The following is a 144,179-nucleotide window of genomic DNA, read 5'->3' on the forward strand; positions in this document are numbered from 1 at the left end:
CTACAGCAGCCTTCTAGAATTCTATTGGGGTCTAAAGGATTCAAATCAAAGCATAGAGGTGTTGTGGTTGGAATTGCAGTATGTATTTAGTTTGAGAATTTAGTGAGACTGGTTTCCTCTGGACAAACAAAAAACAGTTGCTTAGCAACTGGATACCAACTTGTTCTGTGGAGAAAAAAAAGTGATAAGAGTTCCAATATTTGGATAATCGTTGTCATTGGAGGATAGCTGTGAGGGTTATCGAATCAGGATCAACTCCTCTGTTCTCCTCAAGTTCATTATTGATAGTATATTCATATATTAAGATGGCAGAAAGGCCAGTCTTTTAGGCAAGACAAGGAGTGTCAAGGAGTGGAATGTTAGCTAAAGAGACTGGTACTCAGGCTAGAATGTCTCTGCTGTAACCAAGAAGCTTGATCTTGACATCTAGCCACTTAGCTAACAAGTTAGCAAACCAAATGCAAAGCTGGAGCCCTGAGCTGGATACAATTTATTTGACACATTTCTTGTACACCGGTTTTACCTTTTATTTATCTGTACTGTTTTGTCTTACACCTCTTTTCTTTGGTGCGAATAAATAAAACCTAAAACCTAATTTCTTATAGTTAAACTTATACAGTCCCTGGGTCATCTCTGTCAAATGAAACCACACTAATTGCATTATGGAACAAACATTTGTGCGTCGCCTACTGCCTTGTGGTCATTGCTGAGCTTATAATGTGAAGAAATAATAGTTTATCAAAATTTTCTGATAAACGTTCTGATCTGTTGCATCAGCCTCATTGCTTTTTAGCAATGTAGCCTAGGCCTACTGGTTGTATGATTTTGGGATCTATCGTCCCACAACTGTCCCAGAGTCTGTTTGGAATAGGCTATTTATTTCTCGCAAAGAATGACAAGCTGACCAATATAACATTGTAGAATAATAGTGAAGACATCAAAACTATGAAATAATACATATGGAATCATGTAGTAACCCAAAAAGTGTTAAACAAATAAAAATATATTTTATATTTGAGATTCTTCAAAGTAGCCACCTTTTGCCTTGATGACAGCTTTGCACTCTCTTGGCATTCTCTCAACCAGCTTCATGAGGTAATCACCTGGAATGCATTTAAATTAACAGGCCTTCTTCAAAGTTAATTTGTGGAATTTCTTTCTTTCTTAATGCGTTTGAGCCAATCAATTGTGTTGTGACAAGGTAGGGGTGGTATAGAGAAGATAGACCTATTTGGTAAAAGACCAGGTCCATATTATGGCAAGAACAGCTCAAATACGAAAAAATAAATGACAGTCCATCATTACTTTAAGACATGAAGGTCAGTCAATACGGAACATCTCAAGAACTTTTAAAGTTTCTTCAAGTGCAGTCGCAAAAACCATCAAGCGCTATGATGAAACTGGCTCTCATGAAGACCCAGAGTTACCTCTGCTGCAGAGGATAAGTTCATTAGAGTTAACTTCGTCTCAGATTGCAGCCCAAATAAATGCTTCACAGAGTTTAAGTAACAGACGCATCTCAACATCAACTGTTCAGAGGAGACTGCGTGAATCAGGCCTTCATGGTTGAATTGCTGCAAAGAAACCACTACTAAAGGACACCAATAAGAAGAAGAGACTTGCTTGGGCCAAAAAACGGATGATCTCCACATGTCTGTTTCCCACCGTGAAGCATGGAGGAGGAGGTGTGATGGTGTGGGGTGCGTTGCTGGTGACACTGTCAGTAATTTATTTAGAATTGAAGGCACACTTAACCAGCATGTCTACCACAGCATTCTGCAGCGATACGCCATCCCATCTGGTTTGTACTTACTGGGACTATCATTTGTTTTTCAACAGGACAATGACCCAAAACACACCTCCAGGCTGTGTAAGGTCTATTTGACCATGATGGAGAGTAAGGCTGAACGATTTTGGAAAATAATCTAATTGCGATTTTTTGCCCCCAATATTGCGATTGCGATTTAATATGCGATTTAATTTATTTATCCTTTTTCCCCTACAAAACATAATGAATGATTTAAATATGACCAACACAATAGTATATACATTTAGTGTGAAATGTTCTTTCCCATAGGCTGGGTCTATTTGTTAGAATTAAATTCAAACATGTATGACTTGAAATAAATGACATTTTTATTGAACTGCTCCATTACAGAAACATCTGTGGCTTTGCCACTGTGCATTTAAATAATTTAAACAAAGGCATGAACTTTGTAAACACTGTGTGCAAAAGGTACAGTCTTAAGAAAAAAATAATTTTAAATTGTATGTATCTTACTGCTCCCAAGTCAGTAACATTTCACACAACTGAAACAAGGAATTTGCTTTGAAAATATTTTGTAAAATCAAAGTAAATAAAGTTATAAATAAAAATGAGAAATGCACTTTTAATTTAGACAAACTATTTTTTATAAACGATTTGAATATTATAATATAAAATAGATGAGCCTCACTTATCTCAAGTACACAACAATAACACACCACACAGACTAAAGTTCACTACGAGTATGGCACTGCCAGCCATACTTATCCAACAGTTCTGATCAATAAAATGGACTGTAAGACTCTGGTACGGCTCAGCTGTGCGGCTTGACCACATATCAGTAGTGCTAGCAAAAAACTCCACCGTTTTAAGTTCCCTCGGCGACTTTCTCTTTGCACTTTTTGTACAGCTCCGGTATGGCAGTCTGACTGAAGTATGTGCGGGAGGGTATACTGTAACGTTTATCAAGCGTATGTATTAATGCCATGAACCCAGGCTTGGTCACCGTGCTGAGAGGCATCATATCTTTGGCTATGAACTCGGTTATTGTCCGAGTGATTTCTCCGTGCCGTTTTGAATTACGTTCATCGGAGTGACACTTTCGAACATTTCTGTCAGTGATCCCTGTCTTGAGGTATTTGGCTTGTCTCGCGCACTGATGCTCGGCATTTTGGTCATACAACTGTCATGCATTGATTTGTGGTATTTTTTAAGTGCTGAAACAGGTTTGTAGTGTTACCCCGTGAAGTAGCAATCGGAGCACGGCATGCTCTGCACAACACCTGACGCTGCTCAGCATCTTCTTTTTTTAAAACCAAAATAGTTCCACACCACCGACGTGCTGTTCCTCTTCGATATTAAAGTATCAGCTGTGTCAGTTTCTGACTGTTCCGTCGAGCAAGAGGCCATTGCGCTGGACAGCATGAAAAGTCGCGTCACGTGACCACCTCAAATCCGCCGCGTTGCGATTAGAAAATCGCAGTTCAGTCAAATCGCGATATTATCGCGAATGCAATTAATCGTTCAGCCCTAATGGAGAGTGATGGAGTGCTGCATCAGATGACCTGCCCTCAACAATCCCCCGACCTCAACCCAATTGAGATGGTTTGGGATGAGTTTGACCGCAGAGTGAAGGAAAAGCAGCCATCAAGTGCTCAGCATATGTGGGAACTCCTTCAAGACTGTTGGAAAAGCATTCCTCATGAAGCTGGTTGAGAGAATGCCAAGAGTGTGCAAAGCTGTCATGAAGGCAAAGGGTGGCTACAAAAAATATATATATATTGGGGATTGGAAATTATGCAGACAATTACATTGATGGAAGCCACAATCTATCTGTGATATTAAAGCTAATCTACCCCCTAAAAACAGTAATAAAATTAAATGTTTCCCCCAACACCAATGTAATGCCTTAATACTCATTACCACCACTCTTCTTTATATTCTCTCTATCCTTTATTTATCCAGGTGAGTCCCATTGAAATTATAGGAACTAGGAATCTCTTTTTAAAAGGAGCCCTGTAGTGTAGCCAATCCTCATGTTATGTTTGTAAATAAAGAAATACCTTATGTGACATTCCTACCCTGCCAGTGAAAAGAAAATGATCTACAACCATGCCAGACAGATAGACAGAGAGACAGACAGACAGGCATGGCGGTCCAAGAGCCCTGACTGAGCTGGGAGATATTCATATTTTACCCACTGCATGTGTTGGTGAAACACGATAGCCACATTGAGCCCTGGTGTGCCGCAGGCCCTCCCCTCTCCTCTCCCTCTCTGCTCCACTCACCGGATCGAACGTCGGACTGTTGGGGCTGGCTGGAGTGGTGTCAGTGCAGAAACATGGCCTCTCGGCACATATGTGATTGTGAATGGCTCAATTGGCTACTAAATACCTGATGGGTATGGTTAAATACCCCGTCTATTCCACCATCATGAAACCACCCAAAAAAGCCATCAATGCCTAAATGGTACCTTCAGAGATAATTGTAGTGAATGGAGGCCGCGGTAGGAGAATGAACGACAGGTGCGTAGCAAGCAGCGGGGTTGGGAAGGAAGGGCACAAGAGGGAGGGAGTGGGACAGGGAGAAGAGAGGGGGGTGAGGAGAGAGAGAGGGAGGATTTTAGCCGCTGTGCGCGTGGCGGTATCGATGCCGGTCCGCTGATGCTGCTAGCCTACTCCCTATGTCCGAATCAAATCCGTACCACCACTCCCCCACATCATTTGAGTGGCTTCCTCTTGGACAAGGAATATTGACACACATACTTAAAAAAAACAGCACAACATGTCTTTATCTGACGGCTAAATTCAACTCCATGGCGGATGACTGTCCTCTGAAATTCCAAATGCACAATAGTCTCCAGAAGAATAGCCTTCTACAGCAATAACCCTGGCCTGCCTCTGTAAGCATTTAAAATTCACCATGAGCCCATAGGCTACACGACATGCCATTTAGAATAGATTCCCTTGCATGATCCACTACGTAGGCTTTCTATTCCAATGCTGCTGCCGAGAGAGAGAGAAAATATTGTGATAAACCCCATGCCATATTACTGCAGCGGAATAGCAAGGGACAGCCAAGGGTCAGACAATTCAGCTCCTCGCAAATACGTTGAAATTACATAATCTACTCTAGATCTCTCCGTTCCAATCTGGGCAAACACGCCACCGAGGTCCCATGCATTCACGTCATTAACCGTGACATTAGAACGCTCAATTTTGCACGAGTGAGCCGGTAAGCTGTAAAGCCATGGAGGTCTCCCTCCCTCTCTCGTCCCCGAGCTTCCCTCCCACCACCGGTGGCTGATATGGAAGCACAAGTCAGAGCCAGTGTGCTTTCACTCTCTCTCTCTGTTTGATAAACATGCTTGAATTTGCATAAAGCTCTATGCCCGCCCGTCACAATAAAAATGACAGTTGTGATTTACATACGGGTGAATGAGGCCTGCAACACCAATTGAATAGGTATCATTTAATAATTCTGCCTGGTGGGCTTGCTGAGGGAGAGAATGGGTAGGTTTGGCACTCTGTGTCTCTTTCTGTCATCCAACATAATCTAATCTCCATTCCATTCATATAGCTAACCTCACTAAAAACACACACCAAGGCAGGTAGAGTGCGTGTAGGCTTTTCTTATTGAAGTCCCATGTAAACAGGTGTTTTTACATTTTTGGAATAGCTCATAGCTGGCTGAGCGAGGGGACAAATAGAAGTGTTCTAGGGTTCTAGACTGGAATCTTCGGTGTCGGGTTCCTTCTGCTCCACATTTTTTGCTAGCTCTAGCTGCCTCAGCTGAGGTCAAATTAGTTTTATATTGGATATTCGGTGGATACTCGGTATTCTCCTGTCAATAGCTATTGAACCAAGCATGCCATGACTATAAAACGTGTATATTCTGAATGAGGGGTGGATGGATAACAATCCACACCTTTAAAAAAATGTATATATATATATATATATATATATATATATATATATATATATACAAATAAATGTTTCAATAGCTCTCAAACAAAGTGTGCCATGACGATGAAATTATATATTCTGAATCATGGGAGGATGGAGAAGAATCCATGCATTGATTTGGAATTATTTTATTTTTTATTTTTCCGGATTTCAATCTTCAATAGCTGTTAAACAAAGTGTGCCATGACTATGAAAATAATATATTCTGAAACAAAATCCACGCTTTAAAAAAAAGAATCACCATGGGCTATACGACATGCCATTTAGAATAGATTCCCCTGCATGATCCACTACGTAGGATTTCTATTTCTTGGAGGCTGTGATTCTTTCTGGGTAAGTCTCTAAGAGCTGTATACACCTGGATTGTACAATATTTGCACATTATTCTTTTTTAAATTCTTCAACCTCTGTCAAGTTGATTGTTAATCATTGCTAGACAGCCATTTTCAAGTCTTGCCATAGATTTTCAAGCCGATATCAGTCAAAACTGTAACTAGGCTGCTCAGGAACATTTAATGTCGTCTTGGTAAGCAACTCCAGTATATATTTGGCCTTGTTTTTAAGGTCCTGCTGAAAAGTGAATTTGTCTCCCAGTGTCTGTTGGAAAGCAGACTGAACCAGGTTTTCCTCTAGGATTTTGCCTGTGCTTAGCTCTATTCGTTCTCTTTTTATCCTAAAAAAAACTCCCTAGTCCTTGCCGATGACAAGCATGCCCATAACATGATACAGCCACCACCATGCTGAATAGTACTCAGTGATGTGTTGTGTTGGATTTGCCCCAAACATAACACTTTGTATTCAGGACATAAAGTTAATTTTTTTGCCACATTTATTGCAGTTTTAATTTAGTGCCTTATTGCAAACAGGATGCATGTTTTGGAATATTTTTATTCTGTACAGGCTCCCTTCTTTTCACTCTGTCATTTCGGTTAGTATTGTGGAGTAACTACAATTTTGTTAATCCATCCTCAGTTTTCTCCTATCACCGCCATTAAACTCTGTAACTGTTTTAAAGTCACCATTGTCCTCTCTCCGGCAACTGAGTTAGGAAGGACGTCTGTATCTTTGTAGTGACTGGGTGTATTGATACACCATCCAAAGTGTAATTAATAACTTCACCATGCTCAAAGGAATACTCAATGTCTGCTTTTTTAATTTGTACCCATCTACCAACAGGTGCCCTTCTTTGCGAGTCATTGGAAAACCTCCCTGGTCTTTGTGGTTGAATCTGTGTTTGAAATTCACTGCTCGATTTACAGATAATTGTATGTGTGGGGTACAGAAATGAGGTAGTCGTTATAAAAATCATGTTAAACACTATTTTTGAGTCCATGCAACTTATTATGTGACTTGGATTTCACATGACTGGGCAGGGGGCGCAGCTTCTTGGCAGTTTCTTGGCAATTTCTCGCATGGAATAGCCTTCATTTCTCAGAACAATCATAGACTGATGAGTTTCAGAAGAAAGTTATTTGTTTCTGGCCATTTTGAGCCTGTAATCGAACCCACAATTGCTGATGCTCCAGATACTCAACTAGTCTCAAGAAGGCCAGTTTTATTGCTTCTTTAATCAGCACAACCGTTTTCAGCTGTGCTAACATAATTGCAAAAGGGTTTTCTAATGCTCAATTAGCCTTTTAAAATGCTAAACTTGGATTAGCAAACACAACGTGCCATTGGAACACAGGACTAATGGGCCTCTGTACGCCTATGTAGATATTCCATTAAAAATCAGCCGTTTCCAGCTACAATAGCCATTTACAACATTAACAATGTCTACACTGTATTTCTGATCAATTTGATGTTATTTTAATGGACAAAAAATTGCTTTTCTTTCGAAAACAAGGACATTTCTAAGTGACCCCAAACTTTTGAACAGTAGTGTATATATATATTTTTAAAGGTGTGGATTGTTGTCCATCCACCCCTCATTCAGAATATACACTTTTCATAGTCATGGCATGCTTGGTTCAATAGCGATTGACGAGATAAAACCGAATAGCCACCGAATATCCAATATAAAACACATTTTACCTCGGCGCTGCATCGCAGTCCCCGCGCGCCTCCATCAAGTCTTGGGGTGGCTAACTAGCCAAAGAAATGCTGATATTTGGACAGCCATCCATGCATAAATGCCCATCATATCGGTGTAATAACAAACCCATAAATGCATAATAACACAATTTTCACTAGCTATGGTTTCAGATAAAGCATATCAATGTCAAAACAGCCTGTAGGTTTTTGTATTGCCAGATGAGATGCAAGGCTGATGGAAAAGACAGGTGCATTCAATCACAGGGATGCGACACCCTCACACAGAAACAGATGCTGCTCGTACCGCTGGATCTTGAGTTACACACACCGAAGGGCTTGACAGAAAAAGTCATCAAGTTACCCGGTAAAGATGACAACTGGAGTAACATTAAGTTACCACATAAACGAATAAACTGACCGAGAGGCAAGATAGCTCAAATCATTGCCCGGTAACGTTAGCTAGCGAAGAAAAACTAGCAGCTAACATTATCATTTTGCCTCAGAGTCCTGGCTAAACTCGCCAACGAAGAAGCATCGCTACGAAATACATTTCCTTGGACACACCAGCGATGTTAGAATATAAATCGTTTCAGTTTTACCTCTCTGCCATTTTTCCGGTCGCTCCCAATTAAAATCCGTTAGTAATAATCCCCACAACGTCACCCATGTTGCCGAAATCGCTGTCGCCGCAGTCAGCGAAGTAGTCGCACTCTCCTCGATGGAATATGATGCACGCACTCTCTCCTTGGACAAATTGCTTGCCTCCCGGCTTCTCCGTCACCGACCTGACGTCATCCAGTTTCAATATAGAGAGCACGAACTGCGTTTCCATAGCAGCACAGTAATGCCATGATCCGGAGCATAGAAATAATAAATTCATAGTCTGATATAGAATGTACCAACAACAACCCCCAACAACATCTGTGCCATAAAGGTCGAGACCTCTTGGCAGCTGTAGTGTTCAAAGAAAACCCCCTCCCAACAAAATACACAATTAATTCATTCAACTTTCATCCATAGGCCGACCACTGCAATGCCTGACTATTATGTCGACTTTCCCACCGAATTTCACATTTTTTTAAGATCATTTGGTAGTTTCTAGAAAGTTAGGCTTCCTATCTGAAATAATATTTCCCCCTTTCTAGTCGGTTGGAAGTATGATTGGTAAGGGCCCGGGGGTACCTCAATTTGATATAGTTCATTCATTTGTGTGAGAGACAGAGCGCTCAGGTGTGGGCTGGAATGCTAACAATATAAATAAATGGGCGCTAATGATGGGTATCTGCTGCTCTGTGTCTGGAGCCTGAAGAGTGTGAACGCAGCGCCCTCTAGTGCTCATGTGGGTTACAGCCAACTCCACAGCCTGATCGCCAAGTGCAATTTGCTTCTCCCCCAGTGCTCTTTATGTCTCATAATCATGGTTGGGGAGAAACTTAAATGTACTCTGATTACAACAAACTGTAACTGCAATCAGTTACGTTACGTTACCAGCAAAAATATGGTAATCAGATCGCAGATACTTTTGAAAAACTGGATGATTACTTCTTGGATTACTTTTAAATTCAGAAATGATGTTTGCGGAAAAAATACATTATGACACCTTTCTGTTTTCTCAATGACATTCAATTCAGCATTGAAAAAAGGCGCAATTTTAAGTTTGTTTCACCTGTGAATCTGACCACCAGTCAGAGACCACTATTATGACACACCAAATGCATTTGATAGATCCTTTTTGTCTTCTTCTAATGCCTCTTAAGGGGAAAGTAATCCAAAAGTTACATTACTGACTACAACTTTGGACAGGTAACTAGTAACTGTAACGGATTACATTTAGAAAGTAACCTACACAACCCTGCTCATAATTTTACATTTCCACCATAAACATGTTTTATCCTGCAGTGTATGGTACTTTTGGTACTTAAACATAATAATGAATAATAATCAATTTATTTAAGGTGCCAAGGCAGACTGGGTGAGTTCATCTAAATGAAGTGGATCCCTCACTCATCCTTTTGTTTTCCTTCATCTGCACTGATCGGAAAGAAACTGGGCAGGTAAAAGCAAACCAATACTTCTTCAATTCCCGACTTCGAAGACTACACGTCTTCTAAATTTCTATGTCTAGTTGCAGGGGGCTGCTTGAATTTAGAAAATGCTCCGTATTAAATTAAATTAAATGTTTTGCTTCATGAAGTAATCCAACAATGTGTACGCCGCCACATTGCAGTGGTGTAAAGTACTTAAGTAAAAAATAATTTAAAGTACTACTTAAGTAGTTTTTGGGGGTTTATGCACTTTACTTTACTATTTATATTTTGGGCAACTTTTACTTTTACTTCACTACATTCCTAAAGAAAATAATGTACTTTTTACTCCATACATTTTCCCTGACATCCAAAAGTACTACTTACATTTTGAATGCTTAGCAGGACAGGAAAATGGTCCAATTCACACACTTATCAAGAGAACATCCCTTGTCATCCCTACTGCCTCTGATCTGGCAGACTCACTAAACACAAATGCTTAGTTTGTAAATGATGTCTGAGTGTTGGAGTGTGCCCCTGGCTATCCATACATTTAATAAACAAGAAAATGGTGCCATCTGATTTGCTTAATATAAGGAATTTGAAATGATTTATACTAGTTTTGATACTTAAGTATATTTTAGCAATTCAATTTACTTTTGATACTTAAGTATATTTAAAACCAAAAACTTTTAGACTTTTACTCAAGCAGTATTTTACTTTCACTTTTACTTGAGTCATTTTCTATTAAGGTATTTTTACTCTTACTCAAGTATGACAATTGGGTACTTTTTCAACCACTGCAATCTTGTCTATTTCTATGTTTTACACCCCTTTGCTATGAAGCCCCTCAATAAGATCTGGTGCAACCAATTACCTTCAGAAGTCACATAATTAGTTAAATAAAGTCCACCTGTGTGCAATCTAAGTGTCACATGATCTGTCACATGATCTCAGTATATATACACCTGTTCTGAAAGGCCGTAGAGTCTGCAACACCATAAGCAAGGGGCACCACCAAGCAAGCGGCACCATGAAGACCAAGGAGCTCTCCAAACAGGTCAGGGACAAAGTTTTGGAGAAGTACAGATCAAGGTTGGGTTATAAAAAAATATCAGAAACTTTGAACATCCCAAGGAGCACCATTAAATCCATTATTAAAAAATTGAAAGAATATGGCACCACAACAAACCTGCAAAGAGCGGGCCGCCCACCAAAACTCACGGACCAGGCAAGGAGGGCATTAATCAGAGAGGCAACAAAGAGACCAAAGATAACCCTGAATGAGCTGCAAAGCTCCACAGCGGAGATTGGAGTATCTGTCTATAGGACCACTTTAAGCTGTACACTCCACAGAGCTGGGCTTTACGGAAGAGTGGCCAGAAAAAGCCATTGCTTAAAGAAAACAATAAGCAAACACATTTGGTGTTCGCCAAAAGGCATGTGGGAGACTCCCCAAACATATGGAAGAAGGTACTATGGTCAGATGAGACTAAAATTGAGCTTTTTGGCCATCAAGGAAAACACGATGTCTGCCGCAAACCCAACACCTCTCATCACCCCGAGAACACCATCCCCACAGTGAAGCATGGTGGTGGCAGCATCATGCTGTGGGGATGTTTTTCATCGGCAGTTACTGGGAAACTGGTCAGAATTGAAGGAATGATGGATGGCGCTAAATACAGGGAAATTCTTGAGGGAAACCTGTTTCAGTTTTCCAGAGATTTGAGACTGGGACGGAGGTTCACCATCCAGCAGGACAATGACCCTAAGCATACTGCTAAAGCAACACTTGAGTGGTTTAAGGGGAAACATTTAAATGTCTTGGAATGACCTAGTCAAAGCCCAGACCTCAATCCAATTGAGAGTCTGTGGTATGACTTAAAGATTGCTGTACACCAGCGGAACCCATCCAACTTGAAGGAGCTGGAGCAGTTTTGCCTTGAAGAATGGGCAAATATCCCAATGGCTAGATGTACCAAGCTTATAGAGAAAAACCCAAGAGACTTGCAGCTGTAATTGCTGCAAAAGGTGGTTCTACAAAGTATTGATTTTGGGGGGGTGAATAGTTATGCACGCTCAAGCTTTCAGTTTTTTTTTTCTTATTTCTTGTTTGTTTCACCAAAAAAAATATTGTGTAAATCAAATGATACAAACCCCCCAAAAATCTATTTTAATTCCAGGTTGTAAGGCAACAAAATAGGAAAAATGCCAAGGGGGGTGAATACTTTTGCAAGCCACTGTACAAGTAAAGTAAAATCACTAACCAAAGGTGAGTTTGACTCTTCTATGACCCATGAGTTGATTGATTTATTAAATTATTGATTGTTCATCTGACTAATTGATTGATATCTCCACACACAGAGATACTGTCTATACACACAATCATGTTGAGCTTCAAAAGGTCACTGTCGCTGAACTCCATGCATTGGGCAATCACGTCCATGAAGCTTGGTATTTTAGTAACAATGGAGGTCTCTGAGCTGATGTTGAAGGCTGTTTTACTGTAGTGCATCACTGAGCCGTAGTCATAGGGCACGTTCAGAGCACTAGACACTGAGTAGCCTAGGACAAGAAAGTTGTGGTCTTTACCTAAAAAGGGAAATAATACTATGTTTAGTCAATGAAATACTCCCACTGAAGCATGCATGAGAGCATCAGCTGTTCAGGATGACTATGTGATCAAGCTCTCTGTAGCCAATGTGAGTAAGACCTTTAAACAGGTCAACATTCACAAGGCCGCAGGGCCAGACGGATTACCAGGACGTGAACTCCGAGCATGCGCTGACCAACTGGCAAGTGTCTTCACTGACATTTTCAACATGTCCCTGACTGAGTCTGTAATACCAACATGTTTCAAGCAGACCACCATAGTCCCCGTGCCCAAAAACACTAAGATAACCTGCCTAAATGACTACCGATCCGTAGCACTCACGTCTGTAGCCATGAAGTGCTTTGAAAGGCTGGTCATGGCTCACATCAACACCATTATCCCAGAAACCCTAGACCCACTCCAATTTGCATACCGCCCCAACAGATCCACAGAGGATGCAATCTCTATTGCACTCTACACTGCCCTTTCCCACCTGGACAAGAGGAACACCTATGTGAGAATGCTATTCATTGACTACAGCTCAGCGTTCAACACCACAGTGCCCTCAAAGCTCATCACTAAGTTAAGGACCCTGGGACTAAACACCTCCCTCTCCAACTTGATCCTGGACTTCCTGACGGGCCGCCCCCCAGGTGGTAAGGGTAGGTAACAACACATCTGCCACGCTGATCCTCAACACGTGGGCCCCTCAGGGGTGCGTGCTCAGTCCCCTCCTGTACTCCCTGTTCACCCATGACTGCATGGCCAGGCACGACTCCAACACCATCATTAAGTTTGCCGACGACACAACAGTGGTAGGCCTGATCACCGACAACGATGAGACAGCCTATAGGGAGGAGGTCAGAGACCTGGCCGTGTGGTGCCAGGATAACAACCTATCCCTCAACGTGACCAAGACAAAGGAGATGATTGTGGACTACAAGGGGGAAAAAAAGAGGACTGAGCACGCCCCCATTCTCATCGACGGGGCTGTAGTGGAACAGGTTGAGAGCTTCAAGTTCCTTGGTGTCCACATCACCAACAAACTATCATGGTCCAAACACACCAAGACAGTCGTGAAGAGGGCACCACAAAGCCTATTCCCCGTCAGGAGACTGAAAGGATTTGGCATGGGTCCTCAGATCCATCACTGGGGCCAAGCTTCCTGCCATCCAGGACCTCTATACCAGGCGGTGTCAGAGGAAGGCCCAAAAATTATCAAAGACTCCAGCCACCCTACTCATAGACTGTTCTCTCTGCTACCGCACGGCAAGCGGTACCGGAGTGCCAAGTCTAGGTCTAAAAGGATTCTTAACAGCTTCTACCCCCAAGCCATAAGACTGCTGAACAGTTAATAAAATGGCTACCTGATCAATTTACATTGACACCCTTTATTATTTATTTATTTGTGTTCATTGTTTTGCACTGACTCCCTTGCACTGGCTCAATGCACACTCACTAGACTCTACCCACACACTCACACATACTACACTGACACTCCAACACACACACACTACATACGCTCACACACACACAAAATATACACACAAGCATATTGACACCACACACACACACAATCTCACATAGACACACTTTACGTATGCTGCTGCTACTCTGTTTATTATATATCCTGATTGCCTAGTCACTTTTACCCCTACCCACATGTACATACTGTATTACCTCAATTAACTCAACTACCTCGTACCCTTGCACGTTGACTCGGTACTGATACTCCTTGTATTTGGCCTCGTTATTATTTTTATTGTGTTACTATTTCCTTCTTGTTGTTTTTTCGGCAAAACTCTGCACTGTTGGGAATGGGCTCGTAAGTGAGCATTTCACTGAAAAGTCTACACCTGTTGTATTCGGTGCATGTGACTAATACAATTAGATTTGATTTGAATCTCATCCATATCGGGTGAAACGTTTAGAAATTACAGCACTTTTTGTACATAGTCCCCCCATTTTAGGGACCAAAAGTATTGGGACAAATTCTCTTATATGTGTATTAAAGTACTCAAAAGTATTTGGTCCCATATTCCTAGCACACAATGATTACGTCAAGCTTGTGACTCTACAAACTTGTTGGATGCATTTGCTGTTGGTTATTTTGAGCCTAATAGAAATTAATGGTATGTCATGTATTGTGTCATTTTGGAGTCACTTTTACTGTAAATAAGAATATAATATTTTTCTAAACACTTCTACATTAATGTGGATGCTACCATGATTACGGATAATCCTGAATGAATCGTGAATAATGATGAGTGAGAAAGTTACAGTGGCATAAATATCATGCCCCCAAAAATGCTAACCTCCTCTGTTATTGTTATGGTGAGAGGTTAGCATGTCTTGGGGTATGATATTTGTGTGTGTCTAACTTTCTCCCTCATCACTCAACGCTATAATTTCAAAATGTCTCACCCTCAAATTAAAGCTGACAGTCTGTACTTTAACCCCATAGTCATTATATCATTTCAAATCCAGTACAGAGCCAAAATAACAAAACATTTGTCACTGTTCAAATATTTTTGGAGCTCACTCTCTAATCCTCTTCCTGTCTCTCTCTTCTCGTGCTCCCTCCCTCCTTCTTTCTCATTCTCTTTGCCTCCCTCTGTCTCTTTCTCTCTACCTCCTCTTTATCCCACTCCTCTTCTCTCTCCCTCCCCCTACTTTCACCCCTCCACCCTCTCCCTCTCTCTCCCTCCGTCTCTCTCTTTCTCTCTCTCCCTCTCTCTCTTTTCAATCTCTCTCTTTCTCCCTCTCCCACCCCTCTCTCCCTCCTCTGTCCCACCTCTGTATGTCTGTTGACTCTCTCACTCTCCCCTCCCTCCTCTCTCTCCCCCTCCCTCCTTCACATCTCCCTTTCTCTCCCCCCTCCCTCACTCTCCCCCTTCTCTATCTCCCTCCTCCCCCCTCCATTCTCTCACCCCCCTTCTCTCTACCTCCATTGGACACAATGGTCTTGCAGAGGGAGAGAGAGAGATGAGAGAATAGGGAGAACAGAGAGACAGGTAGAGGGGGAGAGGAGGGATTAGAGAATAGAGACAGAGCAAGAGAGACAGAGAGAGAGACATGTCTGTCTGTCTGTCTGTCTGTGAGTCTCATCTTTTCATGTTTTCCCATTAACTGGAACCTATTGACATAACCGTCAATTGGTTGACACTCATAAGCATCAACCCTGTGACACATCTTTTCCCATTGAATGCAATGTATTGACATAAGCATCAACCTTCTGACACTCATATTTTACCATTGAATGCAAAGTATTAATATAAGCGTCAATTGGTGGACACATCTTTTCCTATTGAATGCAATGTATTGACATAAGCTTCAATAGGTTGACACTCATATTTTTCCATTGACTGCAAATGCATTGACATAAGCGTCAACCCTGTGACACTAATCTTTTCCCACTGAATGCAAATATATTGACATAAGCATCAATTGGTTGACACTCATCTTTCCCCAAATTTGTCACATGCTTCGTAAACTAACAGTGAAATGCTTACTTACGGGCCCTTCGCAAAAAATGCAGAGAGAAAGAGAATAGAGAAATAATAGAAAAGTAAAAACACGTAATAATAAAGGTTATAATAAATACACAATCAGTAACGATAACTTGGCTATATACAATGAGTACCAGTACTGAGTCGATGTGCAGGGGTATGAGGTAATTGAGGTAGATATGTACATATAACCAGGAATAAAGTGACAGATAGTAAACAGTAGCAGCAGCGTATGTGATGAGTCAAAAAAGTTTGTGCAAAAAGGGTAAACGCAGATAGTCCAGGTAGCTATTTGGTTAACTATTTAACTACATATACACATACATTTCCTTAAAAAAAAAATATTTCCCTTTATTACCTTCCAACCCCACCACCCCTTCCCTAATTGGAGTAAACTAGTGAACAACAATGCTTAGGCCTCTACTTCCAGCTTATACATACTATATACACTGCTCAAAAAAATAAAGGGAACACTAAAATAACACATCCTAGATCTGATTGAATGAAATAATCTTATTAAATATTTTTTTCTTTACATAGTTGAATGTGCTGACAACAAAATCACAAAAAAATTATCAATGGAAATCAAATGTATCAACCCATGGAGGTCTGGATTTGGAGTCACCCTCAAAATTAAAGCGGAAAACCACACTACAGGCTGATCCAACTTTGATGTAATGTCCTTAAAACAAGTCAAAATGAGGCTCAGTAGTGTGTGTGGCCTCCACGTGCCTGTATGACCTCCCTACAACGCCTGGGCATGCTCCTGATGAGGTGGCTGATGGTCTCCTGAGGGATCTCCTCCCAGACCTGGACTAAAGCATCCGCCAACTCCTGGACAGTCTGTGGTGCAACATGGCGTTGGTGGATGGAGCGAGACATGATGTCCCAGATGTGCTCATTTGGATTCAGGTCTGGGGAACGGGCGGTCCATAGCATCAATGCCTTCCTCTTGCAGGAACTGCTGACACACTCCAGCCACATGAGGTCTAGCATTGTCTTGCATTAGGAGGAACCCAGGGCCAACCGCACCAGCATATGGTCTCACAAGGGGTCTGAGGATCTCATCTCGGTACCTAATGGCAGTCAGGCTACCTCTGGCGAGCACATGGAGGGCTGTGTAGCCCCCCAAAGAAATGCCACCCCACACCATGACTGACCCACCGCCAAACCGGTCATGCTGGAGGATGTTGCAGGCAGCAGAACGTTCTCCACGGCGTCTCCAGACTCTGTCACGTCTGTCACATGTGCTCAGTGTTAACCTGCTTTCATCTGTGAAGAGCACAGGGCGCCAGTGGCGAATTTGACAATCTTGGTGTTCTCTGGCAAATGCCAAACGTCCTGCACGGTGTTGGGCTGTAAGCAAAACCCCCACCTGTGGACGTCGGGCCCTCATACCACCCTCATGGAGTCTGTTTCTGACCGTTTGAGCAGACACATGCACATTTGTGGCCTGCTGGAGGTCATTTTGCAGGGCTCTGGCAGTGCTCCTCCTGCTCCTCCTTGCACAAAGGCGGAGGTAGCAGTCCTGCTGCTGGGTTGTTGCCCTCCTACGGCCTCCTCCACGTCTCCTGATGTACTGGCCTGTCTCCTGGTAGCGCCTCCATGCTCTGGATACTACGCTGACAGACACAGCAAACCTTCTTGCCACAGCTCGCATTGATGTGCCATCCTGGATGAGCTGCACTACCTGAGCCACTTGTGTGGGTTGTAGACTCCGTCTCATGCTACCACTAGAGTGAAAGCACCGCCAGCATTCAAAAGTGACCAAAACATCAGCCAGGAAGCATAGGAACTGAGAAGTGGTCTGTGGTCACCACCTGCAAAACCAGTCCTTTATTGGGGGGGTCTTGCTAATTGCCTATAATTTCCACCTGTTGTCTATTCCATTTGCACAACAGCATGTGAAATTTATTGTCAATCAGTGTTGCTTCCTAAGTGGACAGTTTGATTTCACAGAAGTGTGATTAACTTGGAGTTACATTGTGTTGTTTAAGTGTTCCCTTTATTTTTTTGAGCAGTGTACATTTTATGGACACAGTCAATTTTACAATAATTATATTTTGTTAGTTTTTACTCCTGAACTTCCTCTACCCTCAACCTCTCCGATCCTTTTCATGATGTCCATCCGGTTTGCTTCTATATGCCATATCTTTCTAACTGGGCTCTTTCACAAAAGCTCTCAACCTATAACCTATATACTTATTATGGACACAGTATGCTTACATTATTAGTTATCTTGTTGTTATTAGTTGTTGTTAGTTGTTATTAGTCCCATCCTTCAACTCCATTCAACACCACCCATCTATCTCTTAACACCATCCATATTGGATTTCTATTTGCCATATCTTTTTCAACTGTACTGTGATGTTTTACAAAAGTTCTGAACCTTTCTATTCTCATAATCCTTGATAGTTTGCAAGCCCTGCCACATCCGACGAGCGTCAGAGCCGATGTAGTAGGATTTGGTGTTAGTCCTGTACTGAAGCTTTGCCTGTTTGATGGTTCATAATGTGTCACATAAGTGTCAACCTTGTGACACTCTTCTTTTCCCAATGAATGCAATGTATTGACATAAGCATCGACACGTGTGACACTCTTCTTTTCCTATTGAATGCAATGTATTGACATACAGTGTCAACCTTGTGACACTCATCTTATACCATTGAATGCAATTTATTGACATAAGCATAAATTGGTAGACACTAATCTTTTCTCATTAACTGCAAATGCATTGACATAAGCATCAGCCTTGTGACGCTCTTCTTTTCCCATTGAATGCAATGTATTGACATAAGTGTCAACCCCTGTGACACTCATCTTTTCCTATTGAATGCAATGTATTGACCTAAGCTTCAATTGGTTGAAAAAAAATATTTTCTGATTGAATGCAATGTATTGACATACAGTGTCAACCCTGTGACACTCATATTTTACCATTGAAAGTAATGTATTGACATAAGCATCAATTGGTTGACACATCTTTTCTCATTGACTGCAAATGCATTGACATAAGCATCAACCTTGTGACATTCATCTTTTTCCATTGAATGTAATGTATTAATATAAGCATCAATTGGTTGACACTCATCTTTTCCCACTGACTGCAATGTACTGACAAAAGCATCAAGTGGAGCCTGGCCAATTGACATAATCTTCAAGTGGTTGAAATCTAACTTTTTGAAATAACGTGACAGGATGAAGTTTATCTATGATATCATGTTGCCAGCCATGGCTCAAAAACTACCTGTAATCACAAGCACAATAAAGAGAAGAGAGAGAAGGGTTCATAGACCACTGATATGCAGCAGTCCTAAACCAGCCCTAGTCTGGGTGCAGTGTGTGTGTTTGCTAGGTTTTATACAGAAGTGGAACAAACTGCAACGCTTGCAGGATTGTGCAGATTACATACAATTTATGATTCAAAGGTCCCCAGCTAGCCCAAAAGGAATTGTCAGCACTTTTTATAAAGCTAGCTAGCTAGTTCATCTTGTACATTTTCAGTTGAAACTTTATAGGGTGAGGTCAGCGTACTTTTCATTAAATACAAACCCCATTGCATTTTTTATTTAAATACTTCTAGTAAGTTGAACTCAGTCAATGAAAAGTCATTACTACTTAAAATGTTTATGTGGTACTGACTCAAAACTAAATGAGAAGTCACATCAACTAAGATTTTGTAAAGTTATGATAACAAACTAACTTTTTTCCCAGCACGCTCTACTGCAGGTACATTTTTTTGGAATTGTTTTTAATATCTCTGTTTTTGCATGTACATTGAGTGACTGATTGCTTAATCTTATGATACACAAAGATAAATAACATACATTTTTCTAAACCAATCCAATTATTTAGTTAGATTTTTTGCACCCCCATTATTGAAATGGCTGTTCCAGTTTAAAAGGTTTAGGTAATCTCCACACACCATTCTTAACCTTGGCAGTCATTATGAATGTAGATTATGGGTGAATAAAAATGTATCATGTTTTATAGTCAAACTCTGGCTGGATTCCAATAGGAATTACACATCACTTTGCAAGCCAGCATAATGTGACTTGCCGGTAGGGTTGCAAAATTCTGGTACATTTCCCAGGTTTTCCAAAAATCCTGGTTGGAAGAGTCCTGGAAATCCTTCAACCAGGATATTTTGAAGATCTGGGAATTTTGGGGAAGTTACAGGAGTTTTGCAACCCTACTTGCAGGCCTAATGTGGCCTGTAAACAATGAGTTTTTGGTATATGAACACTGTTCAACTGACGTCAGCCTGCAGGCACCCGCCCCCCCCGCCAAACCCGAATGACGCTGGGCTATGTAAACCACCCCCTTCTGCGAACATGCCTTCTGTGATGTTGGTTACAAGGCGGTACTTATTTAAATTAGGTAAGATAATAAGATGTAACCATTGGTGTATTTAAAATTAGGCTTTTTGTGATTTCACAAAAATCACTTAATAATCCCACCTCCATCCCGCCTCCTAATCCAAGTGTTTGACATGGTGAGGGGACCAGTAACTTTGATGAAACTTTATCAATGTAGAAGCAACAGTAATTTGTCATACTTTGGTAGTCCTACTTTGATCTGGTTTCATCCAAATTTCATCCAATTTCATGAAAAACATGATAAATGTCAAATGTATTATTATTGATTATTTAATAGTCCCCCATTAGCTTATGTAGGTAGAGGAAGACTAAGGAACAATCGACAGCAGAACCAGCAATACACACATAATTACACACACACACATGGACATGCAACCACATACATAATACAATCCTCCAGGAAAGAAATATGTTTGATTAAATTATTATAGTCAAGTCAAGTATATACAAAGACATTAAATGGAAAAGTATATCAAAGCTAGTGTCAATATTATAGTTGATAGATTTTATGATAGATTTATCAAAATATTTCTACACTATGTAACATGTAATGAATTAGTGTTTATTTATTGGCAGTTAGACTAGTTGCAGTAAATTAGATTTCATACATTCAAAAGAAAGAAAATAAAACTATCAACGTTTGACAACATTACAATTTTCACAAATGTTTGTGAGCAGCTTTAGCATCAAAATATTGCACACAACTTATTGAACATATTACTTAGTACACAAATCATTATGACATTGTTATTGCTAAATTGCTAGATTATAAATTATATCAGTCAAGATCATCTTGGATTCCGGTTGGCATCCCGGAGAGACTCAATAATGGCATATTGCACGTTCAATGTGTCGGTTTGGTGGATATTCTGTGGACCAAAGAAACATATTTAAGTGTGTGTGTGTGTGTCTGTGTCTGTGTGTGTGTGTGTGTGTGTGTGAGTGTGTGTAGCCTACCGTGTAGTCCTCGGCATAGTAGCAGTGTCTTAGGTTCAAATGTCTGATGAAGTTCCTGCTGATTTGGTTTGGGTTACCGTGTGGCAGAGAGACACACACCGGGCACACCTAGAGGGCACCAGAGAGCAACAATCACTCAAAGCAACAAAGTTTCAGCCCAAGTGGCCAACAACTCCCTAGAACTAGAGACTGGGGACTCCCTGGAGGCAGTGACAATTGTTACTAAGGGGACTATCATGGTTAAACAACACAAAATAAAACTAAATTATATTTCAGCAACTGACAACTTATAACAGATGTATCACTGACCACGGGCCTGTTGTCATAGTGATGGATGTCATTGCAGTGATCCACCAGATCCTGCTCATTCAGACCCCTCTCCTGGCAGATCGGACAGACAAACGTCCTCACTGCAGCACTGAGAGAGAAGTGGGGGGTGGGGTGGGGGGGCAGAGAGAGAGATAAACAGACAAAGATAAACACAGAGAGAGTGAGCATTAGAGAAAAAAAATACGAAAAAATGTAATACTGTCACACTATCAGGTAACATTTTTAATGATGAGTCTGCAGCAGAGGAGGCTGGTTGGAGGAGCTATAGGAGAACAGGCTCATTGTAGTGGCTGGAATGGAATTCATGGAACGGTATCAAACACAAATATATGGAAACCACATGGTTGACTCCGTTCCATTGATTCCATTCCAGCCATTACAATGAGCCCATCCTCCTATAGCGCCTCCCACCAGCCTCATCTGGTCTGTAGTAGTCTACAATGAGAAGCAAATGTATAAGAATCTAACATACTTTAATCACCACAGACAAGCACACTAATGAGAACACACATACCAATGGTGACTTACTCATCATCAGTGAAGGAGAGGGAAGGTGGATTGCGAAAATTCAGCCCTACAGTAATGACTGTGAATTAGCCAGTACAGGAGGAGCTAATGTAGAGGGCATGGAGGTGGGTCTTTGAGCTGGGGAGGGTGTGCTGAGGAATGGCCAATGGCTGTGGTCCTGGGGCGCAGCGAGTCCTGGGGTCGGGTTAGGTGTGGTAATAGGTACCGGTGCAGTAGGGGAAGCCACAGAGGAAAGAGAGGGGGCAGATGTTCGGGCCATAGTCATGCATGCACCATTGGTAGGGGCAGGAGGACTGATGGTAGGTGTGATGGCAGGTGTGGTGGTTGGTGTTTGTGAAGTAGGGGCAGCAAGAGGAGTAACAGATGTATGGGTCATAGACATATATAGGTCATCGGCTGGGGCAGGGGGAGTGATGGAGGAGGAAGGTTTGGGGAAGAATCTTGGGGTGGGAAGGGGAGGGGCTGTAGTGACTCTGTAGCTGGGCTCTGATTGGCCATGCTCCTTCCTGTTGCCTGAGTAGCTATTTGTAGTAGTCTGCTCCGGCAAAAAAAAAAATACGGAGGTATGCAATCAGTCAACATTTAGGTCCTTATTGAAACTGTCAGTGCATTCATTGTAACCCTCTGAATATGATGCTTAGATCACAGGAGGTTGGTGGCACCTTAATTTGGGAGGACGGGATTGTGGTAATAGCTGGAGCAGAATCAGTAGAATGGTATCAAATACATCAAACACATGGTTTCCATGTGTTTGATGCCATTCCATTTGCTCCGTTCCAGCAATTATTATGAGCCATCCTCCCCTCAGCAGCCTCCTGTGGTTTAGAAACGTAATGTACTCCAAGGGTCTCTACATGGTTCTGCTGTATTTGGCTCTGTGGGTTTGGCTGTGTCTAGACCAGTCACTCACTCACCTCTGGATATCCCCTGTCACAGGTCTAGTTGCTGGGGTGGAAAGCCCCAACAAGCCAGGGAGAGGTTGACCCAACCTGACGACTGTGGTCCTCGTCTGGACTCTGAAAGTGACATCAGTGGCACCAGCAGGCATTATGTCATCAACCCGCGCCTTAGCTCTGCACACAGGGCAGTGGGGTAACCACTTTAAAGAACACGTCAGACATAGTCGGCAGAACCTGCAACACACACACACACACACACACACAGTGCATCATTCAATTAAATGCATAAGCAACATGCATCATTGTGGTAATGGTCCACTGATACAGTGGGCACATTCTTCAGTCATGAAGTATACACTTACAGGAAGAATCAAACCTGCAAGAACCTATTTCCTAACACTGCAGCTATGTCATAAATCCAGACTACAGTGATCATAACATTGAAAGGAAAAGGCTAAAGTACTCTCATCCAATTCTCAGAAGAGGAATTGCCATATAAGTATAATATTTGGTACAGTCAGGGGATTTTTCTGTGGTGTGAGGGAAGATTCCCCTCATGTAAAGACACACTATCACTTTCGCCAAAGGTTGGCAACTTGTTATTGTTATTTACCAGCAGTGGAAGGTGTGGAGGAAGTAAAGAACCTGTTTATTACTTAGAGTATAAAGTCATTCGTCAAATCATAGCATATCATCTTTGACAAGACATCCATAAAATAAACTGTAGTCTACTTTGCAAACAATTTGATGTCAAGCTCATCTCAGTAGTTTATCATATTACTCAAGAAACATCAATGTTGAGTTTGTACACAGATACTATTGTCTTTGCACTGTGCTGATGGTCTTTATTGACAAAAATAGAGAATTCATAGAAAACGTATTTGAGGGAGTTCAGACACTGAATTAATTATATTAGGGAGAATGACCTATTTGGGGTTAGAGACAGTTATAGCCATCAGCTCTGGGAGCTCACAGCTCACTGCTACAGTGTAGCTTCTGTGTAAAAGTGAACCTACTTCAATTACTCAATACTCAAATACTCAATTTAAACAGAAAGACCAGGCTACAAATTAAGTTACAGATTAGGCTACAAGCTGTGGTATAACACTAGATAATATGACAATAAAAAGGAGGTTACTCACACATGAGAACAGGCAGCAGGGTGATGTGGGTCTGTCAGGGTACTCATACAGATGGGACACTCATCCTCAAATGTGGTCTGTAGGCCTGCTGCAGAGTGGGCCATACTTGGGTTGGTACAGATTCTCTCTCCCAGAGAGCCCGGGACAGAGTACACTACAGTCTCCCCTGGGGCAGGAGTGGTGTGTGTGAGGCAGCTACTGTACTGCCTTGCTAAAAAATACCTGGCTGGCTACTTCCCTACCTCAGAGCACAGTCTCTTACCTACAGACCCAGCCCGTAGGAGGGAAACTCCAATCAAACAGCTGACTTTGTTCTTTAGTCCCAGCCCAGGGACTTTCTGGACTGTCTTTACTGAAAGCAAACTCACTTTCCGGGAGAGGGTGTGTGTTTGTGTGTGTGTGTGTGACAACCAGGTTCTCAGGATAAGGCATGACAATGAAGACTTGAACTGGGTAGTCGGTATCCAGGAAGGCACATCACACAGTAGTACAAAAATATATAACAGCTTTTATTAAAAGGGGCAATGTGCAGTTCCTACATCCATTTTGTTTACTTATAAATTAATGATATGTACCCATTGTACCCATGGACTTCAAGAATATAACTTAGAAATGCTTCATGAGCTTAGTTCAACTGTAGTACGCCATCTGAAACCAAAATATAAGCTTGTTTTAAAATGGAAACAAACACTGTATAGCCTCAAAATGGTTAAAACTATACTTTTGATATCATGGATGGTCAGTCATTGCATCCATAGCACTGTCTATGAATTTGAGAGTGGTTACATTTCTCTAGCCAAATCCCTCAACTGTTTATCAATAACAGTGGCGGGGACCACGCTTTGTTATTGTTTCAACTGCTGATTGGCACTTTAAAAAATGAATATTAAAATAGTACACAAGCTGACAAAACATAAGCATTACCTTGCTGGCTGTCTTTAAGTCCAGACAGCCAAACACAAATTGTACTCATTGCAGGATACTTACAGCTAACACATTAACACAAACACACAGAAACTGGATAGAAGAGGAGAATGGCGCTGCAATGGATAGCTCACGTTTTACAGGCTCCTGACCAATTCTGCTGTTTTGTGTGTTTTCTTGTACATAATGTTTCCGCCATTGTTTCCTATGACCGAAAATAGCTTCTGGACATCAGAACAGCGATCACTAACCTCGATTTGGATGAACATTTCTACTTCAACGAGTTGGCGGCGCAGTACATACTGCTCACCCCGGACCAGGCCCTAATCTCAGAGACTTGGAAAAGGAAGAGACGGCGTAAGAGAGGCTGACATGCGGGCACCCTGACGAAATGACGTTGGCAAATAAATAATCCGCCTCTACCCTCCATTTTATTGGCGAATATACAATCACTGGTGAACAAACTGGACGGGCGCCGTTCGAGACTATCCTATCAACGGGACCTGAAGAACTGTAATATCTTATGCTTCTCGGAGTCGTGGTTGAACAAGGACATGGATCATATACACTTGCCCATTCGCCCTGTTAGTAACACTATCAACGTTTCCCTTTACTGTGGCAATTGTGGTCGAGTCATGGTGTTAGCAGTGTCATGCTGTGGGGATGTTTTTCAGCGGCAGGGACTGGGAGACTAGTCAGGAAAAAGGGAAAGATTAAGTACAGAAAGATCCTTGATGAAAACCTGCTCCAGAGCGCTCAGGACCTCAGACTGGGGGGAAGGTTCACCTTCTAACAGGACAACGACCCTAAGCACATAGCCAAGACAACGCAGGAGTGGCTTTGGGACAAGTATCTGAATGTCCTTGAGTTGCCTAGCCAGAGCCCGAAATTGAACCTGATCGAACATCTCTAGAGAGACCTGAAAATAGCTGTGCAGCGACGCTCCCCATCCAACCTGACAGACCTTGAGAGGATGGGAGCAACTCCTCAAATACAGATGTGCCAAGATTGTAGCGTGATACCCAAGAAGACTCGAGGCTGTAATCGCTGCCAAAGGTGCTTCAAGAAAGTACTGAGTAAAGGGTCTGAATACTTATGTAATGTGATATTTTAGTTTTAATTTTTTTATAAATTTGAAAAAAATTCTAAAATCCTGTTTTTGCTTTGTCATTACGGGTATTGTGTGTAAATTGATGAGAAAAAAACAATTGAATCCATTTTAAATACAGGATGTAATGTAACAAAATGTGGAAAAAGTAAAGGGGTCTGAATACTTTCCGAAGTCTAGTATAAAAAATAAAAAATAAAATAGTTATTTCCATTTCCCCTGAAAACCGGAACATCCGGTTGTTGCGGACTCAGCAGAGGCTAGGCAGCAGGTAGCCTAGAGGTTAGAGAGGCGAGTCAGCATCCGGAGGGTTGCCAGTTTGAATCTCATGTCCGACGGGAAAAGTCTGACGTGAAGTGAGCTGGCAACCGGAGTGAGTTCATAAAAATGTACTGAAAGGAACCAAGTGTGAAAACACCCAAAGAGATTAAAGGGGCTTTCACACCAAATTGGTTTGGTGTGTTTTTTCTAAACTCTTGCATTTACCCCCGGGTTCGTTTGGACTGGTGTGAACACTATCTGCACTCTGGAGCTCACTAAACAACTCACTGTGATTTGTTCAAAAAGAGTGGTCTCGGGCTGATTCCATTTGTACCGTGGTGCGGTTTGCTGCAGGTGAGAATGCAGTCCGGACCAAACACAGGAAAAGAACCAGATGCGAGCAGTATTATTGGTTGTTTGACTGCGAGCATTTGATGAAATGCACGCAGCATCATAACTTGATATCTATGAAACATTATGTGAGTAGTAGCGCACTTATGAGCGCATCTGAAGCAGATTAGGGGAGACGGGGGCTATACTGGCGGGGATATATCAATGCTGTATCATTGGGATATACACTGAGTGTGCAAAACATTAGGAACACCATCCTAATATTGAATTGCACCCCATTTTGCCCTCAGAACAGGCTCTATTCGTCGGGGCATGGACTCTACAAGGTGCCGGAAATGTTCCACAGGGATGCTGGCCCATGTTGACTCCAATGCTTCCAACAGTTGTGTCCAGTTGGCTGGATGTCATTTGGGTGGTGGACCATTCTTGATACATACGGGAAACTGTTGAGCGTGAAACACTCAGAAGCGTTGCAGTTCTTGACACACTCAAACCGGTACGCCTGGCACCTACTGGCAGGTAGCTTAGTGGTTAAGAGCGTTGTGCCAGTAACCGAAAGGTTGCTGGTTCTAATCCCCGAGCCGACTAGGTGAAAAATCTGTCGATGTGCCCTTGAGCAAGGCACTAACCCTAATTGCTCCTGTAAGTCGCTCTGGATAAGAGCGTCTGCTAAATGACTAAAAATGTAAACTGTAATAGGCACTTCAATTGTTTGTCTTGTCCATTCACCCTTTGCACATATACACAATCTATGTCTCAAGGCTTAAAAATCCTTCTTTAACCTGTCTCCCACCCCCTTCATCTACATTAGGAACATGACATCTGAGGTGCAGTTAACTTTAATGAACTTATCCTCTGCAGCAGAGGTAACTCTGGGTCTTCCTTTCCTGTGGCGGTCCTCATGAGAGCCAGTTTCATCATAGCGCTTGATGGTTTTTGCAACTGTACTTAAAGAAACTTTCAAAGTTCTTGAAATTTTCCGGATTGACTGACCTTCATGTCTTAAAGTAATGATGGACTGTCGTTTCGCTTTGCTTATTTGAGCTGTTCTTGCCATAATATGGACTTGGTCATTTACCAAATAGGGCTATCTTCTGTATACCACCCCTACCTTGTCACAACACAACTGATTGGCTCAAACGCATTAAGAAGGAAAGAAATTCCACAAATTCACTCTTAACAAGGCACACCTGTTAATTGAAATGCATTCCAGGTGACTACCTCATGAAGCTGGTTGAGAGAATGCCAAGAGTGTGCAAAGCTGTCATCAAGGCAAAGGGTGTCTATTTAAAGAATCTAAAATCTAAAATATATTTTGATTTGTTTAACACTTTTTTGGTTACTACATGATTCCATATGTGTTAATTCATAGTATTAATATCTTCACTATTATTGTACAATGTAGAAAATTGTAAAAAAAATAAAGAAAACCCTTGAATGAGTAGGTGTGTCCAAACTTTTGACTGGTACTGTATGTAATCAAATAAACAGCGAAATGTTATTTATAGATTTGTTTGTTCCTTGTTCCAATGATTTAATGATTGACAGTTACTGTAGTGTGTCATGTGCCCAGTCCAAATTGGCCTAGGTCAGTGAGTAAGCCACTTCCACAACTTTTACAACCTTAAGCGCTTTAACCTGTAGTCTATATAATTTTGGATAGGCTAAATAACATGAAACTGATCACCACAAGCTTCAGTGCCTAGGATCTTAGACAACATAACAACTCGATTTTACAGGAAAGCATGATTGTTATTCGATATTCCATTATAGAGGCATTTAATGATGTTCAGGCAGCTGTGGTCTGGTGGAATTCGTGCGTCATGACCAATGATCTACACAGTAGTCATGACCCATTGAGAACTGTTTCTAGTTTGGCCTATTTCAGGATCTGAACACTTCTGATAAGACTATAAACTACATCAATAATTAGGTATGATATAAAAACTGAGCTCTGTACAAGGACCTATGAGCATATGATGTGTCCTTTGAAACTTTCCAATGCGCTATCGAGCGTTTAAGACTTGACTCTCCGGTCTGTCCTGGACTGCGTCACCACCTTCAGTGACAGTCCCGGGGAAAAGTGCCTCACAGTTCGACAACTAAGTTGGAAATTCTATTAGGCTATGGTTTACAATGTTTATTAATCAGAATATGTAGGCTACCATGCCGTTACAATCAGTGCTTAATTTGTCAATTGGGAGGTGCATTGCATTTGCGTAGTGGCAGGGGTGGAAAAAGTACCCAATTGTCATACTCGAGTAAAAGTAAAGATACCTTAATAGAACATGACTCAAGTAAAAGTGAAAGTACCCAGTAAAATACTACTTGAGGAAAAGTCTAAAAGTATTTGGTTGTAAATATACTTAAGTATCAAACGTAAATGTAATTGCAAAAATATACTTAAGTATCAAAAGTAAAAGTATAAATAATTTCTAATTACTTATATTAGGCAAACCAAATGTCACAATTTTCTTGTTTTTAAAATTTAAGGACAGTCAAGGGCACACCAACACTCAGCCATAATTTACAAATGAACAGTAGCGGTGAGTGGGTAAAATCACTGAGGAAGCAAAGCCCACCCCATACTTTAACCTACTGTATGTTTTGTGATAACTGCGTTGTTTGCTCTATAACCTGTTAATTCATATGCCTTGCAACCGTGATATATAGGTCTAAAGGCCGAGACAATAAGAAGACACAGTAGCAGAATAAATTCAACCACAACTTTATTTTATCACAAAACTGGATAGAAACCTCTGTCCAGTGACGTCCACAAAGCATATTGCATGTACAATAACAGACAGTTACATGACCTACAGCTTGGTCAAGCAAGTTAATGTTTCAAACATTTTTGGACCACTAAACAACTATTGATTTAGAACCACAGTTACCGCAAGTCGCAAAGAAAACAGGAGCTGCCTCCACTGTTCCAGCACCATTTCAACATCATCAAATCACCTCTGCTCAGTCTAATAGTGTCAACTAAAAGATACCAACAACAATTTAGTCCAATCAACGTAAGCTAAATATGATTTGGCTGTCAATGGTTATGATTTCTGTGTGTGTCTGTACGTGTGTGTGCGCGCATGCTCGTGTGTACAAGTAGAAAAACATGTTGACTCACCCTACTTGTAGGGAAACGCCAATGCCATCCTCCTCTCTTTCATGTTGATGAAACGTTCTATCACTCTGTCATACAGTACCCGCTTAAATGTTTTGTTGTCCTAGGCTACCTGGCTAAAATGCTTGCTCGCTAGCCTAACTTCCATTCATGAGCAACGTTAGCTAGTTAACATTAGCCTTCTACATCTAGCTACATATTGAACATCCATCCTCTCAGGCCAGGTGCACCACAATGTATGAATTAATGGTTGGATCAGAATCGCCTTTATAATCATTGGCCAGTAGGGAGAATTAAGTAAAACAAGTCAAAATCCCTATTTCCATCCATGGCTAATTTAGGAAAGGGCCAATTTTTAGCTAGCTTGCTATCTTGCCACCGGAGGATAACAACACAACGAGATGCAACAATTCAAGTTTTTCTGTCAATGACGTATTGCTCTCAATGGGATTTGATAGGAGTGACGCCAAATCCAAGCTGGCTTCCCTTGACACTTTTATTTGGTGCGCCAGGACCATTCACAGTTGAGCTTGCTCAGTTTAGCGCAACGCTGATTGGCTAATTTTGTATACTTTTTTGTCAAGGGAGGCCAGATGCCAGCTGGCTTCAGTTGCATTCAATGCTATGGACGGCAACAATGTCATACTCGTTTGAACCAGACAGCATCAGATAGATGGCCTACACGTAGAGAGACAGAGGGGCGCTGTTTCGCTTGCTCGGATGCTTTCTCCTGTGAGATACATTCAGCCTCTTGCGAATTGAAGGAAAATTATGAAACACAGAGAGATGAAAGATAAATTATTATATGTTTTTTTATTGGTCAATGTTTTTGGGAATCCTTGCTTCCCTTGGCATCCATGAATACACACCACTGCAAATTAAGCATTTGTGTTTAGTGAGTCCGCCAGATCAGAGGCAGTAGGGATGACCAGGGACGTTCTCTTTATAAGTGTGTGAATTGGACCCGTTTGCTGTCCTGTTAAGCATTCAAAATGTAACAAGTACTTTTTGGTGTCAGGGAAAATGTATGGAGTAAAAAGTACATTATTTTCTTTATGAATGTAGTGGAGTAAAAGTAAAAGTTGTCAAAAATATAAATAGTAGAGTACAGATACCCAAAAAAGCTACTTAAGTTGTACTTGAAAGTATTTTAACTGAAGTACAATTTCATGCAATTCTATGTCATTTTACATGACTGGAGACTGGTAGAATCTTTTTTAATACCACACAAATGACAGGCGACTTTGACACTGACAAGCTGAGAGTCTGATATCATTAACAACAAACTTGTCTTGATTCCATCAGTAGCCTAGGCCTAGGTGTAGGGAGACACATATTGTAGTCTACAATGAGGAAATTATAGTCCTAAAAATGCTTTCCGGTTTCACTGACTCACCCAATGATGTGCAGCTCACTCACTGGTGATGGCCAAGGCCCTAGTGCCAAAAGCCTATCTCTCTCTTGTTTTACTTTGTAAAACCTTGTTACTTTGTAAAACAATATTTGGAAGTTTATCAAATATTTTTGCCAGCCTACAGCAGACAGATTAGAGCAGGGGTACTCAAGTACTATTTGAGAAGGTCCGGTCACACAAATTTCCTAGGTAGCAAAGGTCCAGATGGATAATGTAATTTATCGGCGTAGTAGCAAACCACCACCTCGCAACCCATGCGACCCCAAACTGTTCACAACCCTCTTGTTGGCGGAGAGAAAATGTTGCAGTTTTAAATCTAATTTCCTGCAATTCTACACATTTTGCATGTTGCAGAGATTTTTTTTGCTGTTTTAACCCGATTTTCCTGCAATTTTATGCATTATTCCATGTCTTATGTGTATTTATATGATACCAGGGGTCGAAGCCCGACCAAGTAAAAAAAAATCGAGGTATATAATTGAGATAGATTGTGTATGTGTGCAGAGGGTGAATGGACAAGACAAACGATTTAAGTGCCTATTACAGTTTACATTTTTAGTCATTTAGCAGACGCTCTTATCCAGAACGACTTACAGGAGCAATTAGGGTTAGTGCCTTGCTCAAGGGCACATCGACAGATGTTTCACCTAGTCGGCTCGTGGATTAGAACCAGTGACCTTTCAGTTACTGGCACAATGCTCTTAACCACTAAACTACCTGCCAGTAGGTGCCAGGTGTACCGGTTTGAGTGTGTCAAGAACTGCAACGCTTCTGAGTGTTTCACACTCAACAGTTTCCCGTATGTATCAAGAATGGTCCACCACCCAAATGACATCCAGCCAACTGGACACAACTGTTGGAAGCATTGGAGTCAACATGGGCCAGCATCCCTGTGGAACATTTCCGGCACCTTGTAGAGTCCATGCCCCGACGAATAGAGCCTGTTCTGAGGGCAAAATGGGGTGCAATTCAATATTAGGATGGTGTTCCTAATGTTTTGTACACTCAGTGTATATCCCAATGATACAGCATTGATATATCCCCGCCAGTATAGCCCCCATCTCCCCTAATCTGCTTCAGATGCGCTCATAAGTGCGCTACTACTCACATAATGTTTCAGAGATATCAAGTTATGATGCTGCGTGCATTTGATCAAATGCTCGCAGTCAAACAACCAATAATACTGCTCACATCTGGTTCTTTTCCTGTGTTTGGTCCGGACTGCATTCTCACCTGCAGTAAACCGCACCACGGTACAAATGGAATCAGCCCGAGACCACTCTTTTTGAGCAAATCACAGTGAGTTGTTTAGTGAACTCCCGAGTGCAGATAGTGTTCACACCAGTCCAAACGAACCCGGGGGTAAATGCAACAGTTTGGAAAAAACACACCAAACCAATTTGGTGTGAAAGCCCCTTTAATCTCTTTGGGTGTTTTCACACTTAGTTCCTTTCAGTACATTTTTGTGAACTCACTCCGGTTGCCAGCTCACTTCACGTCAAACACGAGATTCAAACTGGCAACCCTCTGGATGCTGACTCGCCTCTCTAACCTCTAGGCTACCTGCTGCCTAGCCTCTGCTGAGTCCGCAACAACCGGATGTTCCGGTTTTCAGGGGAAATGGAAAGAGAGCCTGTGACCCAACTTCCACTTTTGGACCCTAAGAAGGCGACACTACATCTTAAGTCCTCCTCCACATTTACTGGATTGGTTGAACAATGCAGAAGAGAACCTCCACCAACAGTTTTTTTTTTTATTCTCGTCAAGTCCATTATGTAGGGGATATAGTTTCAGGTGTTTCTTTTATGACTGCTATGTTAGGATATCTGCCCTCCCCTCCTTCTTAAAACCCATTGGAGGAAAAGGTCAGAGGGGAGGGACCTCTGGCTTTATTCATCCTATGGGTTTTGAGGAGGCTTGGAGAAAGGACATGGGGAGTATGCAATTGAGATTCTCCCAGTGGCAGAGTGGCTAGACTTCAGAAAGTATTCAGACCCCTTGACTTTTTCCACATTTTGTTACATTACATCCTGTATTTAAAATTGATTCAATTGTTTTTTTTCTCATCAATTTACACACAATACCCGTAATGACAAAGCAAAAACAGGATTTTAGAATTTTTTTCAAATTTATAAAAAAATGAAAACTGAAATATCACATTACATAAGTATCCTGGCTATAAGGTGAATGCACCAATTTGTAAGTCGCTCTGGATAAGAGCGTCTGCTAAATGACGTAAATGTAAATGTAAATATTCAGACCCTTTACTCAGTACTTTGTTGAAGCACCTTTGGCAGCGATTACAGCCTCGAGTCTTCTTGTGTATGACGCTACAAGCTTGGCATATCTGTATTTGAGGAGTTGCTCCCATCCTCTCAAGCTCTGTCAGGTTGGATGGGGAGCGTCGCTGCACAGCTATTTTCAGGTCTCTCCAGAGATGTTTGATCGGGTTCAATTTCGGGCTCTGGCTAGGCAACTCAAGGACATTCAGATACTTGTCCCAAAGCCACTCCTGCGTTGTCTTGGCTATGTGCTTAGGGTCGTTGTCCTGTTAGAAGGTGAACCTTCCCCCCAGTCTGAGGTCCTGAGCGCTCTGGAGCAGGTTTTCATCAAGGATCTTTCTGTACTTTGCTCCGTTCATCTTTCCCTTTTTCCTGACTAGTCTCCCAGTCCCTGCCGCTGAAAAACATCCCCACAGCATGACACTGCTAACACCATGACTCGATTACAATTGCCACAGTAAAGGGAAACTTTGATAGTGTTACTAACAGGGCGAATGGGCAAGTGTATATGATCCATGTCCTTGTTCAACCACGACTCAGAGAAGCATAAGATATTACAGTTCTTCAGGTCCCGTTGATAGGATAGTCTCGAACGGCGCCCGTCCAGTTTGTTCACCAAATCGAGGTTAGTGATCGCTGTTCTGATGTCCAGAAGCTATTTTCGGTCATAGGAAACAATGGCGGAAACATTATGTACAAGAAAACACACAAAACAGCAGAATTGTCAGAAACCTGTAAAACGTGAGCTATCCATTGCAGCGCCATTCTCCTCTTCTATCCAGTTTCTGTGTGTTTGTGTTAATGTGTTAGCTGTAAGTATCCTGCAATGAGTACAATTTGTGTTTGGCTGTCTGGACTTAAAGACAGCCAGCAAGGTAATGCTTATGTTTTGTCAGCTTGTGTACTATTTTAATATTCATTTTTTAAAGTGCCAATCAGCAGTTGAAACAATAACAAAGCGTGGGCCCCGCCACTGTTATTGATAAACAGCTGAGGGATTTGGCTAGAGAAATGTAACCACTCTCAAATTCATAGACAGTGCTATGGATGCAATGACTGACCATCCATGATATCAAAAGTATAGTTTTAACCATTTTGAGGCTATACAGTGTTTGTTTCCATTTTAAAACAAGCTTATATTTTGGTTTCAGATGGGGTACTACAGTTGAACTAAGCTCATGAAGCATTTCTAAGTTATATTCTTGAAGTCCATGGGTACAATGGGTACATATCATTAATTTATAAGTCAACAAAATGGATGTAGGAACTGCACATTGCCCCTTTTAATAAAAGTTGTTATATATTTTTGTACTACTGTGTGATGTGCCTTCCTGGATACCGACTACCCAGTTCAAGTCTTCATTGTCATGCCTTATCCTGAGAACCTGGTTGTCACACACACACACAAACACACACCCTTTCCCGGAAAGTGAGTTTGCTTTCAGTAAAGACAGTCCAGAAAGTCCCTGGGCTGGGACTAAAGAGCAAAGTCAGCTGTGTGATTGGAGTTTCCCTCCTACGGGCTGGGTCTGTAGGTAAGAGGCTGTGCTCTGAGGTAGGGAAGTAGCCAGCCAGGTATTTTTTAGCAAGGCAGTACAGTAGCTGCCTCACACACACCACTCCTGCCCCAGGGGAGACTGTAGTGTACTCTGTCCCGGGCTCTCTGGGAGAGAGAATCTGTACCAACCCAAGTATGGCCCACTCTGCAGCAGGCCTACAGACCACATTTGAGGATGAGTGTCCCATCTGTATGAGCACCCTGACGGACCCACATCACCCTGCTGCCTGTTCTCATGTGTGAGTAACCTCCTTTTTATTGTCATATTATCTAGTGTTATACCACAGCTTGTAGCCTAATCTGTAAGTTAATTTGTAGCCTGGTCTTTCTGTTTAAATTGAGTATTTGAGTATTTGAGTATTGAGTAATTGAAGTAGGTTCACTTTTACACAGAAGCTACACTGTAGCAGTGAGCTGTGAGCTCCCAGAGCTGATGGCTATAACTGTCTCTAACCCCAAATAGGTCATTCTCCCTAATATAATTAATTCAGTGTCTGAACTCCCTCAAATACGTTTTCTATTAATTCTCTATTTTTGTCAATAAAGACCATCAGCACAGTGCAAAGACAATAGTATCTGTGTACAAACTTAACATTGATGTTTCTTGAGTAATATGATAAACTACTGAGATGAGCTTGACATCAAATTGTTTGTAAAGTAGACTACAGTTTATTTTATGGATGCCTTGTCAAAGATGATATGCTATGATTTGACGAATGACTTTATACTCTAAGTAATGAACAGGTTCTTTACTTCCTCCACACCTTCCACTGCTGGTAAATAACAATAACAAGTTGCCAACTTTTGGCGAAAGTGATAGTGTGTCTTTACATGAGGGGAATCTTCCCTCACACCACAGAAAAATCCCCTGACTGTACCAAATATTATACTTATATGGCAATTCCTCTTCTGAGAGAGGTAGCCTATCAAAATGTGGATGAGAGTACTTTAGCCTTTTCCTTTCAATGTTATGATCACTGTAGTCTGGATTTATGACATAGCTGCAGTGTTAGGAAATAGGTTCTTGCAGGTTTGATTATTCCTGTAAGTGTATACTTCATGACTGAAGAATGTGCCCACTGTATCAGTGGACCATTACCACAATGATGCATGTTGCTTATGCATTTAACTGAATGATGCACTGTGTGTGTGTGTGTGTTGCAGGTTCTGCCGACTATGTCTGACGTGTTCTTTAAAGTGGTTACCCCACTGCCCTGTGTGCAGAGCTAAGGCGCGGGTTGATGACATAATGCCTGCTGGTGCCACTGATGTCACTTTCAGAGTCCAGACGAGGACCACAGTCGTCAGGTTGGGTCAACCTCTCCCTGGCTTGTTGGGGCTTTCCACCCCAGCAACTAGACCTGTGACAGGGGATATCCAGAGGTGAGTGAGCGACTGGTCTAGACACACCCAAACCCACAGAGCCAAATACAGCAGAACCATGTAGAGTCCCTTGGAGTACATTACGTTTCTAAACCACAGGAGGCTGCTGAGGGGAGGACGGCTCATAATAATTGCTGGAACGGAGTGAATGGAATGGCATCAAACACATGGAAACCATGTGTTTGCTGTATTTGATACCATTCTACTGATTCTGCTCCAGCTATTACCACGAGCACGTCCTCCCCAATTAAGGTGCCACCAACCTCCTGTGATCTAAGCATCATATTCAGAGGGTTACAATGAATGCACTGACAGTTTCAATAAGGACCTAAAGGTTGACTGATTGCATACCTACGGTTTTTTGTTGTTGTTGCCGGAGCAGACTACTACAAATAGCTACTCAGGCAACAGGAAGGAGCATGGCCAATCAGAGCCCAGCTACAGAGTCACTACAGCCCCTCCCCTTCCCACCCCAAGATTCTTCCTCCTCCATCACTCCCCCTGCCCCAGCCGATGACCTATATATGTCTATGACCTATACATCTGTTACTCCTCTTGCTGCCCCTACTTCACAAACACCAACCACGACACCTGCCATCACACCTACCATCACTCCTCCTGCCCCTACCAATGGTGCATGCATGACTATGGCTCGAACATCTGCCCCCTCTCTTTCCTCTGTGGCTGCCCCTACTGCACCGGTACCTATTACCACACCTAACCCGACCCCAGGACTCGCTGCGCCCCAGGACCACAGCCATTGGCCATTCCTCAGCACACCCTCCCCAGCTCAAAAACCCACCTCCATGCCCTCTACATTAGCTCCCCCTGTACTGGCTAATTCACAGTCATTACTGTAGGGCTGAATTTTCGCAATCCACCTTCCCTCTCCTTCACTGATGATGAGTAAGTCACCATTGGTATGTGTGTTCTCATTAGTGTGCTTGTCTGTGGTGATTAAAGTATGTTAGATTATTATACATTTGCTTCTCAATGTAGACTACTACAGACCAGATGAGGCTGGTGGGAGGTGCTATAGGAGGATGGGCTCATTGTAATGGCTGGAATGGAATCAATGGAACGGAGTCAACCATGTGGTTTCCATATATTTGTGTTTGATACCGTTCCATGAATTCCATTCCAGCCACTACAATGAGCCTGTTCTCCTATAGCTCCTCCAACCAGCCTCCTCTGCTGCAGACTCATCATTAAAAATGTTACCTGATAGTGTGACAGTATTACATTTTTTTGTATTTTTTTTCTCTAATGCTCACTCTCTCTGTGTTTATCTTTGTCTGTTTATCTCTCTCTCTGCCCCCCCCACCCCCCACTTCTCTCTCAGTGCTGCAGTGAGGACGTTTGTCTGTCCGATCTGCCAGGAGAGGGGTCTGAATGAGCAGGATCTGGTGGATCACTGCAATGACATCCATCACTATGACAACAGGCCCGTGGTCAGTGATAAATCTGTTATAAGTCGTCAGTTGCTGAAATATAATTTAGTTTTATTTTGTGTTGTTTAACCATGATAGTCCCCTTAGTAACAATTGTCACTGCCTCCAGGGAGTCCCCAGTCTCTAGTTCTAGGGAGTTGTTGGCCACTTGGGCTGAAACTTTGTTGCTTTGAGTGATTGTTGCTCTCTGGTGCCCTCTAGGTGTGCCCGGTGTGTGTCTCTCTGCCACACGGTAACCCAAACCAAATCAGCAGGAACTTCATCAGACATTTGAACCTAAGACACTGCTACTATGCCGAGGACTACACGGTAGGCTACACACACACACACACACACACACACACACAGACACAGACACACACACACACACACACACTTAAATATGTTTCTTTGGTCCACAGAATATCCACCAAACCGACACATTGAACGTGCAATATGCCATTATTGAGTCTCTCCGGGATGCCAACCGGAATCCAAGATGATCTTGACTGATATAATTTATAATCTAGCAATTTAGCAATAACAATGTCATAATGATTTGTGTACTAAGTAATATGTTCAATAAGTTGTGTGCAATATTTTGATGCTAAAGCTGCTCACAAACATTTGTGAAAATTGTAATGTTGTCAAACGTTGATAGTTTTATTTTCTTTCTTTTGAATGTATGAAATCTAATTTACTGCAACTAGTCTAACTGCCAATAAATAAACACTAATTCATTACATGTTACATAGTGTAGAAATATTTTGATAAATCTATCATAAAATCTATCAAGTATAATATTGACACTAGCTTTGATATACTTTTCAATTTAATGTCTTTGTATATACTTGACTTGACTATAATAATTTAATCAAACATATTTCTTTCCTGGAGGATTGTATTATGTATGTGGTTGCATGTCCATGTCCATGTGTGTGTGTGTAATTATGTGTGTATTGCTGGTTCTGCTGTCGATTGTTCCTTAGTCTTCCTCTACCTACATAAACTAATGGGAGACTATTAAATAATCAATAATAATACATTTGACATTTATCATGTTTTTCATGAAATTGGATGAAATTTGGATGAAACCAGATCAAAGTAGGACTACCAAAGTATGACAAATTACTGTTGCTTCTACATTGATAAAGTTTCATCAAAGTTACTGGTCCCCTCACCATGTCAAACACTTGGATTAGGAGGCGGGATGGAGGTGGGATTATTAAGTGATTTTTGTGAAATCACATAAAGCCTAATTTTAATACACCAATGGTTACATCTTATTATCTTACCTAATTTAAATAAGTACCGCCTTGTAACCAATATCACAGAAGGCATGTTCGCAGAAGGGGGTGGTTTACATACAGTGGGGAAAAAAGTATTTAGTCAGCCACCAATTGTGCAAGTTCACCCACTTAAAAAGATGAGAGAGGCCTGTAATTTTCATCATAGGTACACGTCAACTATGACAGACAAAATGAGGGAAAAAAATCCAGAAAATCACATTGTAGGATTTTTAATGAATTTATTTGCAAATTATAGTGGAAAATAAGTATTTGGTCAATAACAAAAGTTTCTCAATACTTTGTTATATACCCTTTGTTGGCAATGACACAGGTCAAACGTTTTCTGTAAGTCTTCACAAGGTTTTCACACACTGTTGCTGGTATTTTTGCCCATTCCTCCATGCAGATCTCCTCTAGAGCAGTGATGTTTTGGGGCTGTCGCTGGGCAACACGGACTTTCAACTCCCTCCAAAGATTTTCTATGGGGTTGAGATCTGGAGACTGGCTAGGCCACTCCAGGACCTTGAAATGCTTCTTACGAAGCCACTCCTTCGTTGCCTGGGCGGTGTGTTTGGGATCATTGTCATGCTGAAAGACCCAGCCACGTTTCATCTTCAATGCCCTTGCTGATGGAGGGAGGTTTTCACTCAAAATCTCACGATACATGGCCCCATTCATTCTTTCCTTTACACGGATCAGTCGTCCTGGTCCCTTTGCAGAAAAACAGCCCCAAAGCATGATGTTTCCACCCCCATGCTTCACAGTAGGTATGGTGTTCTTTGGATGCAACTCAGCATTCTTTGTCCTCCAAACACGACGAGTTGAGTTTTTACCAAAAAGTTCTATTTTGGTTTCATCTGACCATATGACATTCTCCCAATCCTCTTCTGGATCATCCAAATGCACTCTAGCAAACTTCAGACGGGCCTGGACATGTACTGGCTTAAGCAGGGGGACAAGTCTTGCACTGCAGGATTTGAGTCCCTGGCAGCGTAGTGTGTTACTGATGGTAGGCTTTGTAACTTTGGTCCCAGCTCTCTGCAGGTCATTCACTAGGTCCCGCCGTGTGGTTCTGGGATTTTTGCTCACCGTTCTTGTGATCATTTTGACCCCACGGGGTGAGATCTTGCGTGGAGCCCCAGATCGAGGGAGATTATCAGTGGTCTTGTATGTCTTCCATTTCCTAATAATTGCTCCCACAGTTGATTTCTTCAAACCAAGCTGCTTACCTATTGCAGATTCAGTCTTCCCAGCCTGGTGCAGGTCTACAATTTTGTTTCTGGTGTCCTTTGACAGCTCTTTGGTCTTGGCCATAGTGGAGTTTGGAGTGTGACTGTTTGAGGTTGTGGACAGGTGTCTTTTATACTGATAACAAGTTCAAACAGGTGCCATTAATACAGGTAACGAGTGGAGGACAGAGGAGCCTCTTAAAGAAGAATTTACAGGTCTGTGAGAGCCAGAAATCTTGCTTGTTTGTAGGTGACCAAATACTTATTTTCCACCATAATTTGCAAATAAATTCATTAAAAATCCTACAATGTGATTTTCTGGATTTTTTTTTTCTCGATTTGTCTGTCATAGTTGACGTGTACTAATGATGAAAATTACAGGCCTCTCTCATCTTTTTAAGTGGGAGAACTTGCACAATTGGTGGCTGACTAAATACTTTTTTCCCCCACTGTATCACCCCAGTCCTCCACACCTTATTATACAACCCTAACACTGCTTCCAACACACTGTTCGGTGCATGCTTAAACATCACATAACACACCCTATCTTCTCCAGGAGCAGTCCGCCCGCATCCCTCCTTCGCCAATGTCATCTGATACATAGAGAACTCTGCATCCATAGCTTCTCCTGACTCCTTTAACTTTTCCTTACGTCTCTTCTTACTCTCATCACATAGGTGCTCACATGCACCACCTAGGACATTTGCCTTTTCTTTACTTGATACAGCTGTGACGTTTCTTTCTACCAACACTGGAATTCCAGCATTTTTACCCTTCCCTATCGTTTTCAAAACATTTTCCAAACCGCACCAATTTCGGTCCCTCTACCAATAGTGGAGCAAAATTCCTGCCATGCCTCCCTTTTCGCCATTTTAATCATTCTTCTTGCCATCGCTCTCTTCCTTTGATACTCCATGAGAGTCCTTTCTGTCAAGCAATTCTTAAGTTCCCGTAGAGTTATATCCCTTTCCTGCACCACCTTTGAGCACTCATCTGTCCACCACGGCACCACCTGCCGTCTTCCTCCCCAGAATACTCTGGAACAGTCACGTCTGCAGCTGATATAATTACAGACGTTACTGCCTCAGCGCACTCATCCACAGACCCCTCCATTGATAACTTTTGTCCCCGCCCAGGTACTTGAACATCTTCCAGTTAGCTTTCTCAAAGCACAACCTCATGTTATTGCCTCTACTCTGCATACACACATCAATATTGACATGACATCCAGCCAGAAAATGATCACTCCCTACCGTGGTTTCTCGCATCACTTTCCATTCACACCTCCCTGCCACCGCAGCAGATACCAATGTCAAGTCCAAGGATGACTCTGTACCCCTCACCACACTGATTCTAGTCCCCCTCCCATCATTAACACAAACTAATCCTCTGTTATCCATACATTCTTCAACTATACTACCATTGTTATCTTTATGCGTACTTTCCCAGATTTCATTTTGGGCCTTAAAATCACCATATTACCTTCCTACCCTACACGTCCCATCAATCCATTCAAACTGTGCTAACATGAGAGGTTTGCAGGGGTTATAGAAATTAACTATTACAATGTTACCTCTATTCCTACATATTTCTATCCCCACACATTCCAAATCCTGTAGCTCCAATACGCTGTACACCTTCCCTCTTTAATGAACGTAGCACCACCCACCACCCACCACCTGACCCCTCCACTCTATCACACCGCACCAAACTGAATTCCGGAATCACAAACTCCAGTTAAGGTTTCAGCCATGCCTCTTGGACACACACTGCATCTGGTACTACATCCATGTCATATACAAACTTCTTAAACTTCTGCCTGTTAGCTATTAAGCTTCTAGCATTCCATTGAAGGACCACAAAAACCATGCTAAATAGGTTGTTCCAACCCATCACCTCTTGGCTGATTCAAAATATCATGCATCATTACTCCAGTTGCTTATGTAATTCCCAGGAAATCTTTGGCAGCGCATACCACCACTTCTATGCTTACATACTTTTTCTTAACCTGATCACTCATATTCATCACGCTACACATGAAGGCATAGATGCCAACCCTGTTCACCACCAAGGAAGTGAGTTTGTGTTTCTACAGGACCTCCCACCCCCACCTACCGTCAACCAATCATGTCAATGCGGAACTATATGGAGCCTTCTGCATTGTTACAAAATTTCGGAGGCGCACCGCGATGCGATATGGAGCTCAATTTGGCCTCTGTGGTCCTCCTGAGGCGCCGCTATTGCGTCACACCCTCCATATGGTGTCTCCGACCACATTTTCAGATCAAGCATAAAATGGCTCATAGTCGTTAACGTTGTAAAAGTTGTGGAATTGACAGGCTCTTAAAAACACAATATTTGAATAATCAAATCATTATCCAGTATCTCGTTATTTAATATTTCCTTTAGAAAATAAAAACAAAAACAAAATATCAGATTCAAATTAAATAAACGAGGAACGACTCCTTACTCGTTTTGTATCTTGTCATCTAATAGGAATTGGGCAAAAAGTGCACGGACCTGTAACAAATCATCAAACTTTATTTTGATTCGAACTTTGGCTCAAACTGGGTGAAAACGCCCTTAGACCAGCAGCTAGAGGCGTAGCAAGCCACGCATCGATTGAGCTGCCACTGTCTGGTCTCACTACAAATGCTGCGTTTATAACAACTTGGTACTGGGAAAAATACCAGGTCAAATCATGACGTCAGTGAACTTCAGGTCGGAGCTCTAGAGAGAGGCCCGAGTTCCCGAGTTGGATGACAGTTCAAATCGATTTTTCCCAGTCGGAGCTAGTTTTTTTCCGAGTTCCCAGTTGTTTTGAACGCACTGAACTCGGAAGTCGAAGATTTCCGAGTTCCCAGTTGGTTTGAATGCGGCAATAACATGACCACTACCTTGCTGCTCGACAGTAAGCGAATCGATCAGCAGGCAACTGTAGAATTCAACATGGCTGCCTTGCACGGTCGGTAAGGGAGTTATTTTCATCTCAGAAGCGGATAGCTAGCTTTTTCACTATCTAAATCCAGAGATAAATACATTTTCGTAGCCTGGGCCTCTCAAGCAGACGCAATGGCTCAGTGCGTACAGTCGGTGCAGGAGTTCATCCAGGACTCGTTTGTCCCGATGGTGGCGGTCCTGTGTAGCGAAGATGCGGAGAAAGTGACTCGTAAAAACAACCTGAATTTCTCGGAGCTGCTAAGGCCCTTCTGCCGGTTAACCTCCGAAGGTAAGGGCTTTGACACGCAACAACTTCACGTTTTTATGTTAAAGACCAACAAATTACACAGGGACATTTTAAACCAAGCTATGTTTGCGGCATTGTGTGTTTTGTGTTCACAGTTGTTAACTAGTTTGCATTAGCATGATGTTGTCCTCCTAGCCAACTAAGCTAACGTTAGCCAATTGCAGTTACCGCCGTCACTTGGCGGCGTCAAGTCAAGTGACAGGAAGGGTGAACCAGCAGTAGCAGACGTGGTGTTGAAACAGGGGCCTTGTCTTGTTTCTTGAATGTGTCACTCGATAGGGCCCACTGACACCCGAGATGTCTGCCATTGTCGTACGGCTGCAACCGTCTTGGGTGCCTTTGTAGTGTTTTCGGCCTCCTCTGTAGCACAGTTAGTAGAGTATGGCGCTTGCAACGCCAGGGTTGTGGGTTCGATTCCCACGGGGGGCCAGCATGGAAAAATGTATGCACTCACTAACTGTAAGTCGCTCTGGATAAGAGCGTCTGCTAAATGACTGACTCAAATGTAAATGTAAAAATGTAGTTAGTTAAAATTGCTTTCGTTTCAACGCAGCGGGGAAGAGGCCCAAGTCCACTAGGGGTTGGGAAGGACGACTTGGGAGTTAGCTAAGCTTCGCCTGTCATGCTAATTTGGCTACCTAAATTGTTTAGCTGCGACTTGAAGGAAGGGTGTCTATCTGCTTGTAAGCTATATTAGCTAGTTAGCCAAATTCAGAGGTGCTTAGCCAGCGAACAGCCAGTCATCTTGTGTGACACTGCCACTGACTGAGCAACGCCCAACAACAACATTTGACATAGCTAGTAAGCTCGCTAACTGGCTAAGCAAGCTGGATTCTGAAACAGAAATGGCCATTCAGTTGAACTTGGATTAAGCAGCCACGAGTAGATTACGTTTGTATTCGTAATTCGGTTTAATGCTAGTTTACCACTGGCATTTAAAACGCCAGTTTACTCATGGTCAGACTGACAATCCAATGTCTTGGTTCCTCACTCATTATGTAAACTAGCTAGCTAGCTAGCTACCAACCCACATCCATCGGTACCATATAATATATATGCAAAGGGCAAGGCCTACCAATCACATCCCCATATCTAGTGTATAGTTTTTCTATGGCTCAAGTGAAATTGGAAAACCGCTGTGTTTTGGAATAAACAAGGCTCTAGGTTTTTATCATCAGGCTGTGATAAACTCACTGCCAAAACAGTGTCATTGCCCTATCATAACCCTAGTTGTCTAATAACAAGTCCTCTCATAGACACATTTTACATTAGATTAATCAAATGTATAATCTCCCCAAGATAAGCAGAGGGGTAGGAAACAAGGAGTGGCATTCTCACAAAACTCCAAAGAATAACCTCTTGGTCTGTGTGTTTAACTTCCAGGCACATTTAATCTAATTTCTGGAGGAATGTGTCCAGATTGTTGACGGTGCTGACTCGCACAGTGAAGAAGTGCCACATAGAGCTCCACAGTGGAGTCATAATACCCATAAAACCTAGCGGTCAAACAGGGAAATGGTTCATTTTCCACCATTCCATTTTTCCCATAGGGGATTATAGAAACACTTAAAATAAGGACTGAGTTTCGTGTAGACTTACCCTGGTGTGACGTTTTGATAACCATTTAAGTCTCTCTCGGGCAAGGTGACTTTCATCAATATATTCAGCTCTATTTACTCTGATTCGAAAATGCCAATTAGAATCAAAGTAGACATTATGCAAAACTACAAATCCCTACAAATGCAAGCTCCTGCATATTATCTCTAGCTGACACCTTTGCTAACAGGTCAGTCAGTGGTGACCCGTCATTCAGGGCAGGTGGGGCAGAGCAAACAAACTGGGATGTTTCTGTTTTGCATGTTATTTTGGCATTAATACATGTCACATATCAGTTTGCAAACAATGTCATTTTTATTTATTTATGAGTTAATAAAGCTACATACAAACTTGGTCTCTTTTTTGCTTTCTTGAGTAAGGCAGCCTAGCTCAGTGCTTTCTCTAATGGTGGGGCAGCCAACGGAAAATACGGAGCGTAGGGGTTGGTAATGTTCTCTAGTTGCATCGTGATTGGCTCAGTGTTCTGTCGCTCATGGGAACACTACCTCACAGCCAAATCTAAGGGTAGAGCTCGAAAATTCAAGCCCCTTGGGTGCTGCCATAGAGTTACAGTGGGGAAAAAAAGTATTTAGTCAGCCACCAATTGTGCAAGTTCTCCCTCTTAAAAAGATGAGAGGCCTGTAATTTTCATCATAGGTACACGTCAACTATGACAGACAAATTGAGAATTTTTTTTCCAGAAAATCACATTGTAGGATTTTTTATGAATTTATTTGCAAATTATGGTGGAAAATAAGTATTTGGTCACCTACAAACAAGCAAGATTTCTGGCTCTCACAGACCTGTAACTTTTTCTTTAAGAGGCTCCTCTGTCCTCCACTTGTTACCTGTATTAATGGCACCTGTTTGAACTTGTTATCAGTATAAAAGACACCTGTCCACAACCTCAAACAGTCACACTCCAATCTCCACTATGGCCAAGACCAAAGAGCTGTCAAAGGACACCAGAAACAAAATTGTAGACCTGCACCAGGCTGGGAAGACTGAATCTGCAATAGGTAAGCAGCTTGGTTTGAAGAAATCAACTGTGGGAGCAATTATTAGGAAATGGAAGACATACAAGACCACTGATAATCTCCCTCGATCTGGGGCTCCACGCAAGATCTCACCCCGTAGGGTCAAAATGATCACAAGAACGGTGAGCAAAAATCCCAGAACCACACGGGGGGACCTAGTGAATGACCTGCAGAGAGCTGGGACTAAAGTAACAAAGCCTACCATCAGTAACACACTACGCCGCCAGGGACTCAAATCATGCAGTGCCAGACGTGTCCCCCTGCTTAAGCTAGTACATGTCCAGGCCCGTCTGAAGTTTGCTAGAGTGCATTTGGATGATCCAGAAGAGGATTGGGAGAATGTCATATGGTCAGATGAAACCAAAATAGAACTTTTTGGTAAAAACTCAACTCGTCGTGTTTGGAGGACAAAGAATGCGGAGTTGCATCCAAAGAACACCATACCTACTGTGAAGCATGGGGGTGGAAACCTCATGCTTTGGGGCTGTTTTTCTGCAAAGGGACCAGGACGACTGATCCGTGTAAAGGAAAGAATGAATGGGGCCATGTATCGTGAGATTTTGAGTGAAAACCTCCTTCCATCAGCAAGGGCATTGAAGATGAAACGTGGCTGGGTCTTTCAGCATGACAATGATCCCAAACACACCGCCCGGGCAACGAAGGAGTGGCTTCGTAAGAAGCATTTCAAGGTCCTGGAGTGGCCTAGCCAGTCTCCAGATCTCAACCCCATAGAAAATCTTTGGAGGGAGTTGAAAGTCTGTGTTGCCCAGCGACAGCCCCAAAACATCACTGCTCTAGAGGAGATCTGCATGGAGGAATGGGCCAAAATACCAGCAACAGTGTGTGAAAACCTTGTGAAGACTTACAGAAAACGTTTGACCTGTGTCATTGCCAACAAAGGGTATATAACAAAGTATTGAGAAACTTTTGTTATTGACCAAATACTTATTTTCCACCATAATTTGCAAATAAATTCATTAAAAATCCTACAATGTGATTTAGTGGAGTTTGGAGTGTGACTGTTTGAGGTTGTGGACAGGTGTCTTTTATACTGATAACAAGTTCAAACAGGTGCCATTAATACAGGTAACGAGTGGAGGACAGAGGAGCCTCTTAAAGAAGAAGTTACAGGTCTGTGAGAGCCAGAAATCTTGCTTGTTTGTAGGTGACCAAATACTTATTTTCCACCATAATTTGCAAATAAATTCATTAAAAATCCTTCAATTTAATTTTCTGGATTTTTTTTCCTTATTTTGTCTGTCATAGTTGACGTGTACCTATGATGAAAATTACAGGCCTCTCTCATATTTTTAAGTGGGAGAACTTGCACAATTTGTGGCTGACTAAATACTTTTTTTCCCCACTGTACATTGGAAGTGCCCATCCAAGAAGGTTGAAGGTCATTGGCCACAGATAAAATGACGTCAAATCAAGTTAAATCTACAGCTGCTTTGATTGGACTGATCATGTCAACATCATCATTTCAAAATATTAGCTAGCAAGCTAGCAGTCATCAGCATGAATCACGTCGACAATCTACTGGCAAATATTTTTTAATCCTTGTTATATGAAGGTAAGTTATAGATCAAACGTATCGGTGCTCATCGGCCATTGGACATAAACATTACACAACAAGTTGGAAATCGCAAATTCAGCAATGAGTGGATGGGAAGGAGTCAGTGGCGAACTGCAAGCATTGCAAAGCAATCACTAGCCTGCTATTCAGTGGAGTCGGTGTGTGGTCCCAAATCTGGGTTTAAGGGTCTCTTTTCCAAGCTTAAAAGGATAAACATTCAACATTGGCCATGGTGTCGATCCATCATGACTTCTGCCGCGCTCAAAACAACTGGAAACTCAGAACTGGGAAATCTGATTTTTAGTGAGTTCAAGACAACTGGGAACTCTGAAAAAAATTAGCTCCAACTGGGGAAAATACGTTTTGAACGGTCATCCAACTTGGAATTGCAAGTCGGGAACTCGGGCCTCTTTCTAGAGCACCGAACTAAAGATCACTGATGTCATCATGATTCAACCTTGCTTTTTTTCAGAATTCCCAGTTGTCTTGAAAGCACCATAAATCCAGAGAATGCCAGACTTTACATTTGTAAATTTTGTAACCTTTTTTTTACTTTTATTTTTTTAGTCATTTAGCAGGTGCTCTTATCCAGAGCGACTTACAGTTAGTGAGTGCATACATTGTCATACTGGCCCCCTGTGGGAATCGAACCCACAACCCTGGCGTTGCAAACGCCATGCTCTATCAACTGAGCTACACGGGACTGTGTAGCTACTTTGATGACAAAGTATGACAAAATTTGCCCATAAAGGACCACCGCGCCACCTTTCTGTTCAAGTGAGCACAGCCCAACCAGGTGAGTCAAAAAATTTATTGTGTGCTGCAGCATAAATTATGTAATATGCCACGGAGATATGTATACTGTAGCTAAAAAAGTAATACTAAGTGTATGTTGTGTAGTAAGCTGTTAGTAGCCCATGTTCCTCACCCTAATAATTTGGTCCCGTTTCCCCTCCTAATTTCGCGTACTGTTCTGACTTGTTGGTGCACATGTAGCCTATAGCCTGTTTTAGAGAAAAGTAATCATCGAGTGTTGTATTCGGCGCATGTGACAAGTACAATTTGATTTCATTTGTCACCTTTATGGTGCAATTAATGTATTGTTTAGTGTTGTGTAATGGGTTTGCTGGCATACATCTACTTTTTTATTTATTTAGTTTGCCCCACCAAGATTTACATGCTAAAATCGCCACTGGTGTCAATTTAAAACACAGCCCTTATTTTAAGAGTTTCTGAAATCCCCTATGGGGAGAAATTAATGGTGGAATAACGATTAGAACCATTTCCCTGTTTGACTGCTAGGTTTTATGGGTTTCATGACTCATACTGTGGTACTCTATTCGCGCCGGCTGTCGGTTAGACTCATTTTCTGCTACATTTGATAAGCTACTTTTCATTTAAGTTTCATTTCGCTAGTCCCTCGAGCCCACTCACTCTAGAATGAATGATATGCATCTTCTATCATTACAAAGTAGCCTATGCTTACCTGGCAGAATGATATCAATATCGATGCAAACTCTACCATCACATGTGCGCTACAAAAATACCTCTAAACAGCCTCTTGCTAGGTGCACACTTGAATTAAAGGGGAACAAAACCTTTTAATTTCTTTTTCAACAATGTGGGCTATTTATTTCCTTTTTCAATAAAATGCATAATTTGAAAAACAAACATTGTGGCAATTCATATCTTGCAGTAAATAAGACTTTAACTCCAGAGAAAAAAAGAAAATAACTTTATTTTGATGTTCAAATGTTGGTGGGGTTAAATGTGGAATGCCTGATCAAGTGCACAGCCAACACTTCATGTCCTTTCAAAGTACGAGGTCACCCTTCTAACTCCGTTCTATGAATTAATTGATTAATAGTTGCCAAAACCTTGCCACAGTGCCAAAATAAGGTACGATTTCTAAATTTCCGCATAATATTTAGTGTGTATTGACTTATGAATGAACTGCTTTTAAAAATAAATAAATACAAATACTGTGACTGATCTATCCTAGCTACTGAGCTAACCATTGTTAATCTTATTAAATGATGCTATACAGCCAAAACAACAGTATCTATTGCTAGACTAGAGATATGCCCTAGCTATAGATAGTCAGTGGTTGCACATCTAACTAGCTGGAATGAAGCAAGGGTGTGAATAGTAGACATGCAAGTGTATCCTTTCACTGTTTACAACAGGTCTGCAGCTACCCAGACCTGTCTGATCAGCCTGATGGGGTGCTGTGGGTTTGTCCAGTTTACACCTGTGTAAATCTGTGTGTCTATATAGCAATGGAATTCAATATCCAACCAATGCCTCAAGTGTCGTGCTGTAGGTCCACCACACACCCGAAGGGTTTTGGGTTCCTGTCCAGAAACAATACCCCTAGACACTTGTGGAGATCTGAGACAATTGGACAGGTGTAAGCAATACCGCCAAAATTCCACCAAGCCTATCAGAGGTTAAAGGTAGCGTTCCCACGATGTCACCACCCATCAATCCCGCTCAGCTCTCCGCAAGTGTCTAGACTCTGGGCAGTAGGGGCTAGGGGTTGTTTCTGGACAGGCCCTGGGCATTATGGTAGGTCAGTCTGGCACTGTCAAAAAATATTAATAGCTGTCATACTTGTTTCCTCTGTCCTTGGGAGAATCTCAATTGCATTTCCATGATTCGTTGCATCCTCTCTCCTCGTCTCCTTCTCAAAACCCATTGAATGAGAAGGTCAGAGTTCCCTCACCTTATCCAATGGGTTTTGAGAAGGAGGCGAGGAGAGAGGATGTGAGGAATGAAGGAAATGCAATTGAGATTCTCCCCTTGTTTCCACCGTTCCTCACCTCCCTCTCAAAGCACATGGGGGAGAGGGAAGGTTCCTCTCTTCAGGCTCCAATGCACTTTCAAGGGGAGGCAAGGAGTGGAGGAAACAAGGACAGAGGAAGCAAGAATGTGATGTCTAGTTTTCTTACACACACACGCTGCTTGAAGAGGTTACTGATTATAATGACATCATTATTGATTATTATTGTCAACAATTTTGTTGACACAACCCATTGTATTAAATTATTATATCAACTATTAAAATATATAGAAATGCTGTTTTATCTTTTGCATTCTTCTGGAAGGTTGAGCATAGCAATAAATGATAGAGAAGTTGACTAAAGCACAAACAGACCTGGCTACTAGGCATGGCAAGGAAACATGCAGTGTCCATGTTTCATGTGACATTTTGAATGACATGTAGATGTTTTGGTGTTGCTAGGAGTTATGGCCTCATTCTGCCTATCTAGACTCTTATTCCTGTAACTACACATGTGAAGCTGCAAGAAAATCATGTTTAAATGTTGTCAAACCATTTAGAAATGTTGACCCTGATGTCACACATTTGCCCATTTATTGATAGAAATACCTATTTCAGATGGAGTCAAGGCATTTAGAATGTACCGGAGGCCACCGAAATAGAGCTCCTTCTGCAAAAACATTGAACGCCCCCTGGACCACCCTGGGCTTGGGGCACCTGGCTGGCTACTTTTTCTATTTGCTGGCTACTATGTTATTGTGGAAAACACAAGTACCATAAGAATACATGGCCATTTGCTACTATAACTGCACATGAGCAAAGCCAAATATGTATGTGAATGCCAATGTTTTTTGTTTTTTTTTGGGGGGGGGGGGCATATGTTAGACTCGGTGCATGCTCAGTTGTCCGGTTGTCCACACTCTTGATCATGTTAGCGGTAGGCTATGTTCTTACTGCATGAATTTGTTCACACAGAAGTCAAAAGTAGATGGGCATAGGCCCTAAGTGTTGTTTAACGTTTTAATTTGATCTCTCAGTTAGGTTATGTAAGGGACGCTTATTTATCATTATATAGGTCTAGACCTCTTCACTGACTCTCCTTCTCTTCACACATTAACATTGACATTTTAGTCATTTAGCATTAACCAAACCAACCACATCCCCTTCTTCCTTTTTAAAGGAACTGCCCAGTGTTTCCAGATTTCTATGAAAGATGATCTGTAATTACTTACAATATGAGTGAAATCCTTCCAAATTTTTTAAATTAATTATGTTAAAAAGCAGCTTTTGTGTTTGAATGGGTGTACCCCAACAACAGAATGGTGGGGCGTATACCGGTTGTTAAAAATATTCATGCAAGTAGACCACTGATTGGCCAGCTCATCCTCTAGACCGCTGGTTGGCCAGCTCATCCTCCTCAGGAGTATGACATCATACTCTATGAGGAAATGGCAAGCATTTTTGAAATGTCTGTGTGAGATACAAGTTTGAGGTGGGGTATTTGAAGTGTTGTTTTTTTTCTCTCTATTTTATTCTTTGGCCACATGAGTATAGGACTAGTCAATAACATTATTTGAGTATGAGTTAACAGATTATGAACTTTTTAAAAGTGATATTTTCACTGGACAGTTACTTTAAAATCTGACTGACTACATATGTGTTTCAGCGTGTTCGATGAGATCAGTTTTAAACAAGATGTTATTTTGAGATGCAAGATCACTGATTCTGTACAGTCAATGTAGTCTATCTCAAACACACACTTTCTGTCTCGTAGGTCACATGAGGGACCCCAACAACCAGGTGCAGGTGGTGAAGAACCTTCGTATCAGCGTCAACAACGTGGTGACACGCCCTTCTGTCCCTGCCTCCGGCATCCCTGGCCATGCCCAGCGACGGCTGCTCAGCGAGGTGGTGTCGACATGCCAACCGGCTGAAGGTGGCGTTTCCAATGTCATAACTGCCGGCGACTATGACCTCAATATTAGTGGTGAGTAAATCAAGAAGAGGGGTGGAGGGTGGGTTTAGAAGCGGGAGTGTGGGCAAGAGATGGACTGAGTGACATGGAAGGCCAAAAAAAGAGGTGATGGAGAGAATGAAAGGGAGAGAAGACATGGGGTGCATTCGATTTAGTTACAGTGCATTCAGAAAGAATTCACACCCCTTGACTTTTTCCACATTTTGTTGTTACAAGGTGGGATTTAATTGCCATTTTTTGTCAACGATCTACACAAAATACTCTCAAGATGGAAGAAAAATTATAACATTTGAAAAAAAAGCAAAAAGCAAACCCTTCAAATTGGTTGTTGATCATTGCTGGACAACCATTTTCATGTCTTGCCATAGATTTTCAAGTAGATTCAAGTCAACTGTAACTCGGCCACTCAGGAACATTCACTGTCTTCTTGGTAAGCAACTCCCGTCTAGATTTGGCCATGTGTTTTAGGTTATTGTCCTGCTGAAAGGTGAATTAATCTCCCAGTGTCTGGTGGAAAGCAGACTGAACCAGGTTTTCCTCTAGGATTTTTGCCTCTGCTTAGCTCCATTCCGTTTCTTTTTTTATCCTGATAAACTCCCTAGTCCTTAACGATTACAAGCATACCTGTAACATAATGCAGCCACCACTATGCTTGAAAATATGGAGAGTGGTACTCTGTAATGTGTTATATTGGATTTGCCCCAAACATAACACTTTTATATTGAAGAAAAATGTTAATTGCTTAGCCAAATTTTTTACCAGTATTTCTTTAGTGCCTTGTTGCAAACAGGTTGCATTTTTTTGAATATTTGTATTCTGTACAGGCTTCCTCTGTTTCACTGTCAATTAGGTTAGTATTGTGGCGTAACTACAATGTTGTTGGTCCAACTTCAGTTTTCTCTTATCACAGACATTAAACTCGTAACTATTTTAAAGTCACCATTGACCTCATGGTGAAATCCCTGAGTGGGTGGTTTCCTTCCTCTCCGGCAACTGAGTTTGGAAGGACGCCTGTATCTTTTGTAGTGACTGGGTATATTGATACACCATCCAAAGTGTAATTAACTTCAGCATGGTCAAAGGGATGTTCAATGTCTACTTTTTATTTTTTACCAATCTACCAGTAGATGCCCTTCTTTGCGAGGCATTGGAAAACCTCCCTGGTCTTTGGTTGAATCTGTTTGAAGTTCACTGCTCGACTGCAGGACCTTACAGATAATTGTATGTGTGGGGTGCAGAGATGAGGTAGTCATTCAAAAATCATGTTAAACACTATTATTGCACAAAGTGAGTCCATGTAACTTATGTGACTTGTTAAGCACATTTCTTTACTCCTGAACGTATTCAGGCTTGCCAGAACAAAGGGGTTGAATACTTATTAACTCAACATTTCAGCTTTTAATATTTAATTAATTAGTAAAAATTTCAAAAAACATAATTCCACTATGACGTGTGTAGGCAAGAGACAAAAAAATCTAAATGTTAGCCATTTTAAATTTCAGGTTGTAACAACAAAATGTGAGAAAAGCCAAGGGGTGTGAATACTTTCTGAAGACACTGTATGTCAAATTGTTTTGTGCTGTATTTGTAGCCCTGGTTGTCCTGAAAATAAAATGGTTAAACACTTAATTTTTAGGCTAAATATAAGGGCTGTACATGCAGATAAATGAAAGTCAGATAAATGAAAAGCTGATTTTTGGGATTGATAGGGTTAAGTGTTTATAAAATAATTCCCTCAACATTTCTATGGTTGTATTTTGGCTAGGCTACTCTGAAACAAGGTAAGACATGCTTCATAAAATGACATAAAACGTCCAGTTTTTAAAGAACTTAGTTCATGGTCAAGTACATAGTTTCAAAATGCTGACTGCCTTCACTCAGATTCAAGGTGGGTGATGTGCGGTGCGCAACATGCACGGTCCTTCACTCCAGTCTTGTGACCATTTTAATCTGAACGAACCATGCCTCGAGTATGTCGACAGAATCATGCCTTTTAGACGTTAATGTTAATTATCCTTCATTATATTTTGTCAAGCATGACTGGCGTTCAGCTATAAGTCTCGTTAAAGTTTAGCTACATTTTCTGGCACCTCCCTCATGTCTGCATCTTTTTGGACATGAGGCTGTAGCCAATATGCATATCACCTACACTTTGACATGTAGGCTTTTTTATTTATGGAGGCCTACATGAAAAATTGATTTGAATATTATTCCAATGTTGACCTTTGATCCAATTCTGATCTGAGTATTTGTTTGAATTGTATTTATTTTTTCTTATCCCGGACAAGCGTTAATGTCGAGCCCTGGGCTTGTTGTGTTTTCTATGCAAGATAAATATTCCTCTCGAGGCGCATTCAAGTTATGAGTGCCATAGGGAGGGAAACATGCATTCTGACAAGCAGTCAATGCACAACAATTCTTGCAATTGTGGGGGAAACAGTAGTTTTAAATGCCTTTGTTAAAAAGAGGGTGTTCTCAGCTTTCCATTCCTACTTTATTTCTCAACTTCTAAATATGCACGAACTGCACTGTTTTAAATCCAGTTCTTTTTTTGCAGCAGCAGCATGGTTAATCATGTTACTGCTCTGCAATTCACTGTGAGTGCATAAGGGAGAGTGGGGCTAAATGTAACATGAGTCAATTGTAGGGTAACTTGGGGTAAAACACCACCCTACTAGTGATGGGGAAAAATTGATAGTAGATCGGGATATTATTTTTGACGATGTATCGCTTTGACTATATTGCTATATATTTTTGCTTGTGCTCCATCTTTTTAAATAGGGAGCCAATTTGTTTTCAGCACTTTTATTTCAATGACTGATAAAGCTCTCTTGTCCCTCTGCAGCAGACATATAGTGAGCAATATGTTTGGAACATCGAATTGCAATACATATAGAATCGTGACAATTACAATACATATCGTATCGGCATCTAAGTATTGTGATAATATCGTATCGTGAGGTACCTGGCAATTCTCAGCTCTACATCCTACTTGAAAATAATTTTAAGTGACTTACAAAATTGTGACGAGACAGATTAAAACATTTTGTTGAACAAGAATAGTGGCAACCAGGGAAGTGTTGGGGAAAGATATGGTGACATGAAGTGGTTTTTGTGAGAAGTACAGGCAGAGGCGTGCTACCCCAAGTTACACTAACTGGTAGGCCTACATTATATTCACTGTGTTTATGCAAGTTTTTTGGGACATAATTCATCAGTATGATGCTAAATGGTTAAAAGATCACATTTGGGATCTAGCTGATGATTAGCCCAATAGGGTAAATGCAGATGGGCAACCCCATGCTTCAGCATATTTATTTATAACCACTATGCTGCATCAGTTGGGCTACAGGTGACAATGCTTATTGCTAATAGCATACCTTATAATACGGGCCTTGCATGGTCCAATATGTTCAAATAATTGTACTAATATGTTATTGGACTCATTTCTGGAAGTAGAAAATATATTTTGGACAGCCTATCTCCAGGGCTACACAGTGTAAGTGGGGCAATATTTTCATGTTGCACTCCTTTTAGTTCTCATTAAATGCTTTCAATATTTGTATATGTATTTCTACAGTTTATAGTTGGTTTGAGGTTTTTAAGTCATTGAAATTTGGAGCTATTGAAATGTAAATATTGTCCCATGTACATTGTGTAATTTCCTAACAACCCCATAGGGATATCCAAAGACAAACCATATTTACCACGGCCATTACAATCAGGTCGCATGCTGCCAGCTGTAGGCAGGATGGAAATAAACCCAACCCAAGAAAAACTGTTGCGTCGCCTTGATTCTGTGCCATAACATTTTTTTCTAATCATCTCGCCAATCTCCGATTTGTACGACACTGATTTTATGTTCAAAACTATCCTATTTACACTTTGTACTCAATTTTTGTCACTAGAATACATGTTTCTGACTCCTATCAATGCCACATAGGCCATTTTCAAAAGAAGTTGCTTTTTTTGTCCAGTTGGTCTTTAACTCTTTAAATGGCACACCAATAAAAACATATCAGAAATTATTTTTCTGCTAAATATGTTTATTTAGACTGCGTATAGGCCATACATGAAGAATTTGTTTGCATTATTTAAACTTTGATAGATAATGCATTGCAAACATCTCCACGAGCCAGTTGAGTTGCCCAAAAGATGCCCCTGATGCGAGCCATTTCATGTGACAGAGATGAACATCACAGTTTGAAACTTAGAGGGAAAATGTTAATATGCAACCACTAGGATGGGTCGTTAATATGACTAGGATTGTGCCTTTTGGCTTCTGGACAACAAAATAAAGTTGATATGAAAACCAGTGGAACAGGAGAGAAATGCTGTGAAACTTTTTTGGTTACTAGCTTAGCTGTTAGCTGCTTCGTGCTGCTCCTCTCTCTCCCACTGCTCCCTGCAGCCTGCGTCTGTGAGTTGCCTAGCAACAAGTCTCCGCTCTGGCTTGCTCACTCTGAGTAGAGACCACCATTAGTTGATTTTAGAAAGCTACTTTCTAACTCTATAAACTCACTGTACATTATTTTCGGCAAAATAATAATTCCGGTCCATCAATACCGTTTCTGTTTTATGACTGAGATTTGTTAAATTCTGACACCAATTTAATTCCACGCAATTATTCAAATGACCCTATAGGCTGATAAGCATGACCAGTCAATTTTATTTGAGCTACTAACGGTTAACATCCCTACAAGGAATAGAAAAATGCCACATCTTAGAAACAATCTGAATTCACCCATGGGGAGAAAGACACTCTGGAGGAGAGCATTGTTTCTGTCTGCAAAATTAGTGCAGTCAAAGTAAAACTGAGAAGTTGGGCTTGGGCAGCCACAAGCCATAGCTGACTCCGTTGAATACACAGTACAACCAAAGATGTTATCTGTGGTACAACCTCAGTCCCTTCTAAATTCCTATCGCGTCAAATCAGCCTCAAGTCCATTGCGCGCTAGATGGCGCTGTCGAGTGAGATTAAACATCATTGAGCAAGCAAACACTGCTACGAGAGCGCAGAGGATGAGTGCCGCGAGAGCGAATACATTTGGTCGAGAGCGAGCAGAGGGTGTCCCGCAAGCCGGCAGGCCAAACTTAAGAGCTTGCAAGTGTGACTTTGGGTGAGCAGAACATCATTGCCGCAGATCACCTTTGAGTTTCAACAATTGCTATTTTTTCTCGATTGGATTTCAGGCTGGTGGGGGTGGGCTTAGTTAGCTAGCTAGCTAATTACTTGTTAGCCAGCAACGTTCATCTGTAAGACAAAGCAGACAGTCTGCTCTAGCTAAGAAACACCATAGTCCACCACTAGCTAATTGTTTTTCTTCACCTTTCCAGAAAGTGTCTGCTATGTGTTTGCTTGATACGAGGGAGTTAACCCCAATGTATCAAATAATAGGTGGAGTATGGACATAATGTGGCTGTGATCTAACAAGTTCATTCATCATCCACTATGGCCTAGCCATAATTTAATATAGCTAAATATAATGACTCCATTGTTGGGAATAACATGTGGGTACACAAATAATAGTTGCATGATGATGATAACATTGAAAGGAAGGTGTAGTGGGATAGTTAAGAGAGAGGGCAGGAATTGAGATGAAGGCAGAATCCAATATTTAGGATATTAAGCCCAAGGGCACACACATGGCATATGGGGATTTTGAATTATATGGAGACACGAAGGGGAGAACCTTCTACATTAACAGTACATAACCAGTGCCAAATAATAGAATGTAAACTGAAATTAATGATTAACCAGCTAAACCCAGGTTAACATGTCATCATTGTACACACAACATTCAAAGGAGGACTGAGGACAAAGCACCGCCATGCATTCACCAAACATTTAACTGGGGAAAACAGATTTCATTTAAAGTAATTGTCTGATTTGGGAACACCATTGTCTATCAAATTACAGTGTCAAATTATTTCATTTTGTCTCATCAGATGTTATCAGCAAGCTAGAGCCATATGTGGAAAGAGCACAGAGTAGATCAAAGATATACTGAACAAAAATATAAATGCAACATGCGACACATTCAACGATTTTACTGAGTTACAGTTTGTATAAGGAAATCAGTCAATTTAAATAAATTGGGCCCTAATCTATGGATTTCGCTATATGTTCCTGGGCCAAGGAAGGTGAACTCTGGCCACAAGTTTAGTAATAGTAAAACTAAACAGAACAGAGGCCTGGAATCATCACCTGGTTAATGAGCTGTAGGAATGTAATGTTTATTGATGAGGAGGAATGAGACGAGTCATGTAGTTCCCCAGACTGTCCTGCAGAGGGCAACAAACACTAAGGAGAGAACATTGGGGAGAAGGATGATGGGAGTGATTTAGGAAAAAATATCATTTTTTCAAACGGACAATAACAGCAAATGTATAGTGCAATATGGGAGTGATTTACATGTTGATTTATTTTGTTCATTTCCTCATTGATGACCTTTTCCCCTCATTTTATTTTCTCTATTACTCACCTGAACGGTCCTTGGGTAAGTGCCTTCCTACGATCTCTGACCTCTAACCTACGACGTTACAGATCAAGCATATTTAACAATGGAATATAAATATCCATAAAAGCTTTTATTTACCTGAAATTCAGCTCAGAGAAATGCTCTTTGCAGGACATTATTTTTCAGTGTATCTGATATGAATGTAGCCTAGAGAAAAATAATATTTTATTGTGCTAAATTTCTGAAAAGTAAAAAAAAAAAAAAAAGGTTCATGAAGATTTGCGGTTGCATTTTCACACAGAATGAGCTTTGGGTAACGTTGCAGCAACGTTGTTGTGGTGACGCACCACAGAGTGTGTCCCTCTTACGGTCCACTTCCACAAACATCTTCAATCACCTCTATCGCTCCCAAACTATTAGTGGACCTTGCTTGGGTCAAAAAGCCTCCTCTAACCCTAACCTAAAGTTAAGTCAATCCAACCATGGCCCTCCTATGTCTCCCTTTGACCTATGAATGGAGCATACACATTGCATGTTCTGTCGTCAAATGTTTTTTTTGAAAGCTAAACTGGAAGCTAAACTTGTGATTTGGGCTAACCTTTTCTCCAAGCTATCTATAGGGGCACATTTGTAGGTTAAAGTGTGAGCCATGGTAGTGAAATTGACCTCAGTCTCCTATAATGCTGCTCTTCCCTGGTTTTCCCTACAGTGGTCATTAACTACAATCTACTATGTGAGATATATACTATCTATGATGTTGGTACTGTAGATGATCTATGAGTGGGGAACATTAGTGGGAGCTCCTGTACAGGTAATGGGATGTTGCTAATGCTAGTCCCTGACTCTCTCCCCCCCGTCAGATCGCTCTCTTAAAGCTAGCGTCCCCTGGTACAGTGACTGGAGGGACACGCTAACGGAACTCAGCACCTCCAAGCATTACACAGGTACCTGTACTCTCACCTCACCTCACCTGGCCCACAGGTGTGTGGGGGATGGCCCCCCCTCTCTCTTCTCTCCGTTTACAGCTATCCCTCCCTCCGTTCCGCTCTCTCTCTCCTTAGCATAGTCCTAACTATGTAGCAGACTGTCCCTTTCTCCTCTCTAGTCTCTCCGTAGCAGACCCTTGTAGTGAACTCTACCTTCTCCCCTTATTCTCTGCTCTTTCTCTCACAAGGTAGTAGCTTCAGATTTCCATATCAGGGATGTGATTTGTCCTGGTCAATCAGCAAGTCCTGCTTTTCTGATATTATCCTCCACATATAAGCCAAAATCCATAATTTCCTGATTTACTATGTTGTCCTGATCACATCCCTGCATATATTTGTGTACTTTTCCATATAAGAATGTGTACTCTGTACTGTTTGTCTCAGAAATTGTCTTGTTATGTGGGTTCAGGAAGTGACTCAGGGCATTAGAGCTCATTTTGATATAATCTTGGTAATGGAACTATAATTTCCTTCATCCTACACCAAAGGGAAGAACATTGGACTCGTCATGTGTAAAGTGGGATAATTTAGTCAGTGTTCTTCCGTCTCCCATTTATATATAATTGGTTTAGGCCTAAATCTAAATCCCAGGTTATTAGATATGGTGTCTTTTGTAAGATATCTGCATTCCTGAGACTTGAGGAGCCAGTGGAAATTGAAACTATGCTTTCTATCTTAGGCTGTTTCAGACAGTTTGATGTCAGGGTGGAGAATTGTTTATGTCCTGAACACACTTCCTGTACTCTGATGACCTTGATAATCTCACTTCTCTGGTCTATCTATCAATCAATCAGTCAATCACATTTATTTATACATTTCCTTTTTTATGTCTCAAAGTGCCTTACAGTCATACATAGGCCCCTAATTGGCTATGGCCTATTGCTTTCTGAGCCGCATCTCTGGGCACTCTGCTTTCCGCCCGGCAGTAACTCTTACTCCAAGTTAAAGGGTTTTCTCTCAAACAATGAATTCAAGTTGATAACAGGGAATTGGAATTGATTCAAAACAGAAGGCTTTAAACAGATGAATCCTGACTCTGCTGTGTGCTTCTCAGTTACTGAGATCACGCACTGACCTGACTGAAGTGAGCTCTCTGATGCTGTGAGTGACACTCACTCCCTACTCACTCACTCAAGGTTTCCCTTGTAGCTCGTGGCTTTAGTTAGTAGCATACAGACCTGGGTTCAAATACTATTTGGTCATTTCAAATACTTTGATTGTTGCCTGGAGTGCCAGGTGGGCGGTGTTTGCACTTTTGGGACTTTTCTATTGGTCCCATTGTGGCATGCAAGCTCAATCAAGCACAGCTTAAGTATTGGAAATGATTTTAAATAGTACTTGAAGCCAGGTCTGTAAGTAGCATAGAACTCCTGATCTGTTTGGTTCTCTCTCAATCAGTAGGCTATTAACCGGTGGTCCTCTTGATGACATACACATAGCATTCCTGTTTGTACACACGCGTAGCACAAGTGTTAAAAACACTGACAATTTGTTGATGAAATCCAATGTTTGTGTATTTGGTCGTTCTGAGTACACTTGTCACCAAATTTCTGAACCGTGACACTAACAAGTGAGCCATTCAAATGGTTTTTGACGTGACGTCATCTTTGTCTTTACATTTTTCAAAGACTGAGCACTGGTGGCTTTAGATATCCTTTTTCTTGATGTCCCTGCCATAAAATGATGACTGAAAATGTATTACTGACTAATCATCTGGAAATTGGACTGGGAACCCAGAGGGTTACATGCTCCTCTTCCTCATAATGCTGTTGTGTCTGTGTCCGAACACAAAGCCTGCTGTGTTTGTTGTGATGAATGTGGAGAGAAGGAGTACTAGAGTCTGTCTGAGGTGTCATGAAGGAGCTGTTCAGAGAACTCACACCAGAGATGCCAGAACTACCCAGGTTGTGTTCATCTGATTTTATTTTTTATTTTTAATTTTTTGGGGTTGTTCTGACTAATTGGTGTATCTCTTGATGACAAATGTAGTCTACAATGAGCAGCATGATGCTCTCTGCATCTCAATGGGTTTAGGATAAAAGAAGAATCAGGTGGTGGTACAAACCTTACTCTCATCTGGCTAATCAGTTAATTCATCTAATTTCTCTCACCGAGTATCATTTGTTGCGGCTCCGCAATCAGACCCTTCAGCAATCACTGCGTGTGTGTTAGGGTTGGGCGACGTCAACCTTTGTCCTATCGTGATTATGTACCCATAAAACATTGATATACACAATAGTATTGCCTCCTATTGGCCAACCAAAAAACCCCAAACAACTCCACTTAAGCGACTGTTGCGCGAAAGATAATGATGTTGAAAGCCTGGGCAGAAGCATGGAACAGGTGTCTGTGTGGCGAGCACATGATGTGGCAGTCTGATGAGGAACAGTCTGTCTTACCATAGTTATTTTCATTGGATAATTTGCCTCGTAAAATAATACTAAATTAAGAATATTGTTCTAGCTCTCATAAAGCTGTGATTGAGAACAGCCTACGCTTAGGCTATAGACTTTCATTCTTGTTATTTTTTAAAAGCTGCAACTTTAGGACAACACCTTCTTAGGCTATAATATTTGGGAAATAAGCTACTGTTCATAACTTTAACTTTTATTATAGGTTATTGGCCATTTTGTTTTTTTCCAGGCCCGCATGGATAATTTTATTTCTTAATAAACTTAAACTTGATTTCAACTTTTGCGAGTCTTCGTTTCTTTACTGTGCGGCGCCAGTCAAGTTCAAATAGGCTAAACCGTCGTCTGTCAATCATCGTTGATAGACTATGCTATCATAATATCGCGCAACCCTAGTGTGTGTGTGTCACCTGTGATGGCCTCTCCTGGCTGGTTGAGCCTGGTGTGTGTGTGTGTGTGTGTGTGTAGACTGCTCTCTGCAACCCCCCTGGGTGTAGGCTACATGTGATCTCTATGCAGCTCCACTCTCTGTGTGGTGTTGTGTGGAGGTGAGACCTGGTTAGAGTAATGTTCTCTCTCTCATCTTGTTGTTGTCCTATCTCTCCAGCCACGACTCCCTGGTTTGAGGCGTACAGAGAGAGCTTCCTCCAGTCCATGCCTGCCTCCGACCATGAGTTCCTCAACCACTACCTCGCTTGTATCCTTCGCACTGCTTCAACATAGTAGAATAAACCCTATAATGATGAGAGAGAAGCTATCTCTCTCTCATTCCTCCTTCCTTTTCTCCCGGTTTTCTTTACCTCTCTCTCTGTCTTGTTCAGTTTATCCCTGTCACTCTCCACCTCTTTCTCGCTCCTCTGTTTTCATCTTCCTCTCCCATCCTGTCCTACTCGCTCTTTCTCTGTCTGTGTGGTTGTCTCCCCCTTTCCTACTCGCTCTGTCTCTGGTTGTGGTTCTTTGACGGCCGTCCCTGCAGGTCTGTTGGTGGTGTCATCCAGTGAGGCTGTACCAGTGGAGAAGTTCCTCAAGCTGTCTCAGGAGCAGCACAGGATCCAGCACAGCGGCGAATACACCAACCCCAAGTGGTTCATCCCCAACACACTTAAATACTACGTCCTACTGCACGACATGAGCCAGGGAAACGAACAGAGGTGGGTAGTAGTGACGCAAACACCACACGCATGTGCAGACATGCAAGTGCGCACACGCACACAAAATCTCAGACAGCCAGGCCAATGACCTCAGCTCTCCTTCTCTTTAATCCATTGACCTCGGCTAACCCTGTGTTTGCGTGTGCGCGCAGCCCTCTATGTCATTAGACAGAAGCAGTAATGAGGAAGGTGTTCACTCCGCTTCTCACCGGCAGTTATGGATTCCCTTAATTCTCTCTCTCTCAGGGCTGACTCTGTGTATGAGGATATGAAGCAGAGGTATGGTGCTCAGGGTTGTTACCTGTTGAAGGTCAACTCTCGTACGGCAGCAGCAGGAGCAGACGAACAGATCCCAGACCCATGGAGCCAGTACCTTCACAAGAGCAGCCTGCAAAGCCAGGTACAGTAGAGCCCAGACAAAGTATTCCAAGTATCCAGTTGCTAATGTACAGTAGCATACAACTGACAGTACCATTATCGGGTTCATTAGGACACATTGTTTTGCGACGGAAAAAGAAAATGAATGTTGCTTATTGGACAAGTTCAGGTTGTACCTTCCTGTTTTACTCAGTTTCTGAGCGTTTTCTTCCGTTGCGTGCCTATTAAACATGTTTGCTCATGGCTGTTCTAGGATCAGTATGAGGATCCAGCCCCAGCCCCTGTAGTGGTGAACAACACTGCTGTAGAGAACAACGTAGGAGGAACATCCGAGGTGGATGGACACGACTCAGAAGAGAAAGGTGAGCTTAGCCACTTAGCAATACTCAGGAGCTGAAGATGTCATGTCATTAGCCACTCCTCCACTCCTGAACATGAACATACTTGTGGTCCTGTGTGGCTCAGTTGAAAAGAGCTTGGCCCTAGCAACTCCAAGGTCATTGGTTCAATGGGATTGCTTATCAATGAAAAAATATTTAAAACTTTGTATTTGTGAAACCTCTTTTCCACCTCCATTGTGTGTCTGATTCATTCCCCTCTTACTCTACTGAAAGGTTGATGATTGCGTCAATAAAGAAAGACACTGCTCTAGTTGACTTATTTAATTCAGATAGATTAGTAACTATCATCTGAAGCATGCCTGGGTTGACAATGTGGTGTTGATGATTTGTTCAGATTGAGTTTCCCAACATTCTGGATGCACATCCCCATTTGAAGTTTGCTTAGGTTCTTGACCATGTTTTGTTGAAGTTGTTGTTTATCCAGACGGAATGACCAACATTGTGGCCACATGCCTTCACATTGTTGACAGTGACATTGTGTGTTGTTTATCAGACGGAGTCTTGGTCAACAGTCTGGACAACACCCATCCCCTCCAGCTGGATACACCCAGTGACACGCCCGGTAGCCTCGACGCTCTCAGGGCCGTCGCCGTGGAAACCAAGCCACCGCCTATCGCCACGGGAATGGCAGCGGCCGCCAGCCATGGGGCGTGCCTAACGCTGAACGACCACGACCGCATCAGACTGTTCATCCAGGAGTTTACCTTCAGGGGACTACTGCCTCACATAGAGAAGAACATCAGACAGCTCAATGACCAGGTAGAAAGACACGCACACATACACAATGACCATGAGACGGCTCAGTGCCACTCTGTCTAGTGTATTGTGGATTTAATAATTAGTCCCTTTGCGATTCTGCGATTGCTTTTTTCTTTTGCAAAATTGTCAATTCCCTGCATATTATGAGAAGATTTGACCAATAACCACATAAAACAGTCAAATCACTTCAATATTACAGCATAAAACTGTCCGATTACTGCACGGCAAATTGGACAAAATCATTGCAGATTGCCATGCAAAATGTCAGAATTGCAGCAGCAAAATCAAGCATTTTTGCCTGCAAATATCACTCCCAAGAAAAGCAGCGAAATCCTGGAATGACTGATTGATGGATGGAACGATCAATGATCTGATCTCATTCCTTTTCTCTCCCTCCCCCTCTCACTCTCTGTAGCTGGTCTCCAGGAAAGGCTTGAGTCGCTCTCTTTTCTCTGCCACTAAGAAGTGGTTTGGAGGAGGGAAAGTTCCAGAGAAGAGTATTGCTGAACTGAAGAACACTTCTGGCCTCCTGTAAGTACATCACCTTCCTCCTCCTCTTCTTACTCTTCATCACCTTCATATCACCATTAGCGAGGAGATTTTCCTGTTAGTAAGTGCCAAGACCAAAGCTATCACACTGCTTACTGACCAGTGATTGTAAAGGATGGCAGGGTCCTCTCATTAACAGATCACACCTGGGATCACACTCTGGTACATACAGTATGCACACAATCACACATTTACTGTGTTCAACCATCCACGTGTCTAATCAGAGGTGCAGAACGAGAGGCTAGAGAGCGTTAGAACTCGTCAGAGATCAGCTGTAGGCTTTCACCCAAAGCAGTGTAGAGTTTGCATATTTTGAATTGTTCAGGATGGTGGTTTGCTATTACAGCTGAGGATCTGTGTGTGTCCCAAATGGCATCCTATTCCCTATAGTGTACTACTTGTGACCAGAGGCCTATGGGCCCTGGTCAAATGTAGTGCACTAAATAGAGAACACTAGGGTGCCATTTGGGACACAGCCTCAGAATGGTTCTGGATGGCCGTTTGCGAACACCTCCACCTCCTTATCTCCTGAGCGGTCTGACCTTTGCCCTCTGTCCTGTGTGATGTCATTAGCTATCCCCCAGAAGCCCCTGAGCTGCAGATCAGGAAGATGGCTGACCTGTGTTTTCTGGTTCAGCACTATGAGCTGGCCTACAGCTGCTACCACACGGCCAAGAAGGATTTCCTCTCTGACCAGGCCATGCTCTATGCCGCTGGGGCACTGGTGAGAACACACACCCACACAGAGGGAGAGAGAACAAGAGCGCATACACACACACACACACTCTCAAAGAGAACACACACGCATAAACACACACGTGCGTACACATGCTCATACACACACGTCGCATGCGCACACACAGTACATTGTCATGAAGGTAGTTAACAGTCTTGCAGAAAGGACACAGCAGGAGGTAAGATTTAGGTGCCAGAAGGTGAAGTAAGTGCTTGGCAGCAGCAGCACATGCACAATACTGAGACTGAGCACACGCACACCAATCTACCTTGCACCTCTGAATGACGTGAACAAAACAAGAACAGAGTCTTGAGTTTTTGTACTCTTGGAGACCTGAGCAGTAGGGTGTCTACCACAGCAGACTAGAAAGAAAGTAAATGTGAAGTTTGTCCTGTAGAATGTTCAGAGGAGTCATAGAACTTAAAGAACAAAGACTGTAATTTGATGTCTGAGAGAACAGAAGCATCATTAAAGGTACAACAACAACAACATGACAGAACTAGAGGTGGTGTCACCGGTGCACATCTGAAGAATGCATCATGGGAGTGCCCTAGACAGACATACAACACTGAATGATATTGGAAAATGGCCACACACACACACACCATATTGATCTCCCCGCCCTCTGCTTCCCGTCCTAGCGTCCTGCAGTGTTAACGATGCGGCCACGCCTCATGGCTTTCTGGGTCGCCTAAATATGAACGGCAGACAGGTGTGTGTGTGTGTAGCCAGACTATTAATGGCAGGCTGATGGTCTGGAACCGTGACTGCCCCTCACGTGTCTGATACCTATCCTCAACACACCCACCATATTACCATTTATAACACTCAACACTGATGGGTGTATGGATGTATGATGAATAGATTTTAAATGATTATCTTTCTCCTCTTTTGCTGCCCCTCTCTCCTTTGTCTCTTTCGGTTTCTCCCCCACTGTCTAATCTTTCTCCTCTCGCTCTCTCTCATTCATCTCTTTCCCATTATCCTCCTCCTCTCTCTCTCTGTCTGTCTGTCTCTCTCTGTCTGTCTCTCTCTCTCTGTCTGTCTCTCTCTCTCTCTTCCTCTCTTCTCTTCTCTCCTCTCTCTGTCTGTAGGAGATGGCAGCAGTGTCTGCGTTTCTACAGGTTGGGGCTCCAAGGCCGTATCCAGCACACTACATGGACACGGCAATACAGACCTACAGAGATGTGTCCAAGTACGACATTAACACACACACACACACACACACACACACGTGTTGTCACAAAATCGCACATCGACTAACAATGGCCAGTAAGCTAAAATACCCAGACTCATAGCCGCATACAAGCCACAAAACTACACAGGCTCTCTCACCCCTATGGTAGTGTGTGTGTAAGAATATGTTTTATAAATGTCTGTCCCCCATACAGGAACATGGTCCTAGCTGAACGTTGTGCTCTGCTCAGTGCTGAGGTACTAAAGAGTCAGGCCAAGTACTCTGATGCTGCTACCCTCCTCATCAAGATGACCAGTGAGGTGAGAAGACCCTACTAGAGCACGGCCTATATTGGCCTTCTAATACTATATCGTTATTGGACGATAATTCCACCGATAACCGATATTCAAAAAATGAGATGAAAAAAGCGAATCTCATGCTTATCAGAACACTTGCGGCCATTCTCATGATGTCATTATTGTCACTATTGTAAGAAGTCAACATTTTGAAGCGTTTTTCTTAGACAATTGCTCTGTTGGATGGCAATTTTTGAGAATTCAGTGTGGAATAATGATTGAATTTCCTCGCTGTTAAACAGTATATAGGCAGATATATCAGTAAGTTATGTCCCCCAAAAATCGGAATCTGTATTGGACCCAAATAAACATTGGTCGGGCTCTAGACACTACTTCTGATTTATCATTGTATCAGGTTCTATGTTTTTCCACTATAGATTAACCTCTGGCTCTGTATACATCTGTAGCAGTCAGATCACTGTATGTTACGTGTAGCATATTTATGTGTGAAACTTTTATGTTGCTGCCTACTGCCGTCTTGAACAGGTTTCTCTTGCAAACTAGATTTGATCTAAATTAGACTAACCTGTATAAATAAAGGTTAAATTAAAATGTGTGGTATGTCCATGTTATTAGCTAACCTGTATAACCCTGTCTATCTCCCTCCCAGGACTCTGACCTGCGTTCTGCCCTCCTATTGGAGCAGGCAGCCCACTGTTTTATTAACATGCGGAACCCCATGGTCAGGAAGTTTGCCTTCCACATGATCCTGGCAGGACACCGCTTCAGCAAGGCAGGGCAGGTGAGTGTGACCAAAACAGGCTAAAGTTAGGCCGTGTTCTGTAGACCTGAAACTGAAGAGAGCGAAACAGGGCGGTACTATGTACTTCGGTATGTAAATCCCTGTTAAAGAGGAATTGTGGGTGTGTGAACACCAATGAGGCCTTTTTAAAAGCAGAATGTGGTGATCTGAGACAAGGTGAAACAGAATTGATTCTACTGGTGGGTCAGACAGGTGATATGGTTTCTGTCCTTCTGAAGCCCCGTTTGAGCGGGAGGCCTGCAGTCTTCAAAGTTTTAGAATTGTTTGAGCATTCCATTTCAGAACTCTTGATTGTTTTCTTCCTCTCCTTTCCCTCTGCTGTTTCTCTCTCCCCTGCTGTATCTGCCCCCTCTCTCTCCCTCCCTGTAGAAGCGCCATGCGTTGCGGTGTTACTGCCAGGCCATGCAGGTGTATAAGGGTAAAGGCTGGTCCCTGGCTGAGGACCATATCAACTTCACTATCGGCCGCCAGTCCTTCACCCTGCGCCAACCAGAGAACGCTGTCTCAGCCTTCAGACACATCCTCACCAACGACAGCCAGCAAACCTCCACACAGCAGGGAGCCTTCCTCCGGGAATACCTCTACGTCTACAAGGTAACACCCTTACAATGTTAATACAATCCTATCACAACCTTAAAACAACCTTAACACAACGTTAGCACAACATTATTACAACCCCACAGCAGGGAGTCAAGAAAACAAGATCACAACACAACCTATACATAACCTCAATACAGCCTTAACATTAGCGTAATACAGGGAGGCTCAGGAAGCCTTCCTTAGAGAGTACCTCTAGACCCCTCAACAAGGCCATGGCGTGATAGACTCTGGTTTGACACACGCTGTCCAAGTGTTGCATGGTGTACAGGTACAATATTCATATCATTTCATACACTGAGTGTACAAAAACTTAAGGACACCTGCTATTTCCATGACAGACTGACCAGGTGAATCCAGGTGAAAGCTATGATCCATTATTGATGTCACCTGTTAAATCCACCAATCAGTGTAGATGAAGGGGAGGATACAGGTTAAAGAAGGATTTTTAAGCCTTGAGACAATTGAGACATGGGTTGTGAATGTGTGCCATTCAGAAGGTGAATGGGCAAGACACAACATTTAAGTTGTGTCCCTGTATGCTTTCAACACCTTGTAGAGTCCATGCCTCGACGAATTGAACTCAATATTAGGAAGGTGTCCTTAATGTTTTGTACACTCAGTATATATTCAGTTTATATAACATGTACCCGTGGGCTGACACTCAAAAAAAATAACTAAAATAAGAAATGCATACAGAGAAATTATCATATTGATCACAGGATTTTGTAATAATCAAATTGGTATATAAAGAAACGAGGTGGCCTATAATTAATTTCGAAGTGCAACAGAGCTGCCTTCCAGCAATCTCTGATTGATTGAGAGATTCAAGGAGCTATCATCGTTAAGTAACATAGTAGACTTAATATTTACATTCATGCACTTTGAAATGAATTTGGAACTTTGTCCCAGAAGCATTTAACTGCAGGGCACTCCCACATATGAAGGAATGTGCCTGCCTGATTTAGAGGACACAGTGAACATTTGGGAGTTGGGGCCAATTTCATTATAAAACGTTTCCTTGGTTTTAAATACAGTCTGTGAACAAACATAAAATGTATGTTGTTTTCCAAGGTCACATGTTTCCATATTCTGTTCCAGTTAAAGGGTTGTTCAGATTCACTTAGATCTAGGCTTGGGTGATACCCCGGAATAAACTGTATATTTTGAAATACCGACGGGGGTGCGTGCTACGCCACTGCTTATAATTATACTGAATAAAAATATAAACGCAACAATTTTCATTGATTTTACTGAGTTACAGTTCATATGAGGAAATCAGTCAATTGAAATAAATTCATTTAGGCCCTAATCTATGGATTTCACATGACTGGTAATACAGATATGCATCTGTTGGTCACAGATAAAAAAACATAATGGTATTTTTGTGCATTCAAATTGCCATCGATAAAATGCAATCATGTTCGTTGTCCGTAGCTTATGCCTACTTATACCATAACCCTACTACCACCATGGGGCACTCTGTCCCCAAGGTTGACATCAGCAAACCGCTCGCCCACACGACGCCATACACGTGGTTTACGGTTGTGAGGCCTATTGGACGTACTGCCAAATTCTCTAAAACAATGTTGGAGGCGGCTTATGGTAGAGAAGTTAACATTAAATTCTCTGGCAACAGCTCTGGTGGGCATTCCTGCAGTCAGCATGCCAATTGCACGCTCCTCAAAACTTGAGACATCTGTGGCATTGTGTTGTGTGACAAAACTGCACATTTTAGAATGGCCTTTTATTGTTCCCAGCACAAGGTGCACATGTGTAATGATCATGCTGTTTAATTAGCTTGTTGATATGCCACACCTGTCAGGGGGGTGGATTATCTTGGCAAAGGAGAAATGCTCACTAACAGGGATGTAAACAAGTTTGTGCACAGAATTTGAGAGAAATAAGCTTTTTGTGCTCATGAAACATGGGACCAACACTTTACATGTTGCATTTTATATTTTTGTTCAGTGTATAAGTTAAGTATAACTATGAGAAATCTAAGATGCGTCAAATAAATTATATCCATCTCAGGGCTCCAGCTATGCATTCGGTTTGCTAACTTGCTAGCTAAGTGGCTGGATGTCAAGATCAAGCTTCTTGGTTACAGAAGAGACATTCAATCCCCTCCTGCACCAAGATCCTTGTTTTTTTTTTTTTTACATATAGTATAGAATCCCAATTAATTAAATAAGATCTCTGTGGGCGTAGTCGTAAATATTTGTCATTTAACTTTTCGAATGTATTACCTTTTGTGGCATAAACACAACCAGTCATGATGTTTTCATCGGATTGTCAAACAATCACTTCAAAGGGCTCCTTTAACAAATCAATCGTATTGGTCACATACACATGGTTAGCAGATGTTATTGCGAATGTAGCATAATGCTTTCCGACAGTGCAGCAATATCTATCAAGTAATATCTAACAGTTACACAACAAAAACCTAATACACACAAATCTAAGTAAAGGAATGGAATAAGAATATATAAATATATGGATGAGCAATGTCATTATCAGAGTGGCATAGGCTAAGATGCAATAGATAGTATAGAATACAGTATATACATATGAGATGGGTAATGCAAGATATGTAAACATTATTAAAGTGGCATTATTAAAGTGCCAAGTGATTTTCAAGTCTATGTAGGCAGCAGCCTCTCTGTGCTAGTGATGGCTGTTTACTAGGCTACCCGCGCACATTCATTTACTCGCAACATATTTCCAGCCTCCAAACAGTGGTGAATGGAAAGAGACATCTGTTACACAAAACACCAAAAAGTGTCATGACATTTGGCAATTGTCATTAGGCCAGAATTTATGCATCCACTGCTGTCCGCACGCGTCTCGGTGTTGGCCAAATTTCAGTGTTCTCGTTGAACCACATTGAATTTTGGAGCGTAGGCTATAGCAACTGTTTACCAGTCCATTCGCAGATTTTTCATGCCTCTGAAATGCAGTAGTGATAAGATGGTGGAATAGCCTACAGTTTTCTTGACATTTTGTGTTAATTATTGTGGCTCATGTTCTACCGGTACGGCGTACCCCCACTATTACCGGATTGTACCGCCTTACTTTCACCCCTGACATTAGGGCTGTTTTTCCGTGTTACTAACGAGTATTGCGATACTGGTGTCGTCCCGGCCCTACTGCACACACTACAGAACTCTGGTCCTCCGTGTGTATGTGTGTACGAAGCGTAATGCAATAGTGAAATTGCACGTTTCTTTTGAGTCTGATAGCCTGTGTGTTAAGTTGTCTCAATATGAAAAATGTGACAATCCTCTCCAATCTGGCATTACTTAATTTGTATACTAGACTAATATTTAGAAGTAATAATAACTTGAATAATAAAAATTAAATGCTACTCATAATAGTGAAATTGCAGACAAAAGCCATGTTTCTTTTGAGTCTGACATTGGCCTGGCCAATTACTGTAACCTGAAATTCCAAGACCGTCACAGCCTTGTGTGTGTGTGTGTGTGTGTGTTAACAGTATCTCTTTGCGCTCTACCTGTTCCTCCAGAATGTGACGGGTGTGTGTGAGGTGGCGCTACCCCAGCTGCCCCTACCCTGCATCAACAGCTCTGCCACCAGGGTCTACTTCGGCCATGAACGCCGCCTGGCAGAGGGTAAGACTGAGACACACACACACTGCTCCCCAATCACATATTTCAAGCTGCAAAATAGCTGTGAGACAGAGTGCAGTGTGTGTGTGAACTTAAATGTGCGTTTGAGACTGTGAAACGAGACGTAAGTCTAGTGTTTGTGCACTGCTGCTGAGTGAAAGTGTGACTAGCTTCGTTATTAAAGAGTCAAACTTTGAATGAAGATCAGAGGAGTTAAAGACTGCGTCCCAAATTTACATTTTATTTTTTTACATTTTACGTCATTTTAGCAGACGCTCTTATCCAGAGCGACTTACTTATGCCATTATTCTTTTTTTTACCCCATGGAACCCACAACCCTCAAATGCCATGCTCTACCAACTGAGCTACCTCCCTATTCCTATATAGTGCACATCTTTTGACCAAGTGGGGAATAGTGTGCCATTTCAGACATTGCCAAAGTGTGTGGAGGTGGCCGCCTGGGCTGAATAAATACATTTCTAAATCAGCGTCCCTGGAGAAAGTTCCTTCCTCCACTGATTACAGCTGCTTCATTAAAACAGGCCCTCCAAACGAACAAAACATAATAATTTAGTTTCCTACCATAACCGCCTGTCCTTAGTTTTGTAATTTAGGATTAAGACTCAGTCCTGAAGACATTTCAAATCAGACACATTTTCAGCACAAAAGGAGGTATTGTCCTGTGGGGGTTGAGACGTGGCATACCGTTACATACGTAGGAATGAGGAAAGAAGGTCACAAACATGAAGTTAGATAAGTCATTATCTCCTGACACTGTCTGTCACAACAGAGCCACCAGAGATAATGTGGCATTTATGGAATGTTTGTAGGCTTGTGTATGTTTGTCTGTATGTATCCCTTTTGCATCAACCAACTCACATAGCAATTTTTTGCCCAAAATGTCATTTTTCAGTTGTATTATTGCAGTATATGTTCTACTGCATAGTGCTGGTTTGATCCATAATGATCTGATTGATTGATTTATCAATTAATTGGTTTGATATTGATCGATTGATTGTAGGGATGTGCATCTTTCACTTTCAAGACGATTTGATACGTATCTAGATACATGGGCTCTGATACGCTACAGGAACGATATGTTTTAGTTTGAAATGATTTGGTGCGATTCTGAGCTGAGCCATAAGGGAAACTGGGCATCTACCACACCACTATCAGTTAGGGGGGGCGATGTTTGCTTTTTGTCCCCCCCCCCCCCACACACACACTTTTGATCTGAAATCACCATCAGCCATTAATTAATTTGTCATTTTTGCAGATTTGAAGTGTTAGAAGAGTAATTTATCAATATTTATCTTTTAAAATTAGCTATGACATATCCAAAGTTCTGCTATATATTTATTGGCTTTCACCCGTCTCATAATCAAATGTTTTTTTAGATCGTTTGGAAGTTTTGACAGAGTCTGAGTGAGCTTCTCTTCTTATCCCACTTCGACCATGCATTGCGGGTTGCAAAAGTGATTGCTGTCCTCGTTGTGAAATTATCAACTTCATCCTGTATATCTAAAAATCACCATATATACTGATTGTTTCAAGCACAACTACCAAAACTATTGCTGATGGAGAACCTGAACAATCGAAATAAAATCGAATGTAAGCTTCGATCAGCATGTAGCCTACCTATAGACAGATAAGTTGTCTCCGAAGGTACCTTAGGCTACTTTCATTCCGGTAAAACACAATTGTCAACGGCGCATTTGATAAAAAATAACCTAGTAAATTACATTGGTTGTCACTCAACTAATAAAGCAGCTTTGCGCAAGCCATTTTACTAACGTGTTAGATGAGGAATAGGCCTACCTCATTGGTCAGCACACGAAGCTGCATATAGCGCACAGTTTGACTACGCTACTGATAATGCCTGTTTTTTCTTTTTCTACATGCAAAATAACTTGTAGATCAATGACTGTCAACACAATTACATGCTTAGTTCGACACTGAAGGAGAGGACACAGTTGTCACAATAGATGAGAGGTATTTTCGGAAGGTAAAAAGACATTTGAGCAAAACATTTTTGGAAACAGGCGATTTCGTAACGTTTTAATCGATTTCCTGACCGATGCATGCTACATTTGGATTGATTTGGGGTCCAACGGACCGATGCAGTCGTATCTTAAACATTTGAACTGGGGACTGATGCGTATCAGTGAATCGTTACATCCCTAATTGATTGTGATATTGGTTTATTGATCAGGTGAGAAGCAGGCAGCCACCCACGTGTCCTTGGACCAGGAGTTTGACCGGGACCTAGCTGCCATGTGGCAGGACCTCGAGGAACAGGTGGTTGCCGCCGCCAACCGTGGGGTCGTCCCGGCAACGTTTCAACCCACCCAGTGCTGCCTGAACAGTCAGACGGACAACCTCCGCATCCCGCTTGCTGTTGTGGAGGGTAAGTACACTAACACTCCTGTCTCTCATTCCTCCTTCTTTTAGCACGGCTTTCTTTTCTTATCCCACTCCCTCATCTCTATCTTCTATTCAGCTATAAGTCTGATAGCTTGATAGTTAGCCCACACACACACACACACACACACACACAACCCTGCACCTGCAACCACACACACATATTATAAATAGTATTGAATTCACTATCCTCACATACAAAACATTCTGAAAGTATTCAGACCCCTTGACTTTTTCCACATTTTGTTACGCAACAGCCTTGTTCTAAAATTGATTATTCTTTCATTTCCTCATCAATCTACACACAATACCCCATAATGACAAAGCAAAAACTGTTTTTTAGATTTCTTTACACACAAAAAATAAACAGAAATATCACATTTACATAAGAATTCAGACCCTTTACTCAGTACTTTGTTGAAGCACCTTTGGCAGCGATTACAGCCTTGAGTCTTCTTGGGTATGACGCTACAAGCTTGGCACACCTGTATTTGGGGAGTTTCTCCCATTCTTCTCTGCAGATCCTCTCAAGCTCTGTCAGGTTGGTTGGGGAGCGTTGCTGCACAGTTATTTTCAGGTCTCTCCAAAGATGTTAGATCGGGTTCAAGTCTGGGCTCTGGCTGGGCCACACCGAAGCCACTCCTGCGTTGTCTTGGCTGTGTGCTTAGGGTCGTTGTCCTGTTGGAAGGTGAACCTTCCCCCCCAGTCTGAGGTCCTGAGCAGGTTTTCATCAAGAATCTATCTGTACTTTGCTCCGTTCATCTTTCCCTCGGTCCTGACTAGTCTCCCAGTCCCTGCCGCTGAAAAACATCCCCACATCATGATGCTGGCACCACCATGCTTCACCGTAGGGATGGTGCCAGATTTCCTCAACGTGACGCTTGGCATTCAGGCCAAAGAGTTCAAACTTGGTTTCATCAGACCACATAATCTTGTTTCTCATGGTCTGAGAGTCCTTTAGGTGCCTTTTGGCAAACTCCAAGTGGGCTGTCATGTGCCTTTTACTGAGGAGTGGCTTCCGTCTGGCAACTCAACAATAAAGGCCTGATTGGTGGAGTGCTGCAGAGATGGTTGTCCTTCTGGAAGGTTCTCCCATCTCCACAGAGGAACTCTGGAGCTCTGTCAGATTGACCATCTGGTTCTTGGTCAACTCCCTGACCAAGGCCCTTCTCCACTGATTGTTCAATTTGGCCGGGCGGCCAGTTCTAGGAAGAGTCTTGGTGGTTCCAAACTTATTCCATTTAAGAATGATTGAGGCCACTGCGTTCTTGGGGACCTTCAATGCTGCAGACATTTTTTGGCACCCTTCTCCCAGATCTGTGCCCCGACACAATCCTGTCTCGGAGATCTACAGACAATTCCTTCAACCTCATGGCTTGGTTTTTGCTCTGACATGCACTGTCAACTGTGGGACCTTATATAGACAGGTGTGTGCCTTTCCAAATAATGTCCAATCAATTGAATTTACCACAGGTGGACTCAAATCAAGTTGTAGCAACATCTCAAGGATGATCAATGGAAACAGGATGCACCTGAGCTCAATTTCAAGTCTCATAACAAAGGGTCTGAATACTTATGTGAATAAGGTATTTCTGTTTTATTTTTAATAAATGTGAAAAAATTATTTAAACAACTTTTCTCTGTCATTATGGGGTATTGTGTGTAGATTGATGAGGGAAAAATACAATTTAATCAATTTTAGAATAAGGATGTAACGTAAGTCAAGGGGTCTGAATACTTTTCCGAATGCACTGTATACCCTCAGACCTTTTGGTTGTGTTTGTCCTCATCCTGGTGTCTTTTCTCGCTTGCTCCTATGTAAAGCCAATCATAGTTGAAGTGGTGTTGTCTGTTCTCATCCTGTTGTCTTTACCTCGTCTCTCTCTACCTCTCGTCTCTTTCACTACCTCGCTCTCTCTTTCGCTACCTCGCTCTCTCTTTCGCTACCTCGCTCTCTCTTTCGCTACCTCGCTCTCTCTTCCTACCTCTCTCTCTCTTTCGCTACCTCGCTCTCTCTTTCGCTACCTCGCTCTCTCTTTCGCTACCTCGCTCTCTCTTTCGCTACCTCGCTCTCTCTTTCGCTACCTCGCTCTCTCTTTCGCTACCTCGCTCTCTCTTTCGCTACCTCGCTCTCTCTTTCGCTACCTCGCTCTCTCTTTCGCTACCTCGCTCTCTCTTTCGCTACCTCGCTCTCTCTTTCGCTACCTCGCTCTCTCTCTCTACCCCTCGTCTCTGTCTCTCTCTCTCTCTCTCTGTCTCTCTGTCTCTCTGTCTCTCTGTCTCTCTGTCTCTCTGTCTCTCTGTCTCTCTCTCTGTCTCTCTCTCTGTCTCTCTCTCTGTCTCTCTCTCTGTCTCTCTCTCTGTCTCTCTCTCTGTCTCTCTCTCTGTCTCTCTCTCTCTCTCTCTCTCTCTCAACACCCCTTGTCGCCATCTCTTTCTACATCGCTCTCTCTACATCTCTACCTCTAGAACCCATCATAGTTGAGGTGGTGTTCCGGAACCCTCTAAAGGTTCCACTGGTTCTCTCTGACCTCTCGCTGCTCTGGAAGTTCACGCTCAAAGACTTCAATCGACCGCAACCGCAGGAAGACTCGGTCGGAGACGCCGTGGCCATCAGCAACGAGAAGGAGGCCATCACTCCCAGGGTAAGAGTGTGTGTGTTACCTTTGGTCTGTGAGGCTACAGTGCTGTAAGAGCAGGCTCGTGTTCATAAGTACACACCGTAGCAAAAACACGTTTTTCTTATTGGATAAGTCCCTCCCCGTTTTGGTGCCTATTGAATATGACCTGTACTATTCTTCAATCAGCTCGTCCTGTCTGCAAAGGTCATCAGCAGGCTAATTTAACCTCTACTTTTTACAACCCCTCTTGCTGCAGACCCCACAGAAAGATGACGTCATCGCCACAGAAGTCATCCCAGAGTTCTACCTGAGCCCTGAGGAGACGAGATTGGTAAGCTGCCTTTTATGGTTCTCTGTTCTTGCTGTCTTTCCTCTCTCTCTCTCTCTCTCTCTCTCTCTCCCTAATTTTCTGTGACTTCTCTCTATGTCCAACCCACAGTCTCTCCTCTTTTTCCTCTTACAATTAGTCTCTCTCATTTTGTTCTCTTTCTGACCCCTCTCTGTCTCCTCCCTCAGGCTCGTCTGAAACTGCTGCCCCACCAGACAGGTCAACTCAACATCCTGGGTCTGGTCTATAACCTGGCCTCCACCCCCTCTACTGGAGACACTACTATCAACAGCACCGCAGCCTCACAGAGCGAAGGTAACATATACACATGGTCATGCAGTCACACACACACAGTAAAACCAGTACTATAATTAAGCAATAAGGCCTGAGGGTGTGTGGTATATGGCCAATATACCACGGCTAAGGGCTGTTCTTAGCACAGCTTAACACAGAATGCCTGGATACAGACCTTAGCTGTGGTATATTGGCCATATACTACAAACCCCCGAGGTGCCTTATTGCTGTTATAAACTGGTTACCAATGTAACTAGAGCAGTAAATAATAATTTTCTGATATACCACGGCTTTCAGCCAATCAGCATTAAGGGCTCGAACCACCCGGTTTATTATCCTGTTTTGGTCCCTCTCACCTGACCATTGTGGTTGCGGTCCTCTCAACAGGTCCCTCAGCGGCAGAGGGGACGTCAGTTCGTGGTCGACAGGACCTAGAGATCCAGGGACCACGGTTGAACCAGACCAAAGAGGAGAAGACCTCAGTCAGCCACGGTCCTGACCGACGTCTCGACCCCACCATCACCCCTCCCATGCCCCTGCTAGAGGTACTCGCTCAATTCCAAATCAACCCCTGGATCTCTAGATCCCTACTCACTGGACACTTCTGTAGATCTGAGAGGATTGGATTAGTGGAAGTAATTCTTAGATCCACAGGAATGGCTAGGGAGTAGGTAGGGGCTAGGGGGTACATTTTTGATTCAGGGCTCGTCCATTGTCCTTTACCCACTGCTCTCCACCCCTCACTCTCTGCTGTCTGCCCTCCTCTTTCCCTGTATGACTGATGGTTCCATACCAGCGATATGAAAATGTCTATGGTCCATAAAAATACAAACTGTTCCATCCATACATAGTCGTGAAAATAAAATAAGGTGGTTTCTGATTATTCCATCTTTCGGGATTTCATCTACTTTTTTCCCCCATCTACTTTCTCAATTTCGGCGATGTATTTCCATTTAGATTGAACTGGGCAGTATATGAGTAATTATGGGATGGATTCAGACTAGTCTATATTCAAATGACTGGCAGCCAAGTCCCTCCCTATCACTGCTTTATATCTGCCGGTCTCCTGAGAAAGACTGCTACACTGTAACTGGTCACCCATTAACTAACCTCTCTCTGTCCCCATTTCTCTATCACTATCCCATCCCCCCACCCCTCTCTTCCTCGCTCTCTCCGCTTTCTCTCCCTTTCGCACCCCCCCAGGTATTCTTCCTCCAGTTCCCTACCGCCCTGCTATGTGGTGAGATCAGGAAGGCTTACGTGGAGTTCTGTAACGTGAGTCGCGTTACCCTGTGTGGCCTGCGGGTGGCGTCCACGCACCCAGACTTCTTTACCTTTGGAAGCACCTCCTTAGCCACACCTCTCACCCCACTCAGCCCCACCTCTTTTGAAAACTGCTCCGCCTACAAAACTCTGGCCACACCCCCTGGCGCCACGCCCGGGTCCGTTGCCGCGGTGACACTGGTTTCAGCGGGGGACTTTGGGTCGGGGACAGGGTTGGGAGGAGGAGGAGTGTCCGGTGCGGGTACGGGGGGTAAATGGGTAGCAGAGATCCCTCTAGGAGAGGGGACACTAAAGCCTGGAGAATCTACCCAGCTGCCCCTGTGGCTGAGAGGACCAGACCAGGAAGGAGTCCACGAGATCAACTTCCTGTTCTACTACGAGAGCGCCGAGAAGGGAGGCAAGATCAGGTAGGATATTCACTACACAAGCCAAGGTCAGGTAGAGGAGAGTTATTCAAGAGTGAAGTCTGTTACTCACTACATACTGAAAAGCCACATTAGACCAGCCATTGAAGCAGGGGAGAGAATCCAAATCAGGTAGGGGAGAGCAAAAGAGCAACCTTTTATAATCCGATAGGGGAGAGTTATTCGAGAGAGAAGCCTGTTACCCACTACACATTAGGCCTACAGCAGCCATCCAGAAAAGGGAGAGAGCAGCCTGTTAATCAGTTAGAAGAGAAAGCAGGCTATTATATTCAGGTAGGGCTGTGGGAAAGCTGCCTGATGAAAGACAGTTTCTTGCATTCATATCTCATGATAAAAGATGGAACGGAGCTGATGTAATCCTCAAAGAAATTGGGAAAGCTGCCTACGTTTCAAGTCTTCACACAAGACTACACAAGTTAAGATCAGGTAGGGAAAGAGAAGACTGGTATTCACTCATTAGTCAATACACATTCACAAGCCAAATAGTGTAACATGAAAGCGATAAGGGGAGAAAGTAGCCTTTTTATATTCAGGTAGAGGAGAGGCATAGGGAGAGTTGAAGATTATTCACTAGTACACAAACCAAGGAGTGGAACATGAAAGAGATTCCTCATGTCTCTTCTCCAATTGTATTACATGATTTAAATTCTATATGATTAAAGTATTTTTTTTTAATTTAGTCTATTTTAAGCATGACTAGTGCTTCAAGTTGAATTAAAAAGTTTTAATTTCACATATTTTAGAGCAAATATGCTATGAGAGTTGACTTGAGGGGTGTAATCAAGCAGTAGAAAATGGAAGATGAGCACCGGCCCAATTTAAGCACTGCCTGCAGCATATTAGGTATCATATTAGGTATCATATTAGGTATCATATTAGGTATCATTTCAATACAGGTGTCCATTTCTAAGCCTCCTAGACATCCTGAATGTACCCCTGAATGTTTGTCAGTCTTGCTTTAAAATCTGTGCTCATTGGAGATCAAATGAGGTCAAATTGGGACACTTTTGAAAAGCCATATCATTCTACTTTGGAAAGTTATTTATTTTTCTCTTCATAAAGGACCTTTCACATCTTACAGAATGTGCCTGATCATCTGTTTAAATTAAATGGTTTAATTTTAATGTGGTTTCCGTAGTTTCAATTATATAGAGCCTGCAGCATTACTAAGCACAACGTTTGAGTTGTAAATGCATTGCATGAACACATTTAAATGACTCAATCTCTTTTTCCTCATCTCTCGTTCCCTCCATCCGTTTCTCTTTTGACCATCCCTCCATCTAACTTCTGCTCTCTCCTTCTGTCACTCCACTCACGTTCTCTGCTTTCCTCCATCTCAAACCCCTCTCTCTCCCTTCCCCACTCTCTCCCCCTCCTTACCTCCCTGCCCCCTTCTCTCCATCTCCTCTTTCCCTCCCCCTCTCTCTCTCACCCCCCCAGTCACAGGGTGTTGCGTCACACAGTATTTATTTGTGTGAGTCGTTCACTGTCTGTTCGGGCCACAGCTTGTCGTAGTAACACACTGCCGGAGGAGGAGGAGGAGGGGGAGGAGGGGAGGAACGGCAGCATGCTGGTCTTTGTTGACGTGGAGAACATCAACTCAGTGAGCTCAACACATGCGTGCACACACAAAACATGCTATACACACACACTAACACACGTTCTGTTGTGATACTCATACGCACACATACTATTTCAGTCACACAATCACTCATAGTTAAGGTGATGATTGATGGTACATTTGTTATTCAAGTTTCTACTGTGTTGTGAACTGTACAAGCATGATAGGGCATGCTGATGTGGATGTGATGTACACATGAATGTTAAGTCAGACATTGCTGTTCAATATGTTGACTTTAAATGCTGATCATTATGATACATATTCTCTCTCTCTCTCTCTCGCTCTCTCTCTCTCTCTCTCTCTACAGAGTGAGGCTGGGGTGCGTGAGTTTCACATTGCACAGGTCTCTAGCAGCAGTAAGCAGTGGAGACTACACAAGTGTATAAACCCAGCAGAAGACAAAGGTTTGTCCCTCTGCTCTCCGTAGCCCTCTCAGATGGGACTACAAATAGTCTTAAACTCATTTACTGGATGACTGTTTGACATTTCGGTCTCTGCTTTTGATTTGTGCATTTCCATTCAAAGAAGATGCTTGATTTAAGAAGTTTCAGTTGGTGGCTTTTCACTCCTTTCAATTCTTTCACTGTTTCTTTCCGTTGTTTCATTTGGAAGGATTTTATTTAGCTTTTTGTGTTGCTGAGGAGTCTATCGCTAGGTGATATGCTGTCTGTGGAAACTATGTCGTTTCCTAGTTAGCCATGTGGCAGCAGGCAGACTGGGTTAGGAAGGTTTCACTTCATCCACTGGATTGCTTTGGTGTGTTTGGTTGTGTTCCATAGCTGTTATGTTAATTAGATGCGTTTTGGTGGTTTGATCAGTGAGGTTCACTTGTTTGGAGGGGCTACCTTGATTGGGCTATCTAGTTCATTTGGTAGGTTAGCGTACAGAATGTTATGTTCCTAAGTCACAGAGTATTTTAGAATCACATTTTAGTCATTTTTTAGACACTCTCTTATCCAGAGCGGCTTACAATTGGTGGCTTTTTATGCTATCCAATAGCTATGCGACCGCCCTTCATAGTTCATACAGTATTACATACACTACATGACCAAAGGTATGTGGACCCCTGCTCGTCGAACATCTCATTCCAAAATCATGGGCATTAATATGGAGTTGGTCTCTCCTTTGCTGCTTATAACAGCCTCCACTCCTCCGGGAGGCTTTCTACTAGATGTTGGAACATTGCTGCAGTCACTTGCTTCCATTCAGCCACAAGAGCATTAGTGAGGTCGGGCACTGATGTTGGGTGATTAGGCTTGGCTCACAGTCGGCGTTCCAATTCATCCCAAAGGTGTTCGATGGGGTTGAGGTCAGGGCTCTGTGCATGCCAGTCAAGTTCTTCCACACCGATCTCGACAAACCATTTCTGTATGGACTTCACTTTATACATGGGGGCATTGTTATGCTGAAACCGGAAAGGGCCTTCCCAAACTGTTGCCACAAAGTTGGAAGTACACCATGAAAAACAGCACCATACCATTATTCCTCCTCCACTAAACTTTACAGTTGGCACTATGCATTGGGGCAGGTAGCGTTCTCCTGGCATCCGCCAAACCCAGATTCGTCTGTCGGACTGCCAGATGGTGAAACGTGATTCATCACTCCAGAGAATGCGTTTCCACTGCTCCAGAGTCCAATGGCGGCGTGCTTTACACCACTCCAGCCGATGCTTGGCATTTCGCATGGTGATCTTAAGCTTGTTTAGTGCTACTCGGCCATGGAAACACATTTCATGAAGCTCCCGATGAACAGTTATTGTGCTGACGTTGCTTCCAGAGGCAGTTTGGAACTCTGTAGTGAGAATTGCAACTGAGGACAGGCGATTTTTAGGCGCTACGTGCTTCAGCACTCGACGGTCACGTTCTGTGAGCTTGTGTGGCCTACCACTTCGCGGCTGAGCCGTTGTTGCTCCTAGATGTTTCCACTTCACAATAACGGCACTTACAGTTGACCGAGGCAGCTCTAGCAGGCCAGAAATTTGAGGAACTGACTTGTTGGAAAGGTGGCATCCTATGACGGTGCCACTTTGAAAGACACTGAGCTCTTCAGTAAGGCCATTATACTGCCAATGTTTGTCTATGGAGATTGCATGGCTGTGCGCTCAATTTTATACACCTGTCAGCAACGAGTGTGGCTGAAATGGAAGAATCCACTAATTTGAAGGGGTGTCCATGTACTTTTGTATAGATAGTGTACTGTGATTCAGATCCAACTCTTGTTATTCATCTCTATGCCAGGCTGGTTAGACTATCCCCGTGGGAACTAGCTTCATGACTGATGACCAGTGGTGTGGCTGGTGGCCAGGACACATAGCCGAGTGCAGAGTGAACTTTTAGCCACTCCCTAAAGCAGTGTGTTATATGGAAGTTCCAGTAATCACCACACACACACACACACACACACACACACCACACACACCACAGGGTGGGCACTTCTGCAAGTAGGTCACTTTGCTCATTTTCGCTCTGTCATCACACATGGGGAATTGTGGCGCTATAGAGGTGGCAGTGACCAGAACAGAGTGGAAAAGAGACACCACACACAGAACCCCCCAGCACAGTGGACTTGCCTCATAACATTGCACATTCACATTAATCAGAAGGGATATCTGTGGGGGTTATTCTTCCTCAATGACGTAGAGGTGTGTGTGGCGTACAGAAAGCTGCCAGAACGTATGTTGCACCGCTAATGCGCTAATTAGCCTCTCAGCAGGATCACTCGATAACACACACACACAGTGTCAATATCTGCACTCCTCTGCCAATACCATCTCTTATCCCTTCCTCCCTCTCTTTCCTCTTTCCATTGTTCTCTCTCTTCTTCTCTCTGTTCCTCTGCGATCATACTAGTTCACAGTAGAAGTGCTAGTTGCCTACATACAATACATTAAGCTACATCATGTTTTCCTTCTATAATAGTAATTGCTGTTTGTTAATAGGGCTGGGAATTGCCAGGGACCTCACAATATGATATTACAATACTTAGGTGCCGATACGATATGTGTTGAGATTCTCATGATTCTATATGTATTGCGATCGATACTGCGATTTAATGTTCCAAAAATATTGCTCACTATGTCTGCTGCAGAGACACGAGAAAGCATGAGAAAACGAGTTTTGATCAGTCAGGGGAAATAGAAGTGCTGAAAACATGTTGGCTCACTATAAACAAAAATAGGGAGAACAAGTTATCGGATGAAAATAGTCTTGACGCAGGTACAGCCGACTAGCGCTAGCTAACACTACCTACAGTAGCATGCATATATATGCTACCTATATACACACTCAGGAGGCCAGGTCATCTGATGCAGCACTCCCTCACTCTCCTTCTTGGTAAAATAGCCCTTACCCAGCCTGGAGGTGTGTTGGTGGGTCATTGTCCTGTTGAAAAACAAATGATAGTCCCACTAAACCCAAACCAGATGGGATGGCGTATCGCTGCAGAATGCTATGGTAGCCATGCTGGTTAAGTGTGCCTTGAATTCTAAATAAATCACAGACAGTGTCACCAACATAGCACCCCCACACCATAACACCTCCTCCTCCATGCTTTACGGTGGGAACTACACATGTGGAGATCATCCGTTCACCCACACCCCGTCTTACAAAGACATGGCGGTTGGAACAAAAAATCTCAAATTTGGACTCCAGACCAAAGGACAAATATCCACCGGTCTAATGTCCATTGCTTGTGTTTCTTGGCTCAAGCAGGTCTCCTCCTTATTGGTGTCCTTTAGTAGTGGTTACTTTGCAGCAATTTGACCATGAAGGCCTGATTCACACAGTCCCCTCTGAACAGTTGATGTTGAGATGTGTCTGTAACTTGAACTCTGAAGCATTTATTAGGGCTGCAATTTCTGAGGCTGGTAACTCTAATGAACTTATCCTCTGCAGCAGAGGTAACTCTGGGTCTTCCATTCATGTGGCGGTCCTCATGAGATCCAGTTTCATCATAGCGCTTGATGGTTTTTACGACTGCACTTGAAGAAACTTTCAAAGTTCTTGAAATGTTCTGTATTGACTGACCTTCATGTCTTAAAGTAATGATGGACTGTAATTTCTCTTTGCTTGTTTGAGCTGTTCTTGCCATAATATGGACTTGGTCTTTTACCAAATAGGGCTATCTTCTGTATAACCCCCCTACCTTGTCACAACACAACTGATTGGCTCAAACACATTAAGAAGGAAAACAAATCCACAAATTAACTTTTAAGAAGGCACACTTGTTAATTGAAATGCATTCCATGTGACTACCTCATGAACTTTTGACTGGTACTGTATATATATATTTATTTATTTATATTAAAACAAAATTACAAATCGATACTTGGAGTTAAATATCGACATAATGTCTAAAAATAAGTGTGATATTTAACTATTGTATTTCCCGCCCCCCATCACTATTTGTTAATCACACAAATATCCGTGGGCCTAGAACACAAATCACACACACACACACTATCCGCTTAGAACAACTGAGCTGCAGCTGGCCTATAATGGTAATCAGTCAGCTGAAAAGAACATCAATGTGTTAAAACATTAGCTGGCTTTTCTAGCTTTGTGTGTGCAGGGTGAGCAGCCAATCCGTTAGCTCTCTGAATCATCTCCCACTCTAAGGCTTAAATTGGCTAACTTAACATTTGACATTAAAATATGCTCTTTGTTAGCAGTAAAGAGAGCTGGCCTTGTCCGATACTTTGCTAAATCATTTATTAGCATGCCTTCAGACAGTCCAAGGATGTGTGAGTTTATATATAGCTGTGCATATGTAGTGTGTGTCATGATCATGATGCTTTGATACAGTTGTTCTAACAGAGGCTTTCTGAGTTACTGTAATAAGGCTGTTCAAGAGTGTTAGAGTTCAGAGAGAGAGAGGATGGACATATTTTCTTTCATCCTCCTCTTGTTGTCATTCCAGATTGCAAACTCACCAGCAGAGAGAGGGGAAAGCTGTGCTTCAGAGCAACACGATGCAAACCCCTGCAAGGTAACATGACAAGCATGCATTTCACACACACACACTACCAGCAATATCAGTCAATAAGGAGAATCTCTTTTCTGTCATGCCTGTTTTCTCAGTTACCTCGAAGGCAGTAGAGAAATACACCTTTGCAGACCTGAGCCTTGGGAATGAACAGGTATGTTTACCAATACAAGAGGAGGAAACACAGTGTTATCTGTGACTGTCAATGCTGTCGTGTTATTGCTGTGAATGCATTATTTAACAAGAAATCAATACTATCACCCTTTCCCTTCCTCTCTACGTATGGTGTCTCCTCTCCTCAGATCATCACCTCCACCACTCCATGTGCAGATTTCTTCTTCCGGAGGTGTCAGCCCTTGGAGTCTCTTAGACTGCCCGTTGCCATAGAGACACAGGGGAGACATTCCAGGAGTCAAGGGGCGGGGCATGGGGGCGGGGCCAAGGATATAACGGGCGTAGTCAGGAAGTGCAACGAGGTGGACCTCGACATCATTATTCTCTGGAAGGTAAAACCACAGAATTAAAGGGACACTTACTATTACTACTTGTATTACTAGTAGTAGTACGACTACAGAATTTAAATAGACTTCTATTGCAATTAATACTAGTATTGTACTAGCCATTAGTAGCCATATATAGGGCTGTGGTATTACACTGAGTGTACAAAACATTAGCAACACCTGCTCTTTCCATGACAGACTGACCAGGTGAATGATCCCGTTATTGATGTCACTTGTTAAATCCACTTCCATCAGTGTAGATGAAGGGGAGGAGACAGGCTAAACAGGGCTTGACATTAATACTTGTCTGGCGACATTATTTGTAAGATATTACAAGTGTCCTCCCACTCTCTGCAGAGCGCATCAGAATATAATTATTGTAGGGATGCATTGGCAGGCACGAGCGGTCTTTCAATCATGCAGTTAAGAAATTCGTTTTTGAGATCAAAGCGAGCCTAGCCGAGTGTGCACATTTGTTGATATTCATTGCTAGTTGTGAGTTATTTGCCCAGTTATACACTACATGACCAAATGTATGTGGACACCTGCTCGTCGAACATCTCATTCCAAAATCATGGGCATTAAAATGGAGTTGGTCCCACCTTTGCTGCTATAACAGCCTCCACTCTTCTGGGAAGGCTTTCCAATAGATGTTGGAACATTACTGCGGGGACTTGCTTCCATTCAGCCAGGTCGGGCACTGATGTTGGGCGATTAAGCCTGGCTCGCAGTCGGCGTTCCAATTCATCCCAAAGGTGTTCGATGGGGTTGAGGTCAGGGCTCTGTGCAGGTCAGTCAAGTTCTTCCACACCGATCTTGACAGACATTTCTATATGGACCTAACTTTGTGCATGGGGGCATTGTCATGCTAAGGGGCCTAGTCCAAACCATGAAAAACAGCCCTAGACCATTATTCCTCCTCCACCAAACTTTACAGTTGGCACTATGCATTGGGGCAGGTAGTGTTTTCCCGGGATCCGCCAAACCCAGAATCGTCTGTCGGACTGCCAGATGAAGCGTGATTCATCACTTCTGAGAATGCATTTCCACTGCTCCAGAGTCCAATGGTGGCGAGCTTTACACCATTCCAACTGACTCTTGGCATTGCATATGGTGATCTTCGGCTTGTGTGCGGCTGCTCGGACATGGAAACCCATTTCATGAAGCTCCCAACGAACAGTTCTTGTGCTGACGTTGCATCCATAGGCAGTATGGATCTCTGTAGTGAGTGTTGCAACTGAGGACAGATGATTTTTAGGCGCTTCAGCACTCGCTGGTCCTGTTCTGTGAGCTTGTTTGGCCTACCACTTCGCAGCTGAGCCGTTGTTGCTCCTAGATGTTTCCACTTCACAATAACAGCACTTACAGTTGACCGGGCAGCTCTAGCAGGGAGAAATTTGACGAATTGACTGGTTGGAAAGGTGGCATCCTATGACTGCCAATGTTTGTTTGTGGAGATTGCATGGCTGTGTGCTCTATTTTATACACCTGTCAGCAACGGGTGTGGCTGAAATAGCAGAATCCACTTATTTGAAGGGGTGTCCGTATGTTTTTGTATATAGATTTGCTACAGGCTGCCCAGCAAGAACAAGGCAAACGTGTCCATATCCAGAGTTTTATTGGCTCATGGTCACCACCACACATTAGCAAACACAGACTAGAAGTGATCTTCATGTTACAATTAGGAATGGACTTGTGGTTCTGAAAGGTAAGAACCAATATATCATGTTGTAAGCTATGCAATAGGAATATCTACTCAGGAAAGAATGGCATAGCATATATACAGGGATATTCACATAACAGCATACACATTAACAGCAGTATATGTATAAACATCTCACAGGAGAGAGAACTTACTTGGACATGCAAGATTTATGGCCCTTGCTCTCAGGACTGGTGGTGCGCTTATCTGATATTTTTCTATCACCATAGAGTCATAAATCTTACTGTGCATGCAGGGCCGAGGACAGACTCTGAAACTTCTAGAATCTCTCACCATGGCTTAAAGTTGCACTAATCACTCCGCCATTTCCTGGTTGCTAAAATTATAATCGTTCGGCAATTTTTTTTATTTTTGTACTTTTACCCCTTTTTCTCCCCAATTTTGTGATATCCAATTGGTAGTTACAGTCTTGTCCCATCGCTGCAACTCCCCTACGGACTCAGGAAAGCCGAAGGTCGAGAGCCATGCGTCCTCCGAAACACGACCCTGCCAAGCCCCACCACTGCTCGCTTAACCCGGAAGCCAGCCGCACCATGTGTCGGAAGAAACACGGTACAACTGGCGACAGAATAAAGCGTGCATGCGCCCAGCCCACCACAAGGAGTCGCTAGAGCGCAATAGCCAAACCCTCCCCTAACCCAGATGCATGGGCCAATTGAGCGCCGCCTCATGGGTCTCCCGGTCGCGGCTTGCTGCGACACAGCCTGGGATCGAACCCGGGTCTGTAGTGACGCCTTAGACCGCTGCGCCACTCGGGAGACCCTTAATTTCAGTTTATTTGACAAAACAAGCAAGTATAGTGTAGAGAATCATTGTACCATCCAAACTGCTGTGAAATATATTTTCCATAACCAAAGATAGTGTATTTTCAGCTGTTTGAAGCTGGTGTACAAAACAGAAGGTAAAACGCAAACATTTTACTTAAAAATGGGAAGCATAAAAATAGCTCACATAGAACAGATCTACTGCATTTTAGACTTGCTTTTTTTTCTATGTGAATTTGGTCGGGTCACCCAAAAAGTTACGTATTGCAGCTTTTAACAGTAGTGCGAACTATGAAAGCGCAGAGGTAAAGTGCGCATACAGGCTATAGGAATTAAACATCTCTAAACAAGAACATCTACTGCACAACACTCATGCATTCAATGCAATACAGGCACTTCTAAACAACATGCACATTGAGTATCTGAAATGTACATAAGCTCCAGCAGTACTATACAGCTACAGATGTAACAAGGTAATTAGGCCTAAGGGTAATTGCTTGCAGTCTATCATAATAACGTAGCATTAACCCTCCCGACAATATACCCCACAACTCACTTGATGCATGCACAATCTTCCTAGTAAACACAGTAAAAACTTGTTCTCCAGCCAAACTTTGCGTCATCATCGGCTGAAGACAATAACCACTGAGCTAGAGTGGGAGGGGCCAGAGTCAAAATGTCAATTCGGGGACACCGATTGGCTGAAACTAAGAGGCTGTGATAGACAGCTGAGAAGGGGAGAAATCACCCTAATGGGACTGTTTGAAAAGTCAGGTGCACAGGCATGGCCTTTTTTTACATGCTCCATTGTTCCATTGTTGATGCATTAATAAAGAGTACATGCCTGGGGCGGCAGGAAGCTTAGTGGTTAAGAGCGTTGTGACAGTAACCGAAAGGTCGCTGGTTCTAATCCCCGAGCCGACTAGGTGAAAAATCTGTCGATGTGCCCTTGAGCAAAGCACTTAACCCTAATTGCTCCTGTAAGTCGCTCTGGATAAGAGCGTCTGCTAAATGACTAAAATGTAAATGTACATTTTATGTCAAGTTTTTGTTGAGCTGATTGCTGAAGTTGTTTTTGCTGTTTTGCTATTGGCATCAGGTCAATGATGTTGCTAATGTTTGTTTGTTTTGTTTACAGGCATTTGTTGTTGAGGACAACAAGCAGGTGATCCTAGAGGGACAGCTTCATGTGGCTCTACAGACCATTGACAAAGAGGCCTGCTCTTTGACACAGAAAGAGGTACACACATTTATTGAGAAACCATTTTAAACATTCAATTCACCATTTTGTTTCAACTGTGTAGTGTACACTACCGGTCAAAAGTTTTAGAACACCTACTCATTAAAGGGTTTTTCTTTATTTGTACCATTTTCTACATTGTAGAATAATAGTGAAGACATCAAAACAACGAAATAACACATATGGAATCATGTCGTAACCAAAGAAGTGTTAAACAAATCAAAATATATTTTATATTTGAGATTCTTCAAATAGCCACCCTTTGCCTTGATGACAGCTTTGCACACTCTTGGCATTCTCTCAACCAGCTTCATGAGGTAGTCACCTGGAATGCATTTCAATTAACAGGTGTGCCTTGTTAAAAGTTAATTTGTGGGATTTCTTTCCTTCTTAATGCGTTTGAGCCAATCAGTTGTGTTGTGACAAGGTAGAGGGGCTATAAAGAAGATAGCCCTATTTGGTAAAAGACCAAGTCCATATTATGGCAAGAACAGCTCAAACAAGCAAAGAGAAATGACAGTCCATCATTACTTTAAGACATGAAGGTCAGTCAATACAGAACTTTGAAAGTTTCTTCAAGTGCAGTCGTAAAAACCATCAAGCGCTATGATGAAACTAGCTCTCATGAGGACCGCCACGGGAATGGAAGGCCCAAAGTTACCTCTGCTGCAGAGGATAACTTCATTAGAGTTACCAGCCTCAGAAATTGCAGTCCAAATAAACTTCACAGAGTTCAAGTAACAGACACATCTCAACATCAACTGTTCAGAGGAGACTGTGTGAATCAGGCCTTCATGGTTGAATTGCTGCAAAGAAACCACTACTAATGGACACCAATAAGAAGAAGAGACATGCTTGGGCCAAGAAACACGAGCAATGGACATTAGACCGGTGGAAATTTGTCCTTTGGTCTGGAGTCCAAATTTGAGATTTTTGGTTCCAACCGACATGTCTTTGTGAGACGTGGTGTGGGTGAACGGATGATCCCCGCATGTGTAGTTCCCACCGTAAAGCATGGAGGAGATGGTGTTATGGTGTGGGGGTGCTTTGCTGGTGACAATGTCTGTGATTTATTTAGAATTCAAGGCACACTTAACCAGCATGGCTACCACAGCATTCTTTTGCGATACGCCATCCAATCTGGTTTGGGCTTAGTGGGACTATCATTTGTTTTTCAACAGGACAATGACCCAACACACCTCCAGGCTATGTAAGGGCTATTTTACCAAGAAGGAGAGTGATGGAGTGCTGCATCAGATGACCTGGCCTCCACAATCCCCTGACCTTAATATGCCATTTAGCAGACGCTTTTATCCAAAGTGACTTAGTCATGTGCGCATGACCTCAACCAAATTGAGATGGTTTGGGATGAGTCGGACCGCAGAGTGAAGAAAAAGCAGCCAACAAGTGCTCAGCATATGTGGGAACTCCTTCAAGACTGTTGGAAAAGTATTCCAGATGAAGCTGGTCGAGAGAATGCCAAGAGTGTGCAAAGCTGTCATCAAGGCAAAGGGTGGCTATTTGAAGAATATAAAATATAAAATGTATTTTCATTTGTTTAACACTTTTTTGGTTACTACATGATTCAACGTGTTATTTCATAGTATTGATGTCTTCACTATTATTCTACAATGTAGAAAATAGTGAAAATAAAGAAAAACCCTTGAATGAGTAGGTGTTCAAAAACGTTTGTCCGGTAGTGTACACACAAGCTGAATAACTATACACACTCCTGGACTCCTCTGCATTGCGACAAAAGCACAAACAAAACAAAGCGATCCTTCTTCTTGGAGAATGCGCTATCATTCACTACCTAAAAGCCTCTATATCTCCCTGCCAAGGTCCAACAGGGCACTGAATTCGACTTGGGCTAAGTGTTTACTTGGCCACCTCCCAAACACCCTGTAATCTGTGGGGCCAGGGTGACACTGGAAAGCTTGGTATGTCGGACTCAGGCCTGGTAGAGGTTTTTACAGGGTTAGTGTCTACTCTGACCTATGCTCCTCATGGGTTTATGGGCCAACATGTGTAAGGAAGGGTCTACGCTACACAGATGAGCGCTTAGGAGGCAGGTACAAAGGCTGGAAAAACATGCGCACATCCAGGTACTTTCCGCTGGTGGTGGAGTTGTAGGCAAACTCATGAAAAATGGAAAGGAAAACGCCGCACACTGCTGCTCATGCTCCCAGGTGATATTTATTTATAACAACGTTTCCACCCTTAGGTCTTCATCAGGCATCCATATCCCAGGTGGGGGTGGAAGGTCCTATATATAGGGGTAGTACTCAGTGACATCACTTCCTGAAACAGGAGGTAAAAAATGTATAACATAGGTTCACAATATTAACATGAATGTATCAAAATATATGATCATACACAAGGAATGTGATCAATATTTACAGTAATATACATACACATGCAATATTCAATTTGGACATTTTGAAACTATAAAAACGGTTTCAAGTCAAACTCTTCGTTAAGGCCAAGAGGAGACAGTGTGTTGAGTCTGTGGATCCAAAAAGATTCCCTTTGAAGAAGTTTCCTCTCAATGTCCCCTCCCCTGCATGACATCTTGACCATTTATATTCCAATGTATCACAGAGAACTAATAGGATGTCCAGCTTGTACAAAATGAACAGCAACCAGATTTTCTGTCTCACCTGTCCATATATTGCTGCGGTGCTCACTGATCCGTGTCTTAAGGCTTCTACGGGTTTTCCCTATGTAAGACAGAACACAAGGACATTTCTACATGTAAATAACATTGGTGGACCTGCAGGTAATCAGGCCTTTGATCTTAAATATTTGTCCTGTGCGCGGGTGGGTAAATGAGTTGCATTTATACGTGAAGCTGCATTGAGCACATTGGCCACATTTGTAATTACCCTCCGGAACCTTGTCCGAGAAAGTTGCATAATCAGATTTAACCACAATGTCTCTCACGTTTTGGGGGTCTTTTAAAGACCATACATGGGGATATTTAAAAATGCATTTCAATTGTGGGTCAATATCAATAATGTACCATTGCTTCCTGATAATGTCCTTAAATGCCTTCCCCAATGGTGAGTATTGGGTGAAGCATAAGGGGACATGTTCTGCTTTTCCTTTAAGTTTTGTTTGAAGGCTTTCCAACTGTGTTAGTCCTTCAAAATGATAATTGGCATGTTTTACCCAATTGTCTTTGTACCCCCTTTCCTTAAACCTTTGTGTGAGGTCTGTTTCTAATAAGAAGCATCAGAGCTGCATATTCTTCTGATGTGACTGAATTGACTTATAGGGAGACTTTTAATAAGTGGACGTGGATGAAAGCTGTCACCTCTAAGGAGGGTATTCCTGTCCGTAGGTTTCCTATAGAGATCTGTAGAGAGGGAGGTTTTGTCCTTAATAACCATCACATCAAGAAAACTGATTTGTGATGGGTCTTAGTTAATGGTGAAACGAAGGTGTTAATTCATAGTTTAGATAAGCATGGAATTCCAAAAGTTCTTCCTGGGTCCCTGTATAGATCACGGAAATGTCATCCAAATATCTCAGAATTAGGAGAATATTGGAGAGAAAGGGGTTAAGGTCTGGATTCAGCACCACTTGTTTTTCAAACGTTCCTAGATAAAGGTTAGCATAATTAGGAGCCATAGTGCTCCCCAACGCTGTCCCTTTGGTCTGGAGGAAAAAGTATCCTCTGAAGAGAAAATAGTTGGAGGTTAGTAACAGTTCAGCCAAGTCCACAATACAATTGGTGCTGGGAAGAGCATTAGGGGGACGTTCATTGAGGTAGAACTTGAGGGCCTATAGGCCGCCCGATGCAGGCCCATGCTTTGCTCTCTCAAGGCTAAGTGGAGGATTTTTTTGCTTTGAATTGAATAAACTTTATTGAACCCCAGAGGGAAAATTCAATTTGTCACCACTCACAGCATGGGGCAATATACTGTATTACAGCCTTATTCTAAAATGGTTTAAATTGTTTTTTTCCCCCCTCATCAATCTACACAAAATACCCCATAATGACAACGCAAACGCAGGTGTTAAAACATTTTTGCACATTTTATAAAAATAAATAAAAAACTGATATCACATTTACATAAGTATTCAGACCCTTTACACAGTACTTTGTTGAAGCACCTTTGGCAGCGATTACAGCCTTGAGTCTTCTTGGGTGTGACGCAACAAGCTTGGCACACCTGTATTTGGGGAGTTTCTTCCATTCTTCTATGCAGATCCTCTCGAGCTCTGTCAGGTTGGATGGGGAGCATCGCTGCACAGCTATTTTCAGGTCTCTCCAGAGATGTTCGATCGGGTTCAAGTCCAGGCTCTGGCTGGGCCACTCAAGGACATTGAGACTTGTCCCGAAGCCACTCCTGTGTTGTCTTGGCTGTGTGCTTAGGGTTGTTGTCCTGTTGGAAGGTGAACCTTTACCCCAGTCTGAGGTAATGTTGATGTCATGCTGTCTAACAGTGTATAAGGAGTGAGGAATGCCCTTCAAGAGTGATTAGTGCAGAGACGGACAGTGGCTCCCTCAATCTGTCTGTTTAAACGAGTAAGGAAGGTCAGATGACTTGTTTAGTGGGTGGAGAGAGGGATGGCTGATGGTTTGCTGAGGGTGAGAGCTGTCTCCAGAGTGGACAGTGGAGGGCATTGAGGGACATAGAGGGCTCTTAGAAGTCTTAGACTATACAGACAAAGTAAAGTACCTCGGCTCCATTTTAAAGACAAATTCCATACTCTACTGATGTAGAGCTGTTATAGGCCTACTATACAGATGGATGGTTATATAGGTGATTCTTGGCTCCGGACCCAGATTTCTCTGATTAAAACTTTTCAACTCTGACATTCACAGAGACACACACACACACACACACACACACACACTCTAACACACGTCACAGGCCCAACGTCACATTCAGCAAAGATTAAAGCTGGTGTGTTTTTTTTCTTGGTCTTTATGAAGACAATCGCAGGGTGATGAACCAAGCCATTAAGTGTGTGGGTGTGTGTTCGAGTGTGCGAGAGAAAGTGACACCGTATCACACTTGACAAAATACGTCAGTGAAGTTTTTTTCATTTCACTTTTACAATACACGATCACATGCACATCACAGCGGTACACCTCCCTCCCACAGACAGTAGTGTGATTTAATGACGGAGTGGGTTTAACAGTGTGTGTGCGCGCACGTGTGTACATCCTTTCAGGCACAGACTGAAACTGTACCCGCTGCAAGCAGTCTCCATGTCTCCATCTCTCTTCTGCCTACCTCCTGTGGAAGTGGTGTGTGATTTGGTTTAAGCATGAGATCCTCACACCTGTTTAAAAATAACTTTCCACCTCGCTCCCTCTCTCTTCCACCCACTCACCCGGCCAGACCACATCCACATTGTCAGACTTAAAAAAAACAGATATTGTTCTTAAACTCCTCCCTCACACACACTTCCTCCAAGACAAGCCGTTGCGTAGCAACAGTGTCCACGGCGTGCTCATTCATAAAGAACTTCTCTCATCCCTTATCCCTGTGGCTTTTTATAGCTCTGCACATGAGCTGCCAAGACTACCTTTTTCCCTCCCTCCCTCTCTCTTGCTCCCTCCCTCAGTCTCTCTCGCACCCTCGCTTTCTCTTCTCACAGAAGATCTCACATTGAAAGACCCTCATTTCCTAACTGGAATTGCTTCTAGCAAAGATTTGCTAAGAATGACTTAGTGATTGTTTCTACCTACTTCGGCTTGAATATCAGAATGTCATATAGGTGAATTGCATTTATAGGGCTCATAAATGTATAGATATAGAACCTGTTCATGTTTCCAGTGCATGACTATCTATATGGGTGTGTTGATGTCCTGTGTTAATGTATTGATGCACACCCTCCCAGCCTCTGTTAATCTCTGCCTCTAACCCGACACGCGCACACACACCAGCTGAAAACTGTCCCTATTGTCAAAACCTGGAATTACAGTTCTATGAATGTTCTAGGAAGGCATTTTGTCGAAGAGGCCGTTAATAATATTTTGTAAAAGCAAATGTTCTGCACAGAGCAGGCTGCACAATGGTTAACAAATTATACCACAACAAATAGTCTGTATAGCTACATGAACAGGCAACTGCCAAAATAAAGGAAACACATGAGTTAATGAGGGATACAAAGTATATTGAAAACCGGTGCCTCCACACAGGTGTGGTTCCTGAGTTAATTACGCAATTAACATACCATCATGCTTAGGGTCATGTATAGAAATATCCAGTTGCACATTATTTTGGCTACCATGGCTAGAAGAAGAGATCTCAGTGACTTTGAAAGAGGGGTCTCAAAGGAGCGTAGGGGTTTTAAAGGGTGTGTGTGTATCACCAGATCTCAACCCAATTGAACAATTATGGGAGATTCTGGAGCGGTGCCTGTGACAGTATTTATTGTTGAATGGTGTCGCGTCCCTCCAATAGAGTTCTAGACTTGTAGAATCTATGTCAAGGCGCACTGAAGCTGTTCTGGTGACAGTTACCTGTATATACAAGCAGTGTAGGTTTGACATAATGGTCTCTGACTTACAGTGGTGAGAAAGTTTGTGAACCCTTTAGGATTTTCTGTATTTCTGCAAACATTTGACCTAAAAGGTGATCAGATCTTCATCTAGGTACTAATAATAGATCAAGTGAACCTGATTTTAAACAAATAACACAAACAATTGTACTTTTTCATTTCATTATTGTCAAATTGATCCAACATTCTATTTATTTGTCCGAAAAAGTATGTGACCCTCTAGATTAATCAGCTCAATAAAGTGTATTGAAGTAGTTAAGTTTAGTATTTGGTCCCAAATTCCTAGCACACAATGACTACATCAAGCTTGTGACTCTACAAACTCGTTGGATGCATTTACAGTTTGTTTTGGTCGTGTTTTGGGGTATGTTTTGCCCAATAGTAACTGAATGGTGAGTAAAATGTTTTTAAGTGAGTAGATAAGATGTTTTTGAACACTTCTAAATGAATCCTGATAATGCCATGATTAAGAAAAAACATTAATGAATAATTATGAGTGAGAAAGTTAGAGGCTACAACAAAACATTCTCCAGTACTTTTCTCTGTGTGTTCTTCTTTTCTCCTGTAAAATGCAAGCTTAAGTTTAAACTAACATATAGAATTGTTTTAAGATGGTCATACCATGGATCATTTAGCTATTTGATTTAGAATTTTAGGACCCCTTTAGGTATACATTTAAATGTTTTTATTATGTGATAAAATATTGAATTTGGCCTTTACTACTATAGCCCATAAACAAATTGAATAACACATAAATGGCAAAGAGAGTAAAAAAATAAATCAAAAATAATAAGAAAGCTTAGTAAAAAACGACCTCCATACTGCCATTCATTTGTATGGGTTACATTCAGACGAGTCCCGTGACACTTGTAGGGGTCGCAGAGCAAAGCTGAGACCACCATTGTGCACGGCAATAGCTGGATGAGAGAGGCTAGAGTTGTGTAGCCAACTAAGCAAAATATTAGGCCACTCATTAGCTAAATATTAGGGCTATAAATATTTACCTGTCAAAGTGCAAGAAAAAAAAGTGAACAGATTATGAAATGGCAGATCTGTGCGTTCTTCCAGGCTGCGTGCGCTCTGCAGCAGTCGGGCATGCAAAGCTCCACTATTGATTAGGCCTACATTTTTAGACAATATTATTCTACCTAGGCTACAACAACACAGTGCAATTAGGAATGTATTATTATCATGTGAGTACACACAGTGATGTAGGCTAATTTTAAATTAGAATGTTCTGTTGTATTAGGATCCTCATTAGCTGTGGCGATTGCAGCAGCTACTCTTCCTGGGTTCCACACAAAACATGACAATACAGAACATTAATAGACAACAGCTTAAGGACAGAACTACATGTATTTAAAATGTCCCACACAGCTGGTGGGGTAAGTGTGTGTGTGTCAGTGCTGTGTGTAAGTTGGCTATGCAAACCATTTGGAATTGAACACAATGCTTCTTCTAAAAACAAAAAGTGATGCAGTCTGTACTTTTAGAGACTGGCATGCATTATATTGATAATAACCCTCTGATTACAGTAAAGAGCAAGACAATAACCGCTTAAATGTCCATGCCGAAATAACTGCAAGTCAATCACATTTTATTTATCACATGCGCCGAATACAACTGGTGTAGACTTTACCGTGAAATGCTTGCTTGCGAGCCTTTCCTAAAAATAAAATAGTTACACGAGGAATAAAATAAAATACACAAGAATGGCGCTATATACAGACCCTCCCCCTGACTGAAATCTAAAAAGCATGACCCTCCCCCATTTTCCTCTGAGTAATAATTACCTGGAAAACTAGTTGCAAGACCCTGATCTGTTGGAGAGAAAAAATCAAACACTGACTTTCTATACAAAACACAGGTGAAATGGTTTAAAACACAGCTTTTTTGATGGTCTGCGTTTAGAAAATGCAGATTTATGAACTTTAACGCGACTGCCTATACTGGCAGGTAGTCGATATCTTTGCGCACTCAAGTGTGTGCGTTCACACAATTTACATAACTGGTAAATATAATTAAATAAACCACAACTTCATTATCACAGCGCAGTTTGCGAGCTCTCCAAACAACGTGTACACTACGAGAATGAGAACGGTATGCAGTATTAATACATTGAATAAACAGAAATTAACATAACCAAACATTCTAGATTAATGTGGAAATGGCAATGATTAATGGTAGCCTACATTAACAACTGGTGATACTTTTGATTATATAGCGAATTCATAAACATTGACAAACAATTCACACCATGAAAACAATGAATGAGCATGAATTGGTAGGAAAGTGCGCTTGGAGAGAGACGTGCCAAGTGCTTTGCATTCTATAATTATTTTGACGTCAGTTCGAGTACTCGATTACTCCTGCCCGTTCCTACAATTGTGTTATGTTTAATCAGGTTCGCTTGATCTATTATTTGGACTAAGATGAAGATCTGATCATATTTTAGGTCAAATTTATGCAGAAATACAGAGTTCACAAACTTTCTCTTGCCACTGTAATGGTGTGTAAGTATGTTTCTCTGTTGTGGAGTAAGAGGCTTAGGACATGTACATGTATGTTTAGGCGGTGTGTTTGACGTAAAGGTGTCGGTGTGTACTCTTCCAGTGTCATCCAGGGCGGCAGGTAGCTTAGTGGTTAAGAGCGTTGTGCCAGTAACCGAAAGGTCGCTGGTTCAAATCCCCGAGCCGACTAGGTGAAAAATCTGTCGACGTGCCCTTGAGCAAGGCACTTAACCCGAATTGCTCCTGTAAGTCGCTCTGGATAAGAGCGTCTGCTAAATGACTAAAATGTAAATGTATGTCATGACCTGATTTTGTGTTTCTCTGTCCTGTTGTAGGAGGCTCAGGAGATGGTGCTGCTGAAGTTTAAACCAGAGCTTCCTCCTCCAATGACACGACCCTCTATGGAACAGCTCTCCCACCTCATCAAGACCAACCTGCACTACCCAGAGAGCTACAGCCACCCTTTCATTCAGAAGAGGTATCACACACACGTAACATGACTAGCTAGCTAAACAATGTGGTTATCAAACCAAAAAATAGCATCTCGAGAGTATTTTAAAACAGCCCAAGACATGTGCACACAGTCTTCAGCTATGTAATGGTGCAAGCATTGACTGCAGCTGTGCTCCGTGTTATGCGCTTAAGGTTCCATGCAGTGAAGAAATGGAGATGTGATTAACTGCGTAAAAAAAATATATATATTTAATGTTCTCTCTTTTGGCTCTCTCCCTACCTCCGTCTTTCTCCGTCCCCCCTCTGTAGTCTCTGTATGGTTCCAGTCACTTTGACTCTGTCTAACTGCTCCCTGGCTAAAGTTGATGTCATCATTGACCTACGACACAAAACTACCAGGTAAATATAACACACACTCACTCCATACTGTTAAATCTGCCATCTGTTCCTCATGTCCCTGACCAAATGTTTACCTGATAAACTGCATCCTATTTATCCTCCTGGTTTTAATGAGCTTTCTATTTTCCTCTCTTCCCGCTCTGCCATCATCCCTCCCCCTCTCCTCCCTCACCCCATCAGCCCTGAGTCTCTCGAGGTGCACGGTTCGTTTACATGGCTGGGCCAAACGCAATACAAGCTGCAGTTGAGGGCACAGGAAGTGATGCGAGTGCCGCTGCGAGCCTGCTTCCTGCATGCGGGCGTCTATAACCTGGGAACGCCACGGGTCTTTGCCAAGCTGGCGGACCAGGGAGCCATGTGTGAGACCAGCCAGCAGACGGCCACGCCAGCACTCATCATCATCATCAACAGCACCTGAACATTGTCCCGCCCCATCATCAATAGCCAATGAATCATCTGTCAATCATCACTACCAAGGTTCCCCATTTGGATAAAATCTGTTGAGTCGCCAATTGGTTGGCAACAACAGGGTTGAGAGCTCTGAGACCCACCCAGCAAGAAGTTTTTTCCACATCCCATCTTTCCACCAAGTCTCAAATCACCAACTCAACTCACCGCCCTAAAAATGTGACAGATTTGTCCAATTATGTAAAAAAATTTAATTGTGCATCAGTTGAGCTTGTAACCACTTTGATGGTCAGACTGTTAGCTATTTTATGTTCCAGCAACAAAGCAAAGGATCATGGATTTACATGTGGAAGAAGGAACTATTTTCTCTCTCTCTGCGTATTAATCTATCATCTCAGCGGAGGCGCTTTGGTTTTGACCTTTTTTTATTTGATTAAATCGACAGGTGAAAGGGAAGGACACAGAACAGACAAAGACGTTCTAAACAAAGACGACAATGACGTGTCTCCTATGGTAACGGTGGCATCTGTCTGCCGCCAGAGATTTTTGTTATTTTAGTTTTTTTGACAAACATTATAACAGGTTGTTGTTGAGTTGTCACTGTGGTGATGACATTGTTTACTTCCTGGATTAACCTGGATGAGGAAGTAGGAAGAACTGCCCCACATGGACCGGACCCTCGGCACATCACAAACCCTTTAGAATATGAACCAGAGGTTGACCACTATACTATGTGACTAATGAACAAATCCTTTGACTGACAGGCCCTGATGCTGCCTGTCCACCTGTCTGTTGTTGGTCTGTAGTCCATCTGGACTTACTGTGCTATCAGTCACCACGAGCACATTTAATTTTCTACAAAACAAACTAATGAACCAATCAAATCAACATGATCCCTATATTTCTCCCTCATTGGACCTCCTCCACCTTGTGATCAAGCTGTTATTTAAATGTATCTATTTACTCAACTGCTTTTCAGATGAAAATGATGTATTATATTTATAACAAATTTACTGTAAATAGAAATAAAACGTAACCAATGATATGGGCTGTGAGATACAGTAACTTTCTCCTCTGGGTGGTGAAATGTGTGGACAACGTGGTGATTTGTAATAATACTCTTCAGGACAAGTTTTATTTTGCCTCCCAAATAGCACCCTGTTCTCAATGCCAACTCTGATTTAAATGCATTAGGAGCGACGTCTTTATGTCAAGCTGTCCTGTGTCGCTCTTTCGCCCTGACACACACACTTACACTGATGTGCATCTATCTCAGTTTGTTTCAAATGGATTCTCCAATCTCCGAATACTAATAATATCTGAAAAGGTTGCATCTGAGAGATGCAATTTAAAGTATTTGAAAATGTATGCCTGGCCAGGTGCTTTCACATTCAAGGATACACAGAGGAACTCAACCTAGTAGTTCTGCTGACACATGCATATCTGGGCAAAGCTTAAAATATGAGATATTTAATTCAGAAGTTTTAGTTGCGAAGTTGCCATTCTTTAATAAAGCATTAATAATCTGGTTGGTACCTAATAATACATTTAACATAAGTAAAGTTGTAAAGTCCCCTGTGGTTCTCTACACTATTGGGGGGGGAAAGGGTTCTACAGGCTTATCCTTGTAGTAGAAGAACCCTTTATGGTTCTAGGAATTTGTAATCCAATTCCAACCTTGCCTTGAGGTCACAGGTATGTGATGCCGCCGTCAGACACGCTTCCAAAGCAACCACAAAACAGGGAATCCAAAAGCTCAGTGTAAAAATAAACACATTTATTTTCCAAATAAAGGTAATTTCATAGGCTATATTCCATCGATGATCAAAGTCAAAGCGATCAGATTCAAACGGTAAACAAAAGGTATAGACTAATAGCAGCTTTTCTAGTTCCAAGTATTAGCGTAGCTTAGCGTAGCGGTCAGACATGGGAAAAATTGGTGTGCCCAGGAAAGGCTCCATAATGCTTTTAAATACCTGTGATAAACATCGTAGAAAACCAAAGACATGAGTTCATCAACCATACGCCATAATTCATAAAGCAATATTTATACTTATATTCAATAATAGTATTTTTCTAAATGGAGCAAAATAATAAATATAGCACAAATAAAGAAAATGGGAATTTGGCTCCAACAAACCCTTTCACCTGCAAGGGTGAAAGGGTCTCTTATCATTACTATCTTAACCCCCTCTGTCCTGGACTAAACATCAGTGGCCTTTGTCACAGGATCAGGGTGTAGTCCACTCACAGACAAATGATACAGTTATGGCTAATGGCTGGCTGTCTGAAGGAGTTGACAAGAGCGTACAAACCGATCTGGGACCAGGCTAAGTAATGGTTCCTTCCCCTTCATTCTCCCGGCCCACTCTCACACTTTATACCTTTCTATCGTGACCAGATAGAGTAGCAACACCCCTGGCTCCTACTCATCTCTCTCTCCCTGCCCACTCTGCCTCCCACCCCCTCTCAGGGGATTCTCATTCAGGGAGGCTAGAGCCTCACACTTTCAGAGCTCAACTGGCTTTATTTGATTTAGAGCAGAGCTCTCTATCATTAACTAATATAGGGGTAGATGGAGCAGGAGATGAGGGATATACAGGCAAATGTGCCAGGAAAGAGAGAAAGCAGTCATGACCCTCTGAAAGCAGACAAAAATTACAATGAAGACAAGACGCATGCTGTCAGATGTCCTTACTCAACCCCTTTTCTCTCCCTGTCATACATACACAGAAAGGTAAAAACGCTTCCACTGGCAACCCCCCACACCCCCCGACATCATGGCAAGTTAAATCACATACATTGTCAAAGTACACATAACAACAATGGTCGGACTAACAGTAATAATAGTAGTAGTCATAATGATATTAACAGCCCAACAATAATAATAAAAACAAGCTCAGTCTCTGCAGAATTACAGTATCAGTCAAAAGTTTGGAAACACCTACTCATTTGAGGGTTTTTCTTTATTTTTACTATTTTCTACATTGTAGAATAATTCTGAAGCCATCAAAACTATGAAATTACACATGGAATCATGTAGTAACCAAAAAAGTGTTAAACAAATCAAAATATATTTTATTTTTGAGATTCTTCAAAGTAGCCACCCTTTGCCTTGATGAAAGCTTTGCACGCTCTTGGCATTCTCTCAACCAGCTTCATGAGGTAGTCCCCTGGAATGCATTTCAATTAACAGGTGTGCCTTGTTAAAAGTTAATTTGTGGAATTTCTTTCCTTCTTAATGCGTTTGAGCCAATCAGTTGTGTTGTGACAAGGTAGGGGGGGTATACAGAAGATAGCCCTATTTGGTGAAAAACCAAGTCCATATTATGGCAAGAACAGCTCAAATAAGCAACAGAGAAACAACAGTCCATCATTACTTTAAGATATGAAGGTCAGTCAATCCGGATCATTTCAAGAACTTGGAAAGTTACTTCAAGTGCAGTGGCAAAAACCATCAAGCGCTATGATGAAACTGGCTCTCATGAGGACCGCCACAGGAAAGGAAGACCCAGAGTTACCTCTGCTGCAGAGGATAAGTTCATTAGAGTTACCAGCCTCAGAAATTGCAGCCCAGATAAATGCTTCACAGAGTTCAAGTAATAGACACATCTCAACATCAACTGTTCGGAGGAGACTGTGTGAATCAGGCCTTCATGGTTGAAATGCTGCAAAGAAACCCGAGTGTACTCCCGAGTGGCGCAGTGGTCTAAGGCACTGCATCGCAGTGCTAGCTGTGCCACTAGAGATCCTGGTTCGAATCCAGGCTCTGTCGTAGCCGGCCGCGACCGGGAGACCCATGGGGCGGCGCACAATTGGCCCAGCGTCGTCCATGGTAGGGGAGGGAATGGCCGGCTGGGATGTAGCTCAGTTGGTAGAGTTGTGGGTTCACTTCCCACGGGGGGCTAGTATGAAAAAATAAAAAATTAATGTATGCACTAACTGTAAGTCGCTCTGGATAAGAGCGTCTACTAAATGACTAAAATGTAAAATGTAAATGTAAACCACTACTAAAGGACACCAATAAGAAGAAGAGACTTGCTTGGGCCAAGAAACACGAGCAATGGACATTAGATCAGTGGAAATATGTCCTTTAGTCTGATGAGTCCAAATTTGAGATTTTTGGTTCCAACTGCTGTGTCTTTGAGAGACGCAGAGTAGGTGAATGAATGATCTCCGCATGTGTGGTTTCCATGGAGGAGGTGGTGTGACGGTGTGGGGTGCTTTGCTGGTGACACTGTCTGTGATTTACAGTGGCTTGCGAAAGTATTCACCCCCTTGGCATTTTTCCTACTTTGTTGCCTTACAAACTGGAATTAAAATTGATATTTTTAGGGGGTTGGATCATTTGATTTACACAACATGCCTACCACTTTGAAGATGCAAAATATGTTTTATTGTGAAACAAACAAGAAATAAGACAAAAAAACAGAACTTGAGCGTGCATAACTAAAAACTGAAACAGGTTTCCCTCAAGAATTTCCCTGTATTTAGCGCCATCCTTCAATTCTGACCAGTTTACAGTCCCTGCCGATGAAAAACATCCCCACAGCATGAAGCTGCCACCACCGTGCTTCACTGTGGGGATGGTGTTCTCGGGGTGATGAGAGGTGTTGGGTTTGCGCCAGACATAGCGTTTTCCTTGATGGCCGAAAAGCTCAATTTATAGTCTCAACTGATGAGAGTACCTTCTTCCATATATTTGGAGTCTCCCACATGCCTTTTGGCGAACACCAAACACGTTTTCTTATTTTTTTCTTTAAGCAATGGCTTTTTTCTGGCCACTCTTCCGTAAAGCCCAGCTCTGTGGATTGTACGGCTTAAAGTGGTCCGATGGACAGATACTCCAATCTCTGCTGTGGAGCTTTGCAGCTCCTTCAGGGTTATCTTTGGTCTCTTTGTTGCCTCTCTGATTAATGCCCTCCTTGCCTGGTCTGTGAGTTTTGGTGGGCGGCCCTCTCTTGGCAGGTTTGTTGTGGTGCCATATTCTTTCCATTTTTTTAATAATGGATTTAATGGTGCACCGTGGGATGTTCAAAGTTTCTGATATTGTTTTATAACCCAACCCTGATCTGTACTTCTCCACAACTTTGTCCCTGACCTGTTTGGAGAGCTCCTTGGTCTTCATGGTGCCGCTTGCTTGGTGGTGCCCCTTGCTTAGTGGTGTTGCAGACTCTGGGGCCTTTCAGAACAGGTGTGTATATATACTGAGATCATGTGACACTTAAATAAAGTCCAACTGTGTGCAATCTAACTAATTATGTGACTTCTGAAGGTAATTGGTTGCACTAGATCTTATTTAGGGGCTTCATAGAAAAGGGGGTGAATACATATGCACGTGCCACTTTTCCGTTATTTTATTTTTTTCATTTTTTGAAGCAAGTTATTTTTCATTCCACTTCACCAATTTGGACTATTTTGTGTATGTTCATTACATGAAATCCAAATAAAAATCCATTTAAATTACAGGTTGTAATGCAACAAAATAGGAAAAACGCCAAGGGGGTTGAATACTTTTGCAAGGCACTGTATTTAGAATTCAAGGCACACTTAACCAACATGGCTACCACAGCATTCTGCAGCGATAAGCCATCCCATCTGGTGTACAACTCAATATTGACTGAAGAGTATCAGCCTGTCTATTCATACAGGGGGGGGAGGGAGGGGAGGGGGGGGGGTTACCCAGCACCATTCACCCAGCTTTAGTTTAAAACATGTAGAGTAACTGTAGTTTTGCTGAGAAATTCATCACTGATGGTATTATGCATTCCTGAATTAGGATTTTAATTGTATTCCTGAACTTGAATGATCCAGATTCAGAGTCATGTAAGTATGAACATAGGTAATGTGTAACAATGCATACTCATCTTTGTCTTTACTCTAGATTTCCAAATGACTGAAATCTCTCAGGGGATACCAGTTATAGAGTTCAGGACATGAAAGCTTCAATTACGGTTACACATAGAGAAGAAACAGGCCAAGTGGGTTGAAAATGAATGACATTAGCAATGTTCTTGGTTTGAATGCAACTCAATCATGGTGTCTCTTGCGCAATACTCCACTGATACTTGGAGATGTAAATATTGTGTTTTCACCTATTGTAACTAATGGTATGGCATGTTATTTGAAGCATCTGATTTGTGAGCACCACACGTTGTTCAAGTGTCTGTTTCCGGACAGAAACTTTATTCCCATGCACCACCATATGATACACTATCCGTGGTGTATTCATAGAATAGGTCCCCTTCTGCACATGTGGTGCATGAAGTGTGAAGGGAAGCATAACTTCTTCAAGACGTCTGTAAATAATTTCAAAAACATAACAAAAACCTTGGTAAATAACTATGAGACACTTGGCGTTTCATTGTGAGAATTTCTTTTTTCAAAGGTTTGTTTGGTCCAATTAAAACAGAAATGATCAGCAGTTTGGAGGGAGTGAGATGTTAAGTACAACGCTGCATTTGAGGTTATCTTCTGACGTTTCCACAACTAGTTGGGTGAAGAACTAAGCAAGCCCGCTGTATCCTGCTTCAAAGACAGACCAAACCAACTGCACTGCTGACAGGGAGTGCCTTTTGATCCAGGTTGCTGAGCACTTGATTGCCCTGTTCTGAACCGTTGTTTCAGTAAGCGGGTAATGTGATTGTGTGAGTGTTTCAAAAGGGGTGTCAATATTCACAGAATATTTTATGTTGGGCCTTTACTCTATTGTTCTCTATTGTTCCTCAAGCAAGGGGGGAGGCCGATGACATCACGGACATCACTCCTTGAATGCCCTACTCCTTGAAGTTTGCAGTTGTCTAAATAACACTTCTTTTTTTTTACCCTTAAGTGTGTGTACTTTACTGTATCTATACTTGGGATATCACTTTTCAACAGTAAAAGTTCAAAAACCACTGGACTCCCCCTCCGTCTCTCTCCATCTCTCATGTGCCGTCTAGTTTTTCATCTTTTCATCGAGGTAGAGTCCGAAGCGTTAGTCGAGGCTCAGATCTAGTCTTATCAGGTGAGTCACTGTGAGGTTTCTACACCTTTCACATTCCCACAGAAATCTCCCTCAAAGCACAGAGCAGAGGAAAAATGTCACAGAGGCGACTGTGACAGGAAGCTTTTTACTTGGTTTGCATAAGAATATTTCTGTTTATTAGAAATCTGTGTATATGCAGGATGTGTGTATAAGTGTGTGTTGACTGTTGTGTCTCCGATGGGCTGGCTAGCAGATAACCGCACGTTACACGCCTATATCCTTGAGGCTGCTGACCTTGTGGTGGCTGTGGTCTACTCTATATGCGTAAGTCCTACTGTACCCAACGGTGTGTATGTGTGACAGGAGGAGATTGGCTTCATTCATTGAAGGGAGATCTGAGTTTGCCAATCAGAGGCTCAGAGCTCAATTTCCCCTCAGTCCACTCAGGACACACACACACGTTTCTACTCTGTTGGCCATCAGATGTGTGTAAGTGCTTTGATGGCTTGCCTGTAAATGTTCTTTAGTCCAGAGGGTATTTGAGTCAGTTAGTAATGAAGAGAGCCCGTTCAACATTATTTACATTTACATCATTTAGCAGACGCTCTTATCCAGAGCGACTTACAAATTGGTGCATTCAACTTATGATAGCCAGTGGGACAACCACATTTTTTATTTTATTTTTTAATGGGGGGTGGGTGAAGAAGGATTACTTTATACTATTCCAGGTATTCCTTAAAGAGGTAGGGTTTCAAGTGTCTCCGGAAGGTGGTCAGTGACTCCGCTGTCCTGGCGTCGTGGGGGAGCTTGTGCCACCATTGGGGTGCCAGAGCAGCGAATAGCTTTGTCTGGGCTGAGCGGGAACTGTGCTTCTGTAGAGGTAGGGGAGCTAGCAGGCCAGAGGTGGATGAACGTAGTGCCCTCGTTTGGGTGTAGGGTCTGATCAGAGCCTGAAGGTAAGGAGGTGCCGTTCCCCTCACAGCCCGTAGGCAAGCACCATGGTCTTGTAGTAGATGCGAGCCTCAACTGGAAGCCAGTGGAGTGTGCGGAGGAGCGGGGTGACGTGAGAGAACTTGGGAAGGTTGAACACCAGAGGGGCTGCGGTGTTCTGGATAAGTTGTAGGGGTTTAATGGCACAGGCAGGGAGCCCAGCCAACAGCGAGTTGCAGTAATCCAGACGGGAGATGACAAGTGCCTGGATTAGGACCTGTGCCGCTTTCTGTGTAAGGTAGGGTCGTACTCTGCGAATGTTGTAGAGCATGAACCTACAGGATCGGGTCACCGCTTTGATGTTAGCGGAGAACGACAGGGTGTTGTCCAGGGTCACACCAAGGTTCTTTGCACTCTGGGAGGAGGACACAATGGAGTTGTCAACCGTGATGGCGAGATCATGGAGCGGGCAGTCCTTCCCCGGGAAGGATAATTTGTTCTTTGAACATGCCAGCAGCAGTGTTGTGGTATGACACTGATGGGGTTTATTTAGGATTTTGTGCAGTAGTATTTACTCTTACTGGAAACAGTGAAAATAATTGCACACTTTTCTCTTCTGATGAAAACAATGTGTAATATACTGTGAACAAAACACTTAAGTGACATTTGTATTTACAGTTTTGCAAAGGGTGGTCTAAGATATGCAAGTCAGGTACTAAGGAAATTAAATGATCAGAAGTTCTGTAAATGGGGTTAGGGTTATTCCTAACTTCCTCTGCCTCCCTCCCTCCCCCCAGGTGTGTGTTCTCTGGTGGGTAACACCATGCTGCTCTATGTGTCTTATAAGAAGAAGATGCTGCTGAAACCAGCAGAGTTCTTCATTATTAACCTGGTTGTCAGTGACCTGGGCATGACCCTTAGCCTCTAACCCCTGGCTGTGACAACTAATATCTACCACAGGTCATAGGTCACACACACACACTGGCTGTTTTGATATGTAACTAATTATATAAATATATCTCCCTCCCACTCTCTCTCCCCTCCTCCTTTCCTAGGTGGTTGTATGGTAAGACATTGTGTCTGATCTGTGCGTTCTGTGGAGTGTTGTTTGGTATCTGCAGTCTGACCACCCTCAGTACTGTCTGCTACCCACGCTACGGTAAGACCACAGCACTGCTGCTGGCATTATGCACATATTTGATCACCAAGCATCCCTGACCACATATGACTGTCTGTGACTGCACCACACATCATCATGGTGATTCATTTTTCATTCATTCATTGGAAAGCGCTCCAACCAGGACGGTGAGGCGAGGTCCTACACGGTGGCACTGTCCTTCGGCTGCTACATCCTGCCCTGCTGTGCCGACACTTCCTCCTACACACAGATCCTGGTCACGGTCCCAGAGTCACGGAGACCAGTGGAGCAACACGTCTCACAGCAGACACACATGGGTATCATACAGACCATTATCGAGTTATCAAGTTAACACACACACAGAAAATTAGCGATCAGAATTTTAACACCCACAGTGTTAAATGTAACACTTTCTTAGAAATTATATGGGACCATCTCAAATAGTGTTAAACTAACACTTTGCAAAGTGATGATAAACTAACACACCAAGAGTGTTGGGTCCCTAACTCATTCTGACAATAAAATTAACACTTTACACTTTCTCAGTGTTAGGGAATTAACAGCTGTGGTGTTACAGTAACTCATTTTGGGTTGTTGTTTTTTAACACTGTAGGGTGTTATATGCATATTTATTTCCCAGGGTGCCTTTGGAGTGAATTTTAGAGGTACCAGTACCACCCATGACTGTGTTTGCTAGTGACATGATTGTTGCATTCAATGGATTTCAGTCCTGTAGCCTTCACCAAGTGAGTGCCAAGTGGAAGTTAGTGAATATATTATAATAAAAATATATTATTTATGACAAATTATTGTTATTATTTTCCCACTGGTGTTAACCCCACAAGAATTAACACTCAGATATAAAACTCAAAACACTTTTTACGCATATTTTCTGTGCATGCTTACCGCTTACTCCGAGTAGATTCGGTGTGTGTGTGTAGTTGGTGTGTCTACAGATGAGTGTGTGAGTTGAAGCAACAAGTGCCAGATGGATTCAAAGTGTGTTTGTTGGTATTGGTGAATTGATTACGACACTTCAATCATTATGCAATAAACGCTTCCCTTCAGAAAGGACAGAACAGCTTAGCTTCCTTTTACTTTTTAACGGTGCCAGACGGGGCTGGGTATGCAGTAGCTTTGTCGCTCTTTGAAACTCATATTTCACATTTGCAGCAAAGAATAGATTTCCTTCGACTTCCAACTCAGACCAGAAATGAACTTTTCCATGAATTGTCAAACTGTACCAAGACTAATAAATAATTTATGTAAAATGTCTGTCTGTCTGTCTGTCTGTCTGTCTGTGTGTGTGTGTGTGTGTGTGTGTGTATTGGTTTCTTCACGGCATGGAGTCCCTACGCCCTGGTCTCTATGTGGGCAGCGTTTGGTCACATGGACTCCATCCCTCCGATGGTGTTCGCCATCCTGGCCATGTTTGCTAATTCCTCAACCCTCTAGTCTACCTGCTGCTGAAGCCCAACTTCCACCACCTGCTGTGTAAAGACCTTCACTCCGGCCACAGGGCCTGTGTTCATCAGTGTCTCTGCGTCCGCAGCTTCTCCTAACGCTCTGTACTGGCTGTTAGATTCCGCTCGCTACATCCGTGGGGATCAGAATCAAACACCACCCCCATCGTGGTCCCCGCCACTACGCCCTGCGCCAAACTAGGCTCCTCACACTCCCCCTGCGAGCGCTGGCAGGATACATTTGAGCATTTTAAACAGTATCCGAGATGTTGTCATGTCAACGTGAACACTGTGCAACTCACTACAGGATAGTGTCTCTCGCGCTGTACCTCCCACACCGGGCCCTTCCGGACCCCCAATTAAAACGCTGCTTCCCATCGCCAACACCAAGAAGAGTGTACGCGTCATTGTATGCGGGAGGAAAAGTTTGGAGATAGGCAGTATAGAGATCACATTGGAGACTGTGTCCTCCCACACCAACACTGTCGGACCCTAAGAAACACAGGCTTTTGTACACACACCCCCTCCCTCTCTTTTATGAATGTATTTTCTTAACATCAATGTCTTAAGACAGAGATTTGATTTTTGTTTGTAATGTAAATCTTTGCCATTTTCAAAATAAGAGCACATCTATTAATATGAGTGTATTTATATATTAATGTATTATATTTATTCATTAGTTAGTGGTATGTCCTGTTGCAACAGGTTCTTATTTCTTGAACCAGTACAACTTCAACCAATCAGATGAGAGCAGAGGTAGACCTCAGCCAATCGGATCAGAGTTGAGGTGCACCTCAACCAATCAACTGCAGTCCCTTTACTAGTGGTAACTGCACTCAGGATACTCATGTCCCTTACTGGAGGAATCAGAACAGGTTTAAGTCTAAATGTTTGGGTATGAAGAGAATGAAGGTGATCAAGACAGATTTCAATTAATTAAAGTAGTTTACATATTTTCTTAATCATATTTTGTTTACAGTACATATTAACAGTATTGGTGTGTTGATGATTATGAACCTTACTCAAAGAGAAAATATTGTTCAGAGCGAAGCTGATTGACACCTGTCTTTTTCAACATTGATCTTAACTCTCAGATCTCTCAGACTTACCAAAGACACTCTGCTTTAAACAAGTCCCTGTTGTATGCAAAAGATTGTCATGAAACGTGTCAAATGAATATGCACGTTTAGAATCTTTATTTACAGTACATATTCATGGTCAATTAACCTCTTACAATTCCTCAAACTAACATGAATGGTCATACTTTTCCAGATCATTCTTTTTCCAGTGCTGTTTTCTTGGGGGTTGGGTCCAGGTTTTGTTATGTTTCTCTACAGTTTTTTGTGTGTGCCAAAATGTTCAACTAATGTCTGAATTGAGCCCCAGACTCCAGAAATCGTATCTATATGCATAATGGCGCCGGAGGGGATGGCTGCCGTTTTACAGGCTCCTAACCAACTGTGGTATTTTGTTCGTTTTTTCACATTGTTTGTAACTTATTTTTTTACTTATTGTGTACATAATGTTGCTGCTACAATCTCTTATGACCGAAAAGAACATCTGGACATCAGAACCGCGATTACTCACCTTGCACTGGCCGAATATTGTTTTATTTAACGAGTCTGACGCAAAGGATATACTGCTTTCTCGGGCCAGGCCCAAATCCCCATCATTTGTGTGAAGAAAAGATGGAGAAAAAGGGGGCGGAGGTCGGGCTGCCTTCTGAGAATTCTTAGGCGAGTAAACTTCAACTACCATCTGTTCTATTGGCGAACGTGCAAGCATTGGAAAAATAAATTGATGATCTACGATGAAGAATATCCTACCAACGGGACATTAAAAACTGTAATATCTTATGTTTCACCGAGTCGTGGCTGAACGACAACATGGATAATATAGAGCTGGCGGATTTTCCATGCATCGGCAGGACAGAGAAGCTACGTCTGGTAAGACGAGGGGCTGGGTGTGGGTGTATTTGTCAATAACAGCTGGTGCGCGATTTCTAATATTAAAGAAGTCTCGAGGTATTGCTCGCCTGAGGTAGTACCTTATGATAAGCTGTAGAGCACACTATCTACCGAGAGAGTTCTCATGTATATTATTCGTAGCCGTCTATTTACCACCACAGACCGATGCTGGCACTAAGACCGCACTCAACGAGCTGTATAAGGTCATAAGCAAACAAGAAAATGCTCATCCAGAAGCGGCGCTCCTAGTGGCCGGGGACTTTAATGCAGGCAAACTTAAATCAGTTTTACCTCATTTCTACCAGCATGTCACATGTACAACCAGAGAAAAAAAAGACCACCTTTACTCCACACACAGAGACACATACAAAGCTCTCCTTCGTCCTCCATTTGGCAAATCTGACCTTAATTCTATCTTCTTGATTCCTGCTTACAAGCAAAAACTAAAGCAGGAAGTACCAGTGACTCGCTCAATACAGAAGTGGTCAGATGATGCGGATGCTACGCTACAGGACTGTTTTGCTAGCACAGACTGGAATATGTTCCGGGATTCATCCAATGGCATTGAGGAGTATACTACCTCAGTCACCGGCTTCATCAAAAAGTGCATCGACGACGTCGTCCCCACAGTGACTGTACGTACATATTCCAACCAGAAGCCATGGATTACAGGCAACATCCGCATCGAGCTAAAAGCTAGAGCTGCCGCTTTCAAGGAGCAGGACACTAATCCAGATGCTTGCAAGAAATCCCGCTACGCCATCAGATGAACCATCAAACAGAAAAAGCGTCAATACAGGTTGAATCCTACTACACCGGCTTTGAAACTCAATTTATTGCGGACTACAAAGGGAAACCCAGGCGCGAGCTGCCCAGTGATGGGAGCCTATCAGACGAGCTATGCTGTTCATTGACTACAGCTCAGGAGTGCGTGCTTAGTCCCCTCCTGTACTCCCTGTTCACCCACAACTGATTGGCCAAACACGACTCCAGCACCATCATTAAGTTTGCTGACGACACAACAGTGGTAGGCCTGATCACCGACAACGATGAGACAGCCTATAGGGAGGAGGTGAGAGAGACCTGGCAGTGTGGTGCCAGGATAACAACCTCTCCCTCAATGTGAGCAAGACAAAGGAGCTGATCGTGGACTACAGGAAAAGGCGGGCCGAACAGGCCTCCATTAACATCGACGGGGCTGTAATGGAGCGGGTCGAGAGTTTCAAGTTCCTAGGTGTCCACATCACCAATAAACTATCATGGTCCAAACACACCAAGACAGTCGTGAAGAGGGCACGACAAAACCTTTTCCCCCCTCAGGAGACTGAAAAGATTTGGCATGGGTCCCCTGATCTTCAAAAGGTTCTACAGCTGCACAATCGAGAGCATCCTGACCGTTTGCATTACCGCCTGGTATGGCAACTGCTCGTCATCTGACCGTAAGGCTCTACAGAGGGTAGTGCGTACGGCCAATTACATCACTGGAGCTAAGCTTCCTGCCATCCAGGACCTATATACTTGGCGGTGTCAGAGGAAAGCCTAAAAAATTGTCAAAGACTCCAGGCACCCAAGTCATAGACTGTTCTCTCTGCTACCTCGACTAACCTGTACCCCCGCACATTGACTCGGTACCGGTACCCCCTGTATATAGCCTCGTTATTGTTATTTTATTGTGTTACTTTTTATTATTGTTTACTTTAGTTTATTTGGTAAATATTTTCTTAACTCTTTCTTGAACTGCATTGTTGGTTAAGGATGTATAAGTAAGCATTTCACGGTAAGGTCTACACCTGTTGTATTCGGAGCATGTGACAATTGAAGTTTGATTTGAGTTCCACGCTCATAACTTTAGAATTTTGTATAATTTAAAAAGGTAAACCATGCAATGATGTCAAAGGGGGAAAATTGAGATATACGCATAGATCTAAAATTAGGATTCTGCCTATAATGAGGAACTGTTTATAGAATGGTGCCTGGTGGGAAATATGTGAAACCTCTATGAAACCTCTTTGAAAAACTGAGGATGTTTGATTGAGAAAGGGTGATTTGGGTTATCTTCAAGGAACAGTTTATTGGGTACACCCATCTAGTACCAGGTCAGACCCCTCTTTGCCTCCAGAATAGCCTGAATTATTCAGGACATGGAGATGTTTTGCAATTATTATCAAGCAACCTAGCGTGCACCAGGAAAACATTCCCCATTGTCTGCTGCAATAGCCCAGCCGTGACAAGAACCGACGAGTTGTACATTCTGAGATGCCGTTCTGTATACCACTGTTGTAATGCGCCGTTATTTGCCTGTTTGTGGCCCGCCTGTTAGCTTACCATTCTCCTTCGACCTCTCATCAACGTGCTGTTTTCGCCCACAGGACTGCCGCTGACTGGATTTTTTTTTTTTGTCGCACCATTCTCTGTAAACCCTAGACACTGTCGTGCACGAAAAGCCCAGGAGCCCGGCCGTTTCTGGAACCGGCGCGCCTGGCACCGACAATCATACCATGAGCAAAGTCGCTTAGAACACTCATAAGATTCAATCGAACAGTAACTGAATGCATTGATGCCTGTCAGCCTGCTTTATATAGCAAGCCACGGCCAGGTGGCTCACGGTCTGTAGGAGCGAACCATTTTCGTGAATGGGGTGGTGTACCTAATAAACTGTTATTAATACTGGATATGAAACTTTTGTGAAGCACTTTTGTGTATACGTGTGTGTGTTTGTGTGTGTCAGATGGGGCTAACCAGTTAAAGGTGCCAGTCTGTCTGTGCACATCTGTGTGACATTAACCGTTCTATTTGATTCTGGGTGGGAGCTCAGGAGTCAAAGCCTTTCTTTCTCTCTTTATTTCACCCTTTCTATGTATAGTTCATCTATATCTCATACACTATATAAAAAATGCTGGGTTAAAAACAACCCAGCGCTAGGTAAATAGTGGACAGAACACACTTTGGGTTATTTTTTACACAGCCAGCTGGGTCACTTAGTTGGGTTCTTGAGCTATGATCCACTGGGTCAGATCAGAAGACTGGAAGCGTGGGTTAGTAGGGGCGTGGTTTTTAGATGGTTATTTCAGGCCACCCGTAAGAGTAAATGTAATTCCAATTCATCTGTTCTGTGATATTGTCAACACGTGTTAAGGTTGACTGACACTTTGTGTAGCTTAATGAGGCTGACACAAGTTGAGTTCTTCAAGTGCCGATGTGTATCCCACTTTATATTTCAATAATCATGTTATTAGTTGTATATAAAAATATGTAATCTCCACAAATTTGAAGGGAAAGTTAAGTGTGCAGTGTAAAAAAATAACATGAACAGGAATGACATTTACTCTCATGGGTGGCCAAGAATACCTACCCGAAACCACGCCCCCAATAGGCCCCACCTCCTGAAAATAACCAATGGATTTCATTAAAAAAGACCCATTTGCTGGGTCAACTTGGCGTGAAAGTGAGTAAAAACCCAACTGATGGTTAAATTAACCTGTGTTTGGGTAATACAAAGGTGTGGCCTATTGGGGGCATGGCTTTCAGATCGTTCCAATTTTGGGATATGCCTAGGCACTTAAGGAACTCATACTCTTGTGTAAGCCTTATTAAAGCTACTAAATTGTCAGTGCTCAACCTTAACATGTGTAGACAATACAACAGAACATTATGAACCGAAATTACATTTACTCTCACGTGTGGACCAAAATACTATCTGAAAGCCACACCCTTACTAAGCCATGCTTCCAGTCTTCTGACCCGATGGATCATAGTATGATGTTAGGTATGATGCCGGAGCATGCGCCGAAATCGCTAAGCAGTGTATTTCCAAGCAGTGTGCCGATTCCTGTATCACTTTTTCAGAAGCACGTGATCAATGATGTCCGAAGCTTTCCTTCGTCGAACAACCACCTGATTGGTTTGGTAGAAGACAAAAAGGCTACACTGCGCTGGCACTACGGGGTGTGGGACGTCATGTATAATAATTTGGCTGCTCTAAATTATTTTCACCAGCAGGTGCCACTCGTGTACACTGTGTTAATCAAAGCCTTGAGTAATACAAACGACTGGAAAACCTCAATGCTTCAGGAAGCTTCATTTCCCCATTACTAGATCATAGCTCAATAACAGCTCAACTTAAAGAAAACAATGGGTTGTTTGTGACCCAACTGGCTGGGTCAAAATAACCCAGCCAAATTCTGTCCAATATTTACCCAAATTGTTTTTAACCCAGCATTATTTAGAGCGTAGAGGAGCTTTATGCCTCAAATCTGACAAAGCAATTTGGCTTTAAAAACACACACAGGAGATCAAGAAAACTATCACACACACACACTCCATCTCACATGCACGCATGCATTCACACTCTGTTGCCCACATTCTGTTACCCAGCCCAGAATTGACTGACAGAGCAATTGACTGCTCAGCTGTGATTGGCTGAAAATGATTAATGACCAATCACTGATCGTTGGTCACTAATCTCCTCCTATGTGAATGCCAGGTTTGGGTAGGTTACTTTCTAAATGTAATCCATTAGTTACTTGTTACATGTCAAATTGTAATCAGCAATGTAACTTTTGGATTACTTTCCCCTTAAGAGGCATTAGAAAAAGACAAAAAGGATCCATCAAACGCATTTGGTGTGTCATAGTGGTCTGACTTGTAGTCAGACATGCTCAGATGGAACAAACTTAAACTTGCACCTATTTTCAATGCTGAATTGAAGGTCATTCAGAAAACAGATTTTTCTGCAAACATCCTTTTTTACTGTAAAAGTAATCAAAAAAGTAATCTAGTTTTTCAAACAGATCTGTAATCGGATTACAATATTTTTGTTGGTAATCAGATTAAATGTAACTGATGACATGTGATTACATGTGATCAGTTACTCCCCAACCCTGGTGGATGCAGTACAGGTACGACTTGCCCTTTGGTTTTTGTTGGGTGGAGGACTGCTGTGCTGCGAGGACAGTTTCTCAGCCAGCACCCAGAGACATCACAGCAATACTTTATGATAAATAATGTCACCATCGATCATAGTAATGATGTGATAGTCAAGAGAGTAGTCTACTGATGAAGTTCCTTTACACAGCCAGACGATCCCTGTGTGAGTATGGGTGTGTTGTGTCCCTGTCCCAGTGTCCCCCTGAGTGTCATGTTTTAATCAGGCAGATTGACAGCTATGAGAGAGTGGCTGACCCTGTAGCTGGCAACTGGGGGCTGTGATAGTATGGTATGACATTGCCTCGAGATGCTGTGTCGATAAAGTTTATTAAGCAATGTCGATAAAGTTTATTGAGCAATAAGCTCTTTTATAAAGGGAATAACTTTATATTACATATCATAAAAACTAGGCAAGGTCATGGCTCAGACCACACACACACACACTCTGTCATAGAGTTGGCAAGCAGCAAGGTCGAGCCTTAAATAGCAGAGAAGCAGCGAGCTCCTGGAGACCAGGAAGAGAGCGAGAGACACTAATAATATTACTCAGCACATTCTCATTCTTTATTAAATCAAATTTAATTTGTCACATGCGCCGAATACAACAGGTGTAGACCTTATCGTGAAATGCTTACTTACAAGCCCTTAACCAACAATGCAGTAAGAAAATAGATTTAAAATAAAAAAAGTAACACAAAATAACAATAACAAGGCTATACATGGGGTAACGGTACCGAGTCAGTGTGCGGGGGTACAGGTTAGTCGAGGTAATTTGTACATGCACGTAGGGGTAAAGTGACTATGCATAGATAATAAACAGAGAGTAGCATCAGTGTAAAAACAAAGGTGGGGTGTCAATGCAAATAGCAGTCTTATGGCTTGGGGGTAGAAGCTGTTAAGGAGCCTTTTGGACCTAGACATGGCGCTCCGCTACTGTTTGCCATGCGGTAGCAGAGAGAACAGTCACTTGGGTGACTGGAGTCTTTGACAATTTTTAGGCCATCTGACACCGCCTAGTATAGAGGTCCTGGATGACAGGAAGCTTGGCCGTACGCACTACCCTCTGTAGCGCCTTACGGTTGGATGCCGTGCTGTTGCCATACCAGACGGTGATGCAACCAGTCAGGATGCTCTCGATTGTGCAGCTGTAGAACCTTTTGAGGATCTGGGGCCCATTGCCAAATCTTTTCAGTCTCCTGAGGGGGAAAAGGTGTTGTTGTGCCCTCTTTACGACTGTCTTGGTGTGTTTGAACCATGATAGTTTGTTGGTGATGTGGACACCAAGGAACTTTAAACTCTTGACCCGCTCCACTACAGCCCCGTCGATGTGAATGGGGGCGTGTTCGGCCCTCCTTTTCCTGTAGTCCACGATCAGCTCCTTTGTCTTGCTCACGTTGAGCGAGAGGTTGTTGTAGGTGTTCCTTTTGTTCAGGTGGGAAAGGGCAGTGTGGAGTGCGATTGAGATTGCATTATCTGTGGATCTGTTGAGGCGGTATGCAAATTGGAGTGGGTCTAGGGTTTCCGGGATGATGGTTTTGATGTGAGCCATGACCAGCCTTTCAAAGCACTACATGGCTACCGACATGAGTGCTACGGGGCGGTAGTCATTTAGGCAGGTTACCTTCGCTTTCTTGGGCACAGGGACTATGGTGACTGCTTGAAACATGTAGGTATTACAGACTCGGTCAGGGAGAGGTTGAAAATGTCAGTGAAGACACTTGCCAGTTGGTCCGCGCATGCACCGAGCTGTGTGGTTTTGGTTCAAAGTGATGTGTGTTTCAGGCCCCTGTATTAGGGTAAAACTAGGCCCTCAAAATGAAATAGTCCCTTAAGAAAGTATTCATACCCCTTGACTTATTGTGTTCGAGCCTGAATTTTTTATCTCTCACCCATCTACACAATGACAAAGTGAAAACATGTTTTTTGGAAAAGTTTAGAGAATCAAATACAAAAATATTACATTTACATAAGTATTCACACCCAAGTCAATACTTTGTAGAAGCACCTTTTGGCTGTGATTACGGCTGTGAGTCTTTCTGGGTACGTCTCTAAGAGTTTTCCACACAAGGATTGTGCAACATTTGCCCATTATTCTTCAAAATTCTTCAAGCTGTGTCAAATTGGTTGTTGATCATTGCTAGACAACCATTTTCAAGTCTTGCCATAGATTTTCAAGTAGATTTAGGTCAAAACTGTAATTTGGCCAGTCAGTAACATTCACCGTCTTCTTGTAGCTTTGGCTTTGTGTTTTAGGTTATTGTCCTGCTGAAAGGTGAATTAATCTCCCAGGGTCTGTTGGAGAACAGATTGAACGATGTTTTCCTCTAGGATTTTGCCTGTGCTTAGAGCCATTCTGTTTATTTTTTATTCTGAAAAACTCCCCAGTCCTTAATGATTACAAGCATACCCATAACATGATGCAGCCACCACTAAGCTTGAAAATATGGAGACCGGTATTAAGTAATGTGTTGTATTGGATTTGCCCCAAATATAACACTTTGTATTCTTGACACAAAGCAACTAGCTCTCACAGTATCACATCAGAATGAGACGTTCATCCATGTTTCTCAAATGTAACATTTCCGAGTTGTTGCAAATGTCAAATTTCGAGGTGTTTAAGGTTAAGTTTAGGCATTAACTCCGAATGTTTAAGGTAAGGGTTATGGTTTGGGATAGGCTTAAAACAAAAACCTCAAATACAACTTTCCATCACTGGATTCAAACTTACAACCTTTGGAATCAGAGGCAGATCCTTACGCCCATCCCCCATCCCCATCCATAACGCCCTATCAAAACTGAAACCTACTTGAAGGTAAGTGTTCACTGTTGCCCCTAGTGGCCAGTTTATGTCCTCTCCTTACGGCCTCACATGGATGGACATCGAATACTGACTTGTATCATGGGACCTGCCTGCAAAAAGTTTATTGCTTTGACAATTTTTTTGCAGTATTAGAGTACTTCAGTGCCTTGTAAATAGGATGCATGTTTTGGAATATTTTTTATTCTGTACAGACGTCCTTCTTTTTACTCTGTCAATTAGGTTACATTTACATTTTAGTCATTTAGCAGACGCTCTTATCCAGAGCGACGTACAGGAGCAATTAGGGTTAAGTGCCTTGCTCAAGGACACATCGACAGAATTTTTTACCTAGTTGGCTCGGGGATTAGAACCAGCGACCTTTCGGTTACTGGCACAACGCTCTTAACCACTAAGCTACCTGCCGCCCCATATACAAGGTACAAGGTTATACAAGGTTAGTGTTGTGGAGTAAGTACAATGTTGTTGATCCATCCTCAGTTTACTCCTATCATAGCCATTCAACTCTAACTGTTTTAAAGTCACCATTGGCCTCATGATGAAATCCCTGAGCGGTTTCCTTCTTCTCCGGCAACTGAGTTAGGAAGGATGCCTGTATCTTTGTAGTGACTAGGTGTATTGATACACCATCCCAAGTGTAATTAATAACTTCACCATGCTCAAAGGGATATTCAATGTCTGCTAATAGGTGCCCTTCTTTGCGAGGCATTGGAAAACCTCCCTGGTCTTTCTGGTTGAATCTGTGTTTGAAATGTATTGCTCAACTGAGGGACCTTACAGATAATCGTATGTGTGGGGTACTGATAGAATAATTATTAATGACTAATTATTACACCCTGAAACTGTGTGAAATGTGTTAGAATGTGAGAGTGTAGGACCAGTAAAGATTATGACATTGTGTTACTATTTAGAAATGTGAGTAAGAGTTAGGCCAGACAACAAAAGGACAAGGAGAACTGTCTACAGACAACTGAGAAACCAAGATAAAGAGGCCTCCCAATTTAGGGAGGAGAGAAACCGTTAGGCTTTTTAAAGAGTATGAAATATGGTGCAGGATATTGTGAGGACGGCGATAACTAAGGAATGCAGCCTATGATAAAAACATCTGTGTGTGACCTGATGGTTAGGAGAGCAGAGGAAAACATGAGCTAAACCCAGGTACAGTGGAAATATACAGCCCGCCTACAGCGGGGTGGGATTTTTGTATGACGTGTGTGTATATAAAAGATGGACTCTGAAATTGTGATAACAGAATTCTCAATGAATAAAGATCTCTGACTATTGCAAATGGGAGCTCTGTCCGTTTCTTGATCCAAAAGCCTTACAACCTTTTGGGAGACGCACAGAGACACTGAAATAGTTAGTTAATAAATTATCTTAACAGCTAGGTCCTTTAGAGCCGGATTCCAATACCTGCCTTTGTCATTCCAGGTAACTCTGAAAACCGTAGACGGGTGAATGATACATTCGTAAATAGAAAAGACCTGCCCTTTGACATTAAGGGTTCAATAAGATAGGCCAGAGAACACCTGATAATGACAGAGACGGTGACGGAATCAAACCTACATTGAATCTCGGCTGCAAGGATAAGGTCAGTAGTCTTTATTCATTAATTGGGGAAATTGATTTGAGAACTTGCTAAAATATTGACTGAAGTAAACGTAATAATTCAAAGTAGCAACAGTTCAATGGATTAGCCAATTAAAAGTGAAGCAGTCTGGGATTGCTTAGGGTGGGTCCGTAACGATTCACGGTAATAGGCCATTACCAAAATAAACTAAAAGGTGAGACAGTCAATAGACCACTACTACATAAACAGAAAGGGGTGATTCCAGGTGGTTGTATAGAGAAGAGGGAGAACCCATTCCTGTTGTATGAGACTGTCAGGAATTGTCAAGATTACATTTGAGGGGATAAATTCCTCTGTAACAGTATGAGATCATTCTGAGGGACTAGTCAAGGCTACCTATACAGGAAGGGGTGATTCCAGGTGTTGTGTGAATGTGATATGAAAGTCGTATGAATATGGGAATGTTCGAACCCCAAGAGGGGAGCCAAATGTTGATATACGTTGATGATATACTGGTAGCAAACCCCTCAGAGGAGGGGTGTAAAAAAGATACTCTCCAGTTGTTAACCTTTATGGCAGGACAAGGACACAAGGTCAGTAAAAATAAACTACAACTCTGGCAGAAAGAGGTAATTTATTTAGGTCACACAATAACGCAGGATGGGAGAACCCTAAACACGTCAAGAAAAACTGCAATATTAGAAGCTCCTAAACCTCTGAATAAGAAACAGATGAGCTTTTTGGGAATGATTAATTACTGTCGAGCATGGATTCCCCATTATGCGTTACACACTGGAAAATTGAGTGATCTTATCTATGGAAAAGCTATGGCAGCACATGATAAAATAATTTGGAATAACAAGGCTGATTTGCAATTTGAGGAAATTAAGCAATTATTGACCTCTTCAACGGTGCTGGCGTTTCCTAGATATGATAGACCATTTACTCAAACTGTGGATTGTAGAGAGGGATATATGACATCAGTACTGACACAAAAACATGGGGACAAAAATAAACCGGTTGCATATTTTTCTTCAAGACTTGATGAGGTGATAGGGCGGCAGGTAGCTTAGTGGTTAAGAGCGTTGTACCAGTAACCGAAAGGTCGCTGGTTCTAATCCCCAAGCCGACTAGGTGAAAAATCTGTCGATGTGCCCTTGAGCAAGGCACTTAACCCTAATTGCTCCTGTAAGTCGCTCTGGATAAGAGCGTCTGCTAAATGACCAATTTATTATTTATATTTATAGGTGGCTCAGGCAATGCCTGTCTGTTTGCAATCAGTTGTGGCAGCTGTTAATGCAGTGCAGGATTCAGCTTCAATTGTACTATACCATGATCTAACCTTAAAGGTTCCACATGCAGTATCAATTCTGCTATTGGAACACAAGATGGCGTACATGTCACCAGCACGACACCTATCTTGTATGATAGTATTGCTGAACATGCCAAATCTAACTATTGAATGATGTACAACGTTGAATCCTGCAACATTGGTTCCTGTTGTAAATGATGGTAGTCCCCATAACTATTGAAGAAACTGAAAAAATAGTACTACCCAGGCCTGATTTAACAGACTTAGCTATACCATGTTGTGAAGTAACAATGTTTGTTGATGGATCTTCTAGGAAGAATCCTGATGGCACCAATGCAACTGGTTATGCTGTGGTGACAGAGAACGAGGTTCTAGCTGCTGAACCCTTGCCAAGAAACTACTCTGCCCAGCAGGCAGAGATAGTGGCATTAACAAAAGCATGCCAACTGGGTAAAGGGAAGGTTATAACTATCTATACCGATAGTGCATACGCCTTTAATACTGTACATGTCTTTGCTGCCCAGTGGAAGAATAGAGGAATGGTTACGACTTCGGGTAAACCAATTACATATGCAGAGTTGATTCTTGACCTCCTAGATGCAGTACTATTACCAAAAAAGCTCGCAATACAGTGGAGAGAACAAGTATTTGATACACTGCCGATTTTGCAGGTTTTCCTACTTACAAAGCATGTAGAGGTCTGTCATTTTTATCATAGGTACACTTCAACTGTGAGAGACGGAATCTAAAACAAAAATCCAGAAAATCACATTGTATGATTTTTAAGTAATTAATTTGCATTTTATTGCATGACATAAGTATTTGATACATCAGAAAAGCAGAACTTAATATTTGGTACAGAAACCTTTCTTTGCAATTATATAGATCATACGTTTCCTGTAGGTCTTGACCAGGTTTGCACACACTGCAGCAGGGATTTTGGCCCACTCCTCCATACAGACCTTCTCCAGATCCTTCAGGTTTCGGGGCTGTCGCTGGGCAATACGGACTTTCAGCTCCCTCCAAAGATGTTCTATTGGGTTCAGGTCTGGAGACTGGCTAGGCCACTCCAGGACCTTGAGATGCTTCTTACGGAGCCACTCCTTAGTTGCCCTGGCTGTGTGTTTCGGGTCGTTGTCATGCTGGAAGACCCAGCCACGACCCATCTTCAATGCTCTTACTGAGGGAAGGAGGTTGTTGGCCAAGATCTCGCGATACATGGCCCCATCCATCCTCCCCTCAATACGGTGCAGTCGTCCTGTCCCCTTTGCAGAAAAGCATCCCCAAAGAATGATGTTTCCACCTCCATGCTTCACGGTTGGGATGGTGTTCTTGGGGTTGTACTCATCCTTCTTCTTCCTCCAAACACGGCGAGTGGAGTTTAGACCAAAAAGCTATATTTTTGTCTCATCAGACCACATGACCTTCTCCCATTCCTCCTCTGGATCATCCAGATGGTCATTGGCAAACTTCAGACGGGCCTGGACATGCGCTGGCTTGAGCAGGGGGACCTTGCGTGCGCTGCAGGATTTTAATCCATGACGGCGTAGTATGTTACTTATAGTTTTCTTTGAGACTGTGGTCCCAGCTCTCTTCAGGTCATTGACCAGGTCCTGCCGTGTAGTTCTGGGCTGATCCCTCACCTTCCTCATGATCATTGATGCCCCACGAGGTGAGATCTTGCATGGAGCCCCAGACCGAGGGTGATTGATCGTCATCTTGAACTTCTTCCATTTTCTAATAAACAGTTGCTGCCTTCTCACCAAGCTGCTTGCCTATTGTCCTGTAGCCCATCCCAGCCTTGTGCAGGTCTACAATTTTATCCCTGATGTCCTTACACAGCTCTCTGGTCTTGGCCATTGTGGAGAGGTTGGAGTCTGTTTGATTGAGTGTGTGGACAGGTGTCTTTTATACAGGTAACTAGTTCAAACAGGTGCAGTTAATACAGGTAATGAGTGTAGAACAGGAGGGCTTCTTAAAGAAAAACTAACAGGTCTGTGAGAGCCGGAATTCTTACTGGTTGGTAGGTGATCAAATACTTATGTCATGCAATAAAATGCAAATTAATTACTTAAAAATCATACAATGTGATTTTCTGGATTTTTGTTTTAGATTCCGTCTCTCACAGTTGAAGTGTACCTATGATAAAAATGACAGACCTCTACATGCTTTGTAAGTAGGAAAACCTGCAAAATCGGCAGTGTATCAAATACTTGTTCTCCCCACTGTATGTAAGTGCGATGCGCATTCTACAGGGAAGGATCGTATTACTTTGGGTAATGCAGTACGTAGTGAGGAGAAGGAGAGTGCAGGGAAACAACGTCGCCCCACCTCCCTATGAGGAAGGAGGGGCTGGAGGAGGAAGGGAAGACGAAGGTGAGGAAGAGCAAAAGGTAGAGTACAGGACAAGGGCAGAGAAGAGACAGAAAAAGGAAGTTAAAGAGCAGAAAGCCAGAAAGAGAAGGCTAAGAAAGTAACTAGAGTACTAGGGTACAATAGGGGGGGTCAAGGGACCGAAGGGTGGAAGACCCAGGTCCCTGAGGAGACTTGAACCCCACAACAAAAGTCCAGTTAGGAGCTGAGTTCAGGAGGGAGTCAGTATGAGTCAGGAGATGAGAGAGTAGGAGGGGGCCAGTACCCAATGATAGCCTTACCTAATCTATTGGCAGGGAATGAAGGGGCCCCAGCAACCTTAGATGTATACAGGCGATGAACACAGAGGGACGTGGCCCGAGCGGTAGAAGGAATGACCCACCCCAAAACAGGAATAGTAAGGTTTGGGCTGCCGTTAGAGGGCAGTGGGTTTCAGGGGATGCCCAGAGGGCACTTTTGCCATGGGCCGGTCACGGAGAGTATGTTGGGAAAATAACTGAATTGTGTGATAGCCTCAGAGAACATTACCATCGTCACACAGACTTCTCTAAAGTACATGAGTGTAAACAAGAGGATAGTGAGACTATTAGCCAATACTTAGAGAGGCTTAAGGATGTGTTCAACGCAAACAGTGGCATACCCAAGCCAGACCAGAGACAGGGGAATGATACACTCTACCATCAGCAATTAAAAATATAGCGTTCCTCAGTGGAATGAGACCAGAGATAAGCAGGACCATTAAAAATACTTTGATAGGGTGGAGAACGGCACCGCTAGTTTAGGTTAAAAGGTATGCAGTTTACCAAGAGCAGATTGGAAGAGAAAAGAGGAGTAAGAGAGACCTTAAGGGAGTGCCAACTCTCTGAGAGATAGTGAGGCCAGAACAAAGGAGCAGTGTCCTGGAAATCACAGTCTGTTTTGTTTTTTTGTCAGTTCTGCTGGGAGTAGATTCTAGTGAGGAAGAGACTGAAGAGCCCATTGATCCAAGTTGTGAGATGTTTGAATTGGCTGCTATTGACCTAGCACTTCAACAGGAACAGAAACCTAATTTGACATTGACAGTAATGGGTAAGAACATTTAATTCCTATACGATACAGGGGCTTGCAGGACAGCAATCTGTTCAGCAGACAAACCAGAGGGAGTGAGGATAGATGGGGAGAAAATCAGTGAGATCTGCCTCTGGTCATCAATTTATTGAAAGGTTATCAGCCCCAATAACCCTAAAACATGACCAATCAGGAGGAGAGGCAACCATACCCGTCCTGATATCTAAGCTGTGTCCGGTAAATTTACTAGGACGTGATGTAATGACTAAATTGAATGTGGCCGTCATTTCCACTGAGAGGGGAATGAAAGCACACATAGTCAGAGACAATATGGTGGTCTGTGGGGAAGGGGAACCATGTTATTGGTATAGTCAAGACTTGTAATGGGGGGGAATAACTGATATTCCCTGAACCTTAATGGAACTTGCTGATGATGTGGTACCAGGCTCCACTAAAATGTCCCCCGATGACCTACACTGTACTCTCTGGTATAACCAACACCCAGGTCCAGATTCAATCTATGAGGAAGCACTATTTAAAACCACAGAAAGAACTGTAGCACTAAAATGGTTTCACTATGACAACACCCACGCAGCAGTGGAAGTGGAACTAGGGCCCCAAAGTAAACAATAGGTTTATATTTTAATAAATTAATGCAACAGGTTTAAATCAGTAGATTACCGGAAGGTGGTTATGGGCTTGTTATTTATAGGTTTAGTGAATTTAATGAAGGGACAGTAGGAGACAACGTATCATTATTTTTTATATAGATGCCTGGAATAAAATATCACTGCTTACTTATACGAAGTAAGGAATTATATTGGTAAATGAGTGAAATATGACATTAAGAAGGGTGACAGGAACAATATACGGGGAAACAGATATTTCCTATGTTCTTGATTACATTTTGCCCATTTGGCAGACGCTCTTATCCGGAGCGACTTACAGTTGGTGAGTGCATACATTTTCATACTGTAAAGAAAGGGGCAATCCTACGAGATAATGCTTGGCATAAGGATACATTATTAAATGTATTAAAGTCACTTTTGATATGTGGAAATATTGACACATGGGTAAAGCAATGTGTCAATAGGGGGGATGGTAGAGCAGGTTAGGAAACACTTTGTGGCCTATGGTATAACGAATTACAAAAAGAAAAGTGTCATCTATGCACAGAATAATCACCAAGATAGACAGAGAGCACCCCAGGGGGAATATCCCCCTGGCAAAATATCCAGTCCAGCAATTGGAAATTGATTTTATAGAGTTATCACGGAGTGAAAGGAAGAAATTGGGTACAATGTCTGCCAATCATACTAATGACTATCCGAATAACGCCGGATAAGAACGGATTGTCCCACTTTGAGAAAGTGTTTGAAAGACCTTACAGAATGCCTCAGTTGGCAGGACCAGAACAGGCAGACATAGAACTAGAGAATACACTAGCAGAACACATGAGAAAATTGTTCATTAACCATACCTGTATGTCTAAGAATTTGTGTCCTACAGGAGAATTAAAGGAGAAGGTGACTCATAGTATACAACCTGGAGACTGGGTGTGGATCCAATTGTTAAAGAAAAAGGATTGAAAGCAGTCACGCTGGGAGGGACCATACCAAGTCCTATTGGTAACTGCCTTCGCTATAAGAATAGCTGAGAGAGCCACTTGGGTCCACGTTACCCACTGCAAAAAGGTAGGCCCACATACCAACACCGTTGAACACACACAGAGTTAAAGAGAAGAACTGACCACTAGGGTTCGGGGGTAAACTCTGTTAACGAAGAAACCCTACCCTGACCTTTCATCACTGTAAGGTGTTTATAGAGGTGTGGGTATGGGGAAGTACCAGGCAGGTGGGTCAGGGACAGGATTGGGATGGCGGTTTTGGGGGACTCTGAGCTGCATCATCGTGTTAACATCATCGTGGTCCTCTGTAGCTCAATTGGTAGAGCATGGCGCTTGTAATGCCAGGGTAGTGGGTTCGATCCCCGGGACCACCCATACGTAAAAATGTATGCGCACATGACTGTAAGTCGCTTTGGATAAAAGCGTCTGCTAAATGGCATATTATTATTATTATTAACCATATTATGGATTAATCCAGGTCAACCTAAACAGGGAAATGATGAACAAAATAATACCAAGGCACTGATTCGATCTCGTAGAAATACTGAAACCAAGAAAGACTATTGGGGAAATGATTATTTTATAGTTAAAGTCAGTTTAGGACAAGATGGGGGATTCAAGATACCATTCGACTTCTCCCATGAAGAGATAGGATGTTTTGGTAAGAAGGGAGCGTGTACAAGAAAGTTAGGTCCTAGAAGGTATGGTAAATACATTTGCACTGGGGAACGCTTATGTCCTTGGGCAAGGGTGTTTAAACATACCTGGGGAACATTCTATGAGAATGGAATGGACGCAGCACACCGATGGGGAATTAAACAAACCCATGATAAAGGTAAAACGGAACTGGTGATAACGGTAAAGTCATTTATGCAAGATGACATAGCAAGGAACTATTGGGTCTGTGTTGATGATGTTGGGGCAAATACATGTGTGAGGCTCATTTTTCAGGAGAGAAATGAATCTTCCACCCCCGAGACAGAACAGCAGGTAGATCTAATGTTATCACCAGAGGTATCAAAACATAGTCTAATACCCCTTGGAAGGCCCACAGAAGGAATCGTAAATAGCACTAAACCTCTTGCAGGAAATGTACCAAGGAGAAGTAGAAGGAATTTCAAATGAGAACTTCTGGGTAAGGTGGATGAACTACACATCTAGGGCGTTGGGTCAAACTAATTGTTATGCCTGTTCAACAGGTAGGCCAACCCTTTTAACTGCACCTATGCCTCAGACCATGTTCTCTTGTGTGATAGATTTGGGATCAAACCAAACCTCACCTAATTGTTCTGATATTAAAATAACCACTCTTAAAAAGGATAATACTAAGGCACCCCAACTCACCATGACCCCCGGAGATTATCAATGTTATAGACACCAAAGTAATGCGAATCGCAGATCAAATTGGAGAAGGATTTACAACAATGTTTTTCTGGTGGGTTACAATTAATAAAATGTTGACTGGATTAATTACATCTACAAAGGTTTTTTAATTAGACAAGGGATGCAGTGAAGGGAATATCAGACCAACTATCCGCCACCTCACTCATGACCCGACAGAATAGGTTGGCTCTCGATATGCTTTTAGCAGAGAAGGGCGGGAGTTTGCAAGATGGTGGGAGGTCATTGTTGTACGTTTATCCCCAACAATACAGCCCCAGATGGTACAGTAACTAGAGCACTGGCCGGTCTCACGGCATTAAGTGAAGAATGGGCTGAGAACTCGGGGGTGAATACATCAATGACTGGTTGGTTTGATAACATGTTTGGAAAATGGAAAGCTATTGTTACAACTATTCTGGGTACAGCTATAGCTTGTATGGTATGCTTGTTCTTTGTGGATGTTGTCTTATTCCCTGTGTCAGAGGGTTGGTGAGCAAGGCGTTGGAGAAAGCAGTGACCTATGGGCCCATTCCCTACTCAGACCGATGGAACGACGACCTATGTCCTCCCGCTCTAGTGGACGATGCAGAAAATTTAAATCCTGATGAACCTGTATTAAATGAGACAATTTTTCATGTTTAGTATACTATCTTTTCAATGAATGTTATAGTGAAAATCCTAACAAGGAGAGTGAGTTATGATTGGAAGTAAAATTTGGTAGCAACGCAAGACAAATTGTATTTTTATAGTCTGTTTTGTACTAGTGATTCATTTTATATGCAAATCAACTTATATGCTTCAATGTGTGTGATTCATTTCTATAACATATTTTGTGAGTATGTGTGTAATATTTAGTCAAAGGGTGGATTGATAGAATAATTATTAATGACTAATTATTACACCCTGAAACTGTGTGAAATGTGTTAGAATGTGTGAGTGTAGGACCAGTAAAGATTATGACATTGTGTTACTATTTAGCAATGTGAGTAAGAGTTAGGCCAGACAACAAAAGGGCAAGGAGAACTGTCTACAGACAACTGAGAAACCAAGATAAAGAGGCCTCCCAATTTAGGGAGGAGAGAAACCGTTAGGCTTGTTAAAGAGTATGAAATATGGTGCAGGATATTGTGAGGACGGCGATAACTAAGGAATGCAGCCTATGATAAGAACGTGTGTGTGACCTGACGGTTAGGAGAGCAGAGGAAAACATGAGCTTAACCCACGTACAGTGGAAATATACAGCCCGCCTACAGCGGGGTGGGATTTTTGTATGACGTGTGTGTATATAAAAGATGGACTCTAAAATTGTGATAACAGAATTCTCAACAAATAAAGATCTGACTATTGCAACTGGGAGCTCTGTCCGTTTCTTGATCCAAAAGCCTTACAACCTTTTAGGAGACGCACAGAGACACTGAAATAGTTAATAAATTATCTTAACAGGTACAGAGATGAGGTAGTCATTAAACAATCATGTTAAACACTATTATTGCAGACAGAGTGAGTCCATGCAACTTATGTGACTTGTTAAGCCAATTTTTACTCCTGAACTTATTTAGGCTTGCCATTACAAAAGGGGTTGAATACTTACAAATACAGTCATGGGTGGTAACTCTATAATTTACTCGAAAGGCAAGGCACTCTGGGAAACATTTGAATAAGGCGTTACACTAAGCAGTGTGTTAATTTAAACACTGTTCTGTTGTCCATATTTAACACAGAAAAGGTGGGGGAAGTAGGGAAGGCGAGAGAAAAGAGAAAGATGAAGGAAAAGCTGCCAAGGTGAAGATGAGGGGAAAAGAGAATAAAGGTAAAGAAGAGTATAAAAGAGGATGTGAATAAAGGGATGGAGAGAGAGGAAGGAGAGATCCTAGGGGGCTATATTTGCTACGGCTCCTGCTAGCTCACTTGCTCGGAGCTCACATGTCCATAGAAATAGCACCTGCCTCGATGCCTCCGTTTGGTACCCAAACCACAGTGGAATAACAAACACACAGACGCATGCACACACGTGTGTGTGTGTGTGTGTGTGCGTTGTGTGTGCAGGTGTCTGTAGATTAGAGCCTGCAGTGTGTACCTACCTGAGCCCTTCTGATCAATAATTAGCTTAGAGAGGAGAACAGATAGAGGAAATTGTTCATTCATACAAACGTTAAGCTTCCTGACAGTGTCCGCATGAGGTGACGTGGGTAAAAATAAATGTTTGATTAGGATTAACTGTATTGATTATACAGTTTTAAAAATAAACCACAAGTGAGGAGGTGGATGATGGTGGTAGCTTTCTTTGGGCCACCCATGGGAAAAAGTGTCATGCCAGTTCATGTGTTATGTTGTACTCTGTTAATAAAGGTTGAGCAGTCTTAATGAGACTGACATAAGTGCATGTGATACTAAAGAGCTCCATTGTTAGACAGTCATCATTTCATTACAATATGATTTGGGAATTATTTGTATTTGCCATACATTTTAATGTAAAAATATTTCTTACAAATACCTTAAAATGTAATATATTTCACAATTATGACCAAATATGTTGATAAATACATGTGAAAATATATTCTAAAATACATTCTGAAATACATTAAACAATGTATTTTGAAATACATTAAATATATTTTGATGGTAAAAGTACTCAACTGTCATACTTGAGTAAAAGTAAAGATACCTTAATAGAAAATGACTCAAGTAAAAGTGAAAGTCACCCAGTAAAATACTACTTGAGTAAAAGCTAAAAGTATTTGGTTTTAAATATACTTAAGTATCAAAAGTAAAAGTCATTTCAAGTTCCTTATATTAAGCAAACCAGACGGCACAATTATTATATATTTTTAGTATTGACGGCTAGCCAGAGGCACACCAACATAATTTACAAACAAAGCATTTGTGTTTAGTGAGTCCACCAGATCAGAGGCAATAGGGACGACCAGGGATGTTTTCTTGATAAGTGTGTGAATTTGACTGTTTTCCTGTTAGCCATGCAAAATGTAACGAGTACTTTTGGGTGTCAGGGAAAATATATGGAGTAAAAAGTACATTATTTTCTTTAGGAATGTAGTGAAGTATATGGATGAAAATACCCTCAAATTAAAGCTGACAGTCTGCACTTGAACCATAGTCATTGTATCATTTCAAATCCAAAGTGCCGGAGTACAGAGCCCAAAACATGTCGCTGTCCAAATACTTGTATATGAGGAATTGAAAATATATTTACATATACATTGCATTTGGAAAGTATTCAGACCCCTTACAGCCTTATTCTAAAATTTATTAAATTAATTTTTCCCTCAATCTACACACAACCCATAATGACAAAGCAAAAACAGGTTTTTAGAGATTTTCTTAGAGATTTTTTCCTCTCAAGCGCTGTCCCGTTGGATGGGGAGCGTCGCTGCACAGCTATTTTCAGGTCTCTCCAGAGTTGTTCAATCGGGTTCAAGTCCGGGCTCTGGCTGGGCCACTCAAGCACATTCAGAGACTTGTCCCGAAGCCACTCCTGCGTTGTCTTGGCTGTGTGCTTAGGGTCGTTGTCCTGTTGGAAGGTGAACCTTCACCCCAGGCTGAGGTCCTGAGTGCTCTGGAGCAGGTTTTCATCAACGATCTCTCTGCACTTTGCTCCGTTCATCTTTCCCTCGATCCTGACTAGTCTCCCAGTCCATGCTGCTGAAAAACATCCCCATAGCACGATGCTTCCACCACCATGCTTCACCTTATGGATGGTGCCAGGTTTCCTCCAGACGTGATGCTTGGCATTCAGGCCAAAGAGTTCAATCTTGGTTTCATCAGACCAGAGAATCTTGTTTCTCATGGTCTGAGAGTCCTTTAGGTGCCTTTTGGCAAACTCCAAGTGGGCTGTCTTGTGCCTTTTACTGAGGAGTAGCATCCATCTGGCCACTCTACCAAAAGGCCTGATTGGTGGAATGCTGCAGAGATGGTTGTCTCGCTGAACTCGCTGTCATGTTCCAGGTGATGTTTTTCCACTCTTCAGTTGTCCAGTGTTGGTGATCGCATGCCCACTGGAGCTGCTTCTTCTTGTTTTTAGCTGATAGGAGTGGAACCCGGTGTGGCCGTCTGCTACAATAGCCCAACCATGACAAGGATCTATGAGTTGTGCACACCACTGTTGTACTGTGCCGTTATTTCTCTGTTTGTGGCCCGCCTGTTAGCTTGCACGATTCTTGCCATTCTCCTTCGACCTTTCTCATCATTGAGCTGTTTTTGCCCACAGTACTGACACTCACTGGATGTTTTTTGTTTGTCGCACCATTCTCGGTAAACCCTAGACACTGTTGTTTGTGTAAAGCCCTGGAGGGTGGCCGTTTCTGAGATACTGGATCTGGCGCGCCTGGCACCTATGATCATATAACGCTCAAAGTTGCTTAGGTCACTCGTTTTTCCCATTTAACGTTCAATTGAACAGTAACTGAACACCTCAATGCCAGTCTGCCTGCTTTATATAGCAAGCCACTGCCACGTGACTCACTGTCTGTAGGAACGATCCATTTCCGTGAACAGGGTGGAGTGCCTAATAAACTGGCTGGTGAGTGTATGTGGAAATATGAGTAAAAAATGTATTTAGACATGTATCTCCAAAAAATAATATATATATATATATATATATATATATATATATACACACACACATATACACACACACACAGTGAGGGGAAAAAAGTATTTGATCCCCTGCTGATTTTGTACGTTTGCCCACTGACAAAGACATGATCAGTCTATAATTTTAATGGTAGGTTTATTTGAACAGTGAGAGACAGAATAACAACAACAAAATCCAGAAAAACGCATGTAAAATGTTAGAAATTGATTTGCATTTTAATGAGGGAAATAAGTATTTGACCCCTCTGCAAAACATGATTTAGTACTTGGTGGCAAAATCCTTGTTGGCAATCACAGAGGTCAGATGTTTCTTGTAGTTGGCCACCAGGTTTGCACACATCTCAGGAGGGATTTTGTTCCACTCCTCTTTGCAGATCTTCTCCAAGTCATTAAGGTTTCGAGGCAGACGTTTGGCAACTCGAACCTTCAGCTCCCTCCACAGATTTTCTATGGGATTAAGGTCTGGAAACTGGCTAGGCCACTCCAGGACCTTAATGTGCTTCTTCTTGAGCCACTCCTTTGTTGCCTTGGCCGTGTGTTTTGGGTCATTGTCATGCTGGAATACCCATCCACGACCGATTTTCAATGCCCTGGCTGAGGGAAGGAGGTTCTCACCCAAGATTTGACGGTACATGGCCCGTCCATCGTCCCTTTGATGCGGTGAAGTTGTCCTGTCCCCTTAGCAGAAAAACAACCCCAAAGAATAATGTTTCCACCTCCATGTTTGAAGGTGAGGATGGTGTTCTTGGGGTCATAGGCAGCATTCCTCCTCCTCCAAACACGGCGAGTTGAGTTGATACCAAAGAGCTCGATTTTGGTCTCATCTGACCACAACACTTTCACCCAGTTCTCCTCTGAATCACTCAGATGTTCATTGGCAAACTTCAGACGGCCCTGTTTATGTGCTTTCTTGAGCAGGGGGACCTTGCAGGCGCTGCAGGATTTCAGTCTTTCACGGCGCAGTGTGTTACCAATGTTTTTTTGGTGACTATGGTCCCAGCTGCCTTGAGATAATTGACAAGATCCTCCCGTGTAGTTCTGGGCTGATTCCTCACCGTTCTCATGATCATTGCAACTCCACGAGGTGAGATCTTGCATGGAGCCCCAGGCCGAGGGAGATTGACAGTTCTTTTGTGTTTCTTCCATTTGCAAATAATAGCACCAATTGTTGTCACCTTCTCACCAAGCTGCTTGGCGATGGTCTTGTAGCCCATTCCAGCCTTGTGTAGGTCTACAATCTTCTCCCAGACATCCTTGGAGAGCTCTTTGGTCTTGGCCATGGTGGAGAGTTTGGAATCTGATTGATTGATTGCTTCTGTGGACAGGTGTCTTCTATACAGGTAACAAACTGAGATTAGGAGCACTCCCTTTAAGAGTGTGCTCCTAATCTCATCTCGTTACCTGTATAAAAGACACCTGGGAGCCAGAAATCTTTCTGATTGAGAGGGGGTCAAATACGTATTTCCCCTCATTAAAATGCAAATCAATTTCTAACATTTTGGACATGCGTTTTTCTGGATTTGTTTGTTGTTATTCTGTCTCTCACTGTTCAAATAAACCTACCATTAAAAGTATATAGACTGATCATTTCTTTGTCAGTGGGCAAACGTACAAAATCAGCAGGGGATCAAATTCTTTTTTCCCCTCACTGTATACAGTGGGGAAAAAAAGTATTTAGTCAGCCACCAATTGTGCAAGTTCTCCCACTTAAAAAGATGAGAGAGGCCTGTAATTTTCATCATAGGTACACGTCAACTATGACAGACAAAATGAGAAAAAAAAATCCAGAAAATCACATTGTAGGATTTTTAATGAATTTATTTGCAAATTATGGTGGAAAATAAGTATTTGGTCAATAACAAAAGTTTCTCAATACTTTGTTATATACCCTTTGTTGGCAATGACACAGGTCAAACGTTTTCTGTAAGTCTTCACAAGGTTTTCACACACTGTTGCTGGTATTTTGGCCCATTCCTCCATGCAGATCTCCTCTAGAGCAGTGATGTTTTGGGGCTGTCACTGGGCAACACGGACTTTCAACTCCCTCCAAAGATTTTCTATGGGGTTGAGATCTGGAGACTGGCTAGGCCACTCCAGGACCTTGAAATGCTTCTTACGAAGCCACTCCTTCGTTGCCGGGCGGTGTGTTTGGGATCATTGTCATGCTGAAAGACCCAGCCACGTTTCATCTTCAATGCCCTTGCTGATGGAAGGAGGTTTTCACTCAAAATCTCACGATACATGGCCCCATTCATTCTTTCCTTTACACGGATCAGTCGTCCTGGTCCCTTTGCAGAAAAACAGCCCCAAAGCATGATGTTTCCACCCCCATGCTTCACAGTAGGTATGGTGTTCTTTGGATGCAACTCAGCATTATTTGTCCTCCAAACACGACGAGTTTAGTTTTTACCAAAAAGTTCTATTTTGGTTTCATCTGACCATATGACATTCTCTCAATCCTCTTCTGGATCATCCAAATGCACTCTAGCAAACTTCAGACGGGCCTGGACATGTACTGGCTTAAGCAGGGGGACACGTCTTGCACTGCAGGATTTGAGTCCCTGGCGGTGTAGTGTGTTACTGATGGTAGGCTTTGTTACTTTGGTCCCAGCTCTCTGCAGGTCATTCACTAGGTCCCCCCATGTGGTTCTGGGATTTTTACTCACCGTTCTTGTGATCATTTTGACCCCACGGGGTGAGATCTTGCGTGGAGCCCCAGATCGAGGGAGATTATCAGTGGTCTTGTATGTCTTCCATTTCCTAGTAATTGCTCCCACAGTTGATTTCTTCAAACCAAGCTGCTTACCTATTGCAGATTCAGTCTTCCCAGCCTGGTGCAGGTCTACAATTTTGTTTCTGGTGTCCTTTGACAGCTCTTTGGTCTTGGCCATAGTGGAGTTTGGAGTGTGACTGTTTGAGGTTGTGGACAGGTGTCTTTTATACTGATAACAAGTTCAAACAGGTGCCATTAATACAGGTAACGAGTGGAGGACAGAGGAGCCTCTTAAAGATGAAGTTACAGGTCTGTGAGAGTAAGAAATCTTGCTTGTTTGTAGGTGACCAAATACTTATTTTCCACCATAATTTGCAAATAAATTCATAAAAAATCCTACAATGTGATTTTCTGGAGAAATTTTTTCTCAATTTGTCTGTCATAGTTGACGTGTACCTATGATGAAAATTACAGGCCTCTTTCATCTTTTTAAGTGGGAGAACTTGCACAATTGGTGGCTGACTAAATACTTTTTCCCCCCACTGTATATATATATATATATATATATATATTTTGAAATATACTGTATGTCAATATATCAGGTCGGGTGTGGTTGTGGTTTTTGTCTTGCTGGAAGATCCACTTGAGCCCAATTTTCAGCCTCCTAGCAGAGGCAACCAGGTTTTAGGCTAAAATGTCCTGGTACAAGCTCATGATGCTGTTGACCTTAACAAGTGCCCCAGTACCAGTGGAAGTAAAATGGCCCCATAACATCAAAGATCCACCACCATATTTTACAGTAAGTATCGGGTTATTTTCTGCTCATGCATTTTATTACTTGTTAACCAAAATCTCTTTCTCTGAGCAATTGTATTAGTATTATATAATATAATTTCCCCCATTTTATTGAGCATACAATATAGCTCATTAATTTAGTTATTTTATACAGTCATTTTTGCTCATCAAGGGTGTCAATCATTTCAGATCCCACTGTATGTCATGTGTTTAATTGAATTTGCATATGTTGGTACCCATGTGCACCGATTGTCAGATAATTAATTGGACTAAACGTGTTGTGAAGTGGTTGGATGCCAAGAGGAAGGCCTGGGCCAAATAAAGCTCTATTCCAGCAGCGTGTAGAGAGGGCTCGACCCAATCAGTCCACACCCTGGTGACCAGGAAGAGAAAAGCCAGGGCTAAATCAGCTCTATAACCCTGGAAACCAGCATGTGAATGAGGCTGAGAGCTGGGAGCTGAGAGGACGGATGAGCTGAAAGCTAGCTACAGAGGTTATGCCAAGGCAAACCTTATGAATCACACAGGCAAACAAACAAAACATGTACAATACCAGTCAAAGATTTGGACACACCTACTCATTCCAGGGTTTTTCTTTATTTTTACTATTTTCTACATTGTAGAATAATAGTGAAGACATCAAAACTATGAAATAACACATATGGAATCATGTAGTAACCAAAATAAATGTGTTAAACAAATCAAAATATATTTTATATTTGAGCATCTTCAAAGAAGCCACCCTTTGCCTTGATGACAGCTTTGCACACTCTTGGCATTCTCTCAACCAGCTTCATGAGGTAGTCACCTGGAATGCATTTCAATTAACAGGCCTTCTTCAAACTTAATTTGTGGAATTTCTTTCCTTCTTAATGTGTTTGAGCCGATCAGTTGTGTTGTGACAAGGTAGGGGTGGTATACAGAAGATAGCCCTATTTGGTATAAGACCAAGTCGATAGTATGGCAAGCACAGCTCAAATAAGCAAAGAGAAACTACAGTCTTACTTCAAGACATGAAGGTCAGTCAATCCGGAACATTTCAAGAACTTGGAAAGTTTCTTCAACTGCAGTCACAAAAACCATCAAGCGCTATGATGAAGCTGGCTCTCATGAGGACCGCCACAGGAAAGGAAGACCCAGAGTTACCTCTGCTGCAGAGGATACGTTCATTAGAGTTAACTGCACCTCAGATTGCAGCCCAAATAAATGCTTCACAGAGTTCAAGTAACAGACATCAACTGTTCAGAGGAGACTGCGTGAATCAGGCCTTCATGGTCTAATCGCTGCAAAGAAACCACTACTAAAAGGACACCAATAAGAATAAGAGAATTGCTTGGGCCAAGAAACACGAGCAATGGACATTAGACCGGTAGAAATCAGTCCTTTGGTCTGATGAGTCCAAATGTGAGATTTCTGGTTCCAACCGCCGTGTCTTTGTGAGACACAGAGTAGGTGAGCGGATGATGTCTGCATGTATGGGTCCCACCATGAAGCATGGAGGAGGTGTGATGGTGTGGGGGTGCTTTGCTGGTGACACTGTCGTTGATTTATTTAGAATTCAAGGCACACTTAACGAGCACGGCTACCACAGCATTCTGCAGCGATACGCCATCCCATCTGGGCAAAAGCTGTTATCAAGGCAAAGGGTGGCTACTTTGAAGAATCAAAAATATATTTTGAGTAGTAAAATTTTTTGGGGTTACTACATGATTCCATATGTGTTATTTCATACTTGTGACGTCTTCCCTATTATTATACATTGTATAAAATAGTAAAATAAAGAAAACCCCTTGAATGAGTAGGTGTGTCCAAACCTTTGACTGGTACTGTATGTACGCACATACATGCGAGCACACATCATGTATGCACACAGGTAAACACACGCGGTTGTTCTTATTTCTTGTGAACTGAAATCTAAATACACAGCCTACCACAGAGATCTTGGCCTAGAAAAGGCAGGCACATATTGGTAGGCCACACAGCCTATAATCATGTTGATAATTAATCTTTACATAGAGACAGGGACGGACTTTAACCAGAAATCGTCCCAATCACTGGCCCATTTTTTTGTGAGGTCCATTTAACCAAATAATTATATTTTTTGCACCTAGAGAAAAAAATTGGCAGATTTCTGGTCAAAGTCCGTCCGTCTCTATGTAAAGATTGATTATCAACATCTGGTATTTGCCAGAATAGCCCTATGGCCAAGCCGTCCCTGCATAGAGAATCACAGACAGCCAGGGGAATGTTCAGCAAACGTCACAGACAACTGAATCAATTTCACTACTGATCTTTTTAACTTTGGGCAGTATGTTTGACTGGGGTTACAATTACAAACCAAGTTGCATCCCAAATGGAACCCTATTCCCTATATAGTGCACTACATTTGACCAGACACAATAGGGCTCTGGTCAAAAGTACTGCACTAGAGGGAATAGGGTGTAGGGTGCCATTTGGGAAGCGTATTTGGTTTGTAATTGTAACCCCAGTCACACATGCTGCCCAAGGTTCTAAATTAGCTAATGAATTAGATCAAGTGTGTATCACACTGATAGTTTAATTTCCTTTCTGATTATTTATCATTTGTTCCCCTCAGGTCCAATGTTTGCCATTGATCGTGTCTGTTGAGCGTGCAGAGTCGTGGCTCTTATTAATTTATCGTGGGGAATACAATCAACAGAGTTTGCGACTGTGCCTGTGATAATTTTGATATGCATTGTTATTAATTCATTATTTCATTGGAGGGCCCGGAAGGGAGTGAGAGAGCTGAGAGTGTGTCTAATTGTCAGTGGCGACCAGTCATTCAGGGCATGTTATTTTGGCATTAATACGTGTCAAATATCAGTTTGCAAACAATGAGTTAATAAAGCCGCATACAAACAGTCTTTTTTGCTTTCTTGAGTAAGGCAGCTCCAAAATGCACGCGTTTCGGCCTAGCTCTGGCTTTCTGTGGTGGGGCAGCCAGTGGAAAATAAGGAGCGTAGGGGTTGGTAATGTACTCTAGTTGCGCCATGACCGCAAAATCTACAGGGAGACCTCGAAAATTCAAGCCCCTTGGGTGCTGCCATAGAGTTACATTAGAAGTGCCCATCCAAGAAGGCTCAAGGTCATTGGCCACAGATAAAATGGCTTCAAATCACATTATATCTACAGTAGCTTTGATTGGACTGATCATGTTAACATCATACTTTCAAAATCATAGCTAGCAAGCTAGCAGTCATCATCATGAATCAAGTCGACATTCTGACAAATCCTTTTCAATCCTTGTCATATGAAGAGAAATTAAGAGAAATTATAGATAAAACGTATCTGTGCTCATTGGCCATAAACATTACACAACAAGTTGGAAATCGCAAATTCAACAATGAGTGGTTTAGAAGGAATCAGTGGCTAACTGCAAGAGTTGCAAAGCAATCACTAGCCTGCTATTCAGTGGAGTGGGTGTGTGGTCCAAGTCTCGGTTTAAGGGTCTCTTTTCCAAGCTTAAAGAATAAACATTCAACACCATGGGCCAGGAAAGGTTGAATACATTGGCCATGTTGTCAATCCAGCATGACTTCTGCCGCGTTCAAAACAACTGGAAACTTGGAAATCTTAGACTTCAGTGAGTTCAAGACAACTAGGAACTCTGAAAAAAACGAGCTCCGACTGGGAAAATACGTTTTGAATGGTCATCCAACTCGGAATTCCAAGTCGGGAACTCTGGCCTCTTTCTACGTAGAGCTCCGTACTGAAAATCACTGACTTCATGATTCTACCTTGTTTTTTTTGTTCCCAGTTGTCTTGAAAGCACCATAAATCCAGAGAATGCCAGACTTTGATGACAACATTTGCCCACAAGTACCGCTGCGCCACCTTCCTTATCAAGTGAGCACAGCAAAACAAGATGAGTCCAAAAATGTATTTTATGCTGCTGCATAAATGATGTAATATGCCAGGGAGATATGTATACTGTAGCTAAGAAAGTCATACTAAGTGTATGTTGTGTAGTAAACTGTTAGTAGCCCATGTGCCTCACCCTAATAATTTGGTCCCTTTCCCCCTCATAACTTAGACTACTGTTCTGACTTGGTGGTGCACATGTAGCCTATAGCCTGTTTTAGAGAAATGCCCTCATCTAATATTGTAAGAGCTTTCATTGTCTGCTTATATGCCCCTTTTATTTTTCCTACGGGTCTGAGTTGGTGTACAGGGAGAATACTGTAAGAATGGCCCATGTTCTGAATTCTGTCGCTGAACATTTCAAAATAGTTATATTCACTACGTCCGTCCCAGCTCGCTCATTGTCTTAATCAAAATTACGGTTAGCCTCTTATTCGCTCTTCGTCCCCTTATGCCATAGTTTGTACATTTCAATTGTCAGTAGAAACCACATCTGTTTAAGCAAGTCAGCCATATTTCTTTAAAAGGCAGTAAATTAGGCTGAATGAACTGTTTCGCTGCCACACAAGGCTCCGCTGATAGCCAGGTGTAGCAATGGTAAGGATTCACTCCATGGTGCTGAAAATAAATCTCTGCTGTTGGAACAGCTTTATGTAGGCCCTAACAGTTTGTGGGCGCCGTTTGTCACCGTTATGTACAATTAATGTATTGTGTTGTGCAGTGGCTTTGCTGGCATGCATAGATTTTTTGGGGTTTGCCCCACCAAGATTTACATGCTAAAATCACCACTGCTAATTGTAAAAGTAAATGTTGGAGACAAAATACAACCAGGAATTTATTCACCACAATCGAAAAGCCTAAATATCTAGGCCTACGAAATTATGCTGCTGAAATGACCTACATTTATTTTGTTCGAATCTTTGCAAATTGACATGGCTGTTTGTGGCATGACATTGTTCATTAACCTGGCTACCACAAGCGTGGTTGCCAGTCGATGGTAACATTCCAGTCCTTGTACCAAATTTGGTATAGGACACAAAGTGGCAAGGAGTGGAATCGATAGCTAAACAGACTGGTACCCAGATTAGGCTACCACCTGTTCTGGCTATGGCTGTG

At 42.4% G+C, this 144,179-nt stretch overlaps 4 protein-coding genes and 1 pseudogene across 5 annotated transcripts in view; 3 read left to right on the forward strand and 2 right to left on the reverse strand.

Annotated features, from left to right (window-relative positions):
- LOC121540039 (rho GTPase-activating protein 39) overlaps positions 1-8,489 on the reverse strand; it is a 183,711-nt gene extending 175,222 nt beyond the window's left edge. The window contains exon 1 of the mRNA XM_045207614.1: positions 8,364-8,489. Coding sequence (XP_045063549.1) covers positions 8,364-8,374 — 11 coding nt within the window. The 5' untranslated portion in view covers positions 8,375-8,489. The remainder of the gene's footprint in view (positions 1-8,363) is intronic.
- An 11,476-nt stretch (positions 8,490-19,965) lies between these two features.
- LOC121539940 (E3 ubiquitin-protein ligase RNF138) lies at positions 19,966-24,335 on the reverse strand. The gene is made up of 5 exons (XM_041848590.1): positions 24,126-24,335; positions 22,999-23,217; positions 21,536-21,644; positions 21,227-21,334; positions 19,966-21,138 (listed from the first exon to the last, which is right to left on the reverse strand). The coding sequence occupies exons 1-5, from the start codon at positions 24,227-24,229 to the stop codon at positions 21,058-21,060; spliced, it is 621 nt and encodes a 206-aa protein (XP_041704524.1). The 5' UTR covers positions 24,230-24,335; the 3' UTR covers positions 19,966-21,057.
- Positions 24,336-35,176: 10,841 nt separating this feature from the next.
- On the forward strand, positions 35,177-39,288 carry LOC121539941 (E3 ubiquitin-protein ligase RNF138-like). The gene is made up of 5 exons (XM_041848591.2): positions 35,177-35,386; positions 36,312-36,530; positions 37,873-37,981; positions 38,183-38,290; positions 38,383-39,288. The coding sequence occupies exons 1-5, from the start codon at positions 35,283-35,285 to the stop codon at positions 38,461-38,463; spliced, it is 621 nt and encodes a 206-aa protein (XP_041704525.1). The 5' UTR covers positions 35,177-35,282; the 3' UTR covers positions 38,464-39,288.
- Positions 39,289-43,304: 4,016 nt separating this feature from the next.
- LOC121540040 (trafficking protein particle complex subunit 8) lies at positions 43,305-102,586 on the forward strand. 2 transcript variants are annotated; one of them, XM_045207695.1, is made up of 30 exons: positions 43,305-43,707; positions 52,491-52,703; positions 60,013-60,096; positions 63,157-63,246; positions 63,526-63,700; positions 63,947-64,100; positions 64,332-64,440; positions 64,973-65,238; positions 65,654-65,769; positions 66,361-66,511; positions 67,618-67,718; positions 67,915-68,020; positions 68,667-68,798; positions 69,189-69,413; positions 72,943-73,048; positions 75,258-75,452; positions 77,936-78,111; positions 78,344-78,418; positions 78,604-78,730; positions 79,097-79,254; positions 79,913-80,400; positions 81,859-82,021; positions 82,347-82,443; positions 86,957-87,025; positions 87,118-87,176; positions 87,325-87,528; positions 91,148-91,249; positions 100,617-100,759; positions 101,044-101,133; positions 101,314-102,586. In XM_045207695.1, exons 1-30 carry the CDS (start codon positions 43,551-43,553, stop codon positions 101,549-101,551), a joined length of 4,569 nt encoding a protein of 1,522 aa, XP_045063630.1. In that variant the 5' UTR covers positions 43,305-43,550; the 3' UTR covers positions 101,552-102,586. The 2 variants fall into 2 exon arrangements, with proteins under 2 accessions (XP_045063630.1, XP_045063631.1); XM_045207696.1 differs by lacking the exon at positions 60,013-60,096.
- Positions 102,587-108,745: 6,159 nt separating this feature from the next.
- On the forward strand, positions 108,746-112,535 carry LOC121540041 (annotated as a pseudogene).
- Positions 112,536-144,179: the final 31,644 nt, after the last annotated feature.

Source organism: Coregonus clupeaformis, chromosome 26 (assembly GCF_020615455.1).
Source record: "Coregonus clupeaformis isolate EN_2021a chromosome 26, ASM2061545v1, whole genome shotgun sequence".
Classification (NCBI taxonomy): Eukaryota; Metazoa; Chordata; class Actinopteri; order Salmoniformes; family Salmonidae; genus Coregonus; species Coregonus clupeaformis.

Coding starts and splice junctions, on each gene's coding strand:
- LOC121539941 (XM_041848591.2), top strand. CDS start 35,283: ATGGCCCACTCTGCAGCAGGCCTACAGACCACATTTGAGGATGAGTGT. Junction 36,531..37,872: donor GTGACAGGGGATATCCAGAG/GTGAGTGAGCGA, acceptor CTTCTCTCTCAG/TGCTGCAGTGAGGACGTTTG. Junction 37,982..38,182: donor ACTATGACAACAGGCCCGTG/GTCAGTGATAAA, acceptor GGTGCCCTCTAG/GTGTGCCCGGTGTGTGTCTC.
- LOC121540040 (XM_045207695.1), top strand. CDS start 43,551: ATGGCTCAGTGCGTACAGTCGGTGCAGGAGTTCATCCAGGACTCGTTT. Junction 78,112..78,343: donor AGGAGGCCATCACTCCCAGG/GTAAGAGTGTGT, acceptor CTCTTGCTGCAG/ACCCCACAGAAAGATGACGT. Junction 79,255..79,912: donor CTCCCATGCCCCTGCTAGAG/GTACTCGCTCAA, acceptor GCACCCCCCCAG/GTATTCTTCCTCCAGTTCCC.
- LOC121539940 (XM_041848590.1), bottom strand. CDS start 24,229: ATGGCCCACTCTGCAGCAGGCCTACAGACCACATTTGAGGATGAGTGT. Junction 23,218..24,125: donor CCTGCTGCCTGTTCTCATGT/GTGAGTAACCTC, acceptor TGTGTGTTGCAG/GTTCTGCCGACTATGTCTGA. Junction 21,335..21,535: donor ACTATGACAACAGGCCCGTG/GTCAGTGATACA, acceptor GGTGCCCTCTAG/GTGTGCCCGGTGTGTGTCTC.